This window comes from Mytilus galloprovincialis, chromosome 9, assembly GCF_965363235.1.
Source record: "Mytilus galloprovincialis chromosome 9, xbMytGall1.hap1.1, whole genome shotgun sequence".
NCBI lineage: Eukaryota > Metazoa > Mollusca > Bivalvia > Mytilida > Mytilidae > Mytilus > Mytilus galloprovincialis.
The window spans coordinates 775615-912935 of record NC_134846.1 but is presented as its reverse complement, the minus strand read 5'-3'; the positions used below and the strand labels follow the sequence as shown (position 1 = coordinate 912935).

The window sequence follows — 137321 nt, the reverse complement described above, 5'->3', positions numbered from 1 at the left end:
CTTGTAGATCTATTAGAATTTAGAAATCAATGTTCGATCATTTCACATTGTACTTCAATTAATTGTAAGCGTATGAAAAATCATCTGGCCTTTATTAGTCATTGTATAGTTTTTTTTTAAATTATTTTGTTCATTTTTATATATTTGTACACTGCACTTCTGTGGCTGAAAGTCCATGCCCAACCTTTTTTCCCATTCGGCTAGTTTGTAGAGATCTTTTTGAAGTATATCAGTATCAGCAGCCAGGAGATGCTATATTGTTCTGTATGCTATACAATCGTCTGCAAATAGTCGTGTGTTGGGTGTTATGTTGTAAGGTAAGTCGTTGATGAATAGGAGGAATAGTAACGGTCCAATTACAGCCCCTTTGGGGACTCCACTAACCACAGGAACTTTCTCTGAAGGTTCTCCCTCAACGATGACTTGTTGAGTACGTTTAGCTAGGAACGATTGAATCCATTTGTGTGTTTGTCCTGTAACTCCATAATGCTGTAGTTTGTTTAGCAGCCGTTTATGTGGGACACGATCAAGGCCTTAGAAAATTCAAGAATAACAATACCAATCTGCTCTCCTCTGTCTTGAGCTGATGCAAGCTCATGGAAGCGTGATGAGTTGCGTTTCACAGCTCAGCTCCGTCTTGCTCTGAAACCATACTGACAGTTGGTAAGTATTTTATGATTGTCTAGATGTTTTAAGGTGTTACTGAGAATGATGTGTTCCAGGAAATTACAGCAAAGACAGGTGAGTGAAACGGGTCTTTAGTTATTAGCATCATATCTGCTACCTTTCTTAAATATTGCAGTTATGTTTGCTTGTTTCCTGTCTTCTTACACTGTACCAGATCGAAGACTGGCATTAAATTCAATGCATAAAAAGGGTGTTAGGTCGTCAGCACATTCCCTTAAATTCTGGCTGGTATTTTATCAGGGCCGCATGCTTTACTCGGATTGCATTTGTTTAAAAGCTTTCTAACGCCTTCTGTTGTGACTGTAATCTAGCTCTGGCGTCGGTGGATATTGTTTACCTGATGGCTTTGGTATGTCGCTGTTATTTTCCTAAGTAACGGACTGATTGGTATTGTTTGTTAAATATATTGGCTTTGTACATGTCTATTGCGGTGTTAACAATCGTCCATTGTCTTTAAGAAGGGCGACCCCTGTGTTTTCATTTTTTAATAATTTGATGTAACTCCAAAAGCGTGTTTGTTTGCTGGGTTGGTCCTGGTGTTCATCTCCTACTTCGATGATGTTATTTATATAGTTCCAGTTTCTTCATGCGGTATATATATAGATCACCGCATCCAGTATATAATCATTACATTTACTTGCTAGATCAGACCTTTGCAAAGTTAATACTAAATGAGTTTTTTTTATACGGATTAGCTGTAATATTGAACATGTTAACGAGAGATTTTGGAAATAATAGTGAGTAAAATGAGATTATGAGGTATACTTAAATGAGACAGCAACCCTACGATGACTTAAATGATGTCTTAAAGGGGACATCCAAGATAAATTTAAATAGAAGTTTTTGTGGCTTGTCACTTTCAATTTGGCCCCAAACTTTCCAGTCTACTAATACGTTACTGCTTTTGCCACAGGCGGAGAGGTGTCTGATTGATAATCGTACCATATCTACTTAACTCATATTCAGCCCCTTTGAGCATCTGTTGGTAAAACTTTTTTGTAAGTCAAGCGATTTTTCGTGCCTCTTTATTTCGATCCTTCTACTGTTTTACAGTTCCTATAACTATGTTTTCTTGTAGAGAGTTTCATTCAGAGATTGTACTTCGAATTGTGTTTTGGTTAGTGTGATTTTATACATCAATTTATAATTTGAACTCTTTTAAAAATATGTTCTATTATATTATATTGTATTGTATTTCATTGTATTGCATTGTGTTTAAAATGTATAAATGTTTGTTTGTATTGCTTGACCCTTATGGGTGTAATTTTGCAATAAAGATACTATCAAATAAAAAAAGATACTATTAAAATTGCTGCTCTCATCGTCATTCCTCATGTTGATAGTCCAAAATCACGACAATGTGTTCTCAACTGGGTTTGAAATTAAGATACCCTTTTATTACATTGAAACCACAAATCCTCCCCCTTTTAATCACGATCAATGGTCAGACTCTTACAGAAAAATACAATATAACAGGAGAAGAAGATTTTATTTTGTCGAACAGCAAAAGTATACGTTAGAAACTTTCGGATTTAATACCCACAAGTCACGAAGGAAAATAATCAGTTGTGTAGCCAGTCTTATTTATGCTATCACACGACATATAAGAAGGTAATTATACAAATTAACGGCGGTGTGGTACAGAGATTCGTATGTAATCTGGCATGAGCCCCATGTGAATGAATAACAAAACTTAAATTAACCTTCTTACAAAGTGTAAGAGACGCCTTTCATTATCATAATATAATTTTCACTAATTTGCATGATTGATGTTATAAGATATTTAAACATATAAAGCAGTGAAGGAGGTGATGGGAAAACACCTTTTTCAAAAACCATTTCAATTGGTTCAAAGACATAATTTGAAATGAATTCGGGATCTATTTAAACTTAATAGTTTTCCTGCTAAATAACAATTTACTTTTTTTGTACGAATAACCTATATCTCAGTTATACAAATCCTTATTTTGATATTACAGTTTTATTTTTCAGTTCTTCAGAAAGATGATTATAAGGTAAGACTATATTTGGAGAAATATTTCCAAGAAAACCTTGATGTAATTGCTGAGTGTAATTGGAATGTATATTGCTTTATCATATAGTATAAAAGACAACAATAAGTTCAGAAGTACATACATTTGTATTATCTAAAGCCAACACAAAGCGACAAGAGGCTATTCGAAACGATTAACACAATTTAAACTCACATTTATATATACTTTTAAAAGTTTGTTATTTCTTTAAGTTATATAATGTCTTGTATTTCAAAAGAACCACATGTTTTTCCTACATTCTAACCATGCAGTTAATAGAAGTTTCAGAATAATGACATGTTTTGCTAGTTAGGGGACGATCATTTGATGTTCAGGAGGTGGCAGGAGGAGTTTTTTTTAGAATGAAAATTCAGGTCCACCTGTTGTTAGGACGGCTTTTATATTAAGTTTATACACAATCCTCGCCTGCATTTTGTGTGACAGAATATTTATTTTCCCTTTGTCTTGGGTAAGATTATTTATTGTAGTTTCTATACTAATAAAGCCAGAATATTTATTTCTACCCTCCCCGAAAATAAAACGGTCGTTCTTAAATTTTGCCAGAAGTAACTCGAGTTTTGTTTTTATCATCACCATGCACTATGCTATAATATATATAATATATATATATATATATACAACTTGTTTAAACATAAACCCAACAATGTCTGCAAATTTTTTGTTCTTCCCTCGCCGGGATTGGAACCCATGCTACTGAGATATCATGACACCAAATCGCCTGCACTGCAGTCGTCACGCTAGACCACACGACCACCTGGGTTTCACAATAATAAAGCTTTCGGTGGCCGTGTGTTACCTTTCCTAGTCAGTTTTAATCTACCGTCGTACTACAGTACATGATATATAAGGCATGGAGATGTTATTGTTACAGATCAGCTCAATATATATACATGATTTTGAGTAGTGTGTATCCGCTTTCTCGAATTTGAAATCTAAGACACTCTACTTAGAATATAATCTTCATTAGACACACCCAAACAATGAAAAATGTAAAATGTTAAAATGATCACCAAAACCATAAAAGGGCAAAAGAAGAATGTACCATTGCTATAAGAACAGGAGATTTGGGCAAGCACCAAATTAAACAATCACAAAAAGACAACTTGAGAGTTTAAGTCATTTTGTCCGTAAGAGGCGGAAACAGTTACAGCTAAATACAATAATTCCGACCCAGCCTAGTTTTTTGTTGGTGGGCGTTTGTCAAAATCATTTCAAGTTTGTTTACTTCCGCAACGAATCGGAAGCTGCAACTGGATGTCGACTCAAGTATAACGACCTTCCGGCACAGAAAATCTCCAGTGTTTCTTTTAAAATATCTAAATCTTTGCTACATGTCAGATGGTAATCTAATTCGGAAACTAGTACACAACTTAAATATGCCAGATTTAATCAAAATCGAATTTAATACTGATGTACTTAATTGATCAATATAACACCTCATTTGTTTTCTTAAAGGAGCAGAATTCCATAAAACCAAAGAAAAAAATATCGAGCGTAGCGAGACGAAATCTTTTAATTGACATTTCTATGTTGAAAAAATTATACATTTTCCAACAAAAAAGAGTGTTCGGCATCTTCTCCACCTGATGCCTTTTGGTTTTGACAAGTATCTAAAACGATTATGTGGTATCTATTACATGTATAATGCATCGTATGCTTTCTCTTCCATTCAAGAGTTATTCTGAATAATTTCAAGGTAGAACTAGATATAGGAAGATGTGGTGTGAGTGCCAATGAGACAACTCTCCATACAAATAACAATTTAAAAAGTAAACTAGTCTATATTCTTAATTTCTCATTCGTTCTGGTCCTGAAATATTTGCAACTGAACGCCGAACGAGTTACATTCAATCTATCCCTACCCTTTATTCCTTTTGTGTCAAAGACGAACTCATAGATATCACTATGAGATGCATTATTAATCGAAATAGTTGTTAAAGTATTTTCCTCGTGAACGTATAAACCGCAGGTGTAGCTGTTCCGGACCGTATGCGTATTTGGACCGTACGCGTACGGTCTGGACCGTATGCGTACTTTTTCAAAATACTCATACGGTCGGACCGTACGCGTACGGTTTGATTAATATCATTAAGAAGTTGCTTAAGTTTATAAGTTACAAATGCATGTAAAGTTCGTGTACAGATCAACATAACTTAACTCTCAAATTAATATGGAAAAGTTCAATTGTAATTGGAATAAAAGCTTTATTTGTTAACTAATAAAAAAATTCACGCTTATTGAATCTATTATAAATATCTTGTATTTAGTATGTCGATCAGTAATACATTAATTGAATTGTGATCATAGAAATTTACGATATCGGAAGTTAACATGATGTGGGACGACAATTTTAGAATATTAGAAACTTTACACAAAAATGCAAATGCAAAGGAACATGAATGAACTGCAAACATGTAAATGTAAAAAATATATCATTAATTGTGGTAGTAAGTGTCACCTTGGGCGAGAGTACCAAAATAGTATTCAGATATACAATTAAACAAATATTTAATGTCAATCGTTCAATTGTTCATTTTATCCATCTAAAAGTAATTGTAATGATAACAATTTATAAAACTAAAAATAAAGATTGTGATAAATAGTTATCTTGTACTGGACCATACGCGTATACTCATACGGTCCGACCGTACGCGTATGGTCGGACCGTACGAGTATACGTATACGGTCTGGACCGTACGCGTACGGTCCAAATACTCATATGGTCTGGAACATAGCCACATACAAAACGTGTCAACATGCAATATTATAGATCATTATAGTGTCGATAACCCGAATGTTATAAATTAAGTCCTCATCTCACACAAAAAAATGTTGTCCACAGACTGTCTGAAAATGCATAAAGGTACAAAGGTAAAAATAAACAAAAGAGAATTGTACATGATGTCGAAAACGTATCTTGATGTGAATCAACTTAATTTTTATCATGCCATGGGAAAATAAACACTGAGTTGTTTAATTTATTATGTAATTTATTACCCTGTTCTTTATAAACATATTCATACCAATATTGTTTTATGATATTAAGTCTTTTGTCACTTTAACCTTTACAAATCTCTTCCTTGTAACATAAATGTGAAAGTATCAGTGAGTAAATATCTTTTAGACCGTAACAAAACTTTACGACTTAAATAAAATGCGTTTTCTGATAGTGGTTTCAAGCTTTTAGTGACACAGTGACTTAATATTATCACCAGATATGTGTTCTGATGCACATTCAAAGCCACTCAATGATCAATTATGGAAAGGGGAGATTTGTGTGCTGCATGAGTTGTATCTAATACGATTCACCAATATAATTAAAATATAGATCTCTGATTTCGTTACACTACATATGACGTATATGTAGTGTAACGAAATCACAGATTTATATTTTAATCAGATTGACAATTCTTGCATTTAACAATAACTAAGATGCATTTCCCTTGGAGAATATCTTGATCTTTGCACTTATAAAAACCATTGTTACAAAGGTTAAAGTGTTCCGTTATCTACAGTCTGTAAGGCGTAAGTTCTGATAAACTATTGACATAATGGCGAGACAAACATTAAAACAATTGATTTTGCTGTGACTTTTCAAATATTTTATCTTTACCCCAGGACGACTTTATGAATCTACATGTATTTTTTCGTCCAGATTACCGGTATGCTTTCATTCAAAAACAAAAATTCAAAAACAAGAATTCGTGTGTTTGCAAAGATAGTAGGTCTGATTGCCGAAAATTCAACAGTCTAATGTGATCGTGACCATAAGTAGAACCCTTTAGTCTAGCACTATAGACAACAAAGTTTTCTACTATCTCCTTTCAAAGTTCATCACAATATGCAATAAGATTGATGTCTCCCCATTGATTTGATCCTTTTGAATCATATAGCTCATACAGTGTGTGCGTTTTTATATTTTCATGTAATTCACATTTTGGTTTGATGGTGGTTAACAAAGAAAACGCTTCGGAATCAGGACAATTATGTTCTATTTTCGCTTATATTCGGTATGGGTAAGTGAGGTCCGTATAATAAACACTATAAACAACATGTCATAGTATATGGTGTATGAGAGGATTGAAATGTCTATTTGGCAAGGTTCATTCTAGCTGGTATATTAAATTATCCGAACCCTAAACAGAGTTGGTTATTACTTGACCCCAAGATTCGACCCTGTTAAAAAAAGCAATGCACATATATGCAATTTAATGTAAACTAATGTGTTTTTCTGTATACCTTTGTCCAACTTGGGTGATACCAGAATAAAATGATATATAGCAAGATCTCATTTTTATTGTATATTGGTCAATAATAGATATCTAAGAAAAATACATTAGCATTATTTTTCATGATTAGTTATGATAAAAGATAAGTAAATCAAAATATTATTTTGAATTTGTAGGTTGCTGATTATTTGATTTTGCAAACTATTGTATTTTTTCTTGCATTGAAAAACCCTCAAAAACAAATAACTATTTCCTTTTTCCTCTCAAATTTTTAGTGCTTCCTTGTACGTATTGGCCTGTTGATAAACTATGATATATTATAATATTCACAACACCAATCAGAGTAAACAGGAAGAAAATGCACATGTTTGAATTCTGCCTCAATACAAAATTCAATTATGCGACCCAGACATTCTATAGAAATGTTTAAAGAAATTATATTAGGTAACAACACTTAGTTCTTTCTACATCTTTCTATAATTAAAGTACATTATTCGAACAAGTTATTTATTGATAATATCTTGAAGGTCGTTTTCACAAAAGCAATAACTATAAATCATATTTGAATATCTAAACCTATAGTAAGTATTCATATCTATAATGTCCTTGTATATAACTCAGAAGTGTACATACTTGATATTAAAGAAAATTATTTAGTGGTGAAAAAATAGGCCACACACTAAATTTCATATCTAAATAACTTTAAAAAGTCAAAATATGTAAAACAAAATACATCACGAAGGACGTCACCTTAAATTAAGGATATGTCAAACAGAGACAAACATTTTACGTAGTAAAAGGTGACTTACACGGGATTCTAAAATCAGATGCTGCAATCTTTCTTTAATTGCCAAGACTGCGACACCTTCACTACACGGGACATTTTGATTTAACTTTCTCAATCGGACCAGACTAGGCTGCATATTTAGGTGTCCTGCATTGCCAAACGGACGCCCATCTCAAACTAGGGTTTTAATGCAGTACGGGAGAAGACCAGTGAAAACATATTTATGTACCCAAACAATCAAGAATAGACATGTGTTATGAACCAAATCCTCATTCGCAGAACTGTGAGACTGCATCGTCATAATAGGATAACAGGAAATTAATGAAACGACAAAATTATTATATACACAAAAACTGTGCACAAAGATGACAAACCACATCATGGAAAGCCCAGAGTGAATCCACCAGTATATTAAATAATCAGTTCATCCTCCTCTAGCCAAACGCATTGACATTATCTTATCGTCTAACACATAACACAGATTTAATGAACAAATAAAAGAATGTAAATACTCTAGCCATTACACATGACAAATTGTCAATTTAAGTAGCCAAGGCACTTGATCACTCTAAAGTTCAAGCAGTTCATTTTGATCCAGTTTAATGACCTTTGGAATTGAAAGAATAAAGAACAGTTGTATCCCTACATTTTATTACATTCCAATGGTCTAGGGTACAATTTTATATCTAATTATCGTTAAATGAGGACACAGTTTATTCTCCAAATGTATACATACTATTTTAAGACTGATCAAACACGGAAGTCTGGATGGGCTATTCCATACGGACTTGCGATTAAATAGAAAATGTGCAAAAAGTGAAAAATAAGAGAAAAATAAAGACTAAATGAAAATATGCAAAAATATAATTAATTAATAATAAAGAAAAATAGGCAAAAAAAAAAAAAAAGAATACAGAAAAATAGGCAAAAAAATAGAAAAATACCAAATATAGGTGTGTTTGAATATATATAGAATAATGGGCAAAATAAGAGAAAATGATATAAAAAAATATAGATTTCAGAATTGAAGGACTCCCTTATCTAGACACTCTTTAATTGTAAGCTATAAAAGATCCCGAAATGACAATTGTAAAACAATTCAAAACTAACGGCATAATTTATGTTATGTATGTTATCAAACAGATTATATTGCAACACAAACGTGTGTATTCTGTTTAATATAAGTATTTGTTGTCCCCATTGCATAATGTTTCGTTGTATATATTGACAAAAGTTTATTTATAATAATCAGTTTATTATATATATATTCAGAGGAAGCAGGAAGGTAAACATATCAACTTTGGGACAAAACAGACATTATTTATTTACATACAACCTTGACCAACTATTGTAAGGACATGTGAACAAAAGATTTTGAAGATGTTTATCATAATCTTTTATCTGTCTTCCTGATAAAAAAGATCTTTATATATACTTTGCGACAATAGAATTATAAGGTAGAACAATGTTTGTCGTATCTTGGGATGTAGGCTCGGGTTTTTCTTGTTCATCCAATCTACACTATTTAAAATTATCATTGAATTATACTTCAAATTATTTAGAAAAATAAAACGATAGATCATACAATGATGACAGATGTGTAGGTCGCAGAACATTAAATGTGAATAGTAAACTAACAAAAAGTCCTCATACTACAATTTATGAACTTGAAAGATAACGTTTAAGATTTTTCTTTTTTACCACTAACAGTTATAGTCTTCAGAAAATCAATTTTTAGGTCATTTTATAGATTATAGTTAATCAATACATGTTTCCTGTGAAATTGCATTACAAAAATTAAATATTCCACACTTAAATTTCAACCAAATTAAGTAACACCTAAGAACACACACACACATGAACAGGAGTCACGCGTACATAATCCCAGCAAGAAACTTAAATGTACTTATCAAGAAACACGTACGATCGAGTCGTACTCCTAACTATAGAAAATCGTTTTATCATTAATTCTTCCGAGCCATTAATACTCATTTAATTATATGTAGTGTGGACACAGATCAGTGTGGATAGTAAATGTTAAATATGTGTAAGTATATTAGACAGTGTCATCCCCACTTAGTTTATGGTATGATTGACCATCACCAGATGTTTTTTGAGCTATATTTTTATGTTTTTACATTTTTTTTATATGTTAAGCTGTGTTCCACGATGACGGACATCTTGCATTTTCATATAAGAAACACTATCTCGAGATTGGCTTTGTGCACGGTTCAACATTCGTTTTTTCTGAAACAACTTGCAAGTGATCATCATGTATTACTTGACTGAATGAGACAACAACTTGCCGATATTTTGTGCTTGTTTGACAAATTTCTTTTGTGCCATTTAAAGATATAAAATGATGTATTTTTGATATTATAGATAACAGTTAATCAATACATGTTTCCTCTGAAAATGCATTACAAAATATTCCACACTTAAATTCAAACAACTTAAGTAACATTTAATAACACACACATGAACAGGAGTCACACGTACATAATCCCAACAAGAACAGTGAAATGTACGTGCTCCCAACTATAGGAAACCGTATCATCATTAATTCTTCCAAGTCATTAATTCTTATTTAATTATATGTAGTGTGAACACAGATCAGTGTGGATAGTAAATGTTAAATAATTATGTGTAAGGAGATTCGACAGTTTTGTCTCCACTGAGTTCATGTTTTGATTGACCATCAACAGATGTTTTTTTTTGTGGCTTTTGACTTTCAATTTGGCCACCAAGTCTACTCATATATAAAGTCCTTTTGTAACAGGCGGAGAGATGTCTTATAAATACTTAACTCATATTCAGGCCCTCTGATCATCTGTTGATAAACCTGTTTGTAAGTCGAGCGATTTTTAGTGCCTCTTTATATCGATCCTTTTACTGTTTACAGTTGTCTGGTAGATATAGGGTTTCAATCAGAGATTGTACTTCGAATGGTGTTTTGGCTCAGTGATTAAAATTGCTGCTCTCATTGTCATTCCTCATGTTGATAGTCCACAATCATGACAATGTGTTCTCAACTGGGTTTGAAATTAAGATACATTTTATTACCTTAAAACCACACCCCCCTTTTTATCACGATCAATGGCCAGACTCTTACAAAAAATACTATATAAATCAGGAGATGCAGATTTTATTTTGTCGAAAAGCAAAAGTATATGTTAGAAACTTTCGGATTTATTACCCACAAGTCACAAAGGAAAATAATCAGTTGTGTAGCCAGTCTTATTTATGCTATTACACTAATATAAGAAGGTTTATTAGAGCAATTAACTGCCGTGTGGTACAGAGATTCGTATAATCACGAATGAGACCCATGTGAATGAATAACAAAACTTAAATTAACCTGTTATTACAACCTTCTTACAAAGTGTAAGAGACGCCTTTCATTATCATAACATAAGTTAAACTAATTTGCATGACATTATAGGATATCTATAGCTATAAAGCAGTGAAGGAGGTGATAGCAAAACACTTTAATTAAAAAAAAACACATTTTGATTGATTCAAAGATATGAATTCCGGCTCTATTTAAACTTAATAGTTTTCCTGCTAAATAACAATAACAAATTTTTTTTTGTACGAAAAACCTATTTCTCAGTTAAACAAATCCTTGTTTTGATATGACAGTTAAACTTTTATTGTTCAGTTGTGAAATTTTATATACATCTACATGATCTACTCACTACAGAAAGATGATTATAAAACCAGACTATATTTGGATAAATATTTCCAAGAAAACCTTGATGTAATTGGGATGTATTTAACTATATAATATACTACAAAAGACTACTGTAACAATAAATTCAGAAGTACATACATTTGTGTTTATCTAAAGCCAACACAAAGCGACAAGAGGCTATTCGAAACACAATTTAAACTTACATTTATGTATACTTTAAAAAGTTAGTTAATTCTGGCACCTGTTGCTAGGATGACTTTATTAATTTTGTACACAATTCTAGCGTGCATTTTGTGTGACAGAATATTTATTTTCTCTCTGTCTTGGGTAAGATTATTTAATGTAGTTCCTATACTATTAAAGCCAGCATATTCATTTCTACCTTCCCCGAAAATAAAACGGTCGTCCTTAAATTTAGCTAGAAGTAACTCTAGTTTTGTTTTTATGATCACCATGCACTATTATATAAACTAGTACATGATTATCTATGATATAAACTACATGATAATGAGTAGTGTGTATCCGCTTTCTCGAATTTACAATCTAAGACACTCTACTTAGAATATAATCTTCATTAGACACACCCAAACAATGAAAAATGTAAAATGTTAGAATGAACACCAAACCAAAAAAGGACAAAAGAAGAATGAACCATCGCTATAAGAACAGGAGATATGGGCAAGCACCAACTTAAACAATCACAAAAAGACAACTGGAGATTTGTCCGTAAAAGTCGGAAACAGTTACAGCTCAAATACAATAATTCTGACCCAACCTAGTTTTTAATCGTTTTTGGTGGGCGTTTGTCAAAATCATTTCAAGTTTGTTTACTTCCGCAACGAAACGGAAGCTAAAACTGTATAATGCACTTCCAGCACAGGAAATATCAAGACATTCTTTGAAAATATGTCTAAATCTTTGCTACATGTCAGATGGTGATCTAATTCGGAAACTAGTTATTAACTTAACTATGCCATATCTGACCAAAATTAAATTTAATACTGATGTCGTAATTGGTCAAAATGCATATAACCCCTCATTATTTTCTGAATTGCACAGATATATGTTCAACAACATCCAGAATTACCAACTCGAACAGTATCTAGCTTCTGTATTTACACTTTTTGTTGAAAAAAATATACATTTTTCCGTATTTACATTTCATGTTGTTGAAAAAATATACCTTTTCCAATAAAAAAGACTTCTCCATCTGATGATTTTTGGTTTTGACAAGTACCTAAAGCGATTATGTGGTATCTTTTACATTTAATCTAATTTAATTTAAACATATCTTATTGTTCAAAACAAATGGATTAGACATAAATTTTTCAACTTAGTTCCGTCTTCTCCATAATATACATGAATACACAATATATTTATATAGCACATTACATAAATTTGTAATTTTCTAATAAGCATGAAGGCATGAAAAATAATTAAATAAATCACAACTATTGTTATTATAATATTTATACAAAAAAAAAATATATAATAGAAACAGCTCAATGGATATCAAACATTTTACATTTATAATGCATCGTATGCTTTCTCTTATTCTGAATAATTTCAAGGTAGAACTAGTCTATATACTTAATTTCTTATTCGTTCTGCTCCTAGAATGTTTGCAACTGAACGCTAAACAAGTAACAGTCAATCTATCCTTACTCTTTATTCTTTTTGTTTCAACGACGAACATATAGATGGCACTATGAGTATTAAGCCGAAATAATTGCTCAAAGTATGATTTCATCGTCAACGTTTAAATCGCATGTCCTACACACAGCCTTCAAACTGAAAAGTTTTACAAAACTACTGTTGAGATAAAAACAACATAAAAACTAAGTTGCTGTCAACATTCATTAAATGAAATTTGTCAAATTTGTAATTTTATCAGTAAAATTAACATTACACAGGTTTGGTCAGTTCAAATATCTTGCTATCTACAGTGATTATTTCTGCATCTGTTGTGATAAAACTGGTGTACACATAAATGGCATTGTTTTTGTGTAGAACATGAAAAATAGTTTCAAGTGTATAATATAGATAAAGGAATAAACAATTTCATGACTTTTTGTAAGGATAAAAAAGAAATATCAACATTTCAACTAGTTATAATAAATAACAACATTTTAAATACTAGATAGCATTTTACATTCAAAAATGCATGACAATTGGCATTTTCAAAGTTCATCTTATAAGTTATTTTGCACTTTACACGTATCACACAATTCAAGTTAATAAAATAAAGAACAAAAAAAACAAAAAAAAACGGGAGGTTGAAAAATTAAAATAAAAGTTTCATTTAATTTTACTAATGAATTGGAAATCCATAAAAAAATGATTCACAATTTATTATTTTAGTAAAATCACTAAGGCTCTTGCAGAATTCCTCCCAATCCACACACACATGCCTAAAGATGATCAATAATATTTCAGGACAAATGTAACTGTTATTTTATCATTTAGAGACATCTGAGAAACAACATTCAAATTACTCTTTTAATTAATGATTTGTGCTTTGCGGAAAAGTCACAAACACCAATTTTATTTTTTATTGACTTAAGCACCTCCTACCCTATTTGAATCACAACGTCCAGACTATAAAATCAATGATTAGAATTTATCAAAAAGGGGGATTTTCTAGTTTTTGAACAGTAACTCAAAAATGCTTTCAGCAATTCTCATGAAACTTTGGTGAATTCATGGGCGGATCCAGGATTTCAGATTAGGGGGGGGGGGGGGGGGGCTCAAATTATATATTCGCCGAATGGAGCGAGGCGAAAAAATTTTGAGGTAAAATTATTGAAATATTCTTCTAAAGGGGTGCAATGTAGTATAGGTATTTCAAACTATTCTGAGGTAAAGTTAGCGAGAAATTAAAGTTTCTAGCAGAATCCGCCTAAATCCACCCTGTCAACAATCACTAGTGACTGACTACCGGATGGACGGACAGATGTAAAACAATATATATGTATAGTATATATATATATATGTTCCTTTTCCGCGTAGAACTTCAAATTATGATGGCAAGGTCTCCTACAAATTAGAAAAAAATACAACAATCTTCTAACACCCCTTACTTACGCACTAAGAGATTCATATTGCATACTATGAGTTTATAAAGCTACAGTTATAAAGCTGCAGCCCTAAAAACAGAATCTGAAGACCATGCGACCATTTTATTTTGATTCTGTGTTCCTATGCAAACCAATCTACAATCAAGACACCAGCACTTTTTGTAAGATGATCTATAAAGCAATATCAGGTAATAAATATCTCAACTAATCCTTGAAAGACATGGTGTTGGTAGTTGTGACAAACAGAAATACAGAAACATCACAAAAAGAAATTACCCTTGTTTGCACATCGCCGGTCAATGTGTCAAAGCCGATTGTACATGCTTTCAATGATGTGAAATGAAATCGGTTCACATTAGAATTGTTTTACCACTCCATAACACCATGAACACCAGCCTCGACCAACTTGGTTAAGACGATGGAAATGTGAAGAGTTGACAGATAGACGGGCGGACCGACGGAAGCAAGGTGCGAAGAGACAGATCAAAACAGTTCACCTGACCAATACTTGTTTTAGATTTGGCAAACGAAAATTTCTACTTTTCTCCGTGAATTTGAACTGTCCTCTCATAATATATCTGTTTTTACTTTTTTGATTTTCGGAGGTCGTGCCAGACTTTATATATATCTAAACTGTGTTCGGCACAAACCACATAAAATCAGAATGAGATGCATTTACGTAGTTATGTTTTTTTTCTGAGGATCCCATGCATGTAATAATGCGGTACATAATTCGGAAAATTTTTCAGGTTACAAGTAAGAAATATATAAAGACACAGAGATACAAATTATAAACTAACCTTTCGCTCGAAACAGTATTTCTATATTAAAAAAGAATCGCACCTTGACTGTTTTCTTGGCCCGTGCCATGATGAAATTGTGAAAGTGAGTAAGTCCGTTAGGGATGCTTTGGAAATTCGATTATCAAAGAAATTGATTATAAAAACCGCAAATATAATGTAACAATTGTTTGTACTTTAACTGCTAAAACCCTATTTTATTTGTCATCAAACGCAGCTCCGTGTTTGACACCTTCCTTTTAGATATATATATATATATTACAGAACTTAAATAAATCGTAGGTCAGTTAAATGATAATAACGTTGACTCTGTTAAACTGACTGTTGTATATACTTTCAAATTTAGAAAAGATGGAATGGTCTCTTCCGATACTTAAATAAGTTAGAAGACAACCCATGATTTGCAAATTTTAGGGGTGTGCACGCCTGCCACGCCCCCGCCTAAAATCCGCACTCATGGGGCAGCTATTTATTCATCATGTGAAATCTTCATCTATGACAAAACTGTAGTCCGGTAGTGTTCACATTGTTCGGAATCATATTACTCCATCTTGTACATAGTTATACTTTTAACAGATAAAATTGAAACAATAATATATAGAATTGAAAGTGACATGAAAGTACTTAGATAATACTAGCTTATCTGACATTTAACACCAGATGAAAGAACGCTCCAGAAGAGCGAAAAATATAGGGCTGTGTGGTGGACTGAGGTGTAGCCACATACAAAAAAATGTCAACATGCAATATTATGAAGTCGATATACCGAATGGTATAATCAAGTCCTCGTCTCACAGTGATAATGTATACCCCAGACTGTCTGAAAAATACACAAAGATATAAAGATTAATATAAACGAAAGAGATAAGTGCATGTCGAAAACATAACTGGATAGTGAATCAACATAATTTTTATCAGGCCATGAGAAAAACAAACACTGAGTTATTAAATGTATTATGCAATTTATTACCCTCTTCCTTATAAACATATTCATAACCATATTTTTTTTATGATATGTAGTCTTTTTGTCACTTTAACATGTACAAATCTGTAACATGAATGTGAAAGTCTCAACGAGTAGAAAATGTTGAGACAGTCAGAAACAAACTTTACGCCTTAAAAAAATCCTTAATTCTGATAAATTATCTTATCAGGGGATTCAAGCTCCAAGTTACAAAACGGCTTACTATTATCCCCAGATATCCGTTATGATGCATATTCAAAGCTAATTAATCGTTCACCTAGACGTCAATTGCGGGGAGGGGGAGCTATTTCTGCCTTATGAGTTCTATCTATCTTATAATTCTTGCATTGCACAATAACTGCATGAGATGCATTTTCCTTGTAGATTATCATGGCTTGATCACTTATATAGGAATCATTGTAACAAAGGTGAAAGTTTTGCGTTATCTACTAGTACGTACTTATTGTATTCAAGGCGTAAGGTCTGATAAACTGTTGACACAGATACATGTCTCGACTGCATGTAGTTACGATAATGGAATGAAAATGTCGAAAATAAAAATATAAATATCATTGACTAATCATAAGTGATTTCCCTTGACCCAGTTACAAACTTAAACATGTAAAATATGGAAAAGTTTCAAAAACAATAGACCATACATGACTGTGAGGACAGAACAAAATTATCTCCATGGAAATGATATATGCCAATGGTAATACAACAGGATACGAAAATCAATGATTAAATATAAGTCAAGTGGTTCTCCAAAAACTGACTTTATCACTAAGTTAAACAAATTTTGGCTTCAACTGCCGACGCCGAGTAAAATACCTATATATGTCTGACCTTTTGACTGCGTCAAGGCGAGATAAACTTTAACAATACATGTAGTTATAACAAAAGAAGAGTAAATTAGAATACTATGTCTATTCGTAGGTTACTGATCATTTGAATATACAAACCATTGTATTTTTCGTGCATTGAAAAAAAAACCTCGAAAAAAACAAATAACTATTTCATTTTCCCTCTCATTTTTTTAGTGCTTCCTTGTACGCATTGACCTGTTGATAAACTATGATATATTATAATATTCAGAACACCATTCAGAGTAAACAGGAAGAAAATGCACATGTTTGAATCAGTCTACCCCAATAAAAAATTCAATTATGCGACCCAGACATTCTACAGAAATGTTAAAAGAAATTATATTAAGTAACAACATTAAGTTCTCTCTAAATCATTCTATAATTAAAGTACATTTTTCGAACAATTCATGTATTGATAATATCTTGAAAGTATGTCGTTTTCACAAAGGAATAACTATAAATCACAATTTAAATATTTAAACCTTGTAAGTTTTCATATATATAATATAACATCCTTGTGTAAAACTGAGAAGTGTACATACTTGATATTAAAGAAATTAATTCAGTGAAGAAAACAAATTAGACCGCAGTGCAAACTAACTTTCATATCTTAATTATTTAAAAAAGTTAGAATATGTAAAAAAATAAATCATGAAGGACATACAGTCCTTGAATGGTGTAAACTTCCCACTAACACCATACACCATTACACAATACACCATACACCACACCTTGTACCATTACACCATACACGTAACACCTTTGCACCATACACCTTACACATTACACCATACACCATTCCTAGTTCTATCTACACGATCCGAAATTACCCATAATGCAATTAAATTTCAAATATTAAGACTATTATTAACTTAAGATTCATGCTTGAATAAATACCAAAGAGATATAAATGAATTATTATTTTAATTGGCAAAATAAAGGCCACGGCTCACAAATTAATCAAACATTAATTTATCATCAATAAAGATGAAACATTAGCATGATCACAAATGATCAAAATTAACACATTAGCGTGGATCACTGTTGATCAGTTATAATATTAGAATGTGTCACGATTGATCAATTAAAACATTTAGCATGGATCACGATTGATCAATTATAACATTAGCATGGATCGAAATGACTTTAAAAATACCGGCCCTGGGAACAGAAGCCCAGGAACGGATATTAGAGTCCATTATGTGAACATGGTGAAAGATTGTTGGCGTTGTGTCGCTTTCCCGCCAAATGGTCACATGTTAAACATGCGACCACCGCCATGAAATAAAAGAAAACGACGCAACAAGCCGTGGCCTTATTGACTTGGTTGCTACATATTTATATTCATCCCTTCTATTGCAGGGCGAAGCCTTTAAATAAACGAACGTCATAGCACACTATTGCAAGTGCACGACTTACATTAACAAAACATTATTAGATAGTAACCACACAGTTTGTACACTAAATCATTATCTGTACATTTTCTTTCATTAGGAACGCTTACACAACTTCCTGGAGAAAACTTTGAATTCTATACAAAAATAGTTCATTTCCCATGTTTGAAAGATGAACACCGTCCATGTTGAAAAGTCCCATCTCATTCCATGTTAATTCAGGATATTTTATGTATCCTCCACCAGACTTAAGACATAATCAACCAGCAAAATTGTTTATTTTGGCCGCAGCTCGGTTCAGAGACTTAATGTTTTGGCCATTCCGCCAATCTAGCCTTGGTTGTATCTGGGACCAAATTAATTTAGCTTTAGGGAACAATTCTGAAACAAAGAGACGACTTAATTTGCCGTCTAAAATTATGTAACTTGCAGGAGCCTATGCTGTTGCCCCCACAATGTATAATTAAAAAATTTGGCTCCTGTTCAAATCTTAATAAATATTTTATCCTTGGTACTAATTCGTGCCAATTCATGCCCCCTTTACCTTGCCACCAAATGGTACATTTCCCCCGCTTCAAACCTAAATGGATGCCGTCATAAGTGGTGCGGGCATGGGTAAATGCATGTTTTACAATGGACGAGCCTATTATCCAAACAGACTTTTTCTCATATCTCTCAAGTATCCCTATTAAAACACAATTAAACGTTTAATAACATATATTTACCACCTATTCACAGCTATATATAAACAATAATTGTCTTTGATATATGACCACATCAAAATGATTTTTTTTACAATCTGATATATGACCTATATGCACCAGATTTCCATCGTCCTAGCTTCATAATTTCCTCATCAGAAATTCCTTTAGCAGAGGCTTCTGAAGCTGCCCCAATCCTGTATGAATGTGACTTGTAGCCACTTGAATCAATACCTATTACATTCAATGCTTTAGATAATATACCAGAGAACTGATAACGAGACATGTATTTTCCACCAAGGTGACAGAGTAAAGGACCATTTTTATTTGGTCTTACTCTTAGGTATCTTTTTAATAGCAGTATTGGATAAACTGTTGAATCCGTCTTCCTTATATCAATAGAAATACCATTACCAGTTTGATCCCCCTTAGAGTGCGTTAAGTGAGGCCTAATAAACTCCCCTTTTGCTCCCCATAAAATTTGTGTACCATGTATTGATATTATATTTTGCGCTACTTGGCCTAATTTTATGTAAACTAATTCTCCAACTCTAAGAAAGCCATGAAAGGCGACTAAAAAAGCTGCCGCAAAAAGCAAAGATTCGTATGCTGAATAACAAATCAATGGCAACTTTTCAATTATCCTAGCCAAAAGTTCCGATGTAATTGGAAGCCTCTTACCCTTCGAGGACTTACTGCGTTTCAAACCCTCTAACATTTTTCGTATAATAAAATTTTGTGAATAGTCCATAAACTGAGACTCTCCCTTTCAGTGATAAATATGCAATAAAAAGCACAATATGCGAGGGGGCGGCCACACGCACTCCACATTAAAGTCTTTCCGAAACATCTCGAAACTCCGCAATCCCGTTCTATATGTATCCTTCGTGTTCGAAGCTAGCGAGGCATCTACTAGACGATCAATTTCAGACCGGAAATCAGCTGCAGAAAAGTTTCTAGGATTGGTGTCGCCTCTGTCTCTGCTTGTGGTGCTACCATGCGGAATCTGTGCCATTATTTACGTGAAATAGCATCAGCGATGAAGTTCGAACGACCTTCAATATGTACTGCTTTAAATTGCATATTAAAAAGCATTGTGTGTAATACAAAAGGCCGAACCAACTCCATCACCCGTCTCGATTTTGAGGATTTCTTGTTCAAAATACTCACAACAACAAAATCGATAGCACAATAGGCACTAACTCCAAAAAGGTTATATCAGCCATAACATCAGTGTTTTCCCAACTATAAGGCCATTGAAAATAAGCCCATCGGCCTGAAAAGTAAACCCCACAACCTAAATATGGGTTACCAGCGCTATCTGTAAATAAATTAATTTTACTATTTGAAAGCCATTCGCTCTGACCAAAAGCCAAAGTACCATTGAAATTCTCGAGAAATGTAAGCCAAGTTTTTATGGTCTCCTTCATACCTAGTGTCACTCGGATAAAATGATTTGGTCTTTGTATACCGCACATAGCATCACAAAACCTCCTGTTAAAAGCTGACGGAATTGCTTTAGCAGAAAAAATTAGGGAGCCCACTAAAGATTGAAGATCCCTTACAGTGATTTTTCTTTTCTTTATAGTCAATTCCAGTTTTCCCTTAACCTCTGTTAGTTTGTCTTGTGGTATCCGAATAACCATCTCCAAAGTGTCTATTTCTAATCCCAGAAAAGTCATAATACACGAAGGACCTAAAGTTTTTTCCTCCGCTAGAGGAACTCCAATATCGCTGCAAATAGTCCTAAAATTGTTCATGAGATGTAAACATTCCCCCGACCGAGCTTCTCCGGCAAGCAGGAAATCTTCTAAATAATGCTCTATTGATAACTTGTGCGATTGAAAACGGACCAACCACTCTAAGAAACATGAAAACTTTTCGAACAGCGCGCACGCCGCCGAACATCCCATTGGGAGCGCTTTCTGGAAATAAAAGTTGTCTTGAAAGCGAAAACCAAATTAAACAAATTCATCAGGGTGCAATATTAATAATCTAAATGCCGAGACTATATCCATACGTGCCATTTCTGCCCCCTTTCCTAGTTTACTAATAGTGCCAAGAACTTTGTCAAAGGATGTGTATTGCACAGTTGGTAATTGGGGGTCAATAAAACTATTAATACTACTTCCCAGTGGATAACTCAAATGTTGTATCATACGCCATCCGTGAATTTTAGAGCCAGGAGGAGGCTTTTTAGCTACAAGCCCTATCGGTGATAAGCGGAGATTAGAAAAAGGTTTGTTTTTAAAGGGGACCGCTATTCGCCCTGCCTGAATCTCTTTTGTAATTTTTTCCTCTAATTCAGACTCATGCTGCTTTGCCGAAATCAAATTCGAACAATTTACAGCTTGACGCGGACCCATGTAATTTACTTTACATCCATTTGTAAATCCATCTAACAATATATGTGCATCAATTTTATTTGGATAACTGTTTAAAAAATGTCTTAATCTTTCCACTTTAATCGGTATCTTTCCCAATTCCGTTAGCCTATAATGGTTATATGCTTCCTGGGACTGACGATGCGGACTTAAATCTGAATCCATTGACATTTTTTTATAGCTCTTTTCTCTCCGAAAGTCACTCCGAAATGATTCATAAGACTTTCTTTTCTCATTCTGACTGTTTTGTGTAGTTTTTAAATTGCAAAACAAAGCTGCATGAGCACACCCGCATTTTAAGCACCTATGGAGATAACGACAAGCTGAACGGCCGCATCTACCTTTATTGTTGTACAAGAAACATTTACCTGCATTCATTTGAGATATTTGAGGTTCTTGTGTAGGAGTTACACCCTGGGAAATATACAGAAGCCATAACTCCATGTCTACACAACCCCAATTCATTGATGGGTTTCTGGCACGTTTTAGTCTAAATTGTTGATCATAGGTTAACCAACCCATATCAGCACATCTGCCTGCCCCCAATTTTACATTATAAATATACTTCAGTAAACCCGGGGTACTACTAGGATGTGCTGCTGTATAAATGCTAGTATAAATTAAGATAGCATCGAACCATGTATTAATGTTGGATATTTTCTTTCCGGATTTTAGCTCTAAATTAAGATTTCCATTATTATCCATAACTACTGCCCTTGATTGCTCGGAATGAAAAATAACCAATAAGTTTTCTAATTCTACATATTCCCCATTTATAATTTTGTCTCTCACTTGCTGTGAAATGTGCACCCCAAGGTCATCATTGAAACTTTTAACAGGGGCAATATTATCTTTATCATTTACAAGTATGCTGTTATTAGTGAGATTTATGCCTGACAAATCTGTATCTGGGGTTGAGCAGAGTGTGGGTGTCCTCTGGATAGACTCAATTGCTTAAGCTATTTGGTCCTTTAATTCTGGCACGATGCGTTGGGTGACAGTATCTTCCACCTGCTCCAACTCAGGACTTGCGCCGCATACGGGCTCCTAGTCTTTCGGGCCGTTCTTCCCATATTACTATCACACAATCTGAAAAACAAACCCAGAATTTACTCTGACGAAAAATGCTGCCTTTTCTTCTTATATCTCTGAACGCCAATGATTGTTTATGTTTACACTCCAAAAAATTAAAATAAAAAAACACTTCGTTTTCGACCAATGAAATGTCGTACACCGTTCATTCACACCATTCCCGACCGCACGTTACACAATCACACCATTCCTCATACACCATTACACCATTCCCCTTACACCATACACCATAGCACCATACACCTTACACCATTGCACCATATGCCATACACCATTACACCATACACGTTTTTTTTTGGAAGTTTACACCATCCAAGGGCTGTAACATCAAAACTGTCGCCTTAAATTAAGGTTATGTTAGAAAAGTACAATAAAATTTTAAGTGGTTAAAGGCGACTTACGCGGGAGAGACTAAACAAAGATGTTGCAGTGGAAACATATTTATCTCCCCAAATAATCTTTTGCTGAACTTTTTAAGAATAGACATGAGTTATGAACTAAATTTTCATTCGAAAATGAACTGTGAGACTGAACCGTCATAATGGGTCAACAGGAACACAATTAAACGACAAGAGATACACAAAAACAGTGCGCAAACATGACAAACCATATAATGGAAAGCCTAGAGTGAATCGACAAATATCATTTTTATAAAGATAATCCGTTCATCCTTCTCTAGTCAAATACATTGACATTATCTTATCGTCTAACACATAACACAGATTTAATGAATGAATAAAAGAATGTAAATACTCTAGCCCTTAAACACGACAAACTGTCAACTTAAGTAGCCAAGGCACTTGATCAATCTAAAGTTCAAGCAGTCCATTTTGATCCAGTTAGCGAACTTTGGAATTGAAAGAATAAATCTAACAGTTTTATCTCCTCATCCTATTACATTCCAATGGGCTAGGTTACAATTGGTATTTTTAATTATCTTTTAATGATGACATACATTTTCATTCTCCAAATAAATGTATACATATTATTTCAAGATTGATAAAAACGGAAGTCTGGATGGTTTATTCCAAATTGACTTGCAATTAAAGAGGGTCTATATAGGGGAGTCCCTCAATTCTGAACTTTATATTTTTTTTTACCATTTTCTCTTACTTGTTTTGCCCATTAATCTTAATTCAATATATTTCAACTTTGTACTTGTTTGGTTTTATAAATATTTTGATATGAACGTCACTGATGAATCCTGTGAAGATGAAACGCGCGTCTGGCGTACTAAATTATAATCCTGGTACTTTGATAACTATTTAAGCACCACTTTATTCTCTGTATTTTGTATTTAGCCTATTTTCTTTTATTGTCCCCCCTTTTTCTGCACTTTTTACTAATTTCGCTGTATTCTGTGAACCCCATACAGACCATCATTAAGGTACCAATTGAGATGCTGTAGTTGAAGGTGTACCGTGTTCTTTTGCTAAGTTTGCAATGCATCACCAAATTTGATTTATTTTGTTTTAGCTTTAAAAACTACATCATTGAGAAATTCATCTCATTCCATCTATATATTAGGCGCTATAAATATGGAAGCAGTAAGATTTGAATGTTTCTTTCGTAAAAACAATTGAAGCAATATTCAACCATTATTTCATATTTCGAGGTTATTAAACACATTCTATTTCAACACAAAAATGTGTATTCTATTAAATATAAGTATTCATTGTCCCAATTGAATAATGTATCTTTGTATAATTTATTATGTTGACAAAAGATTCTTTTATAATAATATGCTTATTATATAAATAAGAAGGAAGCAGGTAGGTAAACATATCATTTTTGGGACAAAAACAAGCATTATTTATTACATACCACCTTGACCAACTACTGTATGAAAATGTGAATAAAGGATTTCTAAAACAAGATATATTTTGAAGATGTCGATCACAATCTTTTGTCTGACTAAGATCTTTATATACATTTGCGACAATAGTATATTATCTTAATTATGAGGAAGTATGTCATATCTTGGGATGTCTGGGGCCTTTTCTTGTTCTTTCAATCTACACTATTCTAAATTATCATTGAACAAATTTGAACAAAATAATACTTCAAACTCTTCAAAAAATAAAATGATACAATGATGACAGATGTATAGGTCGTATAATATTAAATATGTATTACTGATGCATATTAACTGATATTTTTTATGAAAATTGTGCTTGGAATATAAAATTTGCAAAACTTTTTCATACTGGAATTTGATGCAACTGTCACACAGTGGGAGTTTTAGCTAGCCATAAAACCAGGTTCAATCCATCCTTTTCTACATGAGAAAATGCCTGTACCAAGTCAGTTGTTATCCATTCGGTTGATGTGTTTGAGTTTTTGGTTTTGCCATTTGATTAAGAACTATCCGTTTTGAATTTTCCTTGGAGTTGAGTATTTTTGTGATACTACAATTCATGAACTTTTAAGATAACGTGTTTAAATAATTCTCTATTACCATTGACAGTTATAGTTCTGAACAAATCAAATCAGGTCATATCATAGATAACAGTAAATAAATACATGTTTCCTTTGAAAATTCATAAAAAAAATATTCTACAAAAAAATTGCAATCAACTGGTTATTTAAACCGTCTGATGAAACATATGCACAGGAACCACAAGTACACACGAACACGAAAAAAGAACACTGATATGCACATGTCAAGTAACACGTACATAGTCATGACAATCATAATAGGTATCATTCATTCTTCAAACGCGGTTGATAGCGAATACTTAAAAATATTTGATTATATGTACAAGTGTGGACACAGATCAATGTGGGTAGTAATAGTTATATAATGTGTTAGTATATTCGCCAGTACCTCCACTGAGTCTATGATGATTGAGCCCGGATCAGATTTTTTAAGAGCCAATTCTATGTGTTTATGTTAAACTGTGATCTATATGACGGACATCTTGCATTTTCAGATAAGACCGAAAAGTTTAAAATTGAACTTGTCTGAAAGAGACAGACAACAACTAACCGAAAATGTACTTGTTTGTCAAATTTCTATACTGCCATTTCCAGGCATAAAATGATGTTTTTTCTAAATGTCTTATATTTTATAAAGCCTTTTAAGGATAATACTAAACCCTCCAAAAAATGCAAGTTTATCAATATTGTCAGAGATTATCAAAATAATGATTATTTGTCGAAAAAAGTATAAGTGATAAATATGTTTTGCATTTTTCAACATTAAATCTTTATTGAATGTGCCTTGCAACAATCACACATTGTCTATCATTAATCATTACTAAAGTTGGTATTATTGTACAAATGTTCCCTCCGAGATAGTTGTTCATAGTTATGTTCATCTAAAGCCTGACCGACTCCTTCATACGACGACGGATCCTGTTGATGTATCGTATTTACATAATCTACTGATCTGTCATTGCGGTTTCTCCTTAGAAGACATATAAACCTACTGAAAGAAAAATGTGAAGGTTAATGAAATACTATAGATTAATTCAATTGAAGTAGCTAATCTTTTCAGCAGCCTTTATAAAACGAATGGATAACAATGAACTATACTCTATCCAAAATATTTTTCCTTAAACCATTTTGAGGAAATCAAGTTCTACTTATAAATATGCATATTGTATTCAATATGATTTATAAAATTTATGCAATAGGTTTAAATAAATCATATGCTAAAAGGAAGATTAATGACAAGAGACATTATTTCGCGGCTAAATTTACAAAAAAGTAACATTATTCGAGCCTTTCATAACTTTATTTTATCGGTAAATGCATAGTTCTATACAGCATAGAGACGTTTGTGCATACATGTCACATGTGATGCCGCTTTGATGGCATAACCAAATCAAAATTAACTTATTTGAAAATAGTGGCCATTTAACATACCCTTGAAAAAAATATCTGTATAAGCCAACTTGGCCTTGCCCAAAGACATAGTTCCCACACATAAACATCATTGAAAATTACATTATGTATCAACATATCTTTTTAGCTTTATTTTCATTTTGTTTAAACCCAAGATTTTTTTAGTCAATACTTACTTGTACTTTTTATGTATAATTCCAAATGGTATCACACAAAGAACCAATATTATTAATCCACACAGTGTACCAACCACTATTGCAGCTTGAATACAAACAATATATAAACATAATCTTAGGTAAACTCACTGATGATAATAATCTATCTAATATTTCAATGTCAATGATGAATTTTGAAATTGAAATAAACACATTATATATTTATTGCGCACAAAACGCTTTTATTTGATTTTTTGCGACTGTCACAAGTGGTGAGAGGTTAAGTTATAAAACAATGTTAACCCACCATTTCCTACATACGGAAATGCCTGTATCAAGCCAGGGATATGGCAGTGTTTCCATTTTTGATTTTGCCATTTGATAAGGGACTTTCAGTTTTGAATATTCGTTCGGATTTTTTTTTTTTTTTTTGTATTTTATTTAATAAGTAACGCTCAAACCCAAACATAAAAAAGCCATGACTGCGTTTATACGATACAACGCTAGGAGCTTTGTGTATATATTCATATATTCAAAGTTTTATTGCCATATAAACTTTACAGTTTGTGACATATAACAACAACAAAAACAAACAAAGACAATAACTAAGTAACTCAATATATATATACAAATTCAGGTAAATATTAAATAGTCCCTTGTCCTCAGTTCCATTTATCCACTCTTTTATAAAGGATCCTAGTTTATTCACTTGTGTTGGTGTTGATGGGTTAAGTATATATATAACTTTGTCATTGTCAGTGAGATTAACATAGAATTTTTTTCTCTGTTAATGCAATTAAAATATATCAATCTAATATTTGAATTGTGAGAACAATTTATTAAGAAATGTTTCTCATCATCGAGTACTTTGCACTTTAAAATGTTTTATGACCAAATATGGAACTACACAAAATAATAAAAATCATCAAAGGCCAATTTTCCTAAGGGAGGTGGATCCATAGTTTCTTAATTAAGGAACAAGAATTTTAGATAAATGTATGCTATAAATCACGTCAGTCCACTAACAACCGTATCTTTCCCGTGCTAGAAATTTAAATGAACAATTTATAGATTTCGTGTGTTTTCTGAATTAAATTCATCAAATTCGCGTAAACCAAAAACTTCCTTATACCACATAATAAAAACGTATTAGATTGGCTGCAGAAACAAACTGAGGTCGACTAAAACATGTTTCAGCTTTTAACATAAGTCTATTTTTCTGAATATAGAGGATATGGGTAGTAAGCTGCACATTGCTAGTAACATGCAAATTTTGGTTCCATGGTCGATAATTTAAATACAAATAACAGGAAATACAAAAATAAATAAATAATTGAATTAGGTTTAAATGATTACGAAAAGGTTTCAATGATTATGCTGGATGTAAAGTTAGATCTTTGAAATTTCAAATGTTTGTTGGAGAATGAACACATTGAGACAAATTCACACACCAAAAAACCTTATGAATTAATCAGCGAAGCTATCGGACGAACCTTGCATATATTTCCTATGTTATTATGCGTACTTTTTTATATTTATTACTCGGAGTTGATCTTAAGAGTCCAAAACAAATATTGTCTTTCCTAATCCTTTTAAAGTTTTATCGATTTATAAAAAGTAAAATGAATCATTCGACTTGATTATTCATATTGTATTTTGCAGGTCAGCAGTAATAAAAGAAGGCTGCAAAATATGAGTACTAACGGGATATGCAAATGCACTTTCAGATTTTTCATATCCATGCAAGAATAATCACTTAAAGTAAGATCTGAAAATATAGTACCTACTCTCTTTAACAATGTCGCATTTACCTAGTTGTAAGAACTATTTGGCCATTAACAAAATATCAAAATATAAGTATATATTACGGATTACAAATGTGTCGAGGTTTGTGATTGGATAACAACACAGAGATGTCAGTGTATATTCAGGAAACTGCCGGGGTATATACGACGTTTTTATCCCCAAGTGGAACCTCAAAAACGTCATCATAACACCGGTTACTATGTGACGTAGTCAAAAGCTATCAGATTGTCAGAGGCTCACAGAGGGAAAATAATGACGTGCTTCAGTAAATAATACATTTTTGATACAAAAACACGCAAATTACACTTTTAATACTTAAATTTAATGTTAAAAGTGTTATTATAATATTACATACACCATAAAATTATGATCACATCAAATTAGATAATCCTTCACGTACGCTGAACATATTAGGGTTTTCAACTTATATGTGTTGTGAACCAAAACTTGCACTGGAAAATAACATTAAGTCAGGGGTAATCCGTAATATATGTGTAATTCAGGTCTCAGCCTTCGGCTCAGGGGATATAAACTCTAAGCCGGGAATGTCACAGTATATACCCTGTCTGAGACCTGAATAACATATAATGCACCGTGTCATAACACATGCATATATTGTCTGTTGTTCTTAAAATTAATACATATTTTTGTTACATACTTATGTGTTCGTTGCTTGACTGTTTTACAACCGAAGTTTTAATACTAACGCTTGTTTAAAGTTGTAGATGGAGCTTCGTTTACTGAAAAAAAAAATCATTTTCTTCCTAAACTCCTAAGAAGTAAGTACGAAGCTGTTATTATTTATATTAATTTACATTGCAAATGTTAATGTAAGACGATTTAAGTGTACTTAAAGGATGCATTTAAACAACCAAAAACAACCAACACAGGTAAAGGCAACTTTGTCTGTTGAGGTTAAGAATGTTGGTCATCTCTTTAATGTCAAATTTAATCTGAAAATAAATTAGTTTCTGATAAAGAAAAAGAAATGGACTATACCAAACGTAAAATTCAAATAAATAGTTTTACTTGATTACATGAGGGCGCAGAAGAAGAGGAAATGAACAAAACACCATGCAGACCAAACAAACAATCGCCACATTTACGAATAAGAAATGTAACTAATCAATTTGTATTAATATGTGGAGATACATACAATAATCTAATGTACAGGAAAGTGCGGAATACGCATGCTCTATTAGTGACACAAAAACGTTGTAACATACAAAACTTCCAAATTCTGGGTTTTAACAAAAAGGTGAAAGCAATGTTGCAGATTATGCAAAGCTCATTTTTCATCTATTCAAAGCATGCAGTTTTAATTCCTTAAATAAACATTGATAGTTGAAAGACAGACCTACAAGATGTGTTTTAGCAAAAGGGATATGGATCTGAAAAAATCAAGAAGAACCATATTTTCATACAGCAGACAACCGTTGTATATATCTCCCAATTGATACGATATTCCAGTTGCATTTCCTATCATAATTTTCTTGATAGAGGTTTGTTGCTCACAAGGAAGCTATTAAATCAAGAGTTCCAAATGGTGAATTTGAAATCATCACTTCGTAAATTTTACGGACGCCATCACGAGTTGGTTGACCGTTATAGAATAACCGTTTCACAAATGATATCGCCTATGTCAATCTTTAAAGACCAAAATGTTTCTAAACACTTATCCGACCTCCATGATAAATATGTTGTTGTCCCCGCAGTCAAAGCCCCAAATAACATCGTTTTTGTCTGTAAAAGTCACTACATTAATTGCTTGATAAACTAATTAGGTATAGACAATTCACTTGGAAACTCAACATATACCCTCACGACACTTACCAAAGAGGAAATCCTGGATAATCATAGGTCTGTTCAACCAAAGATGAAGAACTGGATCTTCCATCACTGTATTGGATACCTATACTACATAAGTGTCCTTACAAACAACGGTATATGCTGGGTCTTCCAAGTGCTCCACGAAACCTCTTTCTAAATTATTAACATCTCTTTTATCAGCAATCAAAAACGGGCTTCAAAGTTATTGTGAAACTGCCTATTCTAGAGGTGGCGTGAATCAGATGTGGATACTTAAAAATTCCAAAGATCTTCTAGAGTACATACAATCTAATTCTCTTTCATCTTGTAACAGTATTAAAACATTTGACTTTTCTAATCTTTACACAAGTATTCCACATTCCAAACTAAAAGACAAATTGAAAGAGTTGGTATTACTTTGCTTCATAAAAAAGAATGGCCAACGTAAATACAAGTATCTTGTCTTAGGGAGGGATAAATAATACTTTGTAAAGAATCACTCTGATTCAAACAAAAAATTCTCTGAAACCGATATTATCAAGATGCTTGAATTCTTGATTGACAACATATTTGTAACGTTCGGAGGACGTGTTTTTCAACAGACTGTCGGCATCCCAATGGGAACAAATTGTGCCCCTCTACTTGCCGACTTGTTTCTTTATTATTATGAGGCTGACTTTAAGAACTTCTTAGGAAGAAAGATCAGAAGTTAGCAATATCCTTTAACTCTACTTTCCGCTATATAGATGACGTTCTTTCACTAAACAATTCAAAATTTGGTGACTATGTGGAACGCATCTATCCCATCGAATTGGAGATAAAGGATACTACAGATACAGTTAAGTCGGCTTCATATCTTGACTTACATCTAGAAATTGACAATGAGGGTCGGTTGAAAACAAAACTTTACGACAAAAGAGATGATTTCAGCTTTCCAATTGTGAACTTTCCATTTCTAAGTAGCAACATTCCAGCAGCACCTGCATACGGGGTATATATCTCCCAATTGATACGATATTCCTGTGCTTGCATTTCCTATCATGATTTTCTTGATAGAGGGTTACTGCTCACAAGGAAGCTATTAAACCAAGAGTTCCAAATGGTGAAGTTGAAATCATCCCTTCGTAAATTTTACGGACGCCATCACGAGTTGGTTGACCGTTATGGAATAACCGTTTCACAAATGATATCGGATATGTTCCTTACGTCGTAACTACAATCCTCTTCCCTTTCATGAATATGACCTACCGAATTAGACTATTTACCGGATTTGTAATCACATAAGCAACACGACGGGTGCCACATGTGGAGCAGGATCTGCTTACCCTTCCGGAGCACCTGAGATCACCCCTAGTTTTTGGTGGGGTTCGTGTTGTTTATTCTATAGTTTTTCTATGTTGTGTCATGTGTACTATTGTTTTTCTGTTTGTCTTTTTCATTTTTAGCCATGGAGTTGTCAGTTTGTTTTAGATTTATGACTGTCCCTTTGGTATCTTTCGTCCCTCTTTCCTTACGTCGTAACTACAATCCCCTTCCCTTTCATGAATGTGACCTAACGAATTAAACTATTTACCGGGTTTAATATCTCATAAGCAACACGACGGGTGACACATGTGGAGCAGGATCTGCTTACCCTTCCGGAGCACCTGAGATCACCCCTAGTTTTTTGTGGGGTTCGTGTTGTTTATTCTTTAGTTTTTTATGTTTTGTCATGTGTACTATTGTGTGTCTGTGTGTCTGTTTCTCCTTCTCATTTTTAGCCATAGCGTTGTCAGCTTATTTTCGATTTAGGAGTTTGACTGTCCTTCTGGTATCTTTCGTCCCTCTTTTTTTACCTACAACAGACTCATCAGTGATGTTCGGATAAAAAAATGTCAAAAGCCAAATAAAGTACGAAGTTGTAGAACATTGAAGACCCAAATGCTTTAAAATTTTGCAAAAAGTTTTATATTCCTGGGGTAGTAAATCCTTAGCATTTCGAAATATAGAAAGATTAGCAAACAGTTAATTTATCATTATTGCCATATCAATGTTAATTCATGTCAACACAGATGTGCTGACTAATGGATTGATAAATGCGTCCCTCTAGAAATTGACAAATTCTGTTTATAATAAAGTGCATTTATGAGTTAAGACAATTCAGGAAAACAACTATTAATTTGGCGACAAAACACCTTGTATTACCGATAACTTCATGCTACATGAACCAACTATTCTATATAAGTTTAAGTGTATACAAAATATGTTTTAAAACTTCACATTTTGTAAATGTTTATCACTCCCTTTTATCTACATGACTTCCTGATAAAAAAAGTATATTATATCTATAAGGAGGAAAAACATATGTCCAATGTTGAGATGTTATCCACTGTAAAGAATATCTTGTTCATTCAAGCAAAACTATAGTTTCAAGTTTTTTTTTATTAAAATTTAACAAAATAATAATTCTAATTTTGTATAAAATGAAATTATACAATGATGATATGTACAGAAAAATAGATAGCATAATTATAATTTCAGTTTCATTATATATAAATATACTAACAGTTAATCGATATGGATGTTTTTGTTGCAATTGTATGATAATAATTTATACACGTAAACTTCAGCCAGTTATTTATAAAGAATCAAGAACAACTTGGAATACACACATGCATGCAAGAGCCCAAGGGACATGTTCACGCGAACATACGATAAACATGCACTTATAGTAATTTCAGAACGAGTCATGCCCCGGATGAGAAGTGTCGTGTCCTAAACATTACCAAATAACGAGTATTTGCTATTTGCTATAACAAACGACATAGTATCTTGTGTTTAATCATTGGTTAAGTTAGCATTATCATTCAAATGGTCCCTCCTAGCGAGTTGCTCATAGTTGTGTACATCTAAACCATGGTCGACTCCTTCATACAATGACGGATCTTGCTGTTGTGTCGTATTAACATAATCTAATGAACTGTCATTGTGGTTTCTTGTTAAAAGACAACTAAGCGTTCTAAAACAAAAATGTGCAGGTTAATAAGATGTTATCAAGTGGTACTAGTAACTAAATTGAAGAAGTTAATCTATGAAATATTCGAAACAGTATAGAAAACAGGCATTTTGAGGAAATCAAGTTTAACTTATAAACAATTAATTATTTTGTTTTTAATGTGATTTATAGAAATACAGGCTGTCATATAAATACCATATACTGAATAAACTCATCATAGATACCAGGATTGAAATTATATTTGCGCCAGACGCGCGTTTCGTCTACAAAAGACTCATCAGTGACGCTCGAATAAAAAATGTCAAAAGACCAAATAAAGTACGAAGTTGTTTTGCCAAACACAGCTTAATTTTGTTAACAGTTAATTTATAATTATTAACAAGAGAGGAGGCATGCTAAGCCATCCACCCTTTTCATATATTTGAAACAAAAAACATACATACCCTCTCATATAGGTATAATATTTACGGTATTCATGGAATGATAGAAGTGTTTGAAAAATTATCTGATTTATTAACGACTGTTGTTTTATTTTATATTTCATATACTGAGTGTTTATAGTATCATGAAGACATTGATTAGCGACTGTATCAGTAATTCTGGAGACGTTTGTGTGCATACATGTAACCTGTGATGTCACTATGTTGTTATAAATATGTCGAAATTGACATATTTGAAAAATGGCAACTTTACATACACAACTATTTAGCTCTAAAAATATATAACACAAATCAACATCATGTAGAAAATAATTTTCTTTAGGTAAAGCCTTTGCTCATACATGTATTATCAATTAAAGTTCACAAAATGAGGTATGTTGGCACTCCTTTTCATTTCAATCTCTATATTCAAGAAGTTTGTAGCACTAATATAAAATATGCAAGACAAAACAATAGAATATTAATGTTAAACAGACAGAAAAAGTGTAATGAACACTGGAAATATGTTATTTGGTAGATTTATATCATTATATGATAATTGCATGCAAGTGGCTACATCACATTTTCGTATTGATGATTAGAAATCGGCACTCTCATAATACATCACATTGAGTTAAAGTTAAATCACAAAAATACTGAACTCCGAGGAAAATTAAAAACGGAAAGTCCCTCATCAAATGGCAAAATCAAAAGCTCAAACACATCAAACGAATGGATAACAACTGTCATATTCCTGACTTGGTACAGGCATTTTCTTTTGTAGAAAATGGTGGATTAAACCTGGTGTTATAGCTAGTTAACCTCTCACTTGTATGACAGTCGCATACAATTCCATTATATTGACAACACTGCGTGAACAAAACAAAAAGACATAATACGTAAACCTGTCAAATATAAAGCAGTCAACATTGAGTTACAATCGTAATCACTGATAAAACCCAAACAAATATGTAACAAAGAAGCACAAAACTGCATATAGACCACGCATATGAGAATGATAAATTCATACCTTGCAACTGTTGATTCGAGCTCTATGTACTGAAGTGTCTAACGTGCGTCTTGCGTAACAACTTGATAAGCCTGATTTTTTTATCCGTAATTTATCCTTATCTGTTTTAAAGAGCTCAATTTGATGTTCAAAACAATGTATAACCAAAAGAATAACTGCAAAACTAGTAACATGCATAGTCTTCGCTTTATAGCAAGTAATTAGAACCCATTTATATTGCTCTTTATTTAATATTGAGTTCAACAAATCTTAGTAAATACTTACTTGCTCTTGTTCTGTAAAACTCCAAGTAATATAAAACAAAGAACCAATATTATTGATCCACATACTGTACCAACCACAACGACAGCTTAAATACAAACAATATAAAATACCATTAAAGGAAAACCTACTTTCCTGTTAACAATACTTTGAATTTTGCGAAAAACTAAGGAGTTTCTTATCCCAGGCATAGATTACGTTTGCCGTATTTGGCACAACTTTTTGGAATTTTTTATCCTCAATGCTTTTCAACTTTGTACTTGTTCAGCGTCACTGATGAGTCTTATGTAAACGAAACGCGCGTCTGGCGTACTAAATTATAATCCTGGTACCTTTGATAACTATTTACACCACTGGGTCGATGCCACTGCTGGTGGACGTTTCGTCCCCGAGGGTATCACCAGCACAGTAGTCAACACTTCGATGTTGACATGAGTATCAATAATGTGGTCATTTTTGGAAATTTCCTGTCTACAAAACTTTGAATTTTTCGAAAAACTAAGGATTTTCTTATCCCAGGCATAGATTACCTTAGCCGTATTTGGCACAACATTTTGGAATTTTAGACCCTCAATGCTCTTCAACTTTGTACTTGTTTGGCTTTATAAATATTTTGATATGAGCGTCACTGATGAGTCTTATGTAGACGAAACGCGCGTCTGGCGTACTAAATTATAATACTGGTACCTTTGGTAAATATTTACACCACTGCTGGTGGACGTTTCGTCCCCAAGGGTATCACCAGCCCAGTAGTCAACACTTCGGTGTTGACATGAGTATCAATAATGTGGTCATTTTTAGAAATTTCCTGTTTACAAAACTTTGAATTTTTCGAAAAACTAAGGATTTTCTTATCCCAGGCATAGATTACCTTAGCCGTATGTGGCACAACTTTTTGGAATTTTGGATCTCCAATGCTTTTCAACTTTGTACTTGTTTAGCCTTATAAATATTTTGATATACGCGTCACTGATGAGTCTTATGTAGACGAAACGCGCGTCTGGCGTACTAAATTATAATCCTGGTACCTTTAATAACTATTTACACCACTGGTTCGATGCCACTGCCACTAGCTAAGATGAGTTTCTTAATACTATCTAAATAAACTCATCATAGATACCAGTACTAAATTTAGTATATACACCAGACGCGCGTTTCATCTACAAAAGACTCATCAGTGACGCTCGAATCCCAAAAAGTTAAAAATGCCAAATAAAGTAAATTGATACACACGGAATTGAAGATTAGTTTATAATATAAATTATGTCAGTATCAAGGCGTTTACTACTGATCAGATGATAAAACAGTTCACTAACAGCCGTATTGATCCAGTGCAAGGACATTAACAAAAAACGTTTCATAAATTCAGTAAGTTCGAAGCACTTTTCTTGATCTAGTTAAATGCAGGAACGCTTTTATCCAAACATTGGAAGCAAAGGATGCGTAAATACGTGTAACATTTTGAGCCTTTTGACAAAAAAGGACCTGGGCAGATTATTTAAATTTACCGAAAGTAAACTTTGCTTTAAGGAGTTAGAAACAGTGCCATAATAATATCTATCAAATAACGAAGAAGATCCATACATGCGTTACTTATGTACACAATAAAACGTATAAACTGAATTACTAGATAGGGCTGCAGAAACAAAATAAGGTTGGTTTAAACCTGTTTGCGCTTTCAATATAGTTTTTTTTTAAAGTATAAATACATGACTATAGTAAACAGCACAGTGTTAGTAAATATTCAAACCTTTTTGCCAATTTTTTGATAATTTGATACAGATAGACAGGAAATACAAACAAACAAAATACAATTATACTGAATTCGAATATATATATATAATTCGCTAACCGAGAATATTGTGCTTTTATTGTAAGGGATATACATTTTTGTATTTTCCTTGTTTGTATTTTCTGTCTATTTGTATCAAATTATCAACAGTTAAACCAAGATTATAATGGCTACATGCAATGTGCTATTTATTACATTTATTCAATTCATAAATAATGGATACAAAATTGCCTCTTTTAAATTCCAATCGTTTCTTGGTAAATGAATATATTGAGACAAATAAACACATCAAATACCTATTAAATTAATCGGTTAAACAACTGGACTACAATAGTATTCGTACTTTGTGTTGTTATTACTTTTAAAATGATACAAAGAGTTGAAATCTTAATCCTTTCAAAATCATATTTTATAATGTGAAATAAATCAATCGACTTGATTATTATTTTTTATTTTGCAGTAACCAAAGAAGGCAGAATCAAATTAGTATAAAAGAATTACGCAATAATCATAATATTTTTATAACCATAGTAACACTTAATGCAGGAATAAGTATTTTCAAAACTGAACCATAGAGAGGATGTTGACTCTGATTTAACTATCTCACATTTACCAAATGAAGAAAAAGTTTATAATAAATCTGATAATATAGTCGTTGTTAAGATTACATGTATGCCCCATCACATGCAACACAAAATTGTCAGTGGTACTTACTATCTATACATTTGTTTGTTATTTACCTGTGTTTTCACAGTTTGGCTGTTTCATAACTGGAGTTATATTACCTTCCTCTGTTATACTGACATACAGCTGAACACGTTTTGTGTGAATAACATCGTTCAAAGTATTGCTAACTATACAGATATATATACCGCTATTTGTTGTAGTGACATTCGTGATAGTTAAAGTTTTGCTGGTGCTTATTGCCTCAATTTGGTTGTCTTTATACCAGAGATAACTTGGTTCAGGATTACCATCGGTTTTACAATTCAAGCTGATACTGGTATCGAAACCAACTAAACAGTCTGTTTTATTTGGATGTGTTATAATAGTTGGCATTTTCACAGCATCTGTATGGTGGAGAAAAATAGGAGAAATGCATCATTTTATTTGTTAAAAGTGTTCAGCATCTAAAATCGTCCATGTCTCGTTTCCATTCTCAATTTTATCAATCTAACAGGAATTAGAACAAAAATAGGATCTGATGATATTTAGAGCTTGTCGTTTGTTGATGTGGTTCATTATAGTTACTCGTTACTAGTTTATTGTATAGATTATTCTGTTGTTTTCCCATTTGAATGGTTTTAAACTTGTCATTTTTGGGACACTTTATTATAGCTTGCTTATACCTGTAATGGTTTACTTTTTCAAAATGTTATATGCACGGAGAGTTGTCTCATTGGCACTCATACCACATCTTCTTATATCTTAAAATATTACTAAATCTATATAGTTTTTCAGTCGTGTATAACCTTTACTGATCTTCACTGTTGATCCAATGGATGAATCTGTCGTAATCTAATCTGCAATCAATTCCATCTATGGTGACCTTTATTTGTTAGTTTCTTTGTCATTTAGTCTCTAGTATAGAAATGTCTCATCAACCACATCTTCTAATTTCATATGAATGATTTAAATTGAATAATTTAACAAAGGGACCAAACATAAGTGTTGTGCCTCAAAATATCATATGGGTTGGGATTTTGATTGCAAAATTACAAGAGTATTATTATAATAACTCATTCATTTTGTATGAGGGAAAAGAGTGGGGGCGGGCGTACAGGGAATAAAAAAAATATGATTTATTGAAAAACAGATTACTGACTTATTTCATCTCTAAATAAATACTCTATACACAACCTTAATTCTTATTAGAAATTGCATTTCAATGAACGAGGCAATGAAAAAAACCACAAAAAAAAACCCACCACTGTTTTAAGTATACAATTATGAGTTTGAGATGAGGGGTGTACTTTCTTTATGTAGAGTCCCCTGCCCGTAATTAATACGGTCTTTGGATGGTTGAATCTTTTTTTCTGTATAGTTTCGTGTATGCTGTTGTTTGCTTGTTAATTTTTTTCTTTTTGGTATTGTTGTTTACAATTTTTCTTCCTATTACTAATATAACTTTATATAGATTTTTTTATCGTTCGCATTCTTTGAATATTCACAAAATAAGATGTTGTCTTTGCGGCAAAGACACGAAAACCAACTGTTAAACGTTCTTAATATATATATAGAGGGCAACATAAAATTAACAATAGACAAGAATTTTTTCAAAATATGTCACAGTCTAAATCGTTATGAATCTATACAAGTATAAATATATTAAACATTTTACAGTCAAAGCGTATCAGAAACAACCAATTCTAAAAAAAAAAAAAAGACCAGGTGTTAACATCTAGATGTCTTTTTATGAGTTGTATTGTTGGATTGATCATTTATTGACGTTTACTATGGTGGCCGTATTGACGTTTACTATGGTGGCCGGTTAAGGGCATTTTAGTTTACCTTACTTTGTTCATGAACATCTTTATTCGAAGCAAAATTTGTTATGCATTAAACATGAATAACAAACAGTTTACTTACAGTTCACATCTAAAGGCACAGACTCTACATACATGTTTCCTTCTGTTAAAGTTGACACAACAACACATCGTATCACTGCATTGTTGTCATCAGCAGTGACATGTAATGTGATGTTACTTGTACGATAGTAGGAACAATTATCAGAAATCTCCTGTATTGATGTTTCTGTGGCTGCATAGTTCAACGATACAATATGATCACGTTGATATTTTTGGAAAATAAATATCCCTGGTGGACTTCCTACATTCCCAGAGCAAGCAACTGTTTGATTATCACCATCAGTTATACTAGGTGTTGGATTCAATAAGACAATATTATCCGGTTTGGAAGGTGACACTGTACAAATAGAAAAAAATACTCTATTATTCTTTTTGGTCATATTTTGACTCCTGATAGTTTCATTGTTAACATCGATGGCTTCTAACGCAAGCACCGAATATATAAAATTGACCTTTTGAATCTGTTGCCAGTTTTGACTCTTTACACTACATTTCCACAAAATATTTTAATTTAATTAAATGGTTGTTTAGTTAATCTGAATGCAAATAAATGTGGTGCAACTCATTCAAAGCCTTTTTCTCTAATGAGAAAGGTATATATGATAGATATACTTACTGGAGGTGTAATAAGATGATTGAATATGTTAATTTTCTCCCCGATAATATTTATGTAAGTTTCGGCAACAATGTTTATCGACATGTTATAAGTATTTCTATGGGCACTTATTGCACCCCCTTTAATAGCAGGCTTACTTTTGTACTGTTATGAATCACAGTTTTAAGACCCCTCTATACTGCATTTTATTGATAAATTCAACAACACCTACCGTTATCTTGATAAATTTTTTTCGTTAAATAATTTAACATTTTCTAAATAAACTATCCAAATTTAATCAATAGAATTTACTTTAAATACATCAAATGTAAACTGAATTAACTGTCCTTTCTTGGATTTAGATATATCAGTTTTAAACGGAAAAATACACACTAATGTAACGACAAAAGGGACGAATATTTTGTTCTCGATTATTATTTTTCCTGCATGGTTTGGATGGTGGTGAACATGTGGCACGATCTTACGTTTTTGTTTATACATTTGTATATCTCAACTCGTTCGCTATGCCCGTGTATGGTGTGAAATTTTGGATTTCAATGAACGTTATCTATGTAAACCGGAAAATTGTTAAGTCAGAACCTTTACCAAACTCTTCAATAGATAAAACAAATTCTGTTTTGAATATAAGAAAGAAGATGTGTTATGATTGCCAATGAGACAGCTGCCCACAAGAGACCAAATGACACATACATTAACAACTATAGGTCACCGTACGGCCTTCAACTATGAACAAAGCCCTTACCGCATAGTCCGCTATAAAAGGCCCCCAGATGACAATGTTAAACAATTAAAACGAGAAAACTAACGGCTTAATATGTGAACAACAAATTAACGAAAAACAAATATGTAACACATAAACAAACGACAACCATTGAATTACAGGCTCCTGACTTGGGACAGGCACATACATACACAATGGCGGTGTTAAACATATCAAATATAAATACAGCTAAGCTAATTTATCCCTGAGGTAAAAAAGCCTAAGTATTTAAAAAGTCCTAGTTTTGTTAACTAATTCATAATAATGAACATATTAAAACACGGCACGTCTTCGTAAACACTACTAAGAACTCCTGATATTGTCATAGCTACATGAAATATTCAAGTCTCAAATAACCAACACTGAAATTTGTTTTAACAGGTTTTTAATCCTCTAAAATTTGCCATACCAGAACATACATCATGTTGATTGTGGACTATCTTTGGAAGATAGCCTCTGACGATAACCTCACAAGGGACAGGTACATGCCAATGCAGCATTTTGTCAGATTGTGTTCATTTCCTTTTTAAAATCGATCATCACAAGAAAAGGGAAAAAGGAACACAACAGATAAAAAAACCAAAACAAAACAAAACAAACAAACAAACAAACAAAAACAAACAAACAAACAAAAAACAAACACCAGTGCAATCAATAACCCACTGCACTATTGAAAAAAGTCAAAGCTACCTTTAACATGTTTAAAGAATAAACAATGTATAAATCTGATTATCTATACGGAAGCCCAAGTCTTTGTGGAGTTTAGTAGTAAAATTGAGAAAGGAAATGGGGAGTGTGTCAAAGCGACAACAAGTAGTTTATGTAGGAGATGACTGTGGCCCATTTTGACTCCTAAAAATATAATTTGAGTTCAGATTTGTTTTTTTTATCACTGATTGAAATCGTTATCATGAATTGTATGGTTTGCTTTTGTGAATTAAATTGATATCGTAATTACAGTTTACTTTAGTTCGTGATGAAGAAATATCTTTTTATTATGCATTTAAACAAAATCCTAATAATGGATTAAAATCATTATCACGAACGGAACAATTTTGTTATCACGGTTTAATTTGGGATAAAGACGAATATGTTGGATGAGTTACCACTGTTTGTTTTGTAATTTGGGATCATGGATTTAATTTAAAGAAATCTTCCAGACTTCTGAAATACTACAAACATGATGCATCAATTGATGTACACGAAATATTGGTTGAAAATTGCGCTTTCACATTCTCTCATTGATAAAAGTATCAATGAACGTGCGACTAAACCCTAGGCGTTAGTCTTATTTCGTACTCGCTGCTGCTAGAAAGAAAAAGTCTGATTCAAATTATCTTTGTTACATTTGTTTTTGGTTTCGTAAGCAATAAATACATTTGAAATAGTAAACTCATTTTCGGATTAATGAAGAGGGCTGGATAACAACAATATCTTTTTAAAATCATTTACCTTGAACAAATATGTCAATAGGCTCTGAATAAATTGGTGCCTCGCTGTATATGTTTAAACTGCACTGATAGCTTCTCTCGTGCTTACATTTCAGGTCATTGAATGAGAGTACAACTTCTGATAATACTGTGGTAATGTTAACACTTCCAAATAGATACTCTCCATAAGGTAAAAGTTTAAGTTTATTGTTAAGTAGAACTACTTGTACTACATCTACAAATGTGTCTGATGATTGATTTTTAGCACTAAAGCCTACACCTACCACCAGGTCACCAGGATCTGTAGTGTAGAAACATCTCAAATCGATTACATCAGTACCGAGTAATTCAGAAACATTTCTCATATGAATCTCTCTTGAGTTTGTAACTGTAAAAATGAGAAAAGTTGCTGAGCAAAATTATATATTTCTTTTTAACTCGGAGAAACAAAACATTATGAAAAGTTTACAGCCGTCGATTGCTTCGTAAAATCGTTACAGAGGCGGATTAAGAGGTGTGGTGAGGTGGGTTGGGGTGGGGTCAGTCCCTGGGTCCCCGTTTTCAATCTATATACATGGTTGAAACATGTTCCACTCTCAACATTGCCTTGTTTTGAGACCCGGTCCCCTTTTTAAACATCCTTATCTGGATAGTCATAGCTGATTTCAGGTCAGGATAGGGCAATTGAAGCACTATCGCTTTAACATGTAGAAACCTCTTTGCTTTCTTTTTTCTATTTTTTTTTAAAGGAAACATAAACATTAACTTCTAAAACATTTAAATCAGATATCTGCAGCAAATGTAAAAAAAAATCCTTGAGGATCTGTATTCACTTTAAAGGTGGCCATTCTATCACACTTTTAGTAAAATGAAAATATGATATGATTTTTGATTTTACAAGGATGAAACGGTCAGCCGAAGTTTGAACGTGCCTTTAAGAACTTATCATTCGTCGATTTAGACACTAACGCAAATATATCGCTCCTAATCATAAAGATGATGAACTTTCAATGCTTTGCCTCGACAAAAAAAATCCCTTTTTGCAACATGTAGCTGTATATAGGGGCCCCATAATAAAAGAACTTAATCAAAACGGTTCTGAACAGTCTCTCTCCAAATTTTCAATCTTTTCAACGCATTAAACATTTATAAGTTCATCAGACTTACCACATAAGTGTACTATCAGTATGAATGGTGACAAAATTTGAACAGCTGTACGATAATACATTTTTGAAAGGACAAGGAAGTTATTACATTTATTACACATTTTTATCAACGTTTGAAATGTTTTGACTTATCCGGTTTTCAACAACAAAGTTTTGTTATTTACAAACTGTAATGAGTGAAGGAGATGACCGCTTGGGTGAGTAACTTATATTCTAGTTTTTAATTTTAATTATGAATAAAGTTTGAAGTTTTTACAAGTTCTAATCATTTACTGATCATAGAATAGCTTTCAACAAATATCTACTATGAAACTAATATACTACACAATTAACACTGCAGCACGCAATATCAATTTTGTATCACGCATTTTTATAGATTATAAATCAATTATACTATGATTTATCTGATTTGAATGCACCAACAATTAAACAACTACATGTAGCAACCAGCGTTCATTTCAATATTTTTAATAACATAAGCAATCACATAAAAAAGTAATGCTACAGGTTTGTCCCCATATGTATATATTTCATATATCGTCTTAGAATTGAGATGATTATATAAAAAAATATTTATATTTATATATTTTTATCTACAATATTGTGTCAATAATCCTTATAAATTTTAATAACTGTAACAAATACTATTTTGCTCTTCATGGGCTCTTTAATTTGAATAACACTATCTTATCTTATATTATCTATTCATTGAGGAGATGTGGTATGACTGCCAATGATACAACTAGCGTTCAAATGTTGTGGGTATAAGCTATTATAGCTAGTTCTTTGCACGTATTTTATCGTATATATACATAGTCAGTCATTTAAAAGCTTTTGTGATGTAAAGTCTATATTAATTTTTGTCATCCTTTTTTATAAAGATACCGGTTATCTAGGGTCTCGTTTGTCGAAACAGCTGAACTAAATGAATGTTCGACAGGTTTTATTATGTTGAGATAAAGATAAAACTTAACCATTTAACATCACACGACCTTGCAAAGGTAAAACTAGAATGAATTATATCATGTATATTGTATACAGATAGAGTGTGTATCAGTTTATATGCGTAGTAATTTACAAAACCACACTTTAAACTTTCATTTATAGTTTCCGATAAGTAAATGTGAAACTAACATATATATATTTATTTAGAAATGAAGAAAGAAGGAAGTTAAAAGATTTATTTATGACCTGAAATTATGCGCTGATATATCTTTATTCTTACTCATCTCCCGAACCAGAGTACCAGCTGAATATGACTGAACTGATTTATAAGGTTTTGATACTACTGACACTGTTAACTTCTGGTAAGTACCGTTTTTAATTTCTTATCAAAATAATATTTTTAAATCTGCGCTATCTAAAATACACTCATAAAATGAACAATTGTCAAAGGTTTTATTATCATTTGTTGACAAGGCATGTGTATAGTACATATAGATGCACGAATATTGATTGAGGCCGGGCTCAATATGTACACCTTGAGAAGCGAAATATGACTATAGAATTGAGGCCGCAAAAGAAATTAGAAAACAAAAAGAAAAAGAAACAAACAGTAACCTGTTTGACATAATAATTTCACCTTTATAATTGCATAGCTTTAAAGCTTATTTATACTAGTAAATATTATCGATAACAGCTATTTTTCAAGGGACACTAGCTACGAGATATAGAAACAAAATCTAAAATACGATTTTTTTTTATCTTCAATCATTAACGAAAGTGAAATAGTGAAATAATCATCGCTTTTAGCAGCCAGTATGGTTTAATTTTTCAAAATAAGATAAGAAACATTGATGATTAATTTTTCACTTGCAAGTGAACAATTCGACCTCATTGAATCCGTATTCATGTGAACTTTAATTTAACCCCTTAGCTAAAGATAAATAGCGCATGCACTGTCCGTGTTTTTTGTTATCTAAATGAATAGAATGTCAACATTGAAAGTGAAACAAAGGTAAATCATTTATTTGATTAAGGTGGTACCTAACACTACAGGGAGATAACTCTGTAAAATTAGCTAAACGTTTTAATTATATTGTATTTCTAAGGAAATTTTAAGCTTCCCAATGATCAAAATAAGTGTTTGTCAAACTGCTATAAAACCAGTGCAATTTTTCTGATAAAATGGTTGGTTCAAATTTTTGGAAATTTCTGTAGTTTTGTCAAAGGGTCAAAGTAAATCATTTGTCAAAATTTTATGAAAATTAAACGAGCCAAATAAATTTTAGTAAAGTGTTGGGTACCACCTTAACTGGTTTGATCCACAAAAAAATCATTCTTATATAGGTAAAAACGATTATTAAATATATTTTTAATCTATAGTATGAAATTAAACAGACCTCGGCTAGAATATTCGTTGATAGGACAGGGTACAATATAAACTGATCTGATGAATATATGATCATTTAACGGTATTTTTTGACCTCATTTATGTAAAGAAAAAACTCGGATACTGTTTTGATTTTCATAACATAACAGAGAATATATCATCATGCTGGTCTTCTTGTAGACTGTTACCGTGTAGACTAGCACGGTAAAAAATCCGGCTAAGCGGTGTCGGTCTCGTACAAAGAAGGTAAATAGTTTTATTCCATTAACATCCGAAATAATCATAGTATTTGCCACTGGACGTTAAACAGCCATCCATCATCATTATCAATTAAAAAATCCCAACAAAAAACAAATATGTTGCCAGTCTTTCGGAGCTCAACTTCACATTGAAGTGGCGATCTTTTAGATTAGCTGTTTGTTTCAAATACTTTGACCATACACATATTGATGAACTTTTTTTTCTGGCAAATACCCCTTTGCAAAAGACAAATTTTATATCATTTTCACAACTTAAGTCAGCTTTATCGCCGACATTAATTATTGAGCACGGAATACCTATATTTGTGCTCAATAATGCTCAATATTATTAAAACTATATGGGCATGTAGTACAAAAGCAGGAAAAACAAACTGTTCAAAAACCAAAAGTTTTGCCTTCAACACTTAAACGACCAATAATTACAAAAAAATACAATGAGCTTTATTCTTTTTTATTCATTCATTGCTTATAAATTACTATTGGACTAATTAAGTTGGACAATGGAATTTTGTACATTAATCTCAACATTTGACGTTGATAAAGCATGGTATTACACGTAGCTTTTGTTCTAGAACGGGAACCTGTCGTGAAATTGTAAGTGACGTAACAGGCGTACAAACGTCACACGCTGCAAATTGAAATAAAACTGGAATAAAATCAAAATAAATATTGTTGTCACCACAACTAATTTGGGTATATTTAATACAACACATACGATGAATCTGTACTTCAAAGTTATTATGAGGTTTTATTACAAAATATTGACCCCGTGGCATTTTTGAGAGTTGATATGCCATTTGACTTTGGCTCAAAACAGTTGCTTCTACTGTGACAATGTCAAGTACGAGGTGACATTCTCCGCTATTGCTTGCAATGTCAATTCTTGTTATACTTCTACCCAGAATTGTCAAGGTTATTCCCTGGAGTTAAATGGACAAATGGCAATGAATAGTTACTATAATGATGACCACTAATTGTAGTTGTGCAGGACGTCTTTGAAAATTTGTTCAAGACTGCAGTCACCATACAATGAAAACAGCAAAAATATGGCTTTATTTTATGACCCAACTGGATAATACTTAATTGGAATGTTGACTAGTATACCTAGATGTGTTGACCATATTCAGAAATTCCAAAAATGGCCACCACTATCATGAAAACTGAGAAAAAGTTAACCAGTAAACCTCATGGGAAATTTTTAAAGTAACATTTACTCACTTATAGTTGGTACGTTGAGTTCTGTGATTCTGTCATAGTATGTTCCTTGTCATATCCCAATGTGGAAAATGTCTTTGAAATTTTGGAATTGGTCACTGTTACCATGGAATTAGCACAAATACAAAAAAAAACCACCAAAAAACAACCCCAAATGCTCAAGTTTTATTGAAACTTATTATTAATGTTATCTGACAAATGTAGATGAAACTTTTTACTTTGGAATTTCCCAAATGGCCACCGTTGCCACGGAAACAGCAAAAATATGTAAAATTTCAAATAGCTCACAGTGTTCTAAAACTTTACAGAAAATGGTATAGCTATGCATATATGTGCATTCGACTTTATTATTTTTTTCTAAATGGCTGCCGCTTAGTGGCCATTTGTGAAGGGTGACATCCACTATCGCTTGCAGTGGCAAATCTAGATATAGGAAGATGTGGTGTGAGTGCCAATGAGACAACTCTCCATCCAAATAATAATTTATTTATAAAGTAAACCATTATAGGTCAATGTACGGCCTTAAACACGAAGCCTTGGCTCACACAGAAGAAAAAGCTATAAAGGGCCCCAAAATTATATAAGTGTAAAACCATTCAAACGGGAAAACCAACGGTCTAATCTATATAAAAAACGAGAAAGTCAAACGAGTAACACGTATAAATTGCATAAACAAACGACAACTACTGTACATCAGATTCCTGACTTAGGACAGGTGCAAACATTTGCAGCGGGATTAAACGTTTTAATGGTACCAAACCTTCTCCCTTTTTCTGAAACAATAGCATAACATCACAACATAGAAAACCAGACGATAAAATATCAATTGGAAGGCTTAACTCAATCAAAAAACGTAAACTCACACACTATGAACGAATAAATTTGATCTGCGATACCTGAATGCAAATGCACAGTTAATAAAATTTTAGGGACACACATTTAAGGCCAAAAAGCCAACAAAAAAGTCCAAACAAAGCCACGGCAAGACACCACCGCGAAATATTCAACCCTTCGAAATAATCAATTTTGAAAAAAACACGGTTTTAATAATATCTACAGGTAAATGAAAAATAACTTTGTCGTTTTAGGTATACTACTTATGTGTGTACAATTCTTCCAATAATTAGGAATACCAAGAAAGTTCTGTCATATAAATACATAATTTAACACTAGATACAAATTCGGGTGAATACCGCTAGTTAAAAGCCAAAAACAATTAATAATAAAAAAATCATGCATCAGAGACTAAAATTAACTAAAACACATCCCAGGGATTTAGTATTTTAACGTCATGAACAGTCAGAGAAGACATGACTTGTTTATTTTGCAGATGTACATTTTGTATTCGGATTAATGGCGATGACTGGACACTTCATTGATGAGTTTATAAGATTTTTAAGGGGGTCTTGGATGAAATATTTTGTCCTTTTAAATGTAATCTCTGTCCTGCCTTTTAAATTTCACTCTATTCGGTCCCGTTTTTTGTTTTGTTTTTAGTTTATCCTGATTTAAAAAAAAAATAAACCGTCATCCTGTCTTTTTTTTGCAAAGTCTCCCATCCTGACTTTTTTTACTCAAACGCCTGACCTGCCAATGATTTATTTTAAATGTCATCCTAGCACCCCACCCCAACTTCCATACCCAATAAAAATCAAATGGCAGCTCCCTTATCCCAAAACACCTGTCTAAAGAAAGACTGGTCTATGACGAGCGTACGGGTAAACTCCGCCAAGTTAAGTGAATACATGTTAGAAGAATTATTTTTTGTTAGAAAACAAGTATGTGTCTGAGGTTATGAATAACATGATATCTTGAATCTTAAAATTTCTGCAGCTAGCGGATATTATGATTAATTTTGATTAAATGGTACACAATAACTTGACTATACATTTGTTATATTAAAATTTTGTCTTTGGCAATTCATAATTTTACTATAACAACTGTTGTTATAGTAAAATTATGAATTGCCAAAGACAAAATTTTAATATAACACATGTATTATTCATAATAAACAAATATTTAAAAAAAATTGTGTTTTAGAATATCATAAATATAGTTGTGAAAATGAATAATCAGTCCCTTGCTTGAATGAAAATGAAAAATCTTGCTTCAATAGTGCAGAAAATGAATAATCTGTCCTCTCAGTTTACAAAAATAAATAACCGATCAAAAACAAATCCTCCTGCCCCCCCCTCCCCCAGAATATCAAATGGTCGTCCCCTAAAGATGAATTGGATGGGGGTTCTGTGTATTCACATCATTTGTACAACTCTCCTTACTGATGCCACATTTTGGAATTTCCGTGACCCAAATGGTTAGTGAAAATTAATATTTTTATATATAGTATATATATAAAGTAATGAAGACGGATTGTTGCCCTATATGTCGTTTTGTTTTCTTTGTCATTGGGTCCTCATTGACGTATACTCTTAATTTATGTTGTGAATATGAATGAAATTCGTCAACATAGAACGACCTAACCACACACCCTCCCCGTCCTTTTCTAGATAAAAATAAGGATGGGGTGGGGTGTACCTCCCTATTGCTTGATTCTACTGTGATAGTCGAGTTTGTCATATCAAACCCCAGCTTGTCTGGCAAAACAGCGTTGGATGTCAGAGTAATCTCGGACTAGTCATATCTTTTGCTAGGATTTCAAACTTCTGTGACTATACATGTACATGTATATATTTGTTTTGTATCATAAAATTCAGCTCCGTTTTCATTAAGAAACACATACAAACATACGTTTATCATACAACTCAAAATGTAAACAACCCCTGAAATACAATGTTATATGGAATCGTGCAACATACATTTATCATACAACTCAAAATGTAAACAACCCCTAAAATACAATGTTATATGGAATCGTGCAACATACATTTATCATACAACTCAAAATGTAAACAACCCCTAAAATACAATGTTATAGAGAATCGTCCATAGCATGAATGAAATTCATCAACGTATAAAGACCTTACCATACCCCCTCCCCGTCCTTTTCTAGATAAAAATAAAGATGGGGGTGGGGGGTGTTACCGTGTACCTTCGGGTATACTTCCCTATTGCTTGATTCTACTGTGATAGTCGAGTTTGTCACACATTCATAGTATCTTTACACCGTAGTTGCTAGGATTTCAAACTTCTGTGACTGTATACATGTTCATATACATGTATATATTTGTTTTGCAATTGGTAAATTCGATGTGGCAGTACGGTATTTGCGAAATTCCCACGTAAATGCCATCAGTAAATTGGGATATACCATTTTCATGGCTGTAATGTAGGTCATTTAGACAAACTCAAGTGTAAATAAACTTTATGTCATGTTTCTGTATAATAAAGTATCCTAAAATTCAGCTCTGTTTTCATTAAGAAACACATACAAACATACGCTTATCATACAACTCAAAATGTAAACAAACCCTAAAATACAATGTTATATGGAATCGTCCAGCATACATTTATCATACGACTCAAAATGTAAACAACCCCTAAAATACAATGAATGTTACAGAGAATCGTCCCAGGAACATATATATTAGATTCCCAGATCGTCCATAGCAGGAAAACGACATAGAATTCACGAATGCACGGTTTCCGCTGATTTTGTCAGTTGGTATGAATGACATTAGATGAAATAAAAATAGATATGTCAGGTGATAAAATATTCAATAGTTTATTGTTGGTTGAAATGTCCATGAAATGTGATGGGATTATGCAGCACATGTATCCCTGCACAGCCACCAGTTCACTGGCTTTAGTTTTGAATAGAGACTAGTGTAGAGACTATAAATGTGTACAAACCTGTTATCTAACTATATTGTAGAAAACGTGATCATCAATTCATCAAAAATATATACACAGAGAACAATGTATTTCACAATACATATGCATTAATCCAAATTTGCATCCATTCGTACGGTCTCAATAGAAGAATTTCCCGCGGAAATGTCATATGATATAAACATGGAATTGTCCACACCGATACGGGTGAAATACGTAGAATATCAATTGTGGACACAGCAATAAGATCAGATATAAGACCCGCATGAGCTCGGCGTAAAGTAAAAAAAAATAAAAATCAATTATTAAATAAATTTGCTCGATTAACCTTGAAGTTAAGACTAATAAAAAATAGCTTCTATCGAGTGAAACCCCTATATAAAATAATACTGTGTTCTTGACTACTTCCCACCGGGATGATCGATACAAATGATTTATTGTTATATAGTATGTTAATAACTCATGGCAAACAAGAAACAACCTAATAAAGTTTTATTATTCTCATTACAGTCAAACTTTTAAATTATATAATAGATATGAAAATCATGTAAGGATGTAAAAATCTGTCAATATGTCTTTACTTTATTGTGACTTTTATCATGTTAGTGAAAAAGATAGTTAAAAAAAAAGAGAGTTTAAATGGTTATTTGGTCAAGTATGATTCAGTTTGGTCGAGTATTGTTCAGCTTGAAATAATAGGTGAATAACTGGTCGATTATAGTTCGAGAATGTGTTAATATAAAAAAAGAAGATGTAGTAAGATTAACATTGAGACAACAAGAGACCAAATGACACCTAAATCAACAACTATAGGTCACCGTACGGCCTTCAACAATGAACAAGTATAAAAGATGTGGTATGATTGCCAATATGACAATTGTCCACAAGAGACCAAAATGACACAGACATTAACTATAGGTCACCATACGGCCTTCAACAATGAGCAAAGCGCATACCACATAGTCAGCTATAAAAGACCCCGATATGACAATGTAAAACAATTCAAACGAGAAAACTAACGGCCATATTTTTATAAAAAAAATTAACGAAAAACAAATATGTAACACACCAACAAGCGACAGCCACTGAATTAAAGGCTCCTGACTTGGGACAGACACATACATACATTCTACTTTAAAACCTCAGAATCCTCAGTCTTTTAAAAATGTGGACCAAATAAAAACAAAAAGAATTTTGTGTGTCAAAATTATTGAAATTCTTCAAAAATACTGTTCACTAAGACAACGGTACTAAAGGTCACGGACAAAAACGTCAGAGGACAAACAGTCACAATTCAGGTTTGACATTATTATTTATCTAATAAGAAAACGATAATTTGAACATCTTTTTTCTTGAATGTACATTCACTTTATTTTCATGAAACGTTCGACTTTCAATATCTACGCTCGTAATGTTAAATTTTGTTTAAACGAATTTACCCATAATTTCTTTGTTATGTCATAGGTTTTCGAAGTACCATTGATTGTATATATAGCACACACAGTGATTATCCCCTCAAGAATAATTGTGTATGCTTACGTATTGCAGAGATACTTGCAAGAGAGGTTTATATGAGAAATGTATCAGCATTACTCGGTACTGATGATATAGATTTGAGATGTTTCTACACTACAGATCCTGTTGACACGCTGGTAGGTGTAGACTTTTTTGCCAAGAATGAATCATCAGACACATTTGCAGATGTAGTACAAGTAATTCTACTTAACTATAAACTTAAACTTTTACCTTATGGAGAGTATCTATTTGGAAGTGTTAACATTACCACAGTATTATCAGAAGTTGTACTCTCATTCAATGACCTGAAATGTAAGCACGAGAGAAGCTATCGGTGCGGTTTGAACATATACAGCGAGGCACCAATTTATTCAGAGCCGATTGACATATTTGTTCAAGGTAAATGATTTAAAAAAAATATTATTGTTATCATGCCTTCTTCACAAATCGGAAAATATGTACAATTTCGAATTCAGTGCTAGTAAAAACATAATGTCATCAAATATAAAAGCCTTTAAAGCTTTTCTCATGTAGTGCTGAGTACAGATATACGTATGGGTATCGCTAGCATGGTCATTAGCTTTATATAATCAATACATTATTTCATGGAGAATTTTCAGCTATCAAATTTTATTGACCAGCATCTATTTACATTTTGTAACCTTTTAAATAGTACTAAAGTAATCCTCTATTTCTAGATTTAGGATTTCTTTAACTTTATTTGGTAAAGTAAGTATAACGTACTTTTACATAAATAAGAAGATGTGGTATGTGTGCCACATAAAAAAGCTCTATCCTAGTCACAATGTATAAAAAGGTAAATATTAGATATGAAAGTATGGTCACACCGACCAGCAAACGATGAAAGGGTCCAGGAATAACAATTCACACAGGAAAACCAACGATCTAATCTATATAGAACACGAGAAACGAGAAACACTTATAACCCGGACCAACAAACGACAAACTCTAAACAACAGGCTCCTATCTTAGGACAGGTGCAAACAAATCAGCGGGTTTAAACGTTTAAAACAAGCGTAAACATTCACCCTAACAAAAGAGTTGTGTACTAAATGTAACATTACAACATAAATATCTTCCAGTATTAAAAATATATATGTTCTATCTCACAAACATGTTTAACCCCGCCGCATTTTTACGCCTGTCCCAAGTCAGGAGCCTCTGGCCTTCGTTAGTCTTGTATTATTTTAATTTTAGTTTCTTGTGTACAATTTGGAAATTAGTATGGCGTTCATTATCACTGGACTAGTATATATTTGTTTAGGGGCCAGCTGGGGGACGCCTCCGGGTGGGGAATTTCTCGCTAAATTGAAGACCTGTTGGTGACCCTCTGCTGTTGTTTTTTATTTGGTCGGGTTGTTGTCTCTTTGGCACATTCCCCATTTCCATTCTCAATTTTATTCATAGATTTTAAAGATTAAAAAAAAAGGTTGCTAAGGATTTATATATCATTGATAGGGACAAAAATGCCATTTCCAGTATTAAAAATATGGTTAATAAGTTTTTTTTTATGTCGTTGCTAGGGACATTGATCTCTGACCTTAACTTTACTTTGTCGATGATATCACGGTGAACATTTTCGCTATTCAAAGTTTCTTTCTTTCTTTTACCTCGTTTGAGTTATAAGCAAAAAAAACCCTTCATTTCGTACCCAGAAAAACAGTTGTGGTGGTCTAAGTCCATTATATTTGGTCCAATAATTTGAACCCAACATAACAAATGTAGATTTCGATAAGACATACATTTTCTCCTCATTTTATCATCTATTATTTACGGTTATTGAGTAAATTCGATAACAAGATAAGGTCAAAAATCTAGCTCATGACCTTGACCTTTGACCTTATGGCATTTTCATGGTCATATTAATTGATGAGCATTGGTGAAGATGCTAGGTGACTACGACTTAACTATTTCTGAGTTTAAGTGGCCAACCGATAGCGGTTAACTTCCAAAGGGTCATAACCCTGCCAATGAGTCCCTAATCATCCTTAATGTAGCGAAGAACCAGGGTCTGCTCCTCAACAAATTCCATCCTTCGATTTTTTCTACCTATACGATATTTTCGGTGTTAGGAGAGATAACCGCTGTAAGAGAAATGTTACGGGTCGTGCCCTAATCAAAAGATCGCTTTTCCTCAGCCGATACTAGATACCTAATATAATTTTAACATGTCGCGTACTTTTTTTGAGAAATGTCGTTAGCGTTTGGCGGGAAGAATTATAATAATGATTGAAAACCAATTGTTCAGACAACATTTGAATGTCTTCCCACTCATTAAGATCAATTTTGATATAGAACTACGAAAATTCAGTTTGAAATATCATATCCAGCGCTTATTGTACACTGATAACTATATGGTTTCTATACATATTTTTCTTAATAAGGGAGATAAATTGTTACTTCCGGTTTGAAATATGTTACTTCCGGTTTTATTTGATTGTTTACTTGATACTGATCCCTAAAATACATTGTTCAATATACTTTTACATTAAATAAATACAAAAAATAGCTACTTTCGGTTTACACAAGGTCACTTCCGGTAAGCGTTTCCATGGTCAAGTGGCTTGCATTGTAATGCAAAAAGTCCTATGGCTTTATCATGTATACCTATAGCCTAGAGTTCAATTTTAAGGTCATAAACCAAGGGCTTCAAATCAAAAGACCATAGGTCTTAATTATACATGGTTAATAAGTTATATCACTATATGCCTAATTTTTAATACAAGAGGGGAGAAAACTCCAATCTAATGTTAGCGTACCCTTTCAACAAAAACTTATGTGTTACGACATGTCACAACTTTCATTTTAGTAAAATATATTGTCGATATCTTGTACATTTTTTGAAAAGACTTGAAAATAAGCCAAAATCATAATTTGAAATATGATTTTGACCTCTGACCTTGACCTAATTTTCTTATTTTTGGATCAAACACCTCAAATCAAAAGATTCTAGCTCTCTATCACTTATGGTTTACAAGATAGAAATGCATATCACGTATATCACATGCATTAGGAGATATAACTCTCATATCGGCGATCGCTTTGGTCAAAATATGACAAATCATGGAAGGATATAACTAGCAATTTTATCAAATAAATTTGTCGCTTTACCGAAGATTTGTAGTCACAAGGAAAACAGATTTCGGGGAGACAACTCTTACAAAGAAAATTGTTCGGCTTTGAATGGATGAAAATAAAATGCGCATAAAATGTAAGATACAATATAAAAATATCTGAGCGACATATAGCAAAACAAAATGTTTACGCTAGAACAAAATTTGGCGGGAGAAAAAAATAATAACAAAAACAATAAGTCTTTCCACAGAAAAGTGGACAGACCTAATAATCAGAAGAAATACAATAGATTTTTCCACAGAAAAGTGGAAAGACCTATAATAATCAGAACAAATACAATAGGTCTTTCCACAGGAAAGTGTAAAGACCCAATTAAAAACCAATTGTTCAGGGAACAATTGAAGGTCTTTCCACATCGTCAAAGTTATTGAAAAGAAGCTAGTTCATGTTATTTCACTTTGATTCCAAAAACATATAGTTTCCATATACTTTTGCCTATAACTCAGGGGATAATTGGCCCCTTCCGGTTTATTGAAAGTCACTTCTAGTCGTTAGTGATAAGTTTATGTATTTAAATTACAAAATATATGGATTCCGAGTACCTTTTCATGAAAAAAGTGCAAAAATGGCTACTTCCGATTTTCTCAAGGTCAGTTCCGTTTGTCATATTTCAAGGATATATATCACCCAACCTTTTGTAAAAGGTCATATGGCTTTATAATGAACCAGGTCTAAGAAATAATCAACTAACCGTATAAATAGACATTTCAGGGGCACTAACTCCCATAAGATGTCATTTGATTGTTTCAGACCAAACGTAATATATCTTCAATACAATAAAGCAAAATTTTGCTTTTGTTTTTTCTTTAAAAGAGTAGAGAAAATGGGATTATGCAAAACCAGGAAATTTCCAAATTTAGAACCTGACATTAACCTTTGAACTTGACATTATTTTCTAAGTAAGGACCTATGGGCCTCAACTTAAAACATTCCAGGGTTATACGGTAAAGGGTTGTAGTTAATTCCTATAAAATTTCATCAAATCACTTCGATCCAAATGAAATTCCTGACGATGTAACGAACAATTTAGAAAAAGAGTTTTGTCGATATCTTTTTTTGTTACGAATGAGATGCACACATTTGATAATCAGTGAATAACGCGATAACTCTTACAAGGAAAAGTGCTTGTCTTAAGAAACTTCATTAATGATTTTGGCGCCAAGACGTTATGGATAAATGTGACGTCATACAAATGAAAACTTCCAATTCGGATAAAATAGCACTAAAACGGCGAATTCGAGGTAGATGTTGTTTTATTTTCGATTTTATAGTAGTAATCGAACATTTGTTGATTCAACCATTTCAAAATGGTTGTCCCTCCATATTTACGCCGGGTCAACTGTGGATTTGATGGCAACTTTTAGTTGTTACATACAAATTGCATTAGAATCCTTAATTATCGGACACGTTTGGGGGGTTATGAAATTGGTAACGTTTGGGGAATATTGAATATTACGGACACGTTTGGGGAGATTCTCCTCTCTCCAAACGTGTCTATAATATTCAATGTTCCCCAAACGTGTCCGATTTCATAACCCCAAACATGTCCAATAATATTCTAATGCAATTCTTGTGTATCAATGGTTCTGATTGGATGACAGTTAGCGTAAAATTCTCTATCTCCTTGTCTGTAACTAAGGAAGCCGACATTTTGAATTGCTGAATGTATTGACATGTAATGTCTGCAATAATATGCCAAAAAAAAACTCACATGTTGCACCTAAAAATCTTCTTTTTATCAAATTTTGATATGAGGCAGGCATTACCTGTAAATGGGGACGAAGTCTGTATGAATTATTTTTTTTTGTAACTTAAGGTAGATTCATGGTATACCGCCATCTTGGATTGAACAATCACAGTAAAAAACCGGTCTAGTTATTTGCCTAAATCTGCAAATTTGGAGACAGATTTGCAATTTGATGGTTAGACTGTTTAATAATATAAAGAAAACTTGGCAATTTATTGTATAATACAAAATAATTAAACAAATATCATTTTATTTTGCTTTTTGAATCATTTTTTTCAAATGAGCCATTTCAGGGAAGATAACTCTTTTAGTAAAAAATTTATACTGGACAGATAGGGAATTTTTTTCTTTTTACTTGTAGCAAGAAAACAAGTTCGGTGACACCATTTTTTCTTTTTATTTTCTTAAAACATATTACAAAACCTATCTTTTCACAATTTATTTCAAAATTCTATCTCATAGATTATTTTTTATGCACACAATTGTGTTTTTCCATTAACAATCTAACCAAATTTAGGCAATTTTCAACGACTCATAGCTTGAAAAATAGCACGGTGACCCCTACTTTTTATTATATTTTTGAAAAGAGCATATTAAAATCTTCATTCTGGCTAAGTATAAGAAAATTCTGTCTCAAAAAAGATTTACTTATGATCTACCTTAATTATTTGTCAAAAAAAAAAGAAACGGAAATACCGTAACGTTTCCGAGTTTGGTTCTGTTGTTAGGGATTTTAGTTGTGACGTTATTTGAATTATGACGTCATATGCAATGTAAACAAAGAAACGCTATCATTAGGTAACGTTTTTTCATATCAAGGAATTATTAAAAATGAAATTGGTATTGCGCGTTTCTTCCTATTTTATACTAGACTGATAAATATATATTTTACTCAAAGTTTCATACAAACGAGACCGAAAAAGGAAGTATATTGTACATTTCTGCGCAGGTCCGGGATTTCAAAACATGACATAAAAAAAATTGAACGATTTTGAGTTCATTAGTACAATGAAAAATTCGGGAAATTTTCCCGAATTTTTTTTTTTATTGAATTTTCTACTGTTATTGGGGACTTCGTCCCCATAATATGAGGCAGGCATTACCTGTAAATGGGGACGAAGTCTGTATGAATTATTTTTTTGTAACTTAAATATTTGTTAAAAAAAAGAAACGGAAATACCGTAACGTTTCCGATTTTGGTTCTGTTGTTAGGGATTTTAGGTAGCAATACACAGTTAGAAGTTTAGTTTCGCATTATGGCCCCTGTGAATTTTTTAAATATGAAAGTTTTTGTACAATAAAATTGATTTTTAGATAATTGAAGAATAATATAGCCTTCTTAGTGGGTTTATATGAACATTAAGATTGTTTTTAACATGGTTTATAGGCCATTTATATGATTGACAGTCCGTATTTTCCTATCTGTACCGTTCATAGGTCCATACATTATCGTAGTGTTTATCAACAAACATTTTGCGCTCGATCTTTTCAATTCAATTTTATGGAAAAACGAGCAGATAAGCATATGATTTTTTTTGGGACCACTTGATAGATATAAACCTATGGATTCAGGAAATTTTCCTTTAGACCAAATTTTGGAACCTTTGTGACATGTTCACCCCCCTTTTTTGCTATATTTTGTATCTAAGAAATGCAGATTGTTGCCATGGTTACACCCAAGAGGGATTATATTTCACCCTTATGACCATTAGAAATCAAATCTATAGAAGATTCTCTTTCTATAAGTATATACATGCATAACACACATATAAAGCCTTCTTTGTTAGACAGGAGGGGAAAGAGGGTGTTTAAAAATTATGAGTGTCAATTTTAAGTTTTTTTCCTAACTGTGTATTGCTACCTTAGTTGTGACGTTATTTAAGTTATGACGTCATATGCAATGTAAATAAAGAAACGCTGTCATTAGGTAACGTTTTTTTAATAACAAACATTTTTTTTAAATGAATTAGTATTAGTTCCTTTCTTAGACTGATAAATATACATTTTATTCAAAGTCTCATGTAAACAAGACCGGAAACGGAAGTAGATTTCTGCGCCGATCCAGAAATTCAGAAACGCGACAAAAAAAAAAATTGAACGATTTTGAGTTCTTTGTACAATGAAAAATTCGGGAAATTTTCCCGATTTTTTTTTTTTTTTTTTTTTTATTGAATTTTCTACTGTAATAGGGGACTTCGTCCCCATATTACATTGTGAAGCGGCGCAGAAGCCAGAAAACGCCCGGTGTTCTGTTTGACGCCGGAAGCATACATATGACGTCACCTAGTGTAGGGACGAAAGAAGATACATGTAACATCTTTTCGCGGAATATTCTTTAATGCAGATTTTACACTAAAATAATGATTGAAATTTAATTATGAACTTGTTTTGCAATATAATAGAGATAACTGTATTGTATTTAAAGCTTTGCGGACGTCCATCGGTAGTTTTACTGTCGCAAATACCCGTTTACCTGTCTCCGCTACGCGTCGCCAGGAAACTAAATTTGCTACAGTAAAACAACCGATGGACGTCCTTAAAGCTTCAAATACAATACAGTTATCTCTTAATTGTTATTCGCATTTTTGAAACGTGTCAACTATTTAACGCCAGAACGTCTCACGTCTTTTAACGCTAATACATGTATCTCCTAAATAAAACCGCTGATAACGTTTACGGCAATTCTATTGTGGGGGACACAGGTGATACAGTGGTCATTTATTATCATTAGTTAGTGCAATGCCGGTTTATAATGATGATCATAATTCCAAATTTAATCTGTAATTGTGAATTAACTTTTGACTGAAATTGCTTATTGTCCACAGTCGGAAAGCAAGCCATTAGAAACGACCGTTGTTGCTACTTTCTTAAGACAACAATGGGACTGATATTAAAACCCGCCATTCTGAAATTGCGTTAATATGGCCTATTTCACTGGGACTGAGTTCTGAAAAGTGATAAAATGTGTTTTTCTATTTTTTTGGCACATGTTTACAGTATCAAAATATATTTAATGAGATAATTTTTAATAATATCCACATGTAAATAACAACATATGGTGCTTGAAGTTGATATAACAATAGTTTGTTCATGATAGTGTCAAACAAAGGGACGTTACTCGTGAATTACCGTCGGCCCCGCTTCGTCAGAAATATCGACACATCGAAGTGGCACATTTGCGTATCTTAGCATATCAAGTGGCACAAATTTGACATATCATAGTCCAAGTTATGTTACATAACATAATTTAAATTCAGCATAGCTTACCGAGAAGTTAAGAAAGAAAATTACGATTTTAATTTTCTGTGACCAATTTTTTTCGTCAACACCTTGACTTTGAAGACACATTTTGAGAGAAAAAAATGAGTTTAATCCATAATTGAGTTGAGTAATATATTTCTTTTATACTCAAGAATGTTCACTTAAAAGGAAATTAGTTTTAATTCAGGCAAAAAAACCCACAAATTTCAAAAAACGAGCTTCACTTTTTTGGTAAAAAAAATACTCATATATGGTAATCACATGACGTCCATTGTTGCTTTAAGAAATGGGGTCAAACCGGGGTCAGCTTTCCGACTGCAGTTGCAAGTATTTCAGACTCATTTAGAGCGAACATACAAATAATTCTAGAGTTGAATTAATCGTTAACTTTGTAAATTATTTTGTACAAATAAACCCCAATGATGCTTTATATATTTATCCGAATATTGCACGGCAGGCTTTCAGCAGGATTTCCCCCCCCCCCCCCCTCCCACTTTTTCGACAGTTCTCAATTTGAATTATATGTATTTTAAAGCTCATCAAATCATATACGGATAGTCAGGTTTTTAATAAATTTTAATAAATTTTAGGTTTCCACCATCACTAAAGATAAAATATTTAGAGCGAACATAGTTTTTCAAGTTTTAATGTTTTTACATTTGCTGTATATATTAACTTTAGACTGTTTATGGCGTATTTCCAGTTGCAAGTGTTATGCATATTTAGAGAGAACATGCAAGTTTAAATGTTTTTTACATTTCTACTGTTTAAATTAACTTTAGACTGTTGATTGCGTATTGTCAAGTTGCCAGTATATATTTCATGCATATTTAGAGAGAACATAGGCTACAAGTTTTTGATTTTTTACATTTGTACTATAAAAATTAACTTTAGACTGTTGATTGCGTATTATCCAGATGCAAGTGTTTCATGCATATTATGACAGAACGTAAAAGTTTTAATGCGTAGAGAAAGGGACATTATTACCCGGTAACTATACAGTTTAACTCAACATGTGTGCTTACAATTTACATACGACATAGCCGAAATGACGCCCCCACTTTTACACAGTTTATACTGCTTGTTTATAAAAGTACTTACGTACCTTATCTATAATATTTTTTAATGAAATAGTGAAATTAGTATACGTTAATGAAATAGCAATAACCATAAACGCTTGACATGGACACGTTTTGGGGATCGGACACGTTTGTGGGTTAGTTGAAAAATGGACACGTTTGGGCGTCTATATAAATGCCACCCTTTGGCGCCCTTTTGCAACTATACATGTTTTACAGTTCAGTGACGTTATGTGGACACGTTTGGGGTAATCGGACACATTTGGGGGGAAGGACACGTTTCTGAGTGTTACATATATATATAAGAGAAAAATTCAAGAGAGATACATTACTCCCACCGACCCTCAATTTTCAAAAGCTTACAACTTGAAAATGAATACATGATTCTATCAAAATATTTTTCACTTTTAAGATATAATATAAAATTACTTATCAAATGGATAAAATGCCCCAAGGGCCCATGCAGCTTGATATTACTGCAAATGTAAAATCTTGAATAGTTTAAGCAAGCATGGCTCCTTTTTATACGTTTGACATATCTACATTTGGATTGTGATTTTAATTTTGATAATTGGCATTTTTTTAAAGACATCAAGAAATTCAGTGGGCCATTCTTATGTAAAGACTCTTTAAAATAATTAAAAAAAAAAAACATTGACCAAGGAATTATGAATCTTAAAAATGTGCCACATATAGTTGACCTTCTTACTGCGTTCCGTAACTTTACCAACTTTGGTCTTTGGGTCAAGGGAACAACGGGCAAGTGCCTATCATGTGTACTTAGTGGGCAAAAAAGCTTTGCCGTAGGGGAAATTTAATGAAGGAAAGGAGGGGAGGGTCACCGTACACTTATTTGGACCTCAATTAAAAAACTTCCGTAACTTTCCCCACCTGGGTCTTTGGGACCAGGCAACCTTGGGCAAGTGCCTATCATTTGTACCTATTGGGCAAAAAACTTTGCCGTAGGGAAAATTTTATGAAGGAGAAGAGGGGGATGGTAAGGTCACCTTACCCTAACTTTGGACCTCAATGAAAAAAGTTCCGTAACTTTACTCACCTGGGTTTTTGGGTCAAGGCAACCATGGGCAAGTGCCTATCATGTGTACTTAGTGGACAAAAAAGCTTTGCCGTAGGGAAAATTCAATGAAGGAAAGGAGGGGAGGGTCACCCTACCCTAACTTTTGACCTCAATTAAAAAACTTCAGTACCTTTCCCCACCAGGGTCTTTGGGATCAGGCAACCTTGGCCAAGTGCCTATCATTTGTTCCTATTGTGCAAAAAAGCTTTGCCGTAGGGAAAATTTTATGAAGGAGAAGAGGGGGATGGAAAGGTCACCTTACCCTACTTTGGACCTCAATGAAAAAAGTTCCGTAACTTTACCCACCTGGGTTTTTGGGGTCAAGGCAACCATGGGCAAGTGCCTATCATGTGTACTTAGTGGTCAAAAAAGCTTTGCCGTAGGGAAAATTTGATGAAGGAGAAGAGGGGGATGGTAAGGTCTCCTTACCCTAACTTTGGACCTCAATGAAAAAAAGATCCGTAATTTTACCCACCTGGGTTTTTGGGTCAAGGCAACCATTGGCAAGTGCCTATCATGTGTACTTAGTGGGCAAAAAAGCTTTGCCGTAGGGAAAATTTAATGTAGGAAAGGAGGGTAGGGTAACCCTAATCTAACTTTTGACCTCAATTAGAAAACTTCCGTAACTTTCCCCACCTGGGTCTTTTGGATCAGGCAACCTTGGCCAAGTGCCTATCATTTGTTCCTATTGGGCAAAAAAGCTTTGCCGTAGGGAAAATTTGATGAAGGAGAAGAGGGGATGGTAAGGTCACCTTACCCTAACTTTGGACCTCAATGAAAAAAGTTCCATAACTTTACCCAACTGGATTTTTGGGTCAAGACAACCATGGGCAAGTGCCTATCATTTGTACTTAGTGGGCAAAAAAGCTTTGCAGTAGGGAACATTTAATGAAGGAAAGGAGGGGGTGGTGGGGTCACCCTACCCCGACTTTGGACCAAAATTTAAAAAGATCCGTAATTTTCCCCACCTGGGTTTTTGGGCCAAGGCAACCTTTGGCAAGTGCTTATCATTTGTACCTAGTGGGCAAAAAAGCTTTGCCGTAGGGAAAATTTTATGAAGGAGAAGAGGGGCAGGTAAGTTCGCCTTACCCTAACTTTGGACCTCAATGAAAAAAGTTCCGTAACTTTACCCACCTGGGTTTTTGGGTCAAGGCAACCATGGGCAAGTGCCTATCATGTGTACTTAGTGGTCAAAAAAGCTTTGCCGTAGGGAAAATTTTATGAAGGAGAAGAGGGGCATGGTAAGGTCACCTTACCCTAACTTTTGACCTCAATGAAAAAAAGATCCGTAATTTTACCCACCTGGGTTTTTGGGCCAAGGCATCCTTTGGCAAGTGCCTATCATTTGTACCTAGTGGGCAAAAAAACTTTGCCGTAGGGAAAATTTTATGAAGGCGAAGAGGGGGATGGTAAGGTCACCTTACCCTAACTTTGGACCTCAATGAAAAAAAGATCCGTAGTTTTACCCACCTGGGTTTTTGGATCAAGGCAACCATGGGCAAGTGCCTATCATTTGTACCTAGTGGGCAAAAAAGCTTTGCCGTAGGGAAAATTTAATGAAGGAAAGGAGGGGTGGGTCACCCTACCCTAACTTTTGACCTCAATTAAAAAACTTCCGTAACTTTCCCCACCTGGGTCTTGGGACCAGGCAACCTTAGGCAAGTGCCTATCATTTGTTCCTATTGGGCAAAAAAACTTTGCTGTAGGGAAAATTTTATGAAGGAGAAGAGAGGGATGGTAAGGTCACCTTACCCTAACGTTGGACCTCAATGAAAAAAGTTCCGTAACTTTACCCACCTGGGTTTTTGGGGTCAAGGCAACCATGGGCAAGTGCCTATCATGTGTACTTAGTGGTCAAAAAAGCTTTGCCGTAGGGAAAATTTGATGAAGGAGAAGAGTGGGATGGTAAGGTCTCCTTACCCTAACTTTGGACCTCAATGAAAAAAAGATCCGTAATTTTACCCACCTGGGTTTTTGGGTCAAGGCAACCATTGGCAAGTGCCTATCATGTGTACTTAGTGGGCAAAAAAGCTTTGCCGTAGGGAAAATTTAATGTAGGAAAGGAGGGTAGGGTAACCCTAATCTAACTTTTGACCTCAATTAGAAAACTTCCGTAACTTTCCCCACCTGGGTCTTTTGGATCAGGCAACCTTGGCCAAGTGCCTATCATTTGTTCCTATTGGGCAAAAAAGCTTTGCCGTAGGGAAAATTTTATGAAGGAGAAGAGGGGATGGTAAGGTCACCTTACCCTAACTTTGGACCTCAATGAAAAAAGTTCCATAACTTTACCCAACTGGATTTTTGGGTCAAGACAACCATGGGCAAGTGCCTATCATTTGTACTTAGTGGGCAAAAAAGCTTTGCAGTAGGGAACATTTAATGAAGGAAAGGAGGGGGTGGTGGGGTCACCCTACCCCGACTTTGGACCAAAATTTAAAAAGATCCGTAATTTTCCCCACCTGGGTTTTTGGGCCAAGGCAACCTTTGGCAAGTGCTTATCATTTGTACCTAGTGGGCAAAAAAGCTTTGCCGTAGGGAAAATTTTATGAAGGAGAAGAGGGGCAGGTAAGTTCGCCTTACCCTAACTTTGGACCTCAATGAAAAAAGTTCCGTAACTTTACCCACCTGGGTTTTTGGGTCAAGGCAACCATGGGCAAGTGCCTATCATGTGTACTTAGTGGTCAAAAAAGCTTTGCCGTAGGGAAAATTTTATGAAGGAGAAGAGGGGCATGGTAAGGTCACCTTACCCTAACTTTTGACCTCAATGAAAAAAAGATCCGTAATTTTACCCACCTGGGTTTTTGGGCCAAGGCATCCTTTGGCAAGTGCCTATCATTTGTACCTAGTGGGCAAAAAAACTTTGCCGTAGGGAAAATTTTATGAAGGCGAAGAGGGGGATGGTAAGGTCACCTTACCCTAACTTTGGACCTCAATGAAAAAAAGATCCGTAGTTTTACCCACCTGGGTTTTTGGATCAAGGCAACCATGGGCAAGTGCCTATCATTTGTACCTAGTGGGCAAAAAAGCTTTGCCGTAGGGAAAATTTAATGAAGGAAAGGAGGGGTGGGTCACCCTACCCTAACTTTTGACCTCAATTAAAAAACTTCCGTAACTTTCCCCACCTGGGTCTTGGGACCAGGCAACCTTAGGCAAGTGCCTATCATTTGTTCCTATTGGGCAAAAAAACTTTGCTGTAGGGAAAATTTTATGAAGGAGAAGAGAGGGATGGTAAGGTCACCTTACCCTAACGTTGGACCTCAATGAAAAAAGTTCCGTAACTTTACCCACCTGGGTTTTTGGGTCAAGACAACCACAGGCAAGTGCCTATCATGTGTACTTAGTGGTCAAAAAAGCTTTGCCGTAGGGAAAATTTAATGAAGAAAAGGAGGGGAGGGTCACCCTACCCTAACTTTTGACCTCAATTAAAAAAACTTCCGTAACTTTCCCCACCTGAGTCTTTTGGACCAGGCAACCTTGGGCATGTGCCTATCATTTGTTCCTATTGGACAAAAAAGCTTTGCCGTAGGGAAATTTTATGAAGGAGAAGAGGGGGATGGTAAGGTCACCTTACCCTCACTTTGGACCTCAATGAAAAAAATTCCGTAACTTTACCCACCTGGATTTTTGGGTCAAGGCAACCATGGGCAAGTGCCTATCATTTGTACTTAGTGGGCAAAAAAGCTTTGTAGTAGGGAACATTTAATGAAGGAAAGGAGGGAGTGGTAGGGTCACCCTACCCCGACTTTGGACCAAAATTTAAACAGATCCGTAATTTTACCCACCTGGGTTTTTGGGCCAAGGCATCCTTTGGCAAGTGCCTATCATTTGTACCTAGTGGGCAAAAAAACTTTGCCGTAGGGAAAATTTGATGAAGGCGAAGAGGGGGATGGTAAGGTCACCTTACCCTAACTTTGGACCTCAATGAAAAAAGTTCCGTAACTTTACCCACCTGGATTTTTGGGTCAAGGCAACCATGGGCATGTGCCTATCATGTGTACCTAGTGGGCATAAAAGCTTTGCCGTAGGGAAAATTCAATGAAGGAAAGGAGGGGAGGGTCACCCTACACTAATATGGACCTCAATTTAAAAACTTCCGTAACTTTCCCCACCTGGGTCTTTGGGACCAGGCAACCATGGGCAAGTGCCTATCATGTGTACTTAGTGGGCAAAAAAGCTTTGCCGTAGGAAAAATTTAATGAAGGAAAGGAGGGGTGGGTCACCTTACCCTAACTTTTGACCTCAATTAAAAAACTTCCGTAACTTTCCCCACCTGGGTCTTGGGACCAGGCAACTTTGAGCAAGTGCCTATTATTTGTTCCTATTGGGCAAAAAAACTTTGCCGTAGGGATAATTTTATGAAGGAGAAGAGGGGGATGGTAAGGTCACCTTACCCTAACTTTGGACCTCAATGAAAAAAGTTCCGTAACTTTACCCACCTGGGTTTTTGGGTCAAGGCAACCACGGGCAAGTGCCTATCATGTGTACTTAGTGGTCAAAAAAGCTTTGCCGTAGGGAAAATTTAATGAAGAAAAGGAGGGGAGGGTCACCCTACCCTAACTTTGGACCTCAATTAAAAAAACTTCCGTAACTTTCCCCACCTGGGTTTTTGGACCAGGCAACCTTGGGCAAGTGCCTATCATTTGTTCTTATTGGACAAAAAAGCTTTGCCGTAGGGAAAATTTTATGAAGGAGAAGAGGGGGATGGTAAGGTCACCTTACCCTAACTTTGGACCTCATTGAAAAAAGTTCCGTAACTTTACCCACCTGGATTTTTGGGTCAAGGCAACCATGGGCAAGTGCCTATCATTTGTACTTCGTGGGCAAAAAAGTTTTGTAGTAGGGAACATTTAATGAAGGAAAGGAGGGAGTGCTAGGGTCACCCTACCCCGACTTTGGACCAAAATATAAAAAGATCCGTAATTTTACCCACCTGGGTTTTTGGGCCAAAGCATTCTTTGGCAAGTGCCTATCATTTGTACCTAGTGTGCAAAAAAACTTTGCCGTAGGAAAAACTTTATAGAGGAAAGGAGGGGGATGGTAAGGTCACTTTTCCCTAACTTAGGATCTCAATGAATAAAGTTCCCCAGTTTAGTCTTTGGGTCAAGGCAACCACGGAAAAGTGAATATAATGGTTATCAGCTTTATTTTCAATCGTATAATTTCTATAAGCTTGAAGATCTAATTGTATCGCTATACACTAGTTTAGTGTAACCTGTTGTTATCAATTATTATTATCAGACAATAACCCATCCCTTATCAGAGAGAAAGGAGAAAGGGTTACTTAGCTAAAACGTTTTTTAGATTCCCAGCTTAAAAAAAAGTTGTATTTAATACACGAATAAATAATTAAACTTCGCCTGTGTTAAAATGGAATAACATTTCATTTTCTTACTGGAAAGTATTTGTCATCATATTCATAAGTACGTTTCGTGTTATTGCAAGTCTTCGGTTTTTAGGCATGATCAGTTTGGCGCGTTTTCATTATTGTTTGCTGGTTTATTGTTCGCTAGCTTGATGCATCTTATTATTCGCTGGCTTACTGTTCCCTAGCTTGAGTCTGGTCGTTATAACATCTGAGAAACGTACATAATTACGTAAATTTAACCTTGATCACTCATAAAAAGTGAGAAATTCATATGACAAAAAAACTATAATTTTTTTCAACCAGACGCTGTACCATTTGAAATAGGTCAAGACCAAAGAACATATAACAAACGGAATATAAGGTTATTACATCCAGGTATTCTATCTTAATACTGAAAAAATAAAGCTCTATACAAATAGTTTTCGCCGTCGCTGGATAGTAATACCTATGTCTCACTCTGCAACATTTTCCATTCACTGTTAATAGATTAAAGCCAAAGTCTGGTAGGAAATGTGTAAATATGAATTTCCTGTTTTCCCTGCATTACTTATAAATGGACTTACGTTTTCTGCCAGTGAACATTGCATGGAGTCTGCAGTTATTTTTTTTTTAAAAACATTTATAAAATTCTTAAAGTAGGTGAGAGACTGGGTTCCGCGGAACACTTACGATATTTTTTTTATGAAGACTAGACCTTTGGTTTTCCCGTTTGAATGGTTTTAAAGTAGTAAATTTTGGGAGGCCTTGAAAGCTTGCTATTCGGTGTGAGCCAATGCTACGTGTTGAGGACCGTGCTTTCACCAATTATGGTTTAATTTTACAATTGTGACTTGGATGTAGAGTTGTCTCATTAGCACCCATACCACATCTTCTTATATCTTTTTAGTTTAGTTTAGAGTGTTATGTTTTAATATCGATTTTTGAATTTTTAGGTGAAAATACGATTTTTTAAATAACAAAAATTCACGTATTCGCTAGCTATAATCAATAGTTTTGATTAGAAAATAACACTCTGTAAATATTAGACCAATTGGGTCATTATTTACCTTGGAAAGGTGGATCCAATTATATTATATATGGAAAATACAATGCCTTATATCTTTTCTTATGTTGATTAAATATAATAATAAAAATTGATATGAATACCTGTCTTTTGCGGCTTCAAATATTAAACCTTGTCTTTTTTTAATTGAAAATATGTCAAATAAGAATGAATCTGGTGTTCACTATTAACTGAATTAAAATTGTATTATATTTTATTTTCCTAGTTCCACCTTCCAAACCTGATGGCGTTTCATTAGTTCATACGCAAGCAGCTTCATCAGTGATCACAACCAATATTATGGATTATAACTCTTCATCACCTTCTACCGCAGTGACATCAAAAGAAAATGAAGTTGTATCTGCATCACCTACCGACAAACAGAACCATACCACTGCGATGCAAACCACTGGTTATGATACAATATCTACCCCTTATCCTGGTGATGATGTTTCTTTCAACGTCAGCTACACAGCTACTACATATTCATCACAACAAACTACAGCAGAACAAGTAATAGCTGAAGGTGATAACATAACAGTTGTCTGTACAGGAGATGTTGGAAAGCCTCCAGCAGAACATATCTTCCAAAAGTATCTTAGAGACCACACTTTATCTATGACCTATACACCCACTGAAACATCTTTATCGGACATTTCAGAAAATTGCACATATAATCGTACAAGTAACCTAACTTTTCAAGTAACAGCTGAAGACAACAATGCAGTGATACGATGTGTTGTTAATTCGTCGTTGGTAGTGTCGGCTCTGTATGTAGAAACGGACCCAATAGAAGTCTACTGTAAGTAATTATTTAAACTTTGCTATCTGATTTGTGATTAAAAGTAAAATCACAAAAATACTGAACTCAGAGGAAAATCAAATTGGAAAGTCCATAATCACATGGAAAAATCAAATGAAAAAACACATCAAAAACGAATGGACAACAACTGTCATATTCCTGTCTTGGTACAGGCATTTTCATAGGTTTCATATGTAAATTACGCACTTTTATATAGCATAACACTCTAGATGCTATTTGGATATAATATAATAAATTTGATTAGAATTTGTGAATTCTATAAGATTATTTAATTTCTGTTTGCATAAAAACAGACAAAAATATGAACACCTACGTTACGAGTTTACGGAATGCAGAACTGCTTGACAATAATAGACTAAAAGACCAAAGCATAAAATGCACAAAAATGGATTTTTCAAACTTGATTTTTTTTATTTTTATCTTTTATTTATATATAACTTTTGACTCTTCGTGTGTTTTAGAACGAATTAAGCAATTATAATTTAATTGACAATTACAATTTCTACAAAACTTCCTTGCCTATGAACGGGATTACTTTGCCAAAAATGATTTGACAAAAGTCAATGTAAGCAAGATGTGCATCTTCTTCAAAACACTTAGAGTGTGAAATGCACATTTACACAACTCTTTAAATGTCATGCATTATTTGGTCTCATATACAACTAACAGTTCTTTTGATTGTTTTTAATTGATTGCACGCAGTAAACATATTTATGTTAAAGCACGTATACTGTGGATTTATTGAATGTTTTGGGAAATGGGTTATTCTTTTTATAAAAAAACTAACAGTATTGTAATCAAGAACCGACTCTGTTAAAATTTTGGATATAGTTTCTAAAACTGTTCGTAAAAATCGTTCTCATGGACGTAGAAAAAATCGCAATCAAAGAAAATTTCGGACCAACCATACAAATATTACGAACCTAATTTCGATTTCAAAAATCAACGGCAGACATTATCTGTTAACCAAGCTCTATTCTTTACCTATAAATAAATAAAATAAAATTTTAGAGGATTGCAACACAATTTCATATTACAGTCCAAAGTATGAAATCGTTCAAATTATAATGGCATATTGTTGTTCTAAATTGTTTCCCAAAATTGATCTCCCTGAAGATCATAAAAACATTTTATTAAAATAAAGTATGTCAATAAAGGTTTTGATTTTGTAAATATTGCCGGTATTTTAAACGACCATTCTATTAAAGACCAATTTCCTGGATATTTTGATAATACTGAACTCTCTCTTATTTGTTATAATTACAAGAAATCTACACGGAAATATGTGTTTATTTATAGCCAATTGTGTAAAGATGTAAATATCATTGAAAATACACCTATGTCATGTAATTGCAGTAATTCCGAATACACTTATGGCCTATTTCCCATGTCCTAACAGGAGACCTTAACATAGTTCGCGACCGAGAGTTATAATCATTCCTCAATACAGGACCTAAATATCGTCCCCGTCAATTATTAATTGGAATGAGTGTCGTATTATCATCAATGACTCACTCCGTACCTACTGTTTGAAATGGTAAAAACGGAAAAAAGCTGACAAACACTCTTTGGACTTTTTTTTTAAATTCAGTAATGAAGATAGTTGATATTCGAATACAACATTTTAAAGAACATTTTACTCTAAACAACAACCATAAAAACCATATTACGCGTATTAAACAATAACTAAAAGAACTAGCTAAGGAATTTGTTTTCTTCCTGGCTGATAAAGCTGCTATTAATATCATTATTGTTTGACGTAAATTTTATACTGAGTTTCTACAAAAGGAAATCACGAATTCACCAACATTCTAACATGGACGTCAAGTTGGTTACCTATTCCCTATTCCCTATTCCCTATTCGTTACCTATTCGTTACCTATTCCCTATTCCCTATTCGTTACCTATTCCCTATTCCCTATTCGTTACCTATTCGTTACTTATTCGATTTTTAATATCCTTCCCTCTTTTTAATCAAGTCTCCCAAACAAAGTTTGGAGACTTATTGTTTTTGCTCAGTTCTTATTATTTTTATGTCACCCCTATGGAAATAGGGGTGATATATTGTTATTGTTCCGAATTATTCTTCCACACTTTTTGTCCAGCTTAGTTCTCGGAGATGACTTGACATACATTAATAAAACTGTACCATAATGACAATCCCCATGTACAGATGTGCAGTTAGGGTCTGAAATTTTCAAGATGGTCGCCGTTACCATGGAAACGGCAAAAATGTGAAAAACCGAAAAATGGTCCAAAATAAACGAAACTTTCAGACTTTGTAACTGGTCAGGCGAAAGCGTGAAATCCATCTTAAAAACTTTCAAAATGGCTACCGTTGCCATGGAAACAGTCCAAACGTGAAAAAAACGAAAATAATTCCTTAATTAATTCATAGTAAATCAACCGTTACAGATACGACCCCTAATACTCCCCCTTTGTAACAAGAATATGAACTGTAGAATTCATTGCCGTTGGAATTTTTGAGATTGCTGCTGTTACCATGGAGAAAAGGCTAAAAGTGCAATATTGACCCATATGGTAAAAAAAACGTCAAAGTATCATTTTCTTGCAAATTTTAAGCTCATTCCCGGTAAAATGCTATTGAAACGTCATCTGTCCTTGAAATTTTCAAAATGGCCGTCGTTGTCATGGAAACAGCAAAAAAAAAAAAAAAAAAAAAAAATCGCAACTTTCAGGCAAAATTCTGTAATCATGACTATGTGCATACGATCAAATACAAATCTGTACTGCAAAACATCTTCTAGAATATGCTAGAAGAAAACTAATATAGAATTTAACGTGCTTCTATTCTATACATAAATCGTGCTTTGAAGAAAGAATCGCCACTGAAAGCGGAGAAACACGAAGAGTACACATAAGTGACATTTCTGCACTTGCACTAAATTACACATCCGTTAATCGAACACCTGCTACAATATACACATGAGCTAAAAATCAATCGATAAGCGTGTAATTAAATTGTACAAGATAAGATACATGTATCGTGTGATGCGCGAGTAATTGAAGAATAAAATGAACAGTTAGTATGCCGCTCCGTCAATATATACACATGTTGTCTGTCCAAGGTCCCCTCTAAAAAGAATAGTAATATGCTCAAGTCCACGATAATATACTTGAGTATCACGTGACACCACCTTCCTACTTGTGCGCGTGTCTAATTTTACATTTAAACGGATTCCCCAACTATATATAGACATCACTCTTAGTCTACGAGAAGAGAAAGGGGGGGGGGGGGGGGGGGGTCAAAGGCATGTATACTAGACGTGTCATCTGACTTTTGTACACTCAAACTGGTTGCTGCTACTCTGACAATGTCCGGAACGGGGTGACATCCTCAGCTATTGCTTGCAATGGCAAATCTAGTTATTATGTCACCCGATCGACAATGTCGGGTGACATATTGCTTTTCCTCTGTTTCTTTTTCTGTATTATTATTATTATTATTATACTTCCACCTATTTTGTCCGGCATGTTTTTTGGAGTGAAATGGAACCAATCTTAATGATAGTTCACTATAAGGTGGAACAAAAAATTTCTGGGTGCAGGTGGGTCTAAGACCATAAAAAATGGCTGCCGTTTCCATGGAAACAGAATAATTGTGAAAAATTCCAGTTTTTGGTTTTGGTGAATAATTTGGAGATGCTTAAACTCAGAATCATCATATTTTGATACAATGTAGGTGCCAGCCATATACTGGTTTTGGATGATTTTGGCAATCATTGGAACTGCTATGTTGCCATGGAAACTGCACCAAAAATTTCAAAAATATCAAAATGCTCCAAATTTTTTGAAACTTCATGGTAACAATGAGCAACATTGGTAGATGTTGAATTTGGCGTTGGAATTTCCAAAATGTCTGCCGTTACCATGGAAACACAGCATAAGTGTCAAAATGCTCTAAAAACTTCAGGGTTTGGTGAATAATTTTGATATGCTTGAACTTGAAATCAACAATTTTTTACACAATATAGTTATCCACTATATACAGGTTTTGATTCATTTTGACAATCATTGAAACTACTCTGTTACCATGGATACAGGATCAAATATCTGTGAAACTTTTGACAATGCTCTTATTATACTGAAAATTTACAGAAAGATATATTGCAATTCATAGATCTGCATTCACTGTTAAGTTGTTTTGAAATGGCTACCGTTTAGTGACAATGGGGGGAAGGGTGACATCCGCTATTGCTTGCAATGGCAATTCTAGTTCTTCTTCTTCTTCCTCTTCTTCTTCCGCCACTTTAAAAATGAACTTGTCCGCAGCATTTCTCCAAAACTACTTGTCAGATTTACTTAGGGTTTCATTAAATGTTAGACTAATAAGTCTAGGTGAGCCATCATTCGTTCATTTGTGCATTGGGGTCTATTAAGGGGTATTTTGGGGGGCAGAAAGAAGGGAGGGGTTTGCTATAGAACCCTATGGGATTTTATTTTCTAAAATTTTCAAATGAATATAACTTGAAAACTAGATCCATGCACCATTCAGAAATGATTAAAGGACAATAAAACAAATCACATGAAATATAGGGGAGTCCCTGGGGGGTCATCCCTACCCCATTCAATTCGAGAATATGCTTTTAACTTGTAAACTGTCCAGATCCCCACCCCTAAACCATATATATTCTTGTATGGGACAATTTGAGAATGTACTATTATCTTGTAAACGGTCCAGATCCCCACCCCTAAACCATATATATTCTTGAATAGGACGATAAAACAAATCAAATGAAATTAAATGGAAGTCCCTGGGGGTCATCCTCACCCCGTTCAATTTTAGAATGTGCTATTATCTTGTAAACGGTCCAGATCCCCACCCCTAAACCATATATATTCTTGTAGGGGACAATAAAACTAATCAAATGAAATTTAATGGAAGTTCCTGGGGGTCATCCCCACCCCGTCTAATTTGAGAATGTACTATTATCTTGTAAATGGTCCAGATCCCCACCCCTAAACCATATATATTCTTGTAGGGGACAATAAAACAAATGGAATGAAATTAAATGGAAGTTCATTGGGGTCATCCCCACCCCGGTCAATTTGAGAATGTACTATTATCTTGTAAATGGTCCAGATCCCCACCCCTAAACCATATATATTCTTGTAGGGGACAATAAAACTAATCAAATGAAATTTAATGGAAGTTCCTGGGGGTCACCCACACCCCTTCTAATTTGAGAATGTATTATTATCTTGTAAATGGTCCAGATCCCTACCCTAAACCATATATATTTTTGTAGGGGACAATAAAACAAATGGAATGAAATAAAAGGAAAGTCCATAGGGGGTCAGCCCACCCCCTCTTGTTTGAAAACTTGTAAACGGTCAACATCCCCACCCCTAAACTATATATATTTTTGTAAGGGACAATAAAACTAATCAAATGAAATTAAATGGAAGTTCATTGGGGTCATCCCCACCCCGTTCAATTTGAGAATGTACTATTATCTTGTAAATGGTCCAGATCCCCACCCCTAAACCATATATGTTCTTGTAGAGGACAATAAAACAAATAAAATTAGATAAAAGGGAAGTCCTGAGGGGGTCATCCCACCCCCTCTTGTTTGAAAAATTGTAAACGGTCAACATCCCCAACCCTAAACCATATATATTCTTGTAGGGGACAATAAAATAAGTAAAATGAAATGTAGGTAAAGTCCCTGGGGGTCTACCTTTTAACTGCTTTATGTCCGTATGTTTGAAGATGGATATTGGTTCGAAGGGATGAAATCACCGTGTTAGCGCTTGCATAAAAAAAAGATGTGGTATGATTGCCAATGAGACAACAACCCACAATAGACCAAAATGACACAGAAACTATTAACTATAGGTCAATGTACAGCCTTCAACAATGAGCATAGCTCAAATCGTGTAGTCACCTATAAAAGGCTCAGATATGACAATTTCAAACAATTCAAACAACAAAACTAACGGCCGTATTTTGTCACGTACTCGGGGTAGTGACTTCTGGGTATCGTACCAAAGTTTACCCCTGGATATTGGAAGCTGCACCGTTTCTTATATTTTTATCTTTAATTTGTTAACTTTTGTCTCTGACACACAATAACAATTTGTGGGACGTGTTGCTGTCTTTGAACAGACCTTGTGTTAAGCAACAACCAGTGCTAACCTGTGCACTATTCCAAACCTTGCTAATGTCTACCTATGCGCTACTATCCTGTGCACCGCTATCCTGTGCACTATCTGGCTTATTCAGCCTGTGCACTGCCTAACCAGTGCACGTATTTCCGCACAGTCGCCTATGCACCTATTACCCGGTGCGTAAATACAACTTTAATACTCCTGCAACCTTATTCAGGTACGCAGATAGATTCTTATTCAGATTCTATTAATTCTTTTATAAAGTGTAAATAATTACCTTTTCCCTTCTTTAAGGCGTCTGGATTATCCATCAAGCGACCCTTGTTCTGACAGCACATCAGCTTATATACTAAGGTTTTGGACCATACCATTTAATTTGGACGATACCATATGTCTTATTCATATGAGTGTTTATAATTACCTAACCCTTAATGCTAAAACGTTTGAAAGACGGCCCTTATGTTTACGACTACCGATCGGAATATTTCCGGATATGCTAACCACGACCGGTCCGTTACTGATTCTAAATATTATAAATATCCATAGCAATGTAAACAAAACAAAACCGAAAGTAGACAACTGTTCAACTTTCAAACATAACGAGTTCGTATAACAATGTTTCAGCTTGATAAAAGAAATAAGATGAACCCTAGTAAAATAAAACTGATGAACCATGTTCATCACATTACCCACGCCTCCAGAAAATGCGTCCCCGCATTCATCGAAATCAATTGAGCACATCTACATCAAGTGGACATTTTTCAGTCCCAAACTCTATCCGGGTATTGCCTCGAGCCATGCCATTTAAAAACCACAATTATAACCGTTACTTCTTCAGTAGCTAACCACTAGAACAACTCGTAGATGTATGATCTACCCGACATGACAAGATTCCCACTCAACTGTATACTATTGTCCTTACACTGGAGGAAACGTTAAACATGGACATCAACTTAAACACATCAACTTTATCCTAAGAACCCTTACTTCTTGATTGAAACATGCATGCTGACAGATTTTTGAGCAACCAATTTTAACCTTTAAAACCAACAAGCCAAATGTTACATTTGAAAACCACTAAAAATATCAAAGCCAAAACCGGTATGAAATAATTTTGCCTAACAACCGGCCACTTATGGACCACTCAAAGAGCTTGTTGAGAGGGATCTTTAACGTGCACAAAGCGTGGTACTCCTTGAACACGGGACCTCGGATTTAACGTCCCCATCCGACGGACATACATATTAAAATATACAATAAAATAACATTTAGATAGTGATTCCTTCACTTCTCCATTACTATTTTTTTTTATATTTATATACATGATAGGTTATATATACAACAATGAGATCCAAATTATCGAACAAAATCATGAAGCCATGCCGGCTGTTTGGTAACCCTGCGTGGACGCCCTGCGTAGCCTGACTCATCCCTTGAATCACTTTGATCAACAATGTTGTCAGCACTATCAAGCTCCTCATTGAAAATTTCGGGCAACACACTTTCCGGCACAAAAGCATCATTATTATTTTCGTTCCTCTCTGTTTCTCCTCTCAGTAGTTGGCCCTTGCACAACCTCATTCTATCTACATGTATGACCTGTGGTCGGCCACGCCTACCACAGTTAATGAGATAGTTAACATCCGAGTATTCTTTAAGAACTCGAAAAGGACCACGCCAGTAAGATGTGAATTTTGGAGAATGACCAGCTTTTCGAATGGGAAAGAATACATATACTTGGTCGTCTTTCCTAAATTTGCACCAGTTTAACTGTTTGTCATAATACTTTTTCTGACGCACCATTTCCTGTCCTACGTGTTTTCTAACAAAGTGGTGAGCTTCTTCCATTCGTTCTTGAAGTTCCCATGCCCATCTGTTTTGTGGAATTTTCTTTAAATAATCAGGTACATCGTACATGAGGTCCACAGGTGTAGCAACTTCGCGACCTAACATCATGCGATTAGGCGTACATCCTGTGGTCTCATGTTGAGCTGATCTATATGCCATCATAACGTAGGGCAATAAACAATCCCAATTCGAATGGTGTTCGTCAACATAAGCCGTCAACATTTTGGCTAATGTTCCATTAAATCTCTCTACCATTCCGTCACACTGCGGGTGGTAGGGTGTGGTTCTAGTCTTGTCTATCTGTAATAAGTGACACATTTCCTGAAATAATTCGCTCTCAAACTGCGAGCCTTGGTCTGAGTGAACTACAGTAGGCACGCCGAAACGCGTAATAACCTCTGCTACTAATATATTGGCTACAGTTGATGCAAGCATGTTAGGCATTGGAAAGCTTTCCGTCCATTTGCTGTAATAATCGCTAATGACTAGGATATACTTGTGCCCTCTCTCGGTTTCGGGTAGTTCTCCCAATATATCCATAGCAATTCTTTCCATTGGGTAACCCGATTTTTGCAACTGCATAGGAGCCCTTTGCCGTTTATTCGGACCTTTTCTCTTGGCACAGATTTCACAACCGGCTATATAGGCTACTATGTCATGTCGTACACCAGGCCAGTAGAACCTATCTTTGATTCTAGATTGCGTTTTCTTGATGCCAAGGTGGCCTGACGTCTTGTTATCATGGCACTGCTGAAGTATTCGACGTCTTTCTGTAAGGGGCACTATCACTCTGCTTTTGTTGTTGTCTCTGTGCACTTTGCAAAGTACTCCATCCTGAATCTTCAGGTCATCAAACTGCGACCATAAGCTTTTAATAACATAATTGTACTCTCCTAGATTTTTCAAGTTAGGCTTGTGCCCATCTTGTACCCATTGTCTTACAATTTGCAAATTTTTGTCATTGTCTTGAAGATGTTTGAGGGATATTTCTGTGTCGTCCTCCTTGTCTCTTTCACATTCATCGGGCTTTGATGACACTGTCTGTACAAGTTGTTGTGCCTTCCAATCAGAGCTATATCCACACTGTCTACAAGGTATCCTACTTAACGCGTCTGCATTCTGGTGCTGACTTCCTGGCCTGTGATTAATTTTCATGTCATATGTACTCAACACTTCAAGCCATCTTGCTAATTGTCCTTCTGCGTTTTTGAAGTTTAACAACCATTGCAATGAGCTGTGGTCCGTTCGAACGATGAATGCTCGGCCATACAGAAAATGACGAAAACTTTTGACGAAGTGTACTACTGATAAGAGTTCCTTTCTAGTGACACAATATTTCCGTTCTATTTTTGATAATGTTCTGCTTCCAAAAGCAATGACTCTCTCTTTACCATCAATTTCCTGTGATAGCACAGCTCCGATAGCGTTATTACTTGCGTCAGTGTCTAGGATGAATGGTCTAGATAAGTCTGGATGTGCAAGAATGGGTGCTTTAGTTAGTTTTCCTTTCAAGGCTTGAAAAGCTTCCTGACATTCTTCTGTCCATAAGTACTTTCGTCCTTTTTCTGTTAGTTGATGGAGACATTTGGCGATTTTTGCAAAATGTTCTATGTACCTCCGGTAATATCAACAGAGTCCCAAGAATGAACGTAATTCGCTCGCATCAACTGGAATGGGCCAATCCTTTATGCTCTTTATCTTTTCTGGATCCGTGGCTACACCTTCCTCAGTGACGACATGTCCAAGAAAGTTAACTTTCTTTGAAAATAGTGTGCACTTCTTGGGTTTGAGCTTAAGGCCAGCTCCCTTTAGTCGATCAAAAACCGATCGCAGATTTTCGAGCATTTCCTCAAACGATTTTCCAACCACAATTATATCGTCCAGATAAACTAGACATATACTCCACTGCAGTCCCGCCAATACTCTCTCCATTAATCTTTCAAAGGTTGCTGGTGCACAGGCAAGGCCGAATGGCATCTGTCGAAATTGAAACAGTCCCCTTCGGCTGGCAAATGCAGTTTTCGTGCGATCTTTCTCTGCCATTTCCACCTGCCAGTATCCCGAACAAAGGTCTAAAGTAGAGAACCATTTATTTCCGGACAATTGCTCCAATGAGTCGTCGATGCGGGGTAATGGATATGCGTCTTTTACTGTTAAATCGTTGACCTTGCGATAATCAACGCAAAAGCGTGTAGTACCATCCTTTTTCTTTACCAGTACTATTCCAGACGACCATGGACCGTCGGCTGGCTCAATTACTCCGCGTTCAAGCATGTCATCGATATGTCTATCGACTTCCTCTCGCATATGAATGGGGGTGCGGCGAGGCGGTTGTTTTACTGGTGCATTATTTCCTGTATTTATGGTGTGGCGCACCAAATTAGTTCTACCTAAGTCCCTGTCGGATGCTGCAAAAAGATCTTTGTATTCATTGAGAAGATTTTCAACTCCACGTTTTTGCTCCTGGCTAAGATTTTCGCTGCAATTACTCAGTAATTTTTGCAATTCAATTCTTAGGTTCTGATCCTTATGTATATCAGTAATATCTTTGTCGTCGCTTATCACGTCCTGAATAGGGCTAATATTTCCTACAATTGTCCCAGCTCTTATTATCTTCACTACATTCGATACATTCATAAAGCGCAGTGGTACGGTTTCTGAGGCTTTAACTAAAGTTCTTGCCATTAAGGCACTGTCCTTTGCTACAAATTTGTCACAGGGTTCAATGATTCCTAAGCCTACTTCATTCTTTGTTGACGGATATTCGTTAATGTGACCCCTGACCAAAGCTTCTGTGCCTGGCTGTATGCATGTATCTTCAACTACTGACACTCTATAGCAACCAAGCTGTCCAGTGAAGTTCAGTGGTATCACTTGGTTATTGCAAACCATATGTTCTTCTTGTAAATTAATCAGACATCTATTTTTCTTGAGAAAATCTAAACCAATTATGCCATCTAAAGCAAGATCCGCTACTACTGCCTCTGCTAAATATACGTTATGATCAATCCAGATGTGAAATTCACCTTTTCCCGTAACGTTTAGTTCGGAGCCGTTTGCTGACATAATAGTTTGAACCACTTGATTGAGGTTTGGCATCTCTTCTTTTCTCAAACTGTTGAATAGTTTATTTGATATAAGAGTGACAGTTGCGCCTGTGTCAACGAGAAAACTGGCTTTTATATTTCCTATAGCTACGTCTATATATGCCCCTGCTTCTTTCGTCGAGTTATTTTGAACATTGAGCTTGATTTGTTTTCTCCGCTGTCTTCTTGTTCGAGAATGTACTGGCCTTGCAGAGCCATTCTCGTGGTTCCTGTATTGACCGTTCCTGTTGCCACCTTGCTTTCGTAGCCTACATTCTCGCTTAAAATGTCCATATTTACCGCAATTGTAACATTGCTGATTCCGTTTCCATTCCGGATCGGCAGTGTATCTTTGTCCGCTGTTTTTAAATTCATTTAACTCCATTCGAAGTGATTCTAATTGCTTAGTAAACGAATCCATCATTTCTGTAAACTTATCGTCCTTAGATAATTCTTCTGTAATATTATCTGCATGCGTAGCCCGCATCTGAGGTTTTACAAAATCTTGTCTTTTCTCTGCTTTGTAGAACGCCTCAAGTTCGACAGCTAAACAAATTGCTTGGTTTAAGTTTTGCGGTCTGGATTGTCTAATTTTTATCCTCATCTCACTATCGTGCAATGCATCTAAGAAATAATCCTTTGATAATGTTTCTTTTACTTCAGTGGGTGCTAGTGGGTATGCTCTATTTACTAATCGCCGTATAGTTTGTCCTAGTTCTGGCAAGGTTTCACTCGCGCGCTGGCGTCTCTCCTTTAATTGAACTCTGTATAGTTCGTTCTGATTTGGCGGAGCAAAACGCTCTTCTAATGATTTCACTAAGGTCTCATAATTCATTTTCTTATCAGTTGGTAAATCGCTGAAGACACTCTGTGCGTGCCCGCGAAGGGCAGCGGCAAGGTAAAGCCCCTGTTCATATTCGTCCCAATTATTGATGATAGCACATGCTTCAAAGTGCGATTTAAAATCAACCCACTCGCCAGACCCATCATAATTGGCCAGTTTGATTTCTCTTCTCGTATTCTTTCCAGGCGTGCGTACTTTTTCCTGGTTATTGACAGCCTTTTTAGCATTCCTTTGGCTAGGTCTTAAGATAGGAGAAATCTCCACTGAACCTCCGCTACTGGTACCGGGCGTTGCGCTAGTTGTTTTGTAATGCCCTTGCTTAGAGCGGGCTCCCGGTTCGTGCTCACTTGCGTAAGGTCCAAACAATGTTGGTGCATCATCAGCTCGTTGAAGCTGTGTTTGGACTGTCCGCTCTGTGACATCGCCGAAATCCGTGCGCCTCTTCTGAGCAATACCAGAATCTGTCAGGTTTCTAGGTTGCTCTTTTGGGGTAGAGTGTTGTGGTGTCAAAAACATAGGATTTTGAGTTTGTCTCAACTTTTCTATCTTTTGCTTTACATCTTCCTCTAACGTACTTGTATGCTGTTGTAAATCGTCCATGTTTAATCAAGTATAGGTGCACTTGCCAATATCCCACCGCTGCCACCAAAATTATGTCACGTACTCGGGGTAGTGACTTCTGGGTATCGTACCAAAGTTTACCCCTGGATATTGGAAGCTGCACCGTTTCTTATATTTTTATCTTTAATTTGTTAACTTTTGTCTCTGACACACAATAACAATTTGTGGGACGTGTTGCTGTCTTTGAACAGACCTTGTGTTAAGCAACAACCAGTGCTAACCTGTGCACTATTCCAAACCTTGCTAATGTCTACCTATGCGCTACTATCCTGTGCACCGCTATCCTGTGCACTATCTGGCTTATTCAGCCTGTGCACTGCCTAACCAGTGCACGTATTTCCGCACAGTCGCCTATGCACCTATTACCCGGTGCGTAAATACAACTTTAATACTCCTGCAACCTTATTCAGGTACGCAGATAGATTCTTATTCAGATTCTATTAATTCTTTTATAAAGTGTAAATAATTACCTTTTCCCTTCTTTAAGGCGTCTGGATTATCCATCAAGCGACCCTTGTTCTGACAGCACATCAGCTTATATACTAAGGTTTTGGACCATACCATTTAATTTGGACGATACCATATGTCTTATTCATATGAGTGTTTATAATTACCTAACCCTTAATGCTAAAACGTTTGAAAGACGGCCCTTATGTTTACGACTACCGATCGGAATATTTCCGGATATGCTAACCACGACCGGTCCGTTACTGATTCTAAATATTATAAATATCCATAGCAATGTAAACAAAACAAAACCGAAAGTAGACAACTGTTCAACTTTCAAACATAACGAGTTCGTATAACAATGTTTCAGCTTGATAAAAGAAATAAGATGAACCCTAGTAAAATAAAACTGATGAACCATGTTCATCACAATTTCATATACAAAAAAATAAACGGAAAACAAATATGTAACACAAAAACAAACGATAACTACTTAATTTCAGGCTCTTGTCTAGGGACAGGCGCATACTAACATAATGTGGTGGGGTTAAACATCTTAGCAGGGTGTACATCGTTTCGGAGCATGCTATTACCTTGTTTAATTCGTTCCATCACTCGCTTATAATTCGCTTATAATACGTGTATCATACGTTGCACCTTTTAAAACATGATTTTCAATTGTGTTGTTGTCTCTGGTGGTAGATTTTGGGTTCTTAGAGGTGATATAACTCTATAAGCGCATATGTACCCGTTCCAGCGCTCGGATAATACCCTGTTAAATATTCGTTACTTATTCGCTTTTAATACGTTTGTTGTACGTTGCACCTTTTAGAAAAGGATTTTCAATTGTGTTCATATCTCTGGTGGTAATAATGTGTTCTAATAGATGAAATATCCCTATTAGCGCGTATGTACCCGTTCCAGCGCTCGGATAATACCCTGTTACTTATTCGTTCCTTATTCGCTTTTACTGCACGGGGTAAGTATACGTTGCACCTTGACATACATCGTTTTTTAATTGTGTTCATGTCTCTGGTGGTAACAATGTGTTCTTAGAGACGAAATGATCCTATTAGAGCGCATGTACCCGTTCCAACGCGCGGTTAATACCCTGTTACCTATTCGTTACCTATTCGTTACTTATTCGCTTTTAATACGTTTATTGTACGTTTCACCTTTAATAAACGGATTTTCAATTGTGTTCATATCTCTTGTGGTAATAATGTGTTCTTATAGATAAAATACTCCTATTAGCACATATTACCCGTTCCAGCGCTCGGATAATACCCGGTTACTTATTCGTTTCTTATTCGCTTTTAATGCGCAGGGTATACGTTGCACCTTGAAATAAATCGTTTTTTAATTGTGTTCGTGTCTGTGGTGGTAACAATGTGTTCTTAGAGATGAAATGACCCTATTAGCGCGCATGTACCCGTTCCAGCGCTCGGTTAATACCCTGCTACCTATTCGTTACCTATTCGTTACTTATTCGCTTTAAATACGTTTGTTGTACGTTGCACCTTTTAGAAAAGGATTTTCAATTGTGTTCATATCTCTTGTGGTAATAATGTGTTCTTATAGATGAAATACCCCTATTAGCGTGCATGTACCCGTTTCAGCGCTCGGATAATACCCTGTTACTTATTCGTTCCTTATTCGCTTTTAATGCGCGGGGTAAGTATACGTTGCACCTTGAAATAAATCGTTTTTTAATTGTGTTCATGTCTCTGGTGGTAACAATGGTTCTTAGAGACGAAATGACCCTATTAGAGCGCATGTACCGGTTCCAGCGCTCGGTTAATACCCTGTTACCTATTCGTTACCTATTCGTTACTTATTCGCTTTAAAAACGTTTGTTGTACGTTGCACCTTTAAAAAAAGGATTTTCACTTGTGTTCATGTCTCTGGTAGTAACAATGTGTAATTAGAGATGAAATGACCCTATTAGCGTGCATGTACCCGTTCCAGCGCTCGGTTATTACCCTGTTACCTATTCGTTACCTATTCACTTATAATACGTTTGTTGTACGTTGCACCTTTTAGAAAAGGATTTTCAATTGTGTCCATGTCTCTGGTGGTAACAATGTGTTCTTAGAGATGAAATGACCCTATTAGCGCGCATGTACCCGTTCCAGCGCTCGGTTAATACCCTGTTACCTATTCGTTACCTATTCGTTACCTATTTGTTACCTATTCACTTATAATACGTTTGTTGTACGTTGCACCTTTTAGAAAAGGATTTTCAATTGTGTTCATGTCTCTGGTGGTAACAATGTGTAATTAGAGATGAAATGACCCTATTAGCGTGCATGTACCCGTTCCAGCGCTCGGTTAATACCCTGTTACCTATTCGTTACCTATTCGTTACCTATTCACTTATAATACGTTTGTTGTACGTTGCACCTTTTAGAAAAGGATTTTTACTTGTGTTCATGTCTCTGGTGGTAACAATGTCTTCTCAGAGATAAAATGACTCTATTAGCGTGCATCTACCCGTTCCAGCGCTCGGTTATTACCCTGTTACCTATTCGTTACTTATTCGCTGATAATACGTTTGTTGTACGTTGCACCTTTTAGAAAAGGATTTTCAATTGTGTTGTTGTCTCTGGTGGTAACAATGTGTTTAGAGATAAAATGACCCTGTTAGCGTGCATCTACCCGTTCCAGCGCTTGGTTAATACCCTATTACTTATTTGTTACCTATTCGTTACTTATTCCCTATTCCCTATGCGTTACCTATTCGTAACTTATTCCCTATTCACTATTTGTTACCTATTCGTTACTTTTTCCCTATTCCCTATGCGTTACCTATTCGTTATTTATTCTCTATTCCCTATTCGTTACCTATTCGTTATTTATTCCTTATTCGTACAACAAACGTATCAAAAGCGAAAAAGTAACGAATAGGTAACGAATAGGTAACGAATAGGTAACAGGGTATTAACCGAGCGCTGGAACGGGTACATGCGCGCTAATAGGGTCATTTAATCACTAAGAACACATTGTTACCACCAGAGACATGGACACAATTGAAAATGCCTGTTCCAAGTCAGGAATATGACAGTTTTTGTCCATTCGTTTTTGATGCGTTTTGTTATTTGATTTTGCCATGTGATTATGGACTTTCCCAATTGATCTTCCTCTAAGTTCAGTATTTTTGAATATCCATCTTCAAACATACGGACATAAAGCAGTTAAAAGGTAGAACGTATAAAAATCAAATAAGGAACAAATGAGTATCGAACATAAAGTAAAAGGATCGGTTGAGCACAAACACATATAAATAGGTCATAAAAAGATCATTTTACCTCAACAAATTTAGAACTATTACCAGATATAAGAGTATAAACAACAAGAAGTAATTGTAACAGGATGCTGTTACGAAGTCTCCCAAACAAAGTTCCCATAACTCGCAATTCATATGGTCCCATGTTCATTTGATTTGATTTTTTGTCCCATACAAGAATATATATGGCTTACTGATGGGGATCTCAACCATTTACAAGTATTCAAACAGGAGGGGGTGGTGGTGACTCCCAGGGACTTTACCTACATTTCATTTTATTTATTTTATTGTCCCCTACAAGAATATATATGCTTTAGGGTTGGGGATGTTGACCGTTCAAAATTTTTCAAACAAGAGGGGGTGGGATGACCCCCTCAGAACTTCCCTTTTATCTCATTTTATTTGTTTATTTGTTTTATTGTCCTCTACAAGAACATATATGGTTAAGGGGTGGGGATCTGGACCATTTACAAGATAATAGTACATTCTCAAATTGAACGGGGTGGGGGTGACCCCAATGAACTTCCATTTAATTTCATTTGATTAGTTTTATTGTCCCTTACAAGAATATATATAGTTTAGGGGTGGGGATGTGGACCATTTACAAGTTTTCAAACAAGAGGGGGTGGGCTGACCCCCTATGGACTTTCCTTTTATTTCATGCCATTTGTTTTATTGTCCCCTACAAGAATATATATGGTTTAGGGTGGGGATCTGGACCATTTACAAGATAATATTACATTCTCAAATTGAACGGGGTCGGGGGTGACCCCCAGGAACTTCCATTTAATTTCATTTGATTAGTTTTATTGTCCCTTACAAGAATATATATAGTTTAGGGGTGGGGATGTTGACCGTTTATAAGTTTTCAAACAAGAGGGGGTGGGGTGACCCCCAAGGGACTTTCCTTTTATTTCATTTGTTTTATTGTCCCCTACAAGAAAATATATGGTTTAGGGGTGGGGATCTGGACCATTTACAAGATAATAGTACATTCTCAAATTGAACGGGGTGGGGGTGACCCCCAGGAACTTCCATTTAATTTCATTTGATTAGTTTTATTGTCCTCTACAAGAATATATATGGTTTAGGGGTGGGAATCTGGACCGTTTACAAGATAATAGCACATTCTAAAATTGAACGGGGTGGGGATGACCCCCAGGGACTTCCATTTAATTTCATTTGATTTGTTTTATCGTCCTATTCAAGAATATATATGGTTTAGGGGTGGGGATCTGGACCGTTTACAAGATAATAGTACATTCTCAAATTGAACGGGGTGGGGGCGACCCCCAGGAACTTTTACTTAATTTCATTGGATTAGCTTTATTGTCCCATACAAGAATATATATGGTTTAGGGGTGGGGATCTGGGCAGTTTACAAGTTAAAAGCATATTCTCGAATTGAAGACTTTTGAGACTCCCCTATATTTCATGTGATTTGTTTTATTGTCCTTTAATCATTTCTGAATGGTGCATGTATCTATCACTTACAGTTTTCAAGTTATATTCATTTGAAAATTTTAGAAAATAAAATCCCATAGGGTTCTATAGTAAACCCCTCCCTTCTTTCTGCCCCCCAAAATACCCCTTAATAGACCCCAATGCACAAATGAACGATTGATGGCTCACCTAGCCATATTAGTCTAACATTTTATGAAACCCTAAGTAAATCTGACAAGTAGTTTTGGAGAAATGCTGCGGACAAGTTCAGTTTTAAAGTGGCGGAAGAAGAAGAGGAAGAAGAGGAAGAAGAAGAAGAATAAAAATAATAAGAACTGAGCAAAAACAATAAGTCTCCAAACTTTGTTTGGGAGACTTAATTAAAAAGGGGGAAGGATATTAAAAATCGAATAAGTAACGAATAAGGAATAGGGAATAAGTAACGAATAGGTAACGAATAGGGAATAGGGAATAGGTAACGAATAGGTAACGAATAGGGAATAGGGAATAGGTAACGAATAGGTAACGAATAGGGAATAGGGAATAGGTAACGAATAGGTAACGAATAGGGAATAGGGAATAGGTAACGAATATGTAACGAATAGGGAATAGGGAATAGGGAATAGGTAACGAATAGGGAATAGGGAATAGGTAACGAATAGGGAATAGGGAATAGGTAACCAACTTGACGTCCATCATTCTAACTGACTTCATTTTCAGAAAACGACATCCGTAACAAACACAAACTTTTAACTACTTCTTTACAAGCAGAACCAAATACAATGAAAGTCCCAACTTTGTTCTGGCTTCCGAAGCTACAGAAAAAAACTTACAAATATAGATTTATTTCATCTTCAAGCCATTGTTCCACTACTAGATTGTATATTCTACTTACTAGTACACTTGACACAATTAAAACCCTGATTATCATTTGTTCAAATAAGGCCTTTGAAGACAATAACAATCAAAACCAAGGAGTATACAAAGACTCAAAAAAACCAAAGGACATTTACATCAACAGTTATAAATAATAATTAAGAAACAACACGACTTAGTACACTTGGTATAATAAAAAAAACATAATAATAAATTGTTCAAATAAGGCCTTTGAAAATAGTGGTATTAATTGATTTTTGAGTGTCAAAAACTCGTTGGAAGTACTTGATAAATTGCATGCATTTATTGGTGATTTTGCATCTGTTCAAAGTTTTGATTTTTTCTACCCTATATACCACTTTGCCTCATATTCTTATTAAGTAAAATTTCACATCCCTAATTAACTGGGCATTTAAAAAGTCAGAATGCGAGTACATATGTTCAAACTCTTTTAGGTAATTCTTTAGTAGCAATGAACAAAAGAACTATGTCAATTGGAATGCTTTGATACTATATATGCGCTTGAATTTTTACTTGATAATATTTTTGTTCGCTTTGGAGATTCCGTATATCGTCAAGTTATTGCAATTCCAATGGGGACTAACTGTGCACCACTTATTGCGGACCTGTTTTCTTATTGTTATGAGTTACAATTTATGACTAAAATTAGCAAAGACCCATCGAAAAAACATTTGATACAAAAATTTAACAATACTTTTAGATATTTGGATGATATATTGGCTCTCAATAATGACGAATTCATTATGTATACTAAAGAAATTTATCCTGTTGAACTTACTTTAAATAAAGCTAATACAAACAATGACCACTGCCCTTTCCTCGATCTTGATATCTATATCATGAATGGGAAGCTTAATACAAAAATTTATGATAAAAGAGATGATTTTCATTTCCTATCGTTAAGTATCCATTTCTAGATGGTGACCTTCCCTTGTCACCATCTTATGGTGTTTATATATCTCAACCTTGTACGATTCGCTCGTGTATGTAACAACGTATTAGATTTTAGCGAGAGAAATTTATGTTTTACTGAAAAATTATTACACCAGGGTTATCGATATCACAAACTAGTCAAAACATTTACTAAATTTTATTATCGGTATAAGGAAATAATTCGTAAATATAACTCAACGTGCAGACATCGTATACGTTCAGGTATTTCAAATCCAATCTTTTATGGTTATATTCTTTACAAAGCTCAAAAATGTCAGTATTCACCTCAAAAGCTTACAAAACCTTTAAACAGACTTATTTAGAAGGGATATAGTTACGATACTGTTGTCAGGTCATTAAAGATTGTATATTTTGGCTTTAATATTGATTCACTGATAGGGTCTTTGCATCGGAACTAAACACTTTTAAAAAAAACCCCAGTTGTTGGCATGACACGGGTTATGTTCTTCTCATATATTTTATGATAGTATGATACTAAACCCCTAACGGGAGGGATTGTGGATGATATTTATATGATGAAGATATAATCTTTCAATTAGTTTAATTTAGGTCTGGAGCTGGCATGTCAGTAAACTGCCAGTAGTCTGTTGTTATTTATGTATTATTGTCATTTTATTTATTTTCGATTGATACATCTTCTGACATCGGACCCGGACTTCTCTTGAACTGAATTTTAATGTGTGTATTGTTATGCGTTTACTTTTCTACATTGGCTAGAGGTATAGGGGGAGGGTTGAGATCTCATAAACATGTTTAACCCCGTCCCAAGTCAGGAGCATCTTGCCTTTATTAGTCTTGTATAATTTTAATTTTAGTTTTTTGTGTATAATTCGGAGTTTAGTATGACGTCCATTATCACTGTACAAGTATACATATTTTTTAAGGGGCCAGCTAAAGGACGCCTACGGGTGGGGGAGTTTCTCGCTACATTGAAGACCAATTTGTGGCCTCGGCTGTTGTCTGCTCTATGGTCGGGTTGTTACAGCTCTTACACATTCCCCATTTTCTTTCTCTATTTTATATATTTGTATTGCGTCCAACAAATGTTTCCTTCGAATGCAGGCATATGAATGTTATAGTTCATTAATCATTGATAATGTTTTACGGTTCTTTCGAATCATTGTCATTTTTCTGCCACTTTTTACAGTGTACATCATATCACTCTCTAAAATGTTTATAAAAGTTAAGTTATAGGTGGGCATTCAAAGGGTTTATTGGACTATAAGATCATTTGCATTTATTCATTTAAGTACAATGTGTGGTCTGTAGTATTTAAACTAGAATGAGAATTATTAATGGCGTTAATGTAACCTTAATCGAAAATACTTGAAGTTATTCTCATTTTATTATGTTTCTTATGTTTATGCTGTGTCGATCAGAAATCAACTTTGAATGTACAACTTGAAACTGTCTTTCCAAATTGAAAATTTATGTCTTTTTGTTTATATTGATAGCTGAAAAAGAATGAAGATAAAACATCATTGATTCAATATAAAGCAAAATAAAGCAAAAAGACAGCAAACGTCGACAATATCTGCTAAAATTAAATTTTAAAAATTTAAATAAATCCGCAGTATAATTTGCACAATACTATTTTAGAAACGCATAGTTCATCTGAATGACTTACAAGTTTCTACACTATTGAATATTTTTTTGTATCATATATGCATGCATTTTAGTTGCTTACTTTTTTAGATGAAGTGAGCATACCAACTATTACAAAATATCCGAATGAACCATACTATGTAGTGGGAGAACATATTAGCATACTTTTAACTTGTAAGAGCGATGGTAATCCTAAACCAAATTACCAATGGTATAAAGATAATATGCTCATAAACACAAATGAAAGCTTGAATATAACTGATATGAATGTAACGAATAGTGGAAACTTCACATGTTATGTCACCAACACATTCAATGGCGACACGCACAGCAACGCTGAACATGTGCAAATTAATATAATGAATAAAGGTAATTTTGGTTTTAAGTATAAATTGTTATACATGTTTTATACTTCATATGTAACTATTCCAGTCATAATTACGTTATCTGGTTACCCGATGAATGATTTAAAGAAAACTGAAAAATACAGTTAATTCACCTCGTTTAATATTCATTCGAGGTCTTCTTTTATAAATAAAAAATAATATCTTTATTAATGAATCTTTATTCATTTTATTGAGAATCGACAACACTTATCTACATACTAGGTATTGTCAAAACTTACATCTACATAGGTATTGTTAAAACTTACATCGTGATGAAACCATCGTGATTAGGTGCCATGTTTGTTTTATTTGATCCCGTTGATTATATGACTTAATATCCCCTTAATTAGCTATGTCCTTGGCTATCATTATAGTGACAATAACGTGTCATTTTTAATTACAATATAAACAGTTAAATTAGATTAAGTATTTTGCATGAACAAAAAAAGTGTCGAACATCGTCCACATTTGAAAATTATTTGGTCGCCATTTTTTCAAAATTTTATGAAAGAAACAATAGCATGTATCAGCTTTATCAAAAGGAACTAATGTTTGATTCTATGCTGCTTTAAGGTAAGACAATGACTGAAAACGCGAGCACCCAACAGTTATTTAATTTTCATTGTAACAATCTGAAAAAATATATTTTACTAAGTCGGCCCACGCTGTCAATGTGGTCGCCATCTTTAAAAATACTACCAAATTTTCCGAAAATAGTTAATTTTCAAATCAATTTGGAAGGGACATAATAAAAAATTAAACCATTGCATATACGATATTTCACATATTTATGCATTTAGTAATAAGTACATATTTCCACAATTTTTCCATTTGTTATGTTTAAATCGCAATTTTAGGTTTAACACGACAGAAAATCCAATATTTATCGGAGTTGGATGATGAACAGTGTAAACTTATCGAGACAACAAGACACATTTTCAAAAGTATTTAGAAGGGAGAAGACCAAAATTTAAACTTTTCCAAAACGCATAAATATATTCTTAAAAAAATGACGAATAACTATATATTTCCACACTTTTTGTATCATGAACTGAAAACAAATATTTTATCGATTCCTGAAAGCCCCCATGCATTTCTATAGATTTTACTTGGGCTTGATATAGTGATGTGTGACGTCACAAAAGTCACGTGATGACCTCTATAGTTGGATATGGTATGTTCCGTATTGACATGATATGATATGAACCATATTAAATTCGGTAACCATAGTCCTGAATTTATGTAAATGAGAACAAGATTTTATAAGTTAACACAGCTTGCCAAAAATAACTGTTTAAACATTATTAATCGAAACGTAACTCTTTAAATAACTTTGTATAATTTTTTTATTCACCATTGTCCAGCTTAGTAGTTTTCGAAATACTTTTCACTATATTTACTGTTTATTATTCTAATTCTAATAAGTTTGAATTTTATATCAAATATATTTGTTTATTTCATAGACTATACAACACGTACTACTCTCAAGCATTCTAATACTTTAGGTAGGATCAACATTTTTCTTCCAAATACTTGTTTATACAATTCCTATGTGTTTGTTAATGTTATAATACGTAGGCTTACAATTGCACGCTTATTGTGATATAGATAAACAATGCTATATAGATATATATATAGTTTTGCTTCTGTTCCCCAGCTACTTATCCAGACATAGGGAGCACATTACCACAATCTTGCTATAAACGTATCTTGTAAGTGTCCAATTATCGACGCTCTAATGTTTGTAGTGAATTGATTGTTTATGTAAACATTTAAATTATTGTTTATGTAAACATTAAAATTAAATTTAAAGGATTTAATTAAATTGACCACACCATTGAAAGTATCATATTTTGTGAACATCAGGATAACATCATCTGTTTTTTTTTATTTGTAACTAATAACAACAAACCGAATGAATATTTATTAATAACACACTCCCCACTTTTACTAAAACATTTTTTATCTCGACACTGGCGTTGATTTATAACAATGTAAAACATTTATCCAAACTATTGAAAGTCTTAAATAAACAGTTTACTGGTCGTGAGCTCGAGAATATGAAGGTTCGTTTCGTGTGTATTTATCTTCCAATTGATACGATATTCTCGTGCTTGCATTTCTTATCAAATGGTGAAGTTGAAATCATACCTTCGTAAATTTTATGAACGCCATTACGAGTTGGTTGACCGTTATTGAATAACCGTTTCACAGATGATATCGGATATGTTCCTTACGTCGTAACTACAATCTTCTTCCCTTTTTATAATTGTGACCTACCGAATAAGACTATTTACCGATTTTTTAGTCTATAGTTTTCTATGTTGTGTCATGTGTACTATTATTTGTCGGTTTGTCTTTTCAATTTTAGCCATGGCATTGTCAGTTTATTTTCGATATGTGAGTTTGACTTCTCTCTGGTATCTTTCGCCCCTCTTTTAGTTCAGATACCATCTAATTAACTACCAAGTTGACATGTGTACTATTGTTTGTCTGTTTGTCTTTTTCATTTTTAGCCATGGCGTTGTCAGTTTATTTTAGATTAATGAGTTTGACTGTCCCTTTGGTATCTTTCGTCCTTCTTTTTTTTACTCCCGAACACATCCAATGACCATATAAGCGATATGCACATTAATAAAGATATAAATTGATTAAGTAACTCGTGCAATTAGATTTTGTATGGTCTGTTTAATTTCATATCATTAATTAAAAATACATGTTTTTCATCGTTTTGACCTGTATGGGCTTTGCTCATTGTTGAAGCCGTTTTGACATTTATGGGCTTCGTTCATTGTTAAAGGCCTTAAAGTGACCTATAGTTAATAATTTCTGTGTCATTTTGGTCTCTTTTGGAGAGTTGTGTCATTGGCAATAATACCACATCTTCTTTTTCTATATATAAGAATGTTTTTTTGTGGATCGTAGCAATCAATCAAAAGATTTACCTTTTTTTACTTTCAAAGTTGACACTCGTTTTCCTTTACATAATTTTTACACGGACAATGCATGCGTTTTCCATCACTTGCAAAGGGATTAAATTTAACCATTCAAACGAATCATATTGTTTGGGCCCCAGTTTTTTTGTGACTTTTTGAAGTGGTTCTAATACACAGTTGCTACATGTGGTATGAATATACCAACGAAATTCACTTATTCACGATAACACCTTATCTCAGAAACTGTTTATTGTCTTCCATATTGATTTGCACTCGTCAATGTTAAACGTCAGTCTTCGAAAAATAGACTTGAGTTGTTCCTCAATGATTAATAGAAGTAGAGCAGTAAGCAACACTTCATAAAATCATGTGTTTTACTCCTTCCAATCTTTGATGTACTTAACTCAGCACTTTGTTGTGCATCTTATGAGTACAATAAATATTCTAAACTGTATTGTTATATGTCATGAAGGCAGTCATCTTCATTGACTCTAGTGTCGGGTCAACTTGATGGTACGCGTGTTCAATATCTAACTTTATGAAGCATTTTCCTCGATCCAGATTATGAAATACCTATTCCAACGTTGAAAATGGGTACCTACAATTTCTCATGGCAACGCATATCCGTATACTATTTTTCTTTGATACGTCAACGATTGTTGATATTCAATAGCTTGGGCTATTTACTTCTGTTATTCACTGTTTTACAAATTTATTCAGTTTTTAATCAGGCGTTCCTCGTGACAACCTATACGGCATAACGGATGAGCTAAGCCGTTTTTGTCACAACTTTTTGGAATTTTGGGTCCTAAATGCTCCTCAACTTTGTCCTTCTTTGGCTTTATAAATATTCTGATATGTGCATCACTAATGAGTCTTATGTAGACGAAACGGGCGTCTGGCGTACTATATTATAATCCTGGTAACTTTGATAACTATTTACACCACTGGGTTGATGCCACTGCTGGTGGACGTTTCGTCTCCGAGTGTAACACCAGCCCAGTAGTCAACACTTCGGTGTTGACATGAATGTCAATAATGTGGTCATTTTTATAAATTTCCTGCTTACAAAACTTTGAATTTTTCGAAAAGCTAAGGATTTTCTTATCCCAGACATAGATTTCCTTAGCCATATTTTTGGAATTTTGGGTCCTTAATGCTCTTCAACTTTGTACTTGTTTGGATTTATCAACATTTTGATATGAGCGTCACTGATGAGTCTTGTGTAGACGATACGCGCGTCTGGCGTACTAAATTATAATCCTGGTACCTACAGGTTGAATATTTTCGTCTGCAGGAATTTTTAATTGAAAGGCTAATGATTTCTAGCTTGTAAACACCTTTGAAAACTACAAACATAGTTGTATTCACTACACAATCTGTAACAATGAAACTATTTGTTTCTATTTTCATTACACAAAGTTTTATTGACGCCTTGCGTCCAAGTTAATCCTAGACTTTCTGTTACAAAAAATAGACTGAAACGTAGCAGTTGTTCAGATAAACCTTTATAAAGTTTACTGCTATGGTAATAAGTGGCGTGTCACTATCATAAGCATACAAATATATTAACGATATCTCAGACTCACGCTTTATTTTTTTTCATCTTTAAGCGTTCCCAAAGTGTCCTGTCTATAATATTTGAAGTTGCAGCTATATCAATTACTACTGGAACATCTTTATCTAAAAAAATAACTGTAAAGTGGCTGATCTTTCAACGATTTCCATATACGTTAAATGCATATGCTTCGTTTCTTAATTCTGGTTCACAATCATCTGCAGATTCAAGATTTGTTGTTCTTAAATAACACGAATAATGAGTCTTCGACGCTTTTGTTGTGCAACATTATTGAAAGTGTTCTTCATATTTGCATATTCTCAATTTCTTTCCTTCAAATGGGCATTTACGATCTGATTCATAAGGTTCAGAAAAACCTACATGCATAGCATGATATTGATTCCCGAGGTTTAAATAAAGGCAACAGTAGTATACCGCTGTTCAAACTCATAAATCCATGGACAAAAATCAAAATCGGGGTAACAAACTAAAACTGAGGGAAACGCATTAAATATAAGAGGAAAACAACGACACAACACTACAATGTAACACACACAGAAACGGACAGCATTAGACAAGTCTGAGTGATTTTGATTGTGTTTCTTACTCTAACTTTGTAGACGGGTCATAGTTATAGATTGTTCAATCATTTCTTTTTTTTTTATTCCTTTCCCGAAATTGGTTTCTTTGAAAAGATTTGAGGTGTTATGATATTGTTCAACATTTCCGCAGGAGCATTGTACACTGATTATTGTTCTACCAGTGTATAGAACAAATCTTGGTATTCCATTTCAACTCTGTTCAACAATAATGCTTTTTTCGCCATGCCTCCACAAGCATTTACCTGTTGCGTACAATTAATAAGAATAAAGTCAACGTGTTCATCTTTGTCCCCACAAATGAATGTCATTTAAAACGTAACATAATGGAGCTACACTTAAATCATACAATATAAAACGTGCTTCTGTTATCTGTTGTTATTCTCGATTTGCGATAACAGCACTGAAAGTGTCACATTTAACGTACATAATATTAATAAGCTAATAACACCGGTTTTTTTAATATAGCTATTAACCAAAACGGTTGTATACTAATGGAACAAAAAAGTACTAAATGAATATTTACTAATATCACATTGTTCATTTCTTTATGATTTCAAATAAATGCAAAAAGAAAATACAGTAGATTAAGAACAGTGTCTTAGTTTATATTTGCTATCTGCATGGCTTTATTAATATAAATAAATACATATTTTTTTTATGTGCCAAACAATTAAAGTAGATTGAGATTGTTTATTTGTTTATTATTCAGGGTTTATTATAACTGAAACTTTAAAAAAAATAGAGGAGATTTTTTTATGTCTATTTTCCATTTATATACACAGCTGACATTTCAACTACCAAGTCTAGTTCCATTGGCAGTTCTTCTGGTGTTGACAAAGAAGAGGAAAAGCCGGAAGGAAACATAAGTATTTATAGCTACCTTATTTTTTTTAATTTATTTTATGTCAAGTGTTAAAGTATAAATTAATTAACACCAAAATTCAAATGTATTCAAAAAACAACTTTAACATGTACTAAAATTGAGAATAAAAATGGGGAATGTGCCAAAGAGACAACAACCCGACCATAGAAAAAAACACAACAGCAGAAGGTCACCTACAGATCTTCAATGTATCGAGAAACTCCCGCACACGGAGGCGTCCTTCAGCTGGCCCCTAAACAAATATATACTAGTTCAGTGATAATGAACGCCATACTAATTTCCAAATTGTACACAAGAAACTAAAAAATAAAATAATACAAGACTAACAAAGGCCAGAGGCTCCTGACTTGGCACAGGCGCAAAAATGCGGAGGGGTTAAACATGTTTATGAGATCTCAACCCTCCCCCTATACGTCTAGCCAATGTAGAAAAGTAAACCCATAACAATACGCACATTAAAATTCAGTTCAAGAGAAGAAGTCCGAGTCTGATGTCAGAAGATGTAACCAAAGAAAATAAACAAAATGCCAATAATAAATAAATAAGAACAGACTACTAGCAGTTAAGGTGGCTCGGCCCTTTACCAATGCGCATATTTTAACGCATGTTTCTTACGACGAGTGCCTTGGAAACGGTCGCTTTAAGGGGTCTTCTCAAAAATAGCTTTGACGACCTTGAAACGCGGGCGTGTATGAAAGCACCCTTGACGATGTAAACAAGCGAGGCTAAACGTTCTTCAAAACGGGAAATACGAACGGTCAGAAATTCACAGTGCTTTCTTCATTTTTCGCAAAAAAGTCTAAAAGGAGAAAAATATACATGATTTAAGCATAACATTAAAAAAAAAAAGAATATATAAATACTGACAAAGTCACATGAATGACGTCGACGGTATATGGTGCCGCTTCGCTCCCAAAACGCATTCTCATCTTACACGGTCCCCTCTTGGGTCCGTTCGTACCATATTTTGAATTCACTTAAATACCAGTTGAATTAATTGATGTCTTGGATATTTATTTTTGAAAATGTTTTGCCAATGACGCAATGATTAACTGTAAACAAATGATAGCGATGTAAACAACTTCATGTCATCGTACAGCTTTCAAAAACAGGCAAACTTGTGACCCGTATCAGAGACATATATGTGTATATATGTCTCTGCCCGTATAGTATGGTTTAAAACATCGGGGCGGGTTTGTTATCATGCTATAATCCGTTTGGCGTTTTATAACAGTTTGTTTCTGTCATAAATATATTTAAAACTTGAAATATCTTTATTTCCAAGTATTTTTAGGAGTTTATTCCCGAGTATGCGATATATTTTTCCATTGCAATATTTTGATAATTAGAGTTATACCAAAACAAATTTGAACATGCCAATTTTCTAACAGACTTGATACTTAACATTTTCATTTAAAGATTTGTTTACCTGCACGAAAATCATCTGATAATTTTTCTCGTATCACAATTCCATGATTTTCGGAACACTAGACTAAGTCCTATAATCTAAGAAATCGGGGCCAATGTTTTCTATTTTTATGATACTTTTTTTTTCTATTACTTATTTTGTGAATTGTTATTTTGTTGACTTGCAATTTTCTGTTGTATCTATCAATATGTCAACCGAGTTCATATTTAAAAAAAAAGAAATATCAGCATTAAAACTAAAATAATTGAATCAGAGCACTGAATGTTATTAAAATAGACTAATGGATCCAGCAACGATCAATCGGGCGATCCAGCCATTTTAAAAGGGGGTTCCCAACCCAGGACAAAAAGGGAGTGTTCCAACTATATTTCCCCATTCAAAGGCATTGATCGTCAAAAAAAGGGGGGAACCCGGAACCCTCCCCCCTGGATCCATCACTGTCAAAAGTAACCGGGACTGGCCTAGTATTCCGACCTTATATATCGGTCTATGATATAATTCCTAAATACTGCATGCTTTGCGGAGAACCGCAAAATTTTTGGTTTCACCATGTCGCGATTTTGCTAGGACATACATCCGCAGCGTGCCGGGCAGTCTCAAACACTACTAAAGACTTTATATATAAAAAAAATCTATACTACTACTAGGTTCAGGAAAAGTTTGGATTGTAATTTAAAAACTACGCCCTGTATACACAAGAACGCTATATTAGCCGGTGATGTTGGCAAACTTTAACTTCTATCTTAATTTTTGACATGCTTTTTTAAAAGGTAAGCTAATAAGGAAAGTTTTTGATTAAAACAAATGATCACAAATATAGTTGAGTGATGTCAATGCGGCAAAAAATGTGAATGACAATTTTGTTTGTGAACACTGACTTGATCTTACCGTGGCAAAGAAATGCATAACTAATCATCGATCTATGCGTGATGATAAAAGGAGACAATGTTTTTTTTTATTTATAATATTGAATTTTAAATATGAACTTTGGTGGATAGTTGTTTCATTGGCAATCATACCACATCTGCTTATTTTCATATCGTATGGTTAACATAGAAATATGACTAATCTGACATATGACCCTTTGATTATACAGAATGTTCAAACAGCTGGATGTATACATACGAAGCCTCGTAGGGTAAAAAAGGGGAATTTTGCCTATACATGCACCAAGCGTAATTGTCCATTCATTTTTTTTTATGGCAGTCCATATACCTAGCTCCCGTCTTACTTTGCATAACTTTCATAATTGATACTTATCTGCATGTTCTCATCCGTATTATGCTTGAAATACTTGCCAGTGATCATTCAGTATGCACAACTTTAATTTTCATTATGTGCAGTCATATAAAAAAACGTAATTTCTGGGACTTTTATTTGTTTGACTATATGGTATATCAGTTTATAGTAATTGTTGAAGTCCGTTCGGGGACATAATTGTTATCTTCTATGTAAATTGGTCTCTGGTGAAGAGTTGCCTCATAAACAATGATACCCCATCTTCCTATTTTATACCCTACGCAAGGAAGTGGCGCAGGGTATAACATTTTTGACCCATCCGTCCGTCCATCAGCCAGTCTATCAGTCCTGTTTCTTGTCATCACAACTCCTCTCAACCCACCCAACAAAATTTCATGAAACCTTTTTAGATAATAAGGACATACTATGCAGATTTGCATATCGACAGGAAATTACGATTCAAACTTTTTCTAGGAGTAACAAAATGTATGCCCCTTTGAACTTATTTGCTTCAATATACTACTGCAAGTTTGTCATCGCATCTCCTCTCAAACCGCACAATAGAATTTTATGAAACCTTTTTAGATAAGGACATACTATTTAGATATACATATTTTTTCCTAGGAGTAAGGCCCCTTTGAACTTATTTGCTTCAATATACTACTGCAACAGTTTGTCATTGCATCTCCTCTCAAACCGCACAACAGAATTTCATAAAACCTTTTTAGATAATAAGGACATACTATGTAGATGTGCATATCGACAGGAAATTACGAATTATTTTTCTAGGAGTTACGCCTCTTTGAACTTATTTGCTGCAGTATACTACTGCAAACAGCTTGTCATCGAAACTCCTCTGAAACCACACAACAGAATTTCATGAAACTTTGTAGATAATAAGGACATACTATGTAGATGTGCATATCGACAGGAAATTATCGTGATTTAATTTTTTTCTGATACCATTTTTTTTTCTTATAGTTATTTTATTTCTCTAGTGGCAATGTGGGGACTGACTGCCAAAGCGGGGCTGGCTTCATAATCCACCAATGAGCCCCAACCCTATGTCAGACTCTGTAACAATCATCCCATCAACCAAATATTTTGAAACATATTTAGAATCCAAGAAAAGACAAGTCCATGAAAATGAGGTTAAGTTCAGATAAACCCTGCAAGACAGACATATTTGTTATTCATTTATTATTTTGTACATAAATCACCCATTAGTTTTCTCATTTGAAATGTTTTAAATTGTTCATTTGTCATTTCGAGACCTTTAAAACCAACTATGCAGAATATGTTTTACTCATTGTTGAAGTCCATATGGTGACCTACAGGTATAGTTATTTCTGTGTTATTTGGTCTCTTGTGTCTCATTTACAATCATATCACATCCTCTCATTTGATATTTTAATTTGTTATAATACATTTAATAATCATTTTATACACCAAATATACATGAAGATGACCTATTGATTACACAATATTATATAGCATATTAAAAGAGGACTTACTGTTGACCAATGAACCATACAGATTATGTGGTCAATGACAATTGCCAAACAGAATTGTAAATTATTTCACGCAAATAGTTTATCTACTACATGTACGGTGACAATTTGTACCTATTAGTATTTATTATTTTTGAGTATATGTCCAACATGCTGACGACGGACAGTCAATGGTATACCATAATATGTCCTGAAAATTGGCGTAAAAAAAAAGGCTCAACTAAATCAAATTTTTGAAACGTGATTGATTTTATTCCTCTAATATCTATGAGATCAAATTTATAAAACATCTATTAATATAATTAATTTCAATGTACTAGTATACATGTAAGAATTGTTGCCATTTATACATCATGTACATGTACAGTAATTAGCTGATCAGCTCTATATTTTCATTATTTTTATTCTCCTTCACTGTTTTTTTTATAAGAGTAGACTCATATATATGATCTGTATTCATCATTGGGACAGGTAGCTATGTATATAGGTGAAGTAGGTCCTATTGATTTGATTTTTTAAAGGATTTTGACAGCACTAAAGCATATACATGTAGTTCCAATTTATAGTTGATCTTAGCTCCTTAAGTGGATTGGGGCAACACATATTGCATATATACATGTAGAATGTTGTTCTTAAGTTTCAGCACTTTACACATAGTTTCCGGTTGCAAGACTAGAATATGATACTGGCTTCTCATGAAATTCTGTCAGTACTTTGCCAATAGTTTCCAAGTTAAGTTGAACATTCCAAGCTCACTCCTTCCATTTGCAATGTACATGTACAAATGTACTTGCAGCCTGAAATTAAATATCAGAGTAATTCTGTCAGAAAATCAACAATTATTGACATTCAAAAGCATATATAGATGTAGACTAGTTCATAATGGTAATGTGTCCATGGGACACAGATGAGCAGCCGCTTCCATATAAATAATGAAAAGAGTGACACCACCCAAATTTGTACTTGATCTGAGTGTTGCTGTAGTAAGCATTACATATAAGTTTCAGAACATTTGGATGAAGCAAACTTGTGTTAAAGAAAGGAACAAAATTTCAGCATTTTTTTTAATTTGTAAAGGGGCATAACTCTAGAAAAGTAAAAGCGACCCCACCAAAAATTCAAACTTCATGTGTGTTTGATGGTACAATGTAGTAAGCTTAAAGCATATATATATGCATTAATTGTGTATTAGTTTCATAATATTGGTAGAGGCAAACTGAAGTTGGAGAACAGAAACCAAATTTGGGAGGTACATGCAAGTTTGATAAGACTGACCATGCAAGGGTAACCTTAAAAGAACTAAAATGGTCTAAATTAACATGTGTTTATTTGATAATAGGTTTGTTTTCATATATTTTTGTTTTCCCTTAAGAACACATAAAATATTTTTTTATAATTTAATTTGGTTGAATATTATACAATACTGTCTTTCGATGGCCGAAGTGAATATCAGTTTTTCAAAAGTCAATAAAACCCCATATTTACCAAAACAAAAGACAGTAATTGTTTGATTCCATAGTCTGAGAGAAGAAAATGTATCTAATGACAAACATATACCAATTTTTTTTTTTTTTCATGAAACATTTTACCATAACGTTGCATGTAAAAGCGTGTGACGTTTAGCGCAGTGAATAACACTTTCTCAGGTGAATATGCTTTTTTATTCAAAATCCAATTCATATAGAGAAACCTACTGAAATAATACCAATATGGATAAACATGTATATCGAATTACTGAACAGAAAATAATGAAAATGAGACACAAAAAAATATAACCAAAAAATAAACCTGTGATAATACTGCTTCTATTGGTACCAGGATGCTTAAAATCAATCCAAAATATTTTTTTTTTGAAAAATGTATACACCTATAGTTGTTAATGTCTGTGTCATTTTGGTCTTTTGTGGATAGTTGTCTCATTGGCAATCGTACCACATCTTCTTTTTTACATTATATACAATATATATGAACAGCTAATAACCTCAAGTGACAAATACTTATGGCCACATTCTGCACATGTTTAACCCTGATACTTCTATCATTTTTGTATACCTAACAGAATTAGGGGGGGGGGGGGGGTTAATGGTAAACAAATTGTGATTGATAAAGATGAATCCCTCGATATTAGATGTACTGCCTCCTACTGTAGGGTTTATCATTTACAAATTAGGCCAATTATATCATATTCTCAAGAAAATAAACAAGTCAATCAAACCCTAGACCTTAATAGAGGGGTGGACAGGGGTAAGGAGACAGGGGAATGAGGGATCAGAGAAAAGGGGGTATCTTTGAAATATATTTTGTCTTGGGGCAGATTTCTCTGACGTCCAACGGCTGTTTTGCCAGACAAGCTGGGGCTAATCTCGGACTAATATGAACCTAACTTGGCTACGAAATTAGATATTAAAAATGATGATTAAAAAAGACTAATTCATTGACACTAACGGTCAACGGTAGCGTAAAAATGACAGTAGGCTAGATGTCATCATGGTCATCCCTTCCTCTTCGGCCGTTTGCACATGGATATTTTGTAAAACTGGCCAGACATGTTTACAACTTGTCTGTAAAAGGTAAAATAAACACATAAATAACATACCAGCTGTAACGATCTATAATATTAAACATGGACCAGAAATTGAGCCCGTGCAAGGTTTCAGCCGCAGTGATTTTCAACAGTAGCGAGTATTTTGAGACAACCCCCCAAGTGTGTATTTTTCGTTATACTGATAACATTTGGCTGCCTAATATATCGAAATCTATGTTTTCTTATGTAATAACCCTACCTTCATCGTCGTATATTCGCCACAATGTCTGTTATGCATGTACATGGTCGTATTCATCAATATAGTATGCTGCTCGGTAATGGCGACCTTGAAATTCCTCTGGTCCGATAATGGCGCCAAATTAGAGGGAAGCAACTCGCGCCAGACAAAATTACCGTATTTCACCAAAATAATCAAAATTTCACTTTTTGATAACAAACAGTAATACGATAACCACATTTATATTCAGCCATCGTTTATTGATATAATTACAAACATTATTTTATTAAAGCCATCAATAAAGAATTCACAATTAAGTAATTAATGGAGTGCAATGAAATCAGACCTTATGGGGTAGAGGGGTTAAACAAAAGCTCGTAACTTTTTTAAAAGCCTGGTGACCCCCATTTTATTTTACCTTAAAGTGTTCGAAAAGTTCATAGCTTTGACATATCTGTTTTTAAAAAAAATCTACCGGGGAAATTTTACGAAAAATCGATTAAACCAATATTTTTTGCCTTAAACTAAAATTAGAAAATGCAAAATTTAGACATAAATTTGAAAATAAAAGGATTTTTAAGTCATAAACAACCAAGGAAAAGGTTTACATTTCAAATTCTAATGTTTTTTCACATAAAAATCATACTGACTTGGTTTTAAAAGTCTTTGAATTTGATGTAACGGTTATTGTTGGAAGGGTGGGCATGTTTGGAAATAGGGTCAAAATCGCACATTTCGGTTCAATTTGAGGAGAAAACGAGCCTGGTGACCCCCTTTTTTCTTTGCATTTTTGGATTCAGCATACAAAAATCTACAGAATATGTGAAAATAAAAAAATTCTACCGGGGGTCACTATTGGGGTGAGCCACCTTAACTGACATGCCTGCTCCAGACTTCAATTAAATTTACTGAAGATTATGATTTCATCATATGAACATCAGGCACAATCCTTCCCGTTAGGGGTTTAGTATCATACCATCATAACATATATGAGAAGAACATAACCCGTGTCATGCCAACAACTGGTTTTTGAATAAATGTGTTTAGTTCCGATGCAAAGACCCTATAAGTGAATCAATATTAACGCCAAAATATGCAAACTTTAATGACCTGACAACAGTATCGTAGTATACTAAAATTTCTTTATTATAATGTTTTGCAAGATTGTATAGGAAACTTATGAATAATACTGAAATAAGAGGTCAAGTAATATAATAAGTTTTTCCAGAACCTGTTGTGCTCACTGAAATCATATTAGTTTCATCGTGAATTTTATGAACCCCCCCTTCTTAAATACTTTAAAATGTGTAAAGTTTCAAAATGCTGTCAAATCAATGCCAATCTTAAAATACAATCGAAATATGTTAACAAGTTCTACTTATCATTTTATAATCAGTAATAAGTGTAATACTATACGTTGTATACAACTTCATTCATGAAATGTTGTCATTAACCAGAGTTACAGTCCTTACCTCCGTCATAACTTTCAAGAATGAGGAATCGCCTTCATACATTTAACGTACATGCATGGGTCAAATAACTAAATGATTCCATTGGCAATGATAATTAACATTTAAATCGGAAAAATATTCATCGAAAACACCCAGAGCTGAAAGCTCAATAAAGTGGTAAAAAAGCAGAAACGAAGGGGATGAATTTAAGATGAAATCTGGGGACACGCTCAGCCGTTTTAGAAAAAATATTTTCTGAGTCGATTTGGCGAGGTTGGCCTACTTAAACCCATACTAGAGTAGGTTTTTCAATTCCAATTTAGAACTTCTACTACAACATTCGAAAGCGTTACATGGCTTTACACGAGGAACAATGAAACAAGAATGCATTCTTTTTCTAAGTTGAATTAATGCAAGTGTATATTTGAAATTTTTCTGTCATAAATCAAGACACTACATTCTTGACTATTTTTTGAACCATCAGTTGTAATTATTTTCTCATAAGGTTAATGTTAATGGATCCCAGTTATTGTCACATTGTGCTATTTATAATACTAAAAAAAAATGGTCCAATTTGTCAGCCGTCGTGGGGTAAACACGACAAATCAAAGAATTCAACTTTATATATAGCTAATATAGGACAATGATGTAGTTTAAAAATTACACTACTCCAGACCCTTTTGTTTTCCGTATAATAAATATTGCCAAAAATTAACAAGTTCCGGTCGAATCCGATACCGATACCAATAGTATATTCACCTATTACCTATAATCTTATCTGTACGTTCTGCATCTTACAGGCGCACCACCAAACGGTGTATTTAGGATTTTGCTATATACACGGGTCATAATCGTAGGGTTGACACTTCTAAATTCAATCATTGTCAAATTGTTCTGTATTGTAGTATTTTAATTAGTATAACTTTCTAAGACAGCAATACGAATACTAATAATCTGGAGTTAAAATAAGGAAGCGTATAGGTACAGTTTTCAATTTGTTAGCGGTCATGACATAAAACAGGCGAATCAAAGAATTCAACTTTATTTATAACTAATATAGGACAATGCTGTTGATTAAGAATACTCCGTTCTAGAACCTTTTGTTTTCCAAATAATTTATATTACCAATAATCGATAAATTCCAGGTCGACGGGTTCACACAGAAAGAGTTTGAAAACAGAGAAAACTGTGTATCGTATCTTATAATCGGCATGACTTTATCAGATGCCAATACCAATACTAAAATAAGGCTTACGCATAGTTATATACTTTAATTCAGTCACGGACCCGCGATATCACTCTCAATTTGGTAGTATAAACAGCCGCCTTACAAGTTGGCGGTTAATCTAGATACAAAAACAAGTTTAATCCACTATTTTCGTAAATAAAGCCATGTACTTAGTCAGGAACATGATTGTTTAATAAGCCAGCATTATTAAGGATAAACAATACATTTTTTTCAGGTCTAGTTATTGGTACTGTTGTGGCGATGGCGGTTGTTACCATTATCGTTGTTATTATTGTTATAATAGCATGCAGAAGGTAAGAATAAAATCAGTGGCAAAAATTTAATTTAGAAAAAAAACTATTAAGATTAAACTTGTAATTAGAATTTTATTTAAACTAGTTACATTTGTATTTCAATTATGATATACACCAATAACTTATTAGGTACATAAGCTACATAAGATATTTATATCAATTTCATCATATGCATGAAGCGATATATCTCTACACAGGCGGTATTATTGCTATATAATCACGTTTGGTGGTACAACTAAAAAGAGGGTATTCGTATAAATTAATGTATAGTAAAGGTGGTTATATAATTGTAACGCTTGTGACGGCTTAATAAGTTTGGTTTTGAAAATTTTTAAGAAAATCACATTTTTCTAGACAACATAATTCATTTAAACACATTGAAAGGTTACTCACAGATATTTATAGCTCATTGAAATGGAAAAGATATGATTAGTCAATACCAAATTTGAATGGAATTCATTAAATCAATATGTGTGGAGTTGAATGAATTATTGTATTGCATAGGACGTCACATCTATGATTTGTTTCTTTTATACAGAAGGAAGAGTAAATCCCCCACATCTAAAAATGATGACTCGAAACCAAAACCAGTTACAGAACCTAGGACTGGTGATTATGATTACATTGCTTTAGAAGATGATGCACCTACAAAAGGTTCTAATAATGGCCTCGAAGTTGAAGATATTACCAAGCATAATGCAGAATACTTGAAGAAACAAGAGGAAGAGGAAAAGAAAAAGAACGAATCGTACGTATGCAATCGTTCAACGTCAAAACTTTTGCAGCAGAAACTGCTGACCTTGCCTAACTATATATGTATGTTTAATCCGCAGTAGTACTAGTTTGTTAAATTTACATTGCCAAAATGTATCATTTAACGTGCACTGGTATAGTCATTTGTTTGAGATAAGAAGTCTTTTGATGTTAATGCAATCACACTAATCCATGGACTATTGAATTCTCATGTTATACGTTTTGTTTCTGACTTTTTTTTCTTGTAACAGTATTACATATTACATTAACTTTGCAATGATAACTCAGAAATTATTTTGCTGTACTATATCATCTTGTCACCTTTCAGAAACACACCACCTCAACCCGCTGTATATACTCAAGTGAACGAAGCCACAAAGTCGAAAAACAAGCCAAAAACAGAAAGCACAGAAAGTACTGATAAACAGGAAGAAGATCCATATGCGGAAACACAGGAAGATGTTTACGATAAAGCTGGAAACTCACGTCACAAAGTAAATGAGAATGTTGAGCATTTTGATTCATTGAGTTCAAGGTAAGTGATGATTGTAAGATATCTTTAATCTCTATATTGTATCTTTTATTTATTAAAAAAAACCAACTCTACAAATATGCGGAGATTTGGCAAGATTGCTCATGAAATAACTGTTCAGCAAAAGAAAGGACTAGGATGTAACACGTTTTTGCAAGGTGGACTTCTCTTGAACTGAATTTTAATGTGCGTATTGTTATGCGTTTACTTTTCCACATTGGCTAGAGGTATAGGGGGTTGAGATCTCATAAACATGTTTAACCCCGCCGCATTTTTGCGCCTTTCCCAAGTGAGGAGCCTCTGGCCTTTTGTAGTCTTGTATTATTTTAATTTTAGTTTCTTGTGTACAACTTGGAGTTTAGTATGGCGTTCATCACTGAACTAGTATATGTGTTTATGGGCAAGCTGAAGGACGCCTCTGGGTGCGGGAATTTCTCGCTACATTGAAGACCTGTTGGTGACCTTCTGCTGTTGTTTTTTCTATGGTCGGGTTGTTGTCTCTTTGAAACATTCCCCATTTCCATTCTCAATTTTATTAGTCTATATTTGTTTGATCAAAAGCTTCTTTGATCTCCCAATTGTCATTGGATATATTTGATTTGAATGCTAAATGCGCTTTTTAAAATTTTAATTGATTTTGTCCTACCGCGGACAAGAACAATAAACAGCGGTACAGGATTCAAAGGAAATAAGATAAACACAAATACTAATGGGAATCATTTAACATTGAGCATGACGAATGGTTACAAATCATAATTCTTATCATCGAAACCGAGCCTTGATTCTGAAAATGTAACGGTTACGAATTGACAGTATTTGATTTGACTTTCATTTATTCAGCCGTGCAAATAAACAAATCAGTTTTTCCTTTTGCGTTATTCGAAAGTTGGTAAAGAAATCAAAATTCGACCCTATATGGAATCCGATGATTATGAAATAAAGATTTTACTTGCAGTCAATTATGGATACTCATTACTGTAAGCTCAACTACATTTCATCTATGCATTTATCAGATATATTTTAAAACTGTTTTGACAAAATGTAATTTATTTTTGTACATAGCAAACAAAACAGTAATGGTGACAATAAACTGTCAATACAAACTAGCCAGGTAGGATCTTACGCCAACCAAGGATTTGAAAAGGATGAAAATCGCAAAGTTGCCACCGTGTCTCCGACGGTTCGCTCTTCAAGTAGCTCTCAAAATGATGAACAGACAAATTCAAATCGTAATAGTCAATCAAAAAAAGGGTACGAAAATATTATTGGTACAGATCAAACCGGTATATCGGAAGAGGAGACGTCTCATCGAACTGCGTTGTAAGTCGATTGTGGTTCTATTATAGATGAAACAGAAATATAACTTGAAGAAAGTGCGGAAATCAGATCAAGTAACTTTAGTAATGATCGTTCTTTCTGGGAGTCATTTGGTTGTCTTATAATTAAGAATGTTAACCTAAACACAGCATATCCTGTAACTCATTTTGTAGTTCATTTTATACATATTCTAACGTTTTAGGTGAAAGCTTCTGATTTTCATACCAGATATGTGTTACAAAATTGATAAAACGAAAAAAGAATATGCTGTATAAATTAATGGCAAAACAATTAATACATGCATTTAACAAAGCCTCAATAATACATTTAATAAAGAGCAGCAATTACACATGTAATAATAAGTAGTCAGTGTTATATATTATGCTTGTTTGTTTTATTTACACATCGTTGTCAATATAATGGAATATCATGCGAGTGTCATACAAGTAAGAGGTATAGCTAGCGATAAAACCAGATTTAATCCTCCATTTTCTACATAAGGAAATGCCTGTATAAGTCAGGAATATGACAGTTATTATCCATTCGTTTGACGTGTTAGTGCTTTGATTTTTCTATTTGATTATGGACTTTCCGTTTGGATTTTCCTCGGAGCTCGGTATTTTTGTTATTCTATTTTTTCATATCTCGTCCATTGTCCAAAACAACTGTTATCTTATCCAGACACGAAACCTTATTTAGACATCAGTCATACTAGATCTGCGCATTGCAAAAAAAAAAAGAAGCTGCATGATAATGTAAAAAAGATATATTCTTTTTTATTCATAAACTGGTTGCACGATAATTTTAATGTCGAATTCAAACACTTAAGGTGGCACGGTAGTATTTCCTGGCCCATAAGGGATAATGATAGCCTTTTTAGAATTTTCATCACTTTCTAACACTGCAAAAATTTCTACATTCACAGTTAACTGAAGTACTTTCATTTTACTATTCAGAAATGAATTTGAATATGTATCATGACCGTTTACTTTTTTTTGCTATTTTTAAAAACCTAAGGCCACTAGTACCTTTAGGTCTTTTATGGTGCAGTGAATACAAAATTCAAAAAAAATCTCAAAAATTCATTTTCATCTGTATGTAAAATTATTTCATATTTTTCTTCACCTGACTCATCCCTCAGTTTGGGAAAGTATGTTCAGTTGATACTGTATTTTTTGTCCAATCACATTGTTTAGATACATTTACCTAAGTAGGGTACTGAAAAGAGCAACCTAAATTCTGGAATGCAAATACTACCGTGCCACCTAAACAGACACCCATTTTAATATATATGTTATATGATCATTATAAAAGACATTATCGACGCCGGGCAAAATACGCTTTTTGCTATTAGATATCATGTAACATGTGTAACTATAAATTCATTTAGATATAAATAGAGAAATAGACATATTAATACTAGTATCTGAAACCCATGAAGCAATATTGAAAGCACAATTTTAGAAAACACACATATAAAAGTGTTCACGTCAAGATATACGTTTTGTTGACGTAAAATGTATTTGAGGTATCCAGATTCATATATTATATGTAATCGCAAATTGTCATTGGAAGAATATTTGATATTTATATGCAATAATGTAATTTATAGACAAATTTTATTGAAATCTTTTAGTTTTTACTCCCTTAGTATATAACTAAGTATCTAAAATACTTCTATTGTAAGGAATTGTAGTCCTCATTTTATGAATATCATTTTTTTTTGTGCGTGATGTTTTTGCGTATTTTTTACAAAATGACATCATTTCATGATTTTTATTCGTTTAATAAATCAATGTATATTCTCAGGCTCAGCCTTGAACTCGTTTGTCATATCGGCGTAGTAAACAGTCGTTAGACTGATGGCGTCAAACCAATCTCACAAAAAATTACGACATCCACACTAGTAGACTGTATTAATTTTATCTGTAATTTATATTTATTTTAATGTTGATTTGTTTTATTTTTATAAATATTAAGACATTATACATGGTTTCAGGCTTAGGTTTTAAAACCTGGTTTCTAACTGCAATGCTAATCAAGAAAATATATAAAATCATATCTCAAAGCAAACTAATTTGTAAAATATTTGTATATTGTTTTATGAAATATTTTTATTCTATTTATATTATACAATGATTTATATGAATAAATATCTAATCATTATCTCTGTCGTTTTCCCCCCTCTTTTTCTTTTTTTTAGCTCACCTGGCACGAAGGGCCAAGTGAGCTTTTCCAATCACTTCGCGTCCGTCGTCCGTCGTCGTCGACCGTCGTCGTTAACTTTTACAAAATTTTCTCCTCTGAAACTACTGGGCCAAATTAAACCAAACTTGACCACAATCATCATTTGCATATTTTGCAACTGATGTCGTCATAATTCTACTTTCATATTCACAAATTCCAAAATGTGACAAATTTTACAGGTTTTTAAACTTTACAAATAAATCAATGGCTGTCTCATTATTTTTTTTTGCAATACACATGTAGTGTTTAGATGTAAGAAGATGTGGTATGAGTGTCAATGAGCTACTCTCATTCCAAGTCACAGTTTATAAAAGTAAACAACTGTAGGTCTAAGTACGGTCTTCAACACGGAGCATTGGCTCAAACCAAAGAGCATGCAAGCGATAAAGGGCCCCAACAATTACTATGCGTAAAAACTTTCAAAAGGGACAACCAACGGTTAATCTATATAAAAAAACGAGAAACTCTTATAAACCACTTCAACAAACGACAACTACACAACATCAGATTCCTTAAACCCCAGTGACCATGATTGCATCTCGCTCACTGTCACATACCGTAATATTGACATATCTTAACCGGATACGATCCGGACATTATTGTTATGTATTATGATACTCTCCTGTATAGAAGGTTAATAAATATCTTGTTATTGTCAACATGTCTTCCTCCTACGTATTTAACATGGTGTCAGACTGAACCATCGCCCATCATAATGAAAATAAGCCATTATCATAATCATGGATGCACTATCAGGATCTCACCCCAAAATGGACTGGGAAGCGACAGACCTAGTGACCGCTTGGAAATCTTTCCAACAACATACAGAATTCTGGTTCGCGGGACCTCTAGTCAAGACTGCTGAAGCACAAAAATGTAACTATCTAATGATATGGATCGGCAACAAAGGCAGAGACATATATTCCACCTGGGATCTTTCGGAGGACGATAAAAAGAAACTTGATGTGCACTGTCAGAACTTTGAAAAACACGTACGCCCTAAATCGAACAAGATTTATTCACGATACAAATTTTTAAGCCGTGTACAAAAAGAAATTGACACTTTCGAAGAATATCTCACAGACCTCAAACTATTGGTAAAAGATTGTGGATATGCGACGCCGGAGGAAATGGTACGTGATGCCATTGTTTTTGGAACTAAAGACCACAAAGTTCTGGAGAAATGTATTACTGAAGGGTCCGAACTCTCGTTAGAAAAAGGCTATAAATTTCGCTAGAACTTATGAACTTTCAAAGGCTCAACTTAAAACTATGGAAAGCGAAGATAAAACCATTAACATGTTAAAGAAACAAGGATCAAAATCATCAGGTAAAAAATATGGCAAGCAATACACACCACAAAGGGGACCACCTCAAAATAACAAGGGGCAATCACCCAATTTCACAAGCAAATGTAAAAACTGTGGAGGTAAACATGAGCGTAGACAATGTCCTGCATTCGGGAAACAGTGCAATAAATGCCATAATACAACCACTTTGCGTCCGTCTGTCTGTCATCAAACAAATCTTCAAAGAAAATGCACACTTTAGACATATGCAGTGAATCTGATGACGATAAACTTTTTGTAGCAAAAATTGATAATCAAGACTTAAATACCGACGAATGGACCGAAACAATCAACGTCAACGACGTACCAGTTAACTTTCAGCTAGACAGGTGCAGAGTGCAACGTACTTTCCCTAAACAAACTGAAAACCATTTGTTCGCATCCTATCATCACTAAACAAGTATCGCCACTCCGTTCATACTCAGGATACATCATTGACACTATTGGAGTAATTAATCTTAGGTGTAGTTATAAATGCCGAGATCACGCCGTGAAATTTCACATTGTAGACCGTAATGTACAATCTGTAATAGGTGCAAAAACATGCGAAGCGATGAAACTTCTAAAGCGCATACATTCAATCACTCATACAAACAATTCGCAAGAAGCGACAAAACAATTTTACCAGAAAATATGGAACACCAATATGGAGATTTATTCACAGGCCTAGGTTGTCTACCAGGAACACATAAGATACGTATCAACAAAACTGTAGCACCAGTTGTACACGCACCGCGTAAGATACCCATAGCTATCAAAGACAAAGTCAAAGCTGAACTTGATCGTATGGAGGATATTGGTGTAATCTTCAAACAGCAAGAACCTACACAATGGGTCAACTCAATGGTTACTGTCATTAAACCAAACGGCAAAATTCGAATATGCATTGAACCACGTGATCTGAACAAGGCAATTTTACGTGAACATTATCCGTTAAAAACCGTAGAAGAAGTTATCTCGCAAATGCCGAACGCTAAAGTCTTTAGTAAACTGGATGCCACCAGTGGATTTTGGCATACTCAACTAGACGAACCTAGCTCAAAGCTATGCACATTTAATACACCATTTGGACGTTATAGATTTGCTCGCTTACCTTTTGGGATAAATTCAGCATCGGAAGTATTCCAGAAAATTGTGTCTGAAATGGTATCTGACATAGAAGGAGCAGAAGCGATTATCGACGACATTCTTATTTGGGGATCAGACCAAAAAGAACATGATAAGCGTCTTAAACAAGTTCTAGACAGAGCGCGAGAATTCAACTTGAAACTCAGTGCGAAATCAACAAACCGGAAGAAACATACGCTGGACACTCTCTAACAAGTGAAGGCGTGAAACCAGACACAGAAAAAATCCGTGCAGTCAATAAAATGTCAAAACCGGAGTGCGTCAAGGATCTGCAAACTTTCATGGGTTTTATTCAGTATCTTGGCAAATTTATGCCAAACATGTCAACAGTCAGTGAACCGTTAAGAACTCTCTTAGAGAAAAACACAGCATGGCACTGGGATGAAAAACAAGAAACTAGCTTTCAGAAGTTCAAAGAAATGGCAACAAATGCACCTCTGCTGCAATACTACAATCCGAACAAACCGCTTACACTCAGTGTTGATGCTAGTTCAAAAGGACTTGGAGCTGTACTAATACAAAATCAGAAACCAGTTGCGTATGCCTCACGTGCTCTTACTCAAACACAACAACGATATCCGCAGATCGAGAAAGAAACTCTTTCAATTGTTTATGGATGTAATAAATTCCTTGAGTACGTATATAGTCGCCAAGTTCAAATAGAGACAGACCATAAACAGCTACAATCAATCTTCCTGAAACCGCTTCACCAAACACCGCCTAGATTACAAAGACTTTTAATAGCATTAGAAAAGTATGATCTTAAAGTTGACTATAAACCAGGCAAAGCGATGTATCTAGCAGATCATCTCAGTAGATCGTTCCTAAAAGAAACAAAGGAAGTATTAGTACCTGACTTACACGTGAATGATATTCATTTGATATCATACTTGCCAATTGCTCCAGAAATGTATGCTAAATTTCAGAAGGAAACTGCAAATGATGAACACCTTCAGGAATTACAAGATGTCATATTTAATGGATGGCCAAATGAAAAATCTGAACTTATACACTCTTTGAGGCCATATTGGACTTACCGTGATGAACTTTCAGTCATCGATGGACTATTGTACAAGTCAAATAAAACTATTGTACCAAAAGCGCTACAAAATGAAATTTTGGACAAAGTACACGAATCACATCTTGGAATCGTAAAGTGCAAAAGCCATGCACGTGATGTACTATTCTGGATCGGCATGGGACAAGTCATCGAGGACAAAGTTAAAGCATGTGGACTTTGCGCTCAACATCAGTCTCTAAACGCAAAGGAACCGATGTTAATGCCTGAAATACCTGAAAGACCCTGGTCAAAAGTTGCTACCGACTTATTTGAATACCAAAAACAACATTAAACATTAGTAGTAGACTACTACTCAAAGTGGCCAGAAGTTATGAAACTAGACAATGAAACTAGCAAAAACACCATTGATTACTTAAAAGGACTAATGCCAAGATTTTGATATATTGACGAATTAGTGTCTGACAATGGTCCTTAGTTTTCTTCATTAGAATTCAAAAGATTTGCTACCGAATATGGATTTAAACATACCACGAGCAGCCCACACTATGCTCAGTCGAATGGACAAGCAGAAAGAAGTGTTCAAACCATCAAGAAGCTAATTATGAAATCGAAGGATCCACACAAAGCTCTTTTAGACTATCGAAACACACCGTTGGACATTGATCTTTCGCCAGTACAATTGTTCCTAAATAGGAGATTAAAAACATCACTACCTACTTCATTACCGCTATTGATGACACAAAACGTCAACAACAGAGAAATTATCAAAAAACTCGAAATTCGCCAAAGGAAAGCTAAAAAAACTATGATAAACATTGTGGACCTGAGTTGAAACAGCTAAAACAAGGAGACTCTATTGTAATGTACACAGATGGTAAATGGAAAGCAGGGAAAATAATTCAAAAACACCACACTCCTCGCTCCTATGTAGTACAAACATCAGATGTCAGGCGTTACAGAAGAAACCGTAGGCATATAAGACCAACAGCTTACAATGGAAATACAGTTGATAATGAACATTTCAAGAACAATTACAATTCAACCGTCCGTAAAACTTCAACTGTCTGTAACACTTCACAAACATTAGCCCGCAGTGAAACCGTTGCGTCCGAGGAAAATGAAAGTATTGAACCATCTAAGTCACCCGTGACAAGATCTGGAAGAACCGTCAAAGTGCCAACCAAATTAAATGACTATGTAAAACAAATTTGTTGAACTGTCAAGTAGATTTTAGAAAGCATTTAGTTAGTTTTAGTTAGTTATCAGAAAAGACAATATATAGCATATTAATCTATTGTAATAAAAATTCATAATATCTAATAAAATTTGTAGATTTAGCTAACAAGGTCCTTATATTTGAATAAAGTAACATTTGTTTATAGTGGAAAGTTGTTTTATCGTTAAATAAGCTACAATTAAAAAATGCTTGCTAGTCTCTCTCTGTGATTACCTTTAGATAACTCTGGTTTATTTCCCAATCAATCTATCATAAAGGGAAGATAAATAATACAAATTTTAATCATAGTCTTTTTCAAAAATGATGAACGGTTCTTTATATTGGTATGTAATCATTTTAAACGTTTCAAATTTATGAAATTATATTCGTACATTAATGTGTTTGATACACCAATAACAAAAACTGAAATATATTGAATTGATACATAATGTAAATATTCAAATTTATATCAGAAACCTAAACTTAATTATAAAATAATGAACCTGTTAAAGGGAGACAATACTCGCATAACTTTTTTCGAATTGGCACATAATACAACGGAATGTCACTCTTGCATACAAATGGCACATCAATATAATTAATTAACTGTGCAATCGCGCTCCACCTTCAATGATGATTCTAAATTATAATTATAAACAAAAGTTGTTAATCTATAGATAGTAAAGACTAATGAAATCTAACCCACTGTTTAAATATTTCTTTGCATTTTTTCAAAACTTCCTCAGTAAAATGCTTGAGCCACTTGACTTTCATAGCTCATAATTAACGTTTTTACACAATATTTAGATAAAGTAGCTAAAGATTATTCGCTTCTCAAAGTGTAAGACGCAATAAAAATCGTATGCTTGCACCATCTTACCCAAAAACAGATTTAATTAAGTCTTGAACATTTCGACATTTCTTCGTTAAAACCGGTTTTAAACAAATCACAAGTACGTGTTAAGATTCGACTAAATACCCATATCCAGATATCGTCAGATAAATTTGCTACAATATATAGACTTTAAAGTTAAATTGGAAAAGAGACATTAATCTAGTCAGTATTAATTTCTAGTCAAAACCAAATCAGTATTAATTTCTAGTCAAAATCATTCAGTATTAATTTAACTGGATAATACTCAAATTCATTTATTCATTAAGTCATTTCATTTTCATTTCATCTTTTAGAAAAAGGGGGATGTTACATACCGTAATATTGACATATCTTAACCGGATACGATCCGGACATTATTGTTATGTATTATGATACTCTCCTGTATAGAGGGTTAAGAAATATCTTGTTATTGTCAACATGTCTTCCTCCTACTTATTTAACACTCACCACGATCGAAAATAAATTTAGATCATGTTGAACTTGCAGTACGAGCGGCATGAAAATGTAAATTTACGTTTCAATCACGTTGCTACTATGTCCTCATTATACTGCTACAACGATCCCGCTACGATATACCACGTTCTTACCACGCTTATTCTTCGATCCCACAACGATTTTCAAGATCTGTCTACGCTAATCACGTCCTCACTACCACCATACCACTATTTATCCGATTGCAACACGATCTTACCACGCTTCTACTGCGATTATATAAAGCACGTTCTTACCATGACCCTACTACGACCATTCTACGACCATTCTACGGTAATACCGCGATCCAAATACGCGCCCAGCAATAACGTCAACATCGTGTTCTATAAAAATAATATATCATTCCTTCTATTTCTCATCGAAACGTAGCGTTTCTCGGAAACAAGGCAGTCATACAACCAAAATCTACGTAAGGGTAAGGGAAGAGGTAAGGGAAGAGGTAGAGGCAGAGGGAGATCTGATAGTAACGAATCATGATCTAGAAGATATATGATCGTAACATACCGCCAACTTGAATTAAATTGAACGACTGCAAGCGAATCTATTTGACTGGCATTAAAATGATTTGATATGCATTGAAATAAATTAAAAAAATCTCATTTAAACAGCGTTAATGCGTTTTTGTCCGATCAAGTTAAATTCGGGTTACTAGTGTATATGTCGAACCGACCAATCCAACCTGAATCACAACTTATTGCTGGTCCATCAAGATCAAATGACAATGCTTTAGTGAACGATAGTAGTAAAGTCGCTGTGATATTGTAGCACAGTCTCTCCGACTAGAATCGCGCTGTCGTTACGATGGTACAGTGATCTTTGCGATCTTACTTTGACCTTACTGCGCTCTCACTACGCTGCTACTACGACCTGATTTCGACACGAACGCACCACGATTGTTTCAAAGTTGGCCACGCTTATCTCGATCACGAAGACCTCACCACGATAGCACTACGACCTTACTGCGATTTGCACGATCGCACTACGATAGCCATTTTCATTTTTTCACAGATCGTAGTACTAGTGCTATCGTGGCCTATTGGGACTGAGGTATAACCTAGGACAGGTGCAAACATACAAATATTTAAACCGGATCAATGACAATAACTGGACACTTCATTGATGAGTTTATCCAAAACAACACCTGGCCAGTCTTTAGATTGACTGGTCTAAGATAAGTAAACTGGTAAAACTCCGCCCAGTCAAGTGAAATAAATCAAGTAATACAATAAAGATGAATAAGGTCGGCGAAATACTTAAACTACTAAAGGTAAACAAGAAAAAGGTAAAGTTACCTCAACTCGTTTTATGATCTTTTGGGGAACTTACTATGGTCGTTATATTTCCGAAAAGACAATATTGCCGACAGAGACGACTCGAAACTTGGTTATTAAGGGGGAATAAATATATAAATAAGAAAATTCGGTATGAATGTCAATGGGACTATTCTCCACTAGAGACTAAACGACGTAAAAATGATCAACTATATATAACCAAACAGCCTTCAACAATGAGCAAACCCCATAATGCATGATAAGCTAAACAATACATATAAATCAAGAAAGTAAAACAATTCAAACAGGAAAAATTAAGCCATCTTTTATTTAATGTACAAAACAATAAACGGAAAAATATGTATGCATAAGAGCATCAAACGACAACCACTGAATAAAAAAAAGCTTAGAAAAAACAAAAGACGCAAATAGATATAGGACATAGGAAAACGTGGTGTGAGTGCAAATGAGACATCAAATAACACAAATGTACACAAAGTACAGATCTGAGACGAATGCTACTCCAAGGCTTAAAGACAAATAACTAGAGGCTCTAAAGAACCCGTGTCGCTCATCTTGGTCTATGAGCATAATAAACAAAGGACACAGATGGATTCATGACAAAATTGTGTTTTGGTGATGTTGATGTGTTTGTAGATCTTACTATACTGAACATTCTTGCTACTTAAAATTGTTTCTTTCTATAATAAACTTAGCCATTTAGATACGAGGAAAATATTTTGTAAAAATTTACCAAAATTTACCAAATTAATGAAAATTGTTAAAAATTTACTATAAAATCTGTAACTCCTTAAGGGGTCAACTGATCATCTTGGTCATGTCGACTTATTTGTAGAGCCTACTTTGCTGACCATTATTGCTGTTTACAGTTTCTCTATATCTCTAATAGTATTCAAGATAATAACCAAAAACCGCAAAATTTCTTTAAAAATTACCAATTGGGAGGCAGCAACCCAACAACCAGTTGTCCAATTCATCTGAAAATTTCATGGCAGATAGATATTGTCTTGATTAACAATTTAACCCCTCGTCAGATTGCTATAAATGCTTTGGTTTCATAGTTATTAGCCAAAATCTACATTTTACCCCTATGTTCTATTTTTAGCCATGGTGGCCATCTGGATTGGTTGGCTGAGTCACAGCACACATTTTTAAACTAGATACCCTAATTATGATTGTGGCTAAGTTTGGTTTCAGAGGAGAAGATTTTTGTAATAGATTATTGAAATTTACAAAAAATTGATAAAAAATGACTATAAAGGGCAATAACTCCTTAAGGGATAAATTGACCATTTTGGTTATGTTGACTTATTTGTAGATCTTACTTTTCTGAACACTATTGCAGTTTACAGATTATATCTAACGTGACGCTACCCAAATTGCACCTATTTTGACAGTTTTTTCAACTACGTTTTTTTATGATCAAGACAAACATTTCCATTTTGTGTTTATTTTGTAGCCGTATCCTTCTTTATTATATAGGTACATCAATTTGATTTTCAATTCATATGGAATGATAGAAAAATTGGTCTGAACTAACCTCCAAACCATCAATGATTCTGTAATGAGGAGTACCCAAATTGCATCCATGCTTAAATTTGCATCGTCAAAAGTCGAATAACAGAGCTTTTGTTTACTTTTTCAAATATTTTGAACAATTGGATATTTGTATATGCTGACTCTTCTTTTTTTAAGAAATAGATCTTGAAACATATTGTATTTGCTAATTTTAAAACGATGACGTTTTGATGACGTCGCATGGCGACGTTTCAGTACATTTTGCTTTCTCAGTAAACACTTCATCTGTTGATAAATACTGTAAACGTTTTGTGTATATCTAAATATATTTACCTATGTTGAAAGACGTGCATACTATCGGATCATAAAAATACAACATCTTTAGTTTCTAGGAAATCTTGTAAGATTTCCACTGCTATTTTTTGCTACATAGGTGCAATTTGGGTACTCGTTGCAATGTGGGTACCGTTACGTTATCCATAATAATCAAGATAATATCCAAAAACTGCAAAATTCAGGGGCAGCAACCCAACAACCGATTGTCCGATTCATCGGAAAATGTCAGGACAGCTAGATCGTGACCTGATAAACAATTTTCCCCCGTCAGATTTGATTTAATTGCTTTTGTTTCATAGTTATAAGCCAAAATCTACATTTTACCCCTATGTTGTATTTTTAGCCATGGCGGCCATCTTTTTGGTTGGCCGGGTCACCGGACACATTTTTTAAACTAGATACCCCAATCATGATTGTGGCCAAGTTTGGTTAGATTTGGCCCAAGAGTTTCAGAGAAGAAGATTTTTGTAAAAGTTAACGACGACGGATGACGCCTTTTTGCCAGGCGAGCTAATGACAAACACATGTCTCTAAGACTATATAATCAAACATTCAACATACAACGAATTCAGTGTTAAGTCGTAATTCTCAGTTAGAGAAAATGTATACATAGCCAACACATAGGTATCGATAGCTTGAAATTGCAGGACCGTAATTATACATATGTGTTTTAAAATAATATTAAGTCTGGTTTTGAAATTCTTCAAAGATTGCTTACCTTTTGAAATTAGTTTATTCAAGGGACCGATAGGTGTTTTTAAGGTGATTTGTAAATTTATTGGCTCGATGAACAACACGACAATAGCGCTTTCTTTTGTACTACAAGGTAGTTATCAATGGATACAAGTGTTTCCTTTCAAATTACTATCATCAAGAGGCTATAAGAGTGATAGCCAACCCGGATGTCTTAACAATTTGTGTCTTGGCATTTTCCAATACCTCATGGACCATAACTCCTGAACGGTTAAAGTGACAATATTGTTTGGCAGCCGCCCGCCAGGATTCCCTTTCGCTCAAAGTACATCTCAAAATCAATACCGATCTTTCTTTGTAAATCTGGTTAAAAACGAATACTAAATTAAGCAGTATTATCTAAAGACCATTAACATGTTCCTAATAATTTAATTTTGGATGTTACGTGTCTTTTGATTGGCTGACGTTATTTTGTTATCAGCCCATAGACATAATTTAGTCATGTGACCGTGACGTCATCAACCTTTTTTCATGGTTTGTACAGTTTAAAATGGAATTTAGAATTAAATTATCAGGAATGACTGTGATATTTTTTCTGTCTATTCGAAATAACATAAAAAATGTGGTGCACAATGTCGAATAACCCGCTTCGCGCGTTATTCAGTGTGCACCAAATTTTTTATGAAAACATATTGCAGTCATTCCTTAATTAAAGATCTACAAAGACTCGTTACTCTTTGAAAACTTACCGACTATTCTTTTCTACATTCAAAAAATATTGAATGAGGTCTTACATTTAATGACTCAATACAGTACCGCATAAAACGTTAGAGGAATCTTGGTGGTGTATCCTTTCAGTAAAAATTTCGACATATTAAAAATGTGTTTAAACTTATCCAGAACAGATATTTTCATTTTAATAGTCCCGAAAAGAGGTTGTCGGTGCCATATAGTTTTACCCTTGTCCGTTATTCCGAAATTCTGTAATTCCGTAATTCCGTAATTCCGTCAGTCCGTCATTCCGCAACAAACCATTATATAGAGAATTTTTTTCTAAACGCCTTCAGATATTGGGCTGATTTTTTTGTATGTGAGTTAACCATGACGAGTTACAGATCAAGTTTAAGTTTCGTTCCGCTCTGCTAATTTTTACCGAAATTACGACTTTGGACTTTGATAAATTGTTGAAAATCACAGTTGTACGGACTTTTTTTTAAACGCCTCCAGATATTGGGCGGATTTTTGGTATGTGGGTTACTCATGATGAGTTACAGATCAAGTGTAAGTTTTGTTCCGCTCTGCTAATTTTGGCCAAAATTAAGGGCTTACAACTTTAAAATTTGTTGGAAATCACAGTTATACAGACTTTTGTTGTATACAACTCCAGATTTGGAGCTGATTTTTTATATGTGGTACTACCATCATTTTTGTGTCCACATGTGTTATTGAAATTGCAGATTTTTCAATTTTTACAATGTGAAACAATTCAAACGAGAAATATTACATCAATTAGTAAATAATGAACGATGACTTTGATTTAACATCAAATCTGGATTACATTATCATACAATAGCCATTTTAATGATATTTCTGTGTTACAACATCAGTTACTATTTAAAGAAATATAACTTTGAATTAAAAAACAAATGCAAATCTCATATTGTGTATAAGAATTCTACACAATGATCTAATGTATTTTAGTTAATGCATTTAATATAAGTTTTGTTCTTCTCCCTGCTCTTCAAAATCAGGATATATTATAAAAGAGGGACGAAAGATACCAAAGGGACAGTCAAACTCATAAATCTAAAACAAACTGACAACGCCATGGCTAAAAATGAAAAAGACAAACAGAAAAACAATAGTACACATGACATAACATAGAAAACTAAAGAATAAACAACACGAACCCCACCAAAAACTAGGGGTGATCTCAGGTGCTCCGGACGGGTAAGCAGATCCTGCTCCACATGTGGCACCCGTCGTGTTGCTTATGTGATTACAAATCAGGTAAATAGTCTAATTCGGTAGGTCACATTCATGAAAGGGAAGGGGATTGTAGTTACGACGTAAGGAACATATCCGATATCATTTGTGAAACGGTTATTCCATAACGGTCAACCAACTTGTGATGGCGTCCGCAAAATTTACGAAGGGATGATTTCAACTTCAACATTTGGAACACTTGGTTTAATAGCTTCCTCGTGAGCAGTATTAGGTCAACTTTTAGATATTCGTTTAGATGATAGTATTATAATTTAACCGAAGGCAATGTAAAATTTTTGATTTGTCGATGATAACAAATCTGCTTAATGACTTAGTTAAAAAATAGTTAGAAATTAACATTATATTATGCACCATTCCTTAATAATGTCATCTATTATTTCCGAATGTTATATGAACGAGGATAAAAAAATTATTTCATAGACTTTTCTTTTTCCACGTTTCACCCTCGAACATATTCAAGTTTAAGTACAGTCGCATAGAGATAAGTTGTATTTACAAGAGCGTCTTTAACATGCTTCACAATGATTAGCGAAAGGTCATCCTTCTGTAAGCTCATTACATTGTATAATTAAACAAACGGGTAACCTTCGAATCGATGCATATTCAAGATTGTCAACCATACACATTTTTTATGTTTCGGACTGCAACCTCATAGAAGTAATATTTAACGTCCGACAATTCTTGATCTTCGCACTTTCTACGAACCAAAAGTGTAAATATGGAAATATATAAATCAAAATAACAACAACTTTAACATCAAACTTTATGAAATCTAATATTTTGCTTAAGGAGGCTCGCGGGTATAAGATTTTCAGAAAAAAAATTAAACATTTATTTTTCATTACAAATTTTATTAATTACCTTTAGTAGTTGTTACTTTATCATATGGTACAAAAATCATTCCAAAATATCAATTCGTGTTGGCCCAGGTGACGTTTAAAATGTAGATATTATTGAAAAAGCTCCAAATTATCTCCCTTTTGGGTCAAAAATGCCAATTTTTTGCATTAAAATTGAAATATCCTTTCTAAATCATCGTTGACCTATATTTGTTATTGTTATTTTCGAATAAGCTACATAAACTAAATAATTGTAAAATTTAAGAGATTTCTGTAATTTAGTTCATTTTTTATTTCGATATTACCGCTATTTCTCCTTTTAGTTCAACAGAAAGAAAAGGACATTAACAAAACTATATGCTTCTTTCGAAGGCAGTTTGTGAGAGTAAATGAACGGTGACCAAACTTTTTTTATTTCATTTTTTTATTAAGTATAAGATAAAGGTCATTTATAGAAAAATATAGCGAAATCCTATATTGAATAAAAAAAATGATTTAGACCCGCGAGCCCCCTTAAAACACCAAATCAAGAGTAAAAATTCGGTGTTAAGACCAAGGCATTCTGTATAAACCGTTTTTTTTCAAACCTGTGATTATAACAGTTCGCAGACACCTGGCATAATATTAAATTAGTAATTTCTATTATAATATCATATGTATATGATAAACATAAATAAATAATCTTGTTAAAAATAAGCATTTTCTTCCTGCTGATTGTCTAATAATCTGATTTATAAATTCAATGTAACATTTACATTTAGAAAAGGAAATGACCTAAATATCCACATTTTGGATTTCCCGAGTTATTGCAATTCAATTAACAAAGAAGGAAGTATACATGAAAGCAATGACAAATTTTGATATCTAAGGACATTGGTGAATTAATACAAAATTGAAAAAAGGATAATAGACAAATTTAACCTCTACATATAGTTCCTTAGAGAAAAGAAAATCAGGAGATTGACTTAATAAGAGTAATCAAAAACAGTTATATTTTACTGTTAAACCTAAATGTTCAATTCTAATCATTTGCTATCTGAATCAAAAACCCATTATAGATACCAGAATTGAAATTTTACATTTGTGCAAGACGCACGTTTTTACTACAAAAGACTTCTCAGTGACGCAAATAGAGGGATACAACACCAAGATTATCACTAGTATCTCAATTGATTTTAATTGAAAGGTCTTTGTGTTGACTTGGTGACATTTAATTTGATATGCGACAATACCATCTTATTTAACATTTTATTTTTGCACTTAACAAACCAACCGACTACTTTTTGTGGACATCAATTATATATTTGCAAGTATAACGAAAAAATGTAAATTGGCCATCTTCAGCCGATTCTGCATCAAAAGACAAAACATAGCTTTACTTTTGATAGGAGATTACATGACACATATCTTAAGTGCTATATTTGACCAAACTTTATGAGCCTGGTACCTTTCATATATAACTATTTCAAGTTAAAGTAGAAAAAAAGAGGGACGAAAGATACCAAAGGGACAGTCAAACTCATAAATCTAAAACAAACTGACAACGCCATGGCTAAAAATGAAAAAGACAAACAGACAAACAATAGTACACATGACACAACATAGAAAACTAATGAATAAACAACACGAACCCCACCAAAAACTAGGGGTGATCTCAAGTGCTCCAGAAGGGTAAGCTTATCCTGCTCCTCATGTGGCACCCGTCGTGTTGCTTATGTGATAACAAATCCGGTAAATAGTCTATTTCGGTAGGTCACACTCATGAAAGGGAAGGGGATTGTAGTTACGACGTAAGGAACATATCCGATATCATTTGTGAAACGGTTATTCCATAACGATCAACCAACTCGTGATGGCGTCCGTAAAATTTACGAAGGCGTGATTTCAACTTCACCATTTGGAACTCTTGGTTTAATAGCTTCCTTGTGAGCAGCAACCCTCTATCAAGAAAATCATGATAGGAAATGCAAGCACGGGAATATCGTATCAATTGGGAGATATAAACCCCGTATGCAGGTGCTGCTGCAATGTTGCTACTTAGAAATGGAAAGTTCACAATTGGAAAGTTCAAATCATCTATTTTGTCGTAAAGTTTTGTTTTCAACCCACCCTCATTGTCAATTTCTAGATGTAAGTCAAGATATGAAGCCGACATAACTGTATCTGTGGTATCCTTTATCTCTAGTTCAATGGGATAGATGCCTTCCACATAGTCACCAAATTTTGAATTATTTAGTGAAAGAACATCATCTATATAGCGGAAAGTAGAGTTAAAGGATATTGCTTACTTCTTATCTTTCTTCCTAAGAAGTTCCTGTATGAAGTCAGCCTCATAATAATAAAGAAATAAGTCGGCAATTAAAGGGGCACAGTTTGTTCCCATTGGAATGCCGAGACAGTCTGTTGAAAAACACGTCCTCCGAACGTAACAAATATGTTGTCAATCAAGAAATCAAGCATCTTGATAATATCAGTTTAAGAGAATTTTTTGTTTGAATCAGAGTGATCCTCTACAAAGTAGGACTTATTCCTTCTTAAGACAAGATACTTGTATCTACGTTGGCCATTCTTTTTTATGAAGCAAAGCAATACCAACTCTTTCAATTTGTCTTTTAGTTTGGAATGTGGAATACTTGTGTAAAGAGTAGAAAAGTCAAATGTTTTAATACTGTTACTAGATGAAAGAGAGTTAGATTGTATGTACTCTAAAAGATCTTTGGAATTTTTAAGTATCCACATCTGATTCACGCCACCTCTAGAATAGGCAGTTTCACAATAACTTTGAAGCCCGTCTTTGATTGCTTATAAAATAGATGTTAATAATTTAGAAAGAGGTTTCGTGGAGCACTTGGAAGACCCAGCAATATACCGTTGTTTGTAAGGACACTTATGTAGTTTAGGTATCATACTTACATCCCTGATGTCAGTACAATTTTGGACATCACAAGATGACAGATGTAAAATTTGGTTAAACAACTGTCTTTAATAGAAAGGTATGTATTCTTTAGCGTATACCAACAACGGAACACACTGGTATAACTCATGCACAGGTTATCATTTAGTTTAGAAATTAATATTGGAATGTGTAAACCAACAAATGTCCATAACTGATATATTAAGCATGAATTCTTGTCTTCAGAGAACGAAAAATGACCTTTTTAGTGTTTTTGACAGAATGGAAAATAACTTGTTTTCATAATTCTCACATTTTAAAACACAAACATGCATGAAACGTCTTTACATTTGACATTATAAACAACAAAAACAGTTATTGAATTTAACAAGACATAAAACCAAGTCCTTTCTATTCAGTTGCCGAGAACTAGCTATGTGTTTCGCTTATTAAAGATGGTAATTGCAGTTACTGTTGAGAAAGTAGGCAAAAACATTAGTAAACATAATTGTCTGTATACTTTGAAGATTAATCTCACTATCATTTTCATTGGAATATAAGAAAGACATTGAAAATAGTCGAACAGACGTTAGTATTGACTGTATACCATTGGATAAGTTTCTGTTATTAAAAGTAGTGCAAACATAGTGAGCAATCTATCCAGCAGCTGCATATTGTAGATTACAGATTATGATGAGCTGACCAGTGCATCTATGAACATTGTCCAAATTTTTTAACGTTTGATTTTAATCTACTGCACGAAAATTTCCAAGTATTGTTCAGTTTCTAGATATAAACTGAGTTATACTCCAAAATTAACATGATTTATTAAGAAAGGTTTGGAGGATTCTTATGAATTTTATGAATGTTACTTTACCTAATTTTCTACTGAGCTGATGATACCCTACGACACTGAAAGTTCAAAAGCAGAGGTATTAAAACAGTTATGGAATAAAATATACAACACTAAATTGACATCAAAACATAAGTTTAGTATAAACATATTTATTTATAGTGTATTTGGAAACAAGTTGCAACTTAAGTTAACCCCTTTCCACTTTACTGTTGCGAGTGTTGCTCTGTAGCAGCATTAGCCTGCTGTTTTTTTTAAATCTACAAGTGCGTCTTTTACATGTACATGAAATATGTGTCTCTTTCTCAACACGCGTCAGTAATTTATTGTCCCCTTCCAACGGACTATCGTCGTTTCTCAAGACCATACTCGGAAATGGTGTCAAGGGACTGCCAATGAAACAACCCTTTACAAGCTGTTCATTTTGAAATCTTATTGTTATGCAATAACATCATAGTCCTTAACTAAACAAAAAATGAGATATTTTCATTAACGCAAGAAAAAGGTAATTTTTGATACATATTAAGGAAGTGGAATATAATTACCTCTGTAAATACAACATAATCAGTTGTTCAGGCGTCCTTCTTGGTACTGGAATACTATCAGAATATGGCAAATCTGTTTTACAATGTTTTAATAATACAGTTAGTTCTTATTTACGGTAAGCTTAATTAAGTATGATATATTTTCATTTTTTTCAGTCATTTTCCTTGTAGTGAACATTGTTTTTTTTATCCATATTACAGATCATGAGTATTGGATTGAATGAGGAGGATATTGGCAATAGTTTCTTTTTTAATGTACAACTGTGCAACCATCGGACAAACTATGAAAATGGCACAAAAAGTGAATGACATTTCCTTTGGCGTTTAAAAACCTCATAAATATTTGAATGCATATATTAGTGATTTTGAATCTGTTCAAAGTTTCGATTTTTTTACTCTATATACCACTTTGCCTCATATTCTTATTAAGAAAAAATCACATCCCTAATTAACTTGACATTTAAAAAGTCAGAATGCGAGTACATATGTTCAAACTATTTTAGGTCATTTTGAGTAGCAATAACAAAAAATACTATGTTAATTGGACATGCTTTAATACTCTATTTGCGCTTGAACTTTACTTAACAACATTTTTGTTCGATTTGGAGATTCCGTATATCGTCAAAATATTGGAATTCCAATGGGGACTAACTGTGCACCACGTATTGCGGACCTGTTTTTGTATTGTTATGAGTTACAGTTTATGATTAAAATTAGCAAAGACCCATCGAAACAACAATTGATACAAAAATTTTACAATACTTTTAGACATTTGGATGATATATTGGCTCTCAATAATGACGACTTCAGTATGTATACTAAAGAAATTTATCCTGTTAATTTACTTTAAATAAAGCTAATACGTATAATGACCACTGCTCTTTCCTCAATCTTGATATCTCTATCATTAACGGAAAGCTTTATACAAAATTTTTGATAAAAGAGATGATTTTTCATTTCCTATCGTTAATTACCCCTTTTCAGATGGTGACGTTCTATTGTCACCATCTTATGGTGTTTATATATCTCAACTTGTACGATTCGCTAGTGTATGTAACAACTTATTAGATTTTAGCGAGAGAAATTTATGTATTACTGAAAAATTATTACACCAGGGTTTCGATATTACAAACTAGTCAAAACATTTACTAAATTTTATCATCGGTATAAGGAAATAATTCGTAAATGCAACATGCAGACATCTTATACGTTCAGGTATTTCACATCCAATCTTGTATGGTGATATTCTTTACAAAGCACAAAAATGTCAGTATTCACATCAAAAACTAACAAAACCTTTAAATATACTTATTAAGAAGGGATATAATTACGATACGTATACTGTTGTCAGGTCATAAAAGATTGAATATTTTGGCTTTAATATTGAATCACTTATAGGGTCTTTGCACCGGAACTAAACACATCTATTAAAAAAACAGTTGTTGGCATGACAAGGATTATGTTTTTCCCATACATTTTATGATATTATGATACTAAACCCTTAACGGGAGGGATTGTGCCTGATATTCATATGATGAAGACATAATCTTTCAAACAGTTTAATTGAGGTCTGGAGTTGGAATGTCAGTCAACTGCTAGTAGTCTGTTGTTATTTATTAGTTATGCATTATTGTCATTTTGTTTATTTTCTTTTGTTACATCTTCTGACATCGGACTCGGACTTCGCTTGAACTGAATTTTAATGTGGGTATTGTTAGGCGTTTATAAACTTTTCTACATTGGCTAGAGGTATAGCGGAGGTTGGAAATCTCATAAACATGTTTAACCCTGCCGCAATTTTGCGCCTGTCCCAAGTCAGGAGCCTCTGGCCTTTGTTAGTCTTGTATGATTTTTTATTTTAGTTTCTTTTGTATAATTCGGAGTTTGGTATGACGTCCATTATCACTGAACTAGTATACATATTATAGTATAACAACTGTCATATTCCTGACTTGGTACAGGCATTTTCTTTTGTACAGTCATACTAGGTGAAAATGTGAAACATAGGGGACAGCAGTCAACATTGTATTATAATCTTAATCACTATAACACAAACAAATATATAACAAAGAAGTACACAGAAAAAAAAAACCACACAAAAAAGCAGAAAAAGCACAATAGCAAAAACACTAGAATACAAAAAATTCCCTTGGCACTATAACCCACTGACGGGATGTTAGTACATATAGACAAAGCATATTAGCAAAAATTGAAAGACAAGAATACAAAAATTATGATTGAACAATAACCACCCTTAGAGTTAATTGGTGCACGCACCAATTGTTTTGGCCGGAAATAAGGAGGTTTTTGATGAGCCAAAAGTGGAAAATATTTTATAAACAGTCTTTATATTGAGTTGAACTTAATCCTTAATTGGCAGAATTATTTCAATTCAAATAGTTATGACAATGCTATAAAGTATAACTTAATTGTGCCGTTGATGAAATGAAATATTATTCTAATAGCGAATTACGAATAACTTCGTACTAGAGGGAGAATAAATCAAAATGTAATAGTTCTAGGTTGAAGGTTTTTACTTGTGGCTAACATCCTAAATCTATTTTCTGCATAGAAGTTTGTTTAAAGAAGACTTGATTATTCCATCAGATATGTATATATTTGATTTACTTATAAGCACAACATGAGGCAATTTCTTTCATATGACTATTTTACAAAATTACTATTTGTAGTTTGTATAATGTGCGTTTTTTAACGTCACATGAATAAGGAATTCAAAAAGAAAATATCTCATCAGATTAACCATAAGACTTTGTAAGAAAATCTTGATCATCTTGAATATTTACTTAATATTTGACACTAAATATAATGCAAATAAGAATCAATCAATTTGTATGGAAATCCAAATATTTTCTTTTATTTAATTAATGTATCAACAAATGAATGTTTATCCCGTTTATGGCTTCCTTATGAATGTATTAAACACTTTTTAATTTAAATAGATTACAAAGATAAAGTTGAAGCAGGAAACAGGAAAACAAGCAATTACTTTTGGTGATTTTGTTGTATAATATTTAATTTCCGTGACGAAAAATACTTAAACCATTAAATATGCAATACATATTTTGTCAAATTAATATAACAGTAAATTGATCTTGCTTAATTTCCTTTCAGAAAATTCTTTTACATTTAATTTTTGAAGTAAATAATTAAAATAACGAAGAATGTTGACTCAGTTATTTGAAACAAATCTGTTTCTTCAGCAGTAGACAAACTACTAATATAATATACTGCATATAATTTTATTTAGGGGCCGCAGGTGCAGCATTTTATTCGATTGGTCGTGGTTTTTGTCTCTTTGACATATTCCCCATTTCCATTCTTAATTTTACAGACATAAAGGATGTTGAATGTTCTAATGAAGGACGGTTAAACTACTATGATTTCATAATTTATCCTGCAATTGGGTGTCCTACTATACAGATACAGCCCTACAGATATCGCTATGCTGTATCTGTATACTATACAGATATCGCTTTAAAGATCCGCCCACTGCCGGACTGAGTATTGTTTGAACCTGTGTGACCTCAGAATGTGTATTCCAGTTGCATTCCAATGACGATGACAATTGTCGATTTCAAAACTTGAATGTGTACGATTGTGTTACAATAGTTATCAAAGGTACCAGGATTATAATTTAGTACGCCAGACGCGCGTTTCGTCTTCATAAGACTCATCAGTGACGCTCATATCAAAATATTTATAAAGCCAAACAATTACAAAGTTGAAGAGCATTGAGGATCCAAAATTCCAAAAGGTTGTGCCAAATACGGCTAAGGTAATCTATGCCTGGGATAAGAAAATCCTTAGTTTTTCGAAAAATTAACAGTTTTGTAACAGGAAATTTATTAATCAACTATGTCAATTTCAGCATGCATGTTTAGTGAATGTCAAGTCTGAAGCGTAGGACAACTCGTACACTTCCGTTTCAAATTTGACAATGTCTTATTATTTGTTTTTACTGTTGAAATTAGTTGTTATGTTAAACTAGATAATTATTCACCTTGAGCGATGTATTATTGTTGACCATTCGAGATTCTTTTTTTGCGAACCCGTCTTTAGCGTAATGTGTGATTTTGATATTACTACGCGGGCCTCAAGGGATTACAAATCGAAAATAAATGCCAAATATGTTAGTTTTTTTGTCTTTCAAAACACAAACAATATACATAATTAATTGCAGGATAAAGACAATAACTGTTTAGTGTCTTTAAATATCAGCTGTATTTGTACTCGGCTCGAAACAGGTGTAGTAGCTCGCTAAAAGCTCGCATACACCTTGTTTCCAAGCCTCGTACAAATACAGCTGATATTTAAAGACACTAAACAGTTATTGTCCATATAATTCCGAATGACATGGAATATTGAATGTTGATTCCATTTACAAATTACACCAATGTGAGTCAAGTAAAAAGCAAGATATAACACAGTATTTACACAACAGTCATGGGAATACTCTCAGATTTGTTCCTAGTGTCTTTTTGTTCTTTGGATGTACAAGTACCCGGCCACATCCACTTGTATTTTGGCCAATCTGATGAGTTAAGCCTTTTTCAACTGATTTTTATAGTTCGTTCTTATGTTGTACTGTTATAACTCTGTCCCATGTTAGGGGAAGGGCTGGGATCCCGCTAGCATGTTTAACGCCACCACATTATGTATGTATGTGCCTGTCCCAAGTCAGAAGCCTGTACTTTAGTGGTTTTCGTTTGTTTATGTGTTACAAATTCGTTTTTCGTTCATTTCTTTTTAAATAGATAAGACCGTTAGTTTATCGTTTGAACTGTTTTACATTGTCATTTCGGGGCCTTTTATAGCTAGCTATGTGGTATGGGCTTTGCTCATTGTTGACGGGCGTACGGTGACCTATAGTTGTTAATTTCTGTGTCATTTTGGTCTCATGTGGAGAGTTGTCTCATTGGCAATCATAAGGCATCTTCTTTTTATAAATGAGTTACAAGTATATACCTGTTACAAAAACAAAGTTTTGATAATGTAACTTTAGATGTTCAGGAGTTTGTTAATGCGATTCATAAGTGTTTCTCGTTTCTGTTTTTGTATATCGATAAAACCGTTGGTTTTTATGTTTGAATAGTTTTACAATAGATATTTTTAGGCCCTTTACAAATCAAAATGTTATATCCTCTTAGTTATATAATTTCTACAGGTTCATGTACAGGAAATCTTAGAAACCAAATCTTTGAAGCTATAAAAGGATTTAGAAAATGTTTGAAATAATTAATAATTTTAAACATACACAGGTTATGTTTATTGAAATATAAAACAACACGACAGACACGACGGTACAGCGAACTACCAAGGACATATAACTAAATGAGAGTCAACATCTTCCTAGTTAATATCTTTATTTATAAGGATGACTTATACCTGAAACGTATATATACACAGTACATTAGTAAATGATTAGTTATCTCCTCCCACGGCGACAAGTTATTTAAAGATACAAAAAAAAAAACTTAAACAAATAAAGTCAAGTCTATAAGAAAGTAAATTTTCAGGAATGTTCTGTTGAGTCTTCCGGACGCGAACAAAATTAAACGCATAATGTCCTTTCACAATTTCAAACAAAAAGTCTCTAGATTCACTTATTAATGTCTAAATATCATTTATTAATCAGTTCCTGATTCACCAATGTTGTGTTCTGTTGTGTTGCGGCGGCTCGGTCTTCGTGGTGTTAATAGTTCCTATCCTCCAGCTTTATTGTGTGGCTGAAGACGGGAAAGACGGGAAAGAGCCCGTGCTATCTTAGTCATAGCAGGCACATCTGATTCAGGGATGTGGTGGTATGACTGGTCCAAATCTATTTGCGGATGCTGTTGTTTTGTCTGCGTTTGCCGGCTTTGGAGTTGGGACTGTAGTCTGTGTCTCATTCAATGCAACTGGTTGACTTATAATTCTTGTTGGTGATAAATTCAAAAAAATATTGGGCAATTGTGGCAGTGTTGTCTTAGATGAAGTTGGTGAATTACTTCCTGGTGTTGAACTGTAATGGGTGCCATTAGAGTACCTGTTGTTTGAGTAGTTTGAAAAGGAGCTGGTGGTTGCGGATAGTAACTCGGCCTGTGCTATCTACACGTATAACATACTGGTGGTATTGTCGTACTTCAACAACTGTTTCTGTACGCTCCCATCTCCTTGGATGATTTCCTACCAAGTTATGTATGTACACATGTTCTCCAATCTGTAGTGGAGGCAGGATGTGAGTGTGTTCTTTCCACCGTTCATGTTCCTTCGAATGACGTTTTGCAAGTGCCAGTTCTCGATGAGACATTAACTCAGTCCATGTTTCATGAGGTGAATATCTACCTATCAGTATGGGAATGGCATCACGAATGGGTGGTTCAAACAGAATCAATGCTGGGGATGCTTTTGTCTCCGGGTCAACATAATTTCTGTACATCACTAATGCTCTCTGGAATTTATCAACATCCAGCGATCCAATGGCAGTGATGTTGTCCACCAGTATGCGTTTTACTGTTTTCACAGTCATCTCAGCCCTTCAGTTAGTATGTAAGTGTGCCACTGATGAAAGTCTATGACGAACCCCCTAGGCCTTTAAGAACTCTTGCGTCTTTCCTGCTGTGAACTGTGGACCTTCATCAGATGTCAACTCTTCTTGGATGCCAAATGACACGAATGTCTCACGAAGTCGCTTGAAAAATTCCTCTGCACTTGATTCAGGCTTGTATACCATTGGCCAGTTTGAATACCTTTCAACAATACATACATAGCCATTACTGTTATAAGTGAAGTAGTCGCTACAAATCATCTGGAACGGTGGCTGCATAGGGTTTGACTTGACCATCTAATGGCAGTGAACACGCTGGTCTCGCAATCAGGAAATGTCTACTGTGATATCAGGCCAATACACAAAGTCCATGACCCCTGCACGCATAACACTGACTGCTTGGTGGGTTGCATGTAGAGCATTAAGTACTGGTTTTTGAACAGCAATAGGAGCATACCTGTTTTCAGCTGGATGCGTGAATCTGCTGCCAACCATCATAATTTCCAACCATCATTAAGACATGTAGACGTTTTTTGGAGCACTGGCAGTACTTTTGCATAAAAAAGAACCCAATTCCATCGACAGACCAGTCGGTAGCTAGGCGTGTCATACGAGAAGGGTCAAAAAGACGAAAACCTGCTTTCATCTCCTGTATAATAATCTCTTTAGATTGATGACATACCTCATCTTGTTCATTTGTCAAGCAGAACGTTGTGGTTTCATCTGTCTTGCTATGGCAAATGCATATGATCTTTGGTTTATCAGCCCAAACGAAGCTCTTGCACCAGTAATGTCAGTTGGGGTTGGGAAGTTGCTAATTGCATCTAGAAACTTGGTACTTGGTCGTATTTTTGTTTTGGTTATAGTAAGTCGTGCAAAATTGACAGTGTCTTGAACAAATTGAAACTTCTTTGGGTTTAATGTAATACCGTTACGTGCACACATTTCAAGCTATTCACATGCTTGAAAGAAGGCTGCTTCAATTGAGTTCGCCCACATACATGTGTCACATACACTTTGCACGTGGTTAGAGCAGCGGTAATGCTTCATCCAGGTCCTGAGTTTTCCAATTACAGCCATTTATAGGACACTGTAGAACTGGCATATGAACCAATTCACTGTTTTTCAGCTGTTAGTTGAGTATCAGTCATAAATGTCACATATTGTTTGACTTACATATATATCATCACAACAAAATTTTATTTTTGGTAAATGTATCAATATTTACTACATAGTTCCACAAATTAAATTTTGAATCCGTATTGAATCAGATCTCTAAACGATCTATGATTCTGTAACGAGGAGTTGTATCAAATTGC

At 34.1% G+C, this 137321-nt stretch overlaps 2 protein-coding genes and 1 long non-coding RNA gene across 3 annotated transcripts; 1 reads left to right on the top strand and 2 right to left on the bottom strand.

The window, feature by feature from the left end:
• Positions 1 to 32794: 32794 nt before the first annotated feature.
• LOC143046578 (uncharacterized) lies at positions 32795 to 42502 on the bottom strand. Its single transcript, XM_076219736.1, has 5 exons — positions 42262 to 42502; positions 39435 to 39770; positions 37586 to 37915; positions 35057 to 35141; positions 32795 to 33346 (listed from the first exon to the last, which is right to left on the bottom strand). Exons 2-5 carry the CDS (start codon positions 39466 to 39468, stop codon positions 33166 to 33168), a joined length of 630 nt encoding a protein of 209 aa, XP_076075851.1. The 5' UTR covers positions 39469 to 39770; positions 42262 to 42502; the 3' UTR covers positions 32795 to 33165.
• Positions 42503 to 44605: 2103 nt separating this feature from the next.
• LOC143044190 (uncharacterized) lies at positions 44606 to 112297 on the top strand. The gene is made up of 10 exons (XM_076216084.1): positions 44606 to 44712; positions 52550 to 52915; positions 69471 to 70046; positions 91321 to 91599; positions 93080 to 93121; positions 97495 to 97578; positions 107451 to 107529; positions 108068 to 108277; positions 108611 to 108817; positions 109877 to 112297. Exons 1-10 carry the CDS (start codon positions 44661 to 44663, stop codon positions 110136 to 110138), a joined length of 2157 nt encoding a protein of 718 aa, XP_076072199.1. The 5' UTR covers positions 44606 to 44660; the 3' UTR covers positions 110139 to 112297.
• LOC143044189 (uncharacterized) lies at positions 102003 to 105334 on the bottom strand. Its single transcript, XR_012968596.1, has 2 exons — positions 104558 to 105334; positions 102003 to 102571 (listed from the first exon to the last, which is right to left on the bottom strand). It is a non-coding gene; the product is annotated as an uncharacterized LOC143044189 (long non-coding RNA).
• Positions 112298 to 137321: the final 25024 nt, after the last annotated feature.

Bases quoted from the DNA above. Each gene is read 5' to 3' on its own strand.
- LOC143046578 (XM_076219736.1), bottom strand. From the start codon at position 39,468: ATGTATGTAGAGTCTGTGCCTTTAGATGTGAACT. The intron at 37,916-39,434 runs GTAAGTAAACTG...TCCACCATACAG, and splicing joins TGTGCCTTTAGATGTGAACT to ATGCTGTGAAAATGCCAACT. The intron at 35,142-37,585 runs GTAAATAACAAA...TTTGTATTTAAG, and splicing joins GCCAAACTGTGAAAACACAG to CTGTCGTTGTGGTTGGTACA.
- LOC143044190 (XM_076216084.1), top strand. From the start codon at position 44,661: ATGACTGAACTGATTTATAAGGTTTTGATACTACTGACACTGTTAACT. The intron at 44,713-52,549 runs GTAAGTACCGTT...TACGTATTGCAG, and splicing joins ACTGACACTGTTAACTTCTG to AGATACTTGCAAGAGAGGTT. The intron at 52,916-69,470 runs GTAAATGATTTA...TTATTTTCCTAG, and splicing joins GATTGACATATTTGTTCAAG to TTCCACCTTCCAAACCTGAT.